Source organism: Bos grunniens, chromosome 15, assembly GCF_055505025.1.
Source record: "Bos grunniens cultivar Pamir isolate PY7600 chromosome 15, Bosgru_T2T1.0, whole genome shotgun sequence".
Classification (NCBI taxonomy): Eukaryota; Metazoa; Chordata; class Mammalia; order Artiodactyla; family Bovidae; genus Bos; species Bos grunniens.
Window position 1 is genome coordinate 79,343,937 of NC_141179.1, and position 144,179 is coordinate 79,488,115.

The window sequence follows — 144,179 nt, forward strand, 5'->3', positions numbered from 1 at the left end:
AATCAATCTGATTTCGGTGTTGACCATCTGGTGATGTCCATGTATAGAGTCTTCTCTTGTGTTGCTGGAAGAGGGTGTTTGTTATGACCAGTGCATTTTCTTGGCAAAACTCTATTAGTCTTTGCCCTGCTTCATTCCGTATTCCAAGGCCAAATCTGCCTGTTACTTCAGGTGTTTCTTGACTTCCTACTTTTGCGTTCTAGTCCCCTATAATGAAAAGGACATCTTTTTTGGGTGTTAGTTCTAAAAGGTCTTGTAGGTCTTCATAGAACCATTCAACTTCAGCTTCTTCAGCATTACTGGTTGGGGCATAGACTTGGATTACTGTGATACTGAATGGTTTGCCTTGTAAATGAACAGAGATCATTCTGTCATATTTGAGATTGCATCCAAGTACTGCATTTTGGACTCTTTCATTGACCATGATGGCCACTCCATTTCTTCTGAGGTATTCCTGCCCACAGTAGTAGATATAATGATCATCTGAGTTAAATTCATCCATTCCAGTCCATTTCAATTCGCTGATTCCTAGAATGTCTACATTCACTCTTGCCATCTCTTGTTTGACCACTTCCAATTTGCCTTGATTTATGGACCTGACATTCCAGGTTTCTATGCAATATTGCTCTTTACAGCATCGGACCTCGCTTCTATCACCAGTCACATCCACAACTGGGTATTGTTTTTGCTTTGGCTCCATCCCTTCATTCTTTCTGGAGTTATTTCTCCACTGATCTCCAGTAGCATATTGGGCACCTACTGACCTGGGGAATTCCTCTTTCAGTATCCTATCATTTTGCCTTTTCATACTGTTCATGGGGTTCTCAAGGCAAGAATATTGAAGTGGTTTGCCATTCCCTTCTCCAGCGGGCCACATTCTGTCACATCTCTCCATCATGACCCACCCGTCTTGGATTGCCCCATGGGCATGGCTTAGTTTCATTGAGTTAGACAAGGCTGTGGTCCTAGTGTGATTGGATTGACTAGTTTTCTGTGAGTATGGTTTCAGTGTGTTTGTCCTCTGATGCCCTCTTGCAACACCTACCATCTTAGTTGGGTTTCTCTTACCTTGGGCGTAGGGTATCTCTTCACAGCTGCTCCAGCAAAGTGCAGCCATTGCTCCTTATCTTTGTTGAGGGGTATCTCCTCACTGCTGCCCTTCCTGGCCTTCAATGTGGGATAGGTCCTCTAGACCCTCCTTTCCCCGCACAGCCATGGCTCCTTGGATGTGGGGTTGGTCCTCCCGGCCACCGCCCCTGGCCTTGGTCATGCAGTTGCTCCTCCCCGCTGCCGCCCTTGGCCTCGGGCTTAGGGGCGTGGGGTAGCTCCTCCCACCCATCACCCCTGGCCTCGGATGTGGGGTAACTCCTCTCGTTGCCACCCCTGACCTCGGACGCTGGGTATCTCCTCTCGACCGCCCCCCCTGACCTCAGACTATATCATATGTTACATTATATAATCCATGTTTATTGAAGCACTCAAGATATTTGAATCTGTTACCTGAATAACTACCAAGTAGGCAGACACTGTAGTAGTTGCAATTTGATTGGCCAAATCTTTACTGTACTTAATGAATAATCTACACTGAACCTGTGCATGGTGACCAGAATTACTTACCATGTTTCACCCTCATCAGCTGTCTCACCACATCTTGATCACTGACTGATGTTGCACCAAGAATCAGAGCTTGCCAAGAGGGAATTAATGCTCTCAGTCTGAATAGGAATGAGGTCCACAGTTGCCTTCCACAGCCATACTTGGGTTTCTCAATGTGGTCTTTTATTTGAATGTCTCTTTTAAATCCTAGTTAATTCTACTTCTTGTTCATAAGCTTCAAACTTTCCATCTTCATATCTATTGCCTTAATTCATACCTTTGCTCCTTTAGCTCAGGATCACAAGAATAACTTCCTAATTGACTTCGCATTAGCTACTCTCTTCTTCCACAAATCCTATCTTTCTTAAAGACATTTCTGGTGATGCATTTTCTCTCACTGAGTTCCTTCCATGACTCTCATTCTTTTAGGATAAAGTTCAAACTCCTTGGCTCAGCACGCAAGACTCTTCACAATTAGCCCACTAGACCCTGAGGATCTAGCAGTGAATAAGAAGATAAATTTTTGGCCCATAAGTAGTGGACAGTCTGTTAGGGGAGACAGATTAAATACTACTGAAATTATTAATAAAAACTTTGAGGGTATGTTAAAGAGTATACAGATAGGTACAGGATAATCTACCTAGTCATGAAAACTATTAGAATATTAGAGCTAGGTGAAAACTTAAATATCATCTTAACTCCCTCATTTAACTTACCACATGAGTGATTCAAGGAACAAAGGCCAAAGCCCAGTAGACATTATTGCCAGTGCTTTATTTTTCTGGAAGACTACACTGACTCCTTAGAGTCTTAATTATTGCTATCTCTATTTTTCTTTTTTTACATTCGAATGTTATTTCAGATATAAAATCAGTATTTTTGCTCTATTTTTTAAAAGAATTCTTATATTTTATATATTTTGAAATATTTATGGATGAAATGATATATCTAGGAACTGATAGAAAATAATCAAGGACGGAGAACAGAAAGGGCTACAGAAAACAAGACTGGTTATGAGTTAAGCATTATGGAAGCTGAGTGACAGTTACATGGAGGTTCATTACGGAAGCCTCTTGCTTTTGCCTGTGGAAAGTTTTCCACAATGAAAAGTAAAAAACAAACAAAAAAGAGTATGAGAATCTTTTGGTAAAAGTTCTCTGGGTTCCATACCAGTTTCCGGGATTCTTCCCAGGAGACATCACCCTGTATATCTTTCAATGAATCTACAGAAAACTCTACAGATTCCCTTGAAAAGGAGGCCATGTCTGCTCTGCTGGATTCATGTCCAAGAGGCTTGGGAAAAATCAAACCAACCAACCCCTGGAGGTAAAACTGAGAAAGGACCAGAGGATGAAAAAGGAATCCCAAAGATGATGTTGGTCTTCATTTGCTGCCAGACTATCTTCTTAGTGCCAGCGCCTAAGCAATACTTGGCTATCATTACTTGCAGGCCGGTGGGGAGGCCCTTCTCCAGCAGACATTCTGGTTCTAGTACTACCTCTATTGCATACTATCTGTGTCACCTTGAGCAAGTTACTGAACTTCTCTGTGCCTCTGTTTTCTCAACTATAAAATGGGAATACGAGTATCATTTCTTTGGTGAGGATTATGTGTTTATGCCTGGCATAAAGTAAGTGCTAAATAAATGTCAGCTGGCATTAATATTATTGCCTGAGCTTACCAATAACTGGAGTCAAAGTGCACATGGGAGTCAAGAGCAGCCATAGAAATGCAGCTCACCGCCTTGTCCTCACCACCTGCAGCACAGTAACCAACACAAAGGCTCTGACTGCTGCTGCCATGGCTGTGACATACGCTGGAGTCCCCAGGTTGGAGGGGAGATCTGTGCTGCAGGGTGGGGAGCAGATGGTTTCTCCCCACTGTGGGCCCACCAGGACCTCCCCCACAACCCCCCCTGGATCCAGGCCTCACTGGGTGGATGGTCACCAACAGCCCACCATAGGCAGTGGGCTTCCTCATATGGGAGGTGGTCCTCCCAAAGACCCAGCACCAAACTCGGCTGGACAGGTTTCTGAGGGCTGAAGAAGGTGACGGAGGAGCAGCGGGGAGACCCTGAAAGAGACTGCTTCCTTTCCAGCTCAATCACAGGCATCAGAAGGTTCTCAGCCAGGTGGCTGGGGCCTGGGGGAGGCCCTTCTCCAGCAGGAACCCATCCGGGTCCATGGACAGAGGGTGGAACGTCTCACAGTCACCTGGCAAGTTCTGTTTCCAGACTTGCCCTTGGCTTTCTTGGCCTGTTCTTCCGCCAGCTTTTCCCTCTCTTTATCACAGCGTGCCTCAGGCCGGGGCTTCTCCAGCAGCTTCTCCAGGACCAGTGAGAGGGAGCCAGGTCGGCCTCCAGCCTTGGCTGCACACCATGGCCTCAGGGGCTTCTCTTTGTCCCCCCTCCTGGGGATGGAACCCAGACTCTCCCATGTTGGCAGGTACTGGGCAGGCCCTGCCTCCCGCCCTTCCCCTCGGTGTATCCAACGTCACTCTGGAGTGTTAATTTTATCTTTCTATTAAATTTATTTTAGTCTTGTTACTAAAGCTGTCTGCTCTTTGAGGGCAAAACACTAGCGTGTTCACAGTCCATGTGTCTGCAGTGCACCTTGGCCCCGATACAAGGTTCTCCATGGTTGCATGTTGGCTTCTCTGAAGAGGGACTGGGAAGTCCTCCAAGTTCTACTCTCTTGGACAGGGCTGGGATTAAGGAGTCCAAGCTCATTCTGCTTGTTGCTCCAGGCCAACGAATCCGGAGACGAGTTGTTGGACCAAGGGATAAAGACTCTTGTCAGAAAGCAAGCTGACAGGGAAAGGGCAACCTCACCTGTCAGACAGCCATCTTCCATTCCATCGAAAGTGGGTGCCTTTATTTATAGAAGGGGACGGGGCTTACTGTGGCACTAACCAATGGCCGAGTGGCCACTTACGGTCGCTGGTGGTCAGTTACTCTTAAATGGCCTCCTGCCTGGGGGAGGGGTTTATTGTGGCGCTGGCCAACGGTGGAGCATGGCTACCCCAGCTTGTGCCCGCCTCCTGGCCTCCGTGCCCAGAGCAGAAAAGTGCCACAGCAGAAAGCAGCCAGTCAGAAGTATCAGCCGTTCCGGCAGTCGTCCTCCAGGTCTCAGTGGAGCAAGTCCTGCAGGCGGGAGAGGCAACAGTGGCCGCCTAGAGACAGAGGAGGTGCCGTCAGCTGGGATCACCGTCTGAGGCGGCGGGTACCAGAGGCTCACCCCACAGCCAGCCTGTGACCGCCAGGGAGGCCCCGGATGGACAGCGGGAGCAGCTGGCATGCCTGGTGGCAAGAGGGGCTCCAGGCGGAGAGGTGCAGGGGAGCGGCCCTGGCCTCCGCGGAAACGAGTAGGACGGTGCAACAGAGGCAAAAGCCCATCACGTCTGAGGTTTGGAGTACAGCGGCCACCACTACACTGGTGGCTTTTTCCCTCAGAAATTCCAGCCAGGACCTTGTACCCTCTGCAGGACCGCTCTGAGATGTGTTTGGTGGCTTGAAGAGAAGAGAAAAAACAACAGCCCTTGAAAAACAGGTAGTTACTGAACAGGCCCTCAGGGCAACTCTGGTGCTAGAGTTATAACAAAACCACTGCTTTCAAGGAGCTGATGTTATTTTCCGGTTCTCCTTAAATTTTATGAAGAGGAAGGATATACTTATTCATTTGGCATGTTTCTGTGTTAAAACTTATATCCCAATGAAATGAGATAAACAAATGATTTCAGATGGTGTTGAATACTGTGAAGGAAATAAAAGAGGTTAGTGCTTAGGGAATGACAGACTCTCATAGGGAGGGAACAGGGATTTCGTGCATCAGTTTGACTAGATAGCAGGGGGCCAGGATAATAAATATGTACCCATCATGAAAATATCTGGGAGATCTAGATAGCTAGGACATCAGGTTCAAAGCTGTTGGTGAGGGGAAGAAGAGGGTAAACAATGAGAACAGTTAGAAAGCTGATGCAGTAGCCCATGAAAGCTGAGCAGTGCCAGGCAAGGTATGGAATTCCCTAACATATACTGCCTTTTTATAAGCCCCAATAATGCCTTGTATTTAAATCGATATTGAGAGTCCCTTGGACTGCAAGGAGTTCCAATCAGTCCATTCTAAAGGAAATCAGTCCTGGGTGTTCATTGGAAGGACTGATGCTAAAGCTGAAACTCCAATACTTTGGCCACCTCTAGCAAAGAGCTGACTCATTGGAAAATACCCTGATGCTGGGAGGGATTGGGGGCAGGAGGAGAAGGAGATGACAGAGGATGAGATGGCTGGATGGCATCACTGACTGGATGGACATGAGTTTGAATAAACTCCGGGAGTTGATGATGGACAGCGAGGCCTGGCGTGCTTCAATTCGTGGGGTTGCAGAGAGTCAGAGATGACTGAGTGACTGAACTGTCTGAACTGAACCTATTAATCTCTAGAAAGTAAGGAGCAAGCTCATGATCAGAGAGTAAGTGAGGAATAGATATAGAATATTAAGAGAATCCAAATCTAGGGCTGAAAACTCCACATTGTGGTTTAGGGCAGCCTTACTCCCTCATCTCTTCAGCTCTGCCTATTCCTTCCACCAAAAGACATGTGTCAGCATGCAAATTCAGTTGGTATGAGTCAGCATTTGAGTTTGTTCCACTGAGGCATAGACTCAAGTCACTGTTGTGCAGCCTTTTTCAATTGACTGAGCAAAGGGATCCAAGTTGCAGGCTTTAACAATTCCTTTCACTTCAGAGTGTTATTATTTTTTAATCTCCATATGGAACAGAGAACATCAGGATTGCAGCTGGATTCTAGGCAGCAATTACAAGGAATTTTTGGAATGCCTGTCATGAGAAGAATGATTAATTATTCTTTAAAACATTTATTGAACACCTGGTCAGTGCCAAACATTGGACTGGGCCTGGTGATAAAATAATAACAACATATAGGGTGGTCACTACCCTCCTGGTGTTTTCAGTTTTCAGTGTTTGCACAGGCAGAAATAAATTGTATAAGTGAGGCACACAGGACACAGAGTTCATGAAGGGAGATTTAACCTAGTCAGTTAAATCTGGGAGGATTTACCGAGAAAACTGTGCTTGTACAAATAATAGAAAACACTTTTATTATTTTTTATTTAAGTATCATTGATTCACAATATTAATTTTAGTTCTAGGTGTACATCATGATGATTCAGCATTTTTAAAGTTAATCAGATCAGATCAGATCAAATCAGTTGCTCAGTCGTGTCCGACTCTTTGTGATCCCATGAATCGCAGCACGCCAGGCCTTCCTGTCCATCACCAACTCCCGGAGTTCACTCAAACTCATGTCCATTGAGTCGGTGATGCCATCCAGCCATCTTATCCTCTGTCGTCCCCTTCTCCTCTTGCCCCCAATCCCTCCCAGAATCAGAGTCTTTTCCAATGAGTCAACTCTTCGCATGAGGTGGCCAAAGTACTGGAGTTTCAGCTTTAGCATCATTCCTTCCAAAGAAATCCCAGGGCTGATCTCCTTTAGGATGGACTGGTTGGATCTCCTCGCAGTACAAGGGACTCTCAAGTGTCTTCTCCAACACCACAGTTCAAAAGCCAATTGGTGCTCAATACCCCACTAAAATTATTACAAGATAATGGCTATAATTCCCCATGCTCTACAATTTATCCTTGTTGCTTATCTAGAAAATTATTTTTGAATGCCTCTGACAAGCCAAAGCAAAATACACTGAAGAAATGAAGTTGAAGTAATACTGAGGAAAAAACTGGGACACTATTCCACTGTCATTCAGGCCTCCGGCTGTGTTCTTTGAACAGAAGCTCATTCCTGCCTTAGGGCCTTTGCACTTGGCTGATGCCTCTGCTCCTTAGAATCTGATTGCAGTCTCCTTCATATTCTTCTTATGGTCACTTTTCCATGACCCTCCTTATTTTGATTAGTCCCTGCTTATCAGTCTCAGAACACCCTTTTGTTTTCTTCAGATGTGATGATCTTAGTTTTTCTTCCATTTATTTATTTAATTTTTTTTCCTACTAGATTGTGAGCTTCAAGAACCTGGGCTCCTGGATCTCTTGGTCACATCATCTGGTCCAAGTCTGACACACGGTAAGTGCTCAATAAATATTGAAAGCTCAATAAATAATGGAGGATAAATGTTTGCACAAGAAGGTTTATACTGAGTTAATTTATTTTCCACAATGTTAACCATGTTATATTCCCTTCACATAGCAACATTCCGATAAAACTCCCTTAAAGATGAAGCTGCTACACAATTCTTTATTGAAGATGAGAAATGAACTTTGTTGTTTGCATAATCTGAGGTTTAGTTTTATAAATAAGCCCCTGAAAATTTACTTTGAAGCACATAAAAAAGATAGATTAACGGACAGAGAGACAGAAGGATAGATATAGAATAAAACAAGTTTACTAAAATGTAACATCAACATTTGGATTATAGCTGAACAGATAGATGTTCACTGGTAAATTCTTTCAACATGACTGTCTTTATGCAAATTTTCATAAATGAATGTGGGAAAGAAAAAGTACCCGTGTATATTCCTCCTCTGGGTAGAGTTTACGTTTAATCTATACTTTCTATGTCCTTCAGGTGGATGATTAGCAGGGAAATAGTCAAGAAAATCCTTTACAATATATTGTTTAAGCAACAAATGATATATTTGGTATGATTTCCAGTAGAGAGTTGTGCACTCACATGGTTAATTGGAAGCTGGGAAAACTAGAGCCCATGACTCACTATTCCTCTGGCTTAAGATCTGGCTGCTGGTTCCAGGGGACTGAGTAAAGTCAGAAGTGGAAGGTGACTCCCAGTTGTCACCTGTTGTAACAGGAGAAATCATTGTCTCACTTGTGACTCATAATTCTCTCATCTAAGGAAATGTGCCCTTAGGATCATTAAGATGGTTCCCTGTCTTTCTGTCCTGTGAATCTTGTTGACCTTGGGGCCACTCTTGCTTTTGATGGGTCCAGGATGGGAGGAACCATCATTACATTAAAAACAATAACCAGCATGTGAATGAGTGTTCATGGCTTATACTTATACTTATAAAGTATTATATTTACCTTACTTTATTTGGTTGTCCCAACAATGCTAAGTTGCAAATAAGCCAGGTAATATTATGCACCCACCTATTTTACAGATTGAGGCAATGTGTGAGAGACATGGCCAATTTCACAGTAGGGCATTAAGGAGCTGAAATTTGGACTGAGATTCCTGACTTCTAATCTAATCAGTTATCCTTATCTAATGCCTGATTGAAAACGTAGGCAATATTTCACTACCTGATTTTATGAAAAGGAGGGAGGCTATTTAAAGGAATTAGAGTATCAGAGAAAAGCACAGGGGAGGTGAACTTTTCCCAGGTTGAATTCATGCTATGTAATTGCAAAAACTCGAATCCGTTTCTCCATTCTGTTCTTCCATGTTTTTTGCAGTGTCTGTCCCTTCTGAAAGGAAGATCTCTGCTTGATTCTCTCCCAGTGAATCTCTCTGAGGTGAAATTATACTGAGGTGAATAATACTCTTTTAGGATTGGGGAATAGAGACTAGCCAACAGGCATCCTTACTATGCTGCTGCTGTGCCTGTCATATGTTCCTTGTATCCTCCCCTCCCCAGGTGGCTGATCTTCGTGAGGTGGAATGATAACTACTTTAATGCTTATTCCATCAGCTTCTGAGAAGCTATTAGAGTTCAAATGTACCCACTGCTCATGACTTGTAATGCCACTTAATTCCCCTTTAGTTTTGGTTTCTTGAAGGTTAATGAGTGTTGACTATGGAGTCAGACATCCCTGTGTCTGAGACTATACTCAACTTACCTGTGCCATCAGGCAAGTTGCTTGGCCTCCCTTAAGTCTCATGTTTTTATCTATAAAATGGAATTAATTATAAAACTCACCCTTTGGAATTGTTGTGAGGACTAAATGGAATAATACTTATGAAGGGTACAACTCAGTACTTGCTGCTTAGAAGATGCTCATAACTATTTCTAAGAATTTTAATAATTCAGAGTTAGAATATAGAAATGCTCTTCACAAACTTGATAAAATTTATCTTAGTCTGTAATTAGAAGGAATTACATTTACAGCATTTTGCCAACAAAGGTCCGTTTAGTCAAAGCTATGGTTTTTCCAGCAATCATGTACAAATGTGAGATTTGGGCCATTAAGAAGACTGAGCACCAAAGAATTGATGCTTTTCAATTGTGGTGATGGAGAAGACTCTCAAGAGTCCCTTGAAGATCATGGAGATTAAACCAGTCAATCCTAAAAGAAATCAACCCTGAATATACATTGGAAGGACTGATGCTGAAGCTGAAACTTCAATATTTGGCTACCTATTTTTGAAGAGTCAACTCACTGAAAAAGACTCTGATGCTGCGAAAGACTGAGGGCAGGAGGAGAAGGGAGGAACAGAGAGTGAGATGGTTAGATGGCATCCCTGACTCAACGGACATGAGTTTGAGCAAACCCTGGGAGACAGCAGCAAAAGACAGGGAATCCTGGTGTTCTGCAATTCATTGGGTCACAAAGAGATTTGGACACAGCTTAGCGACTGAACAACAGCAACATTTACACACAGGTTTTTCTTCCTGCCTCCTCCCTCCCTCCCTCCTTCCCTTCCTTCTATAGACTGAAAGAAAGGCCCAGTATGATCAGATCAGATCAGATCAGTCACTCAGTCGTGTCCGACTCTTTGCGACCCCAAGAATTGAAGCACGCCAGGCCTCCCTGTCCATCACCAACTCCTGGAGTTCACTCAGACTCACATCCATTGAGTCAGTGATGCCATCCAGGCACTTCATCCTCTGTCGTCCCCTTCTCCTCCTGCCCCTAATCCCTCCCAGCATCAGAGTCTTTTCCAATGAGTCAACTCTTCGCATGAGGTGGCCAAAGTACTGGATATGTCCAAAGTACTGTCATATGTTCCTTGTATCCTCCCCTCCCCAGGTGGCTGATCTTCATGAGGTGGAATGATAACTACTTTAATGCTTTAGCATCATTCCTTCCAAAGAAATCCCAGGGCTGATCTCCTTCAGAATGGACTGGTTGGATCTCCTTGCAGTCCAAGGGACTCTCAAGAGTCTTCTCCAACACCACAGTTCAAAAGCATCAATTCTTCGGCGCTCAGCCTTCTTCACAGTCCAACTCTCACATCCATACATGACCACAGGAAAAACCATAGCCTTGACTAGACGAACCTTTGTTGGCAAAGTAATGTCTCTGCTTTTGAATATGCTATCTAGGTTGGTCATAACTTTCCTTCCAAGGAGTAAGTGTATTTTAATTTCATGGCTGCACTCACCATCTGGAGTGATTTTGGAGCCCAGAAAAATAAAGTCTGACAATGTTTCCACTATTTCCCCATCTATTTCCCATGAAGTGATGGGACCGGATGCCATGATCTTCGTTTTCTGAATGTTGAGCTTTAAGCCAACTTTTTCACTCTCCACTTTCACTTTCATCAAGAGGCTTTTGAGTTCCTCTTCACTGTCTGCCATAAGGCTGGTGTCATCTGCATATCTGAGGTTATTGATATTTCTCCTGGCAATCTTGATTCCAGCTTGTGTTTCTCCCAGTCCAGCATTTCTCATGATGTACTCTGCATATAAGTTAAATAAACAGGGTGACAATATACAGCCTTGACGAACTCCTTTTCCTATTTGATTTCCCAGTATGATAGCTGTGAGTTAAGTTTTGTTGGAGCAAAATGAGGTCTACAGCCTGGGAGACAGCATTTCTGATAGCTCTGAGAAACTGCTCCAAAGAGGAACTGCTGCCTGGCTTACAGTTTTGTTCTTTTATCTCTGAAGAAAGCTCAGTGTCTTGTTAGGGGATAAGGTAAGTGTCATATATGACTTTAGTGAAGGGGGCACCTGCAGTCATGCACACATTTTGGCAGAGGTTTGCTGCTAGTCATGAGCAAATTCACCATTAATGCATTTAGTGCTTTTCTGGATATGAAGAGATGTAATAATTGGGCTCATAGAATCTTCTTCTGAAAATATCTAACTATCTGAAGGCCTGTCCTGCCAGGTTTTCCAAGAGCACAGAGTGCCTCATTTCTGTTCTCCATTGTATATTCCTTTCAGAGGGTATTGAATGTCAGCAGCTGCAGCAGCACTTGATTTATTCCTTGTAGAGGTAGCTGTCAAGTGCCAATTTGTAGTTGACAAATTCCTCCTTTCCCTCCTTCCTTTCTCCTCTCCAGCTCCTCCCTCCCTCCCTTCCTTCCTTCTGCACGTTGTCACTGAGTGTCTCTATCATGTTAGGCAGTCTCTACTCTCATGGATATTTCAGGTTACAGTGCAAAACCAAGGAATCACATAAATGGATGTAAAATTATACCTTTAGTAATTACTACAGAATATATCAAAAGGAGGCCTTGAATTAATGTGGAGGCTTCCCTGAAATCTTTACCAAGCAAAGGGCTCACTACTTGAAGCACGTAGAAACCAATACTATGGCACCAGCTTTTGAGAAGAGTTTTATTTTGAGGCCAGCTGGTAAGGAGACCTGGGGAGGGCTCAAATCTGTGTCTTTGATCTGAGGTTCGGCAAAACATTATGAGTTGGTGGAGGATGTATTAGTTGGCAGAAGTTTCAATTAGTGGATTTTGTAACTTGTCCATTTATGATAGGATATGGTTGAAGCTTCAACATGGGATCTTCTAGGATGGAGAACCCTTCACTTCTAAAAGGATTCTGGCATTCAAATTCCAGTCATGTCCTGATCCTTTGGTTCCCTGGAGGTGGTATGGAGACTTAGTTTTTGGGTATTATTTGAGGTCAAAATTTCTTCCCTTGTGCCTACTTTGGCTGCCTGGGACTGAAGCTGAGGGAGGGAGTGGTACAGGGTGGGGCAGGGTTCCTGGAGGAAGGCCAATGCTGGTGGTCTGTTGGCAATTACCAGGTTGGAGATTGCAACTTTATTCCAAGAGCAATGGGAATCCATTGAAGAATTTCAGGTAGGACGTAACATAACTCTCATGAGTCATTTAGTTTAAATGGAAGTCTGCCCAGTTAAGCCATCTTTATCCATGTGGCCAGTGAGCAGAGGGCAGGCATGATCTGCAGGATTGATCATCTGAATTCGAATGCCATGCTCAGTGATCTGGAAAATTGTGAAATAATAGGCCTTCATGTCCTCCTCTGGGAAGTTTACTGAACAAGCTGTTAAAAAAACTTCAATTGGGTAAATTTTAAGACTTCATTGGCTTTATTCAGTGACTTCTGAGTCAAGCAGTATCTCAGTTATTAAGCAGAAAGGAGTTCTGAGGGTTGTGAAAATGGAAGGTTTTTATAGGAAGAAAGGAGAGGCAAGGAAGCCAATCAGCAAAGTGTATTTGAAGCAGACACCTTTTTAATTTTTTCTTAGAGGGGAGGGACTGCAAGGATTTTATCATGCATATATATATATATATATATATATATATATATATATATGTATATATATATCTTCTTTCTCTGGGCCAGGGGCAGGAATGGAGAAGGAGTAAAATGCAACAGGTTATCACCACATTGCCTACCCCAAAATTCCAGGCTAGTTGATTAAGATTATATTTCTGGGGAAGGCTTTAAGTGCAATTATGTCATGTATTATAGGGGTTTGGTATCATGGGCTTTAGTACAAGTGACATTTTGGGGGCCTGTGGTTTTTCTCTTTAGCACCAGCACATCTGGATTATGTTTCTGGATGCATGCAGTAAGCCTCCTTCCAGAGGGCTCCAGACTTCTTCAGGGCCCTGCAAGAGGAGCAGACAAAATCATGAGTAGGTGAGACTTGGGTCAAAGGAGCTACTTCATGGAACATTTGCTCTTTTACTTAAAACTTTACAACACTATTATTTTCAGCTATATCTGAAAGACCTTTTTCTATCTTGCCCGGTGGAGCGAGTCAAATACACTGACTTATGTTTTAGAAGGTGAGTTCACATTTTCTATATGGAGGAGATTGAGATTTTCTTTTGTTGTATGGTTTTCTGTTGGTGATGGACAGGGAGGCCTGGCGTGCTGCGATTCATGGGGTCGCAAAGAGTCGGACACGACTGAGCGACTGATCTGATCTGATCTGATGCTTTTCTGTACTCCAAAGCATCATTTTCCTTTTCTCCAGTATTAAAAGAAAAAGCTCTGCTGAATCTCTATAAGATAAATCATATAACTGTAAACCAACTCATCCTGTATCCACCTACCTCTCCTACTTTATAAAATGAAATATTTTTCTAGGCTCTGGTGATACAGCAGTGAATAAGAGTGATGAGAGTCTTGTCCACCTGGAATTCCTGGTCTGCATTGTGAGACACATATTACCCAATATGCTATTTAATCATGATTGTGATAAAGGTCAGACATGAAGAGAACCAAGCATGTGACAGGTGTAGTCTTGGGGGCAAGGGAGGACTGAGATGAAGAAAAGATGTTTCAGGTGAGTTTTGGAGAGTGAATGGAACTTGAGAAGGTGACAGGAGTGGGGTGGCAAGTTGGAAGATTATTCTGGTAGAAGAAAAGGTGACCAAGGATGTGTCATGGTAAGGGGCAGGGAGTTATGTAGCAACTGTAGGGAGGTCAGATATCTGGAGGGCAGGAAAGGAGGAGGGCAATGGTAGAAAGTGAAGATGGATCACTCTTCAGGGATCTGATCTGACCAGGTCTAGCCCTGCTGGCTTATTTATTCATATTAATAGGATACTTTTTTTTTTCCTAATCTTAAAAAAAAAAAAAAAACACACAAAATTCAACCAAGCTTTTGGCAGTTAATTTGACAAGCACAGGATCATCTAGGGAACTGTGAATGCTTCAGGATGAGTATGGATTCTCAGTTCCTGTAGGAAGAGTCACCCCTGTCTGTCCCACCAGACCCTGAAAGCATCTTAGTTTGCAGCCCTGGACCAGATGATTTGAGAGTCCCTCCCACCGATTAAGTTCTAAAGCATGTCAAGGCTCTGTGGGTGATACAGAAACAAATAATACAGAACCCTGGTTTATAAGAAGCTTGAAATTTAGTAGAGCATCAAGGTATTTTCACTAAGTACCCAGAAGGCAGCAGCTAAATGGTAGGAATGACTGTTATCATTTCTGTGTTAGTGTTGTTCTGTATAGCACCTCATCTCCATGATGGGCACGTGAATTCTCCTTAATAAATAGTTATTGGCTGAATGATTCATAAAGCAGTGAAGAGTCTGGGAACCAACAGTGAAGGGAAATGAGAGCTGTGGGTTGAGGGACTGTTATTACCTGATAACGTCTCCAAGTGCCTTCAATATGGGCTTATTCACATATGGTACTCCATGCTTGGCACACAGTGACTTCACCAGAGGTGCCACCTTGTGATAATTATGGCGTGGCATTGTGGGAAATAGACTAGGAAACAGAGAAAGGAGATATAAAACTTCTCAGACCTAAGGAGAAACCCAAAGTTCCTTTTCCCCTTTTACAAAATAAAATGGTATCAGCCACGCAGACCCAACCTTGACCTTCCACAATACTTTTGTTTTGGGAAGTTAAAAAACTTGCTGGCAGACTCATCTTATCCCTTAACCTACTACAAGCTTTGTGGGTGGCAGTTGTTTAGGAAGAACTAAGGGAATATGTTTTAGTTCCATCAACTGTTTATTTTTGGCCTGATCAAATGAAAGTATATCATTTAGAACTTTCTACCATTTAGAGCTACCCACTCTTTAGAACTACCCAGAGAACTAGAGATACTGAACCGCCCACCCTGCTCCTGCTAATCTCTGTCTTAGTCTCTCTTTCTAACTTCCTTAGCAAGAATAGATGGACGTATATTAAGTCATGGTAAATAGCTAAAAGTCCTAGGAAAGGAATAAGAAGTGAGGAGACATGGATTTTTAATCCCAAGTTTTCATTAGTCAGCCAGATGACCGTCTTGGATGTAAACCTCTCCTTTAGTAAAACTATTAGTCCTTTTTTTTGTTTGTTTTGCTGGAATTTTCAAGCCCTAATATGAATAGGGAAATAAATGAAAAAAATTCCTTGAACTAATAAAGGTCTTGTTCCTTCTCTGACTATCATAGACTCACATGGTTAGACAAAGAGAATGTGGAAAGCCTTTCCCCTGACACTCTGGAGAAACTGACTCTCAGTGTTTTCACTTGCATCAAAGTGTGAACTACCCACTTCCTCTCTGTAACTGACACATTGGTAAAGGATTTCCAGATGCCATGTAGAAATTGCAGCAGGGACTCCACCTCATTAGTTATTTTGTAAACTTGGCTCTAAAGACACAGATAAGTAAATATTTGAATTATAGCATAGTTAAGTTTGAACACAAGTTGGTTACCCAAGTGTCCTGATTTTTCTTAGGTTTTGCCAACAAAGCAAATGCAAAGACATCACCAATTCCTAAGCCCATAGGAATCTGGAAACTGAGTCACTGATATGTTTTCCAAGATTTCACTCCATTTACTTGCAATTGTGACACTTCCTTCATTTCTTTCTTCCCTTATCTATCATTGTTGTTAATTGGAAAATAACATCCTTTAAAGAATCCTGGTTCATTTTTTTTCCTTTAAGATTGTGAGTTTACTGATCCTCTCTGGACTATATGGGGGACGGTTATTAGTGACAGCCCTTGCCCTTTATCATAAACTATTTATCTTACTCACTGGTGCTCAATTTGGAAGTTCAAGTGCCCAGTGAACCAGTCATTAAAAAAGGACTGTTCAACATTACAGGTGGTCAAGACCTGCAAAGAAAAAGCCTACATTAGATATAATGAACCATTAGATAATGAATCATATCTAATGAATCATTAGATATAATGAATATCAAACAAGATATTTAGTTATTCTTTTATCTATCATTCAACAAGTGCTGATTGAGTACATATTTTGTGTAACAAACCATGAGGGATAAAAATAAGTCCCAGGTCTCAGGGACCTTACAATTATAAAGGAAATAAGGCATTTTGCTAAGAAGTATTGATAAGGCAACAGATACGAAGAAATTAATAGGATCTGAGAGGACTAAGTCACTATCAGCCCTCAAAATCAAGACTAAGATATCATGAGTAAGGACTTTGGCAGATGGAAATGGGATTGTAGGACTCTGGTAGAAATTATAGGAGTTTGAATATTATTACCACAGAATAGACTTAAAGGACTTCTAAATGGGGAATAAAGCATACAAGGACTTAAATCAAGGGTTTTGTGCATAGAAATACATTTATTAATATATACAAGTAGCTTCCTTTTTAACTAATGTATTTTATTTTGTACAAAGACAGAGAAGAAGTTCATGGGATTCTCCAAACTACTTAGAATGCTTATGAATGTGACTTTTATTCAGTGCCTTTCTAAGATTTAGTTCTTGTTAGGGTTGTTGTCATTTTGAATGTTATTTATGCAGTTGCTCTATGTCAGGGTTCCTTGAGTGTACTTTAGAGCACCTTGGAGTCCCTAGGCTACTTTCAGGGGATCTTCAAGGTCAAAATGATCCCCATAATACTTCTGAGACAGTATTTGCCTTTTTTATTCTCATTCATGCATGCTTATAGCATGGGTTTTTCCAGAGGCTATTAAACATGGGATGATGTAATCACTCTAATGTTAACTTTTATTGGCTTTATCTTGTTATTTTAAAATTAATTAATAGATATTTTAAAACTCTCAGTTTCAATTTCAAATACAGTAAGTATCAGTGGATATAACCTCCAGCAACGAAAGCTCTTTTATGTCCTCAATAAGTTTTAAGAGTGGTTTCTTGATAAAAATTGGCAAAACTAATACAATTATGTAAAGTTTAAAAATAAAATAAAATTAAAAAAAAAAAGATTGAGAATCACTACTATGTGGAATGTCCACTGAATTTGGAAATGAGCATGGAGAAAGAAGTAGTATGATGACTGGATTCTCCAGTTAATCATGGCACAGCCAGTGTCAGGCTTAGGAGGCAGTGGTATTCTGCATGTATCACAAATCTTTTAATCGTTAACAGCATGCTTGCTGAGAATACTGAGTCTCCTCTCTGGGCCCCAATATCTGTACAATGAAATGAGGGGGATTCCAGGGTTCTTCCTTCTGTTATTCTAGGAGTGTGAGATTCGTTGAAAGACTGTACCATATTGAGGCAGGTTTAATAAACCTTGCTTATTAAGTGCTGCACAATAAATGTTTTAATTCTGCATCACAGCTACACAGTTCTGCTGTTTTAGAATGAAAGCTATCAGAGAGAATATGTAATGTATGAATGTGGCTGTGTTCCAATAAAATTTAAAAAAAAATAAAAACTGGGCTAGATTGTCCCTTGGACTGTAGTTTATTAAGCCTTGGTTAAAAGCCAAGGTTCTGAAATCAAACTGCTGAGGTTTTAAACCTGCTTCTAGTGAACTCCGACTGGTCCACTGGTTAAGACTGTGTGCTTAACACAGGTTTGATCCCTGGTAGGAGAACTGAGACCCTGCATGCCACACAGTGTGGCCAAATAAATAAATAAAACCTGCTTCTACTAGCTGTGTGATCTTGCACAAGTTATGCAACTTCTTCATACCTCAATGTTATCATTTGTAAAGTGGGAATATTCCGAGCACATAGCTACATGAGATGTAGCAAAACAGTTGACAGTGCCTGGCCCCTGGCAAGCCTCCAATAAACATCATTTGAGGTCAGCAGACGGTAATCAGGATGCTTTGGTGGATGCTTTCCCAGAACAGCATTATTACCTGAGAGCTGAACCAGTCCTGGTTCTCCTCTGTGCTTATTTTCATTGGTATGTGGTTCATCTGGGTAATATATGCAACCCAGAGACTTTCAAGAAGCCTTTAAGAGAATAGTAAGAAGATATGATCACTCCTTGGGGAATTTCAGTTCCACTCACTGGGCTTGTGTAACCACTGGCAGATCTGGCTGAGCAGTAGAGGAAATGGCAGTGACTCAAAGGTTCCAATCATGTGGTGGTTGTTTGTTTTTCATCTTTGCAGACCTTTTATATCTAAAGATGACATACAAGGTATTCAGTCACACTACCTGTCTTGCAGCCTACTGTACCAGAGCAGTGTTCCCAGTATTTTCTGTAGGCATTGGTGTAAGGCTCAGAAGATGCCTAGATAACTGAAAGTCAGGCTTCCCTGGTGGCTCAGTGGTCAAGATTCCATCTGCCAATGCAGGAGATCTGGGTTTGATTCCTGGGTTGGGAAGATCCCCTGGACAAAGAAATGGCAACCAACTCCAGTATTCTTGCCTGTGAAATCCCCAGAGCAGAGCAGCCTGGCAGGCTACAATCCATGGGGTCACAAAAGAGTCAGACATGATTTAGCGACTAAAGCAACAACAATTTAAGGATATATGCAATGTGATTAACAGGTTGGCTGTTGTCATCAGATAGAACTGGGTACAAGTTCTGATTTGGCACTGCCACTGGCCCTTATTTTCTCTTGAGTAAGTGATTTAATTTCTCTGAACTTTAGTTCTCTTACCATAAAAATGAAATTGATACTATCTACATTGCCTGGTTGTGCACTTTTGATTACATCAAATAACATAATACATGTAAAGTGAATGAAGTTGCTCAGTTGTGTCTGACTCTTTGTGACCCCATGGACAGTAGCCCATAAGCACTTCCATCCATGGAATTTTTCAGGCAAGAATACTCGAGTGTGTTGCCATTTCCTTCTCCAGAGGTTCTTCCTGACCCAGGGATTGAACCTGGGTCTCCCACAAGGCAGGCAGGAGCTTTACTGTCTGAACCACCAGGGAAGCCACAATGTAAAGCTTTTAGCAAATTGTCTGATGCATATTAGCTACCATTATTTTATTAATAGTAATGCAAATGAATGAGGAAGGAATAAATTAGAAAGTTGAAGAGGGTTATTCAGTTTAAAGTCATTTTGATTTGGGGAAAATCTCTAGTTGTAAAATAAATTTTAAAAAATTTGGTCTCCTCTTATCTTTGGTAAGAATTATGATGTCCAGCTGGATTACAGTTTGAAGGACTCGGTGATCAGGCAGAATACAGTTGACCTTTGAGAAACATGCAGGTCCACTTAAATGTGGATATTTTTAAGAAAACACACAGTACTACAAGATTAGTGGTTGCTTGAATCCACAGTTGTGGAACCACATATATGGATAGACAACTCTGGGGCTTGAATATCTTTGGATTTTGGTAACTGAGGTGGGTCCAGGGACTAATCCTCCTCAGATACTGAGGGACTACTATACTGTAATTGGGAATTAATCACATGGGAAAAAAGGCAAGATTGGGCAAATTTAGTTTCCCAGAAACTCATTCAACTATTTCAGCTGTTTTATCCCATATTTTCTTGAAATGTCTCAGCAATAAGAATGCAGTCTGGTGTCATAATCTGCAAATCTTTGATAATCATAAATAGATTGGATAAGAAAGGTAAGAGGACCATCCAGGCAATAAGAGTAGGAGAATATTATTGTTTTCTTACTTGACTAAATATATGAGCACCATGGTTCCGAAGATTCCATAGAAAGGACCGAATGTGATGAAATGGCGGATATAAAAGGTGCTGACCCAGGCAATGTCCTGCAGAAAAAGGGCTTGAAAGTTGAGCTAGTGGAAATAAAACTGGCTAAGTCTTATATCCTTATACTCAAGGAAGCTGCATCTGGAAAGGACCAAGCATTTACCTTTCCCCTTTTCTACCAGCCTGATCTAGCTCTAGCAAAGGAATCGAGTTACTCACCTCCCAGTCCCTTCTGCGGTACATCGCTAGAATGGAATCCAGGTTGAAATATACTGGTATAAGAAAGGGGACCCAAGCTGGAAAAAAAAAAAGAAGGGAAAAAAAAAACATCAAGAAGATAGTGAACAAATGAGCAGATATGATTCCTGTGGAGGCTAGTGGGAGTTGATCTCCTAACATGCTACCCCTGGAATATTGCCCCTGAGAAGGATGTAAGGTGGACATCCACAATCACATCCGGGATGCTGCTGGGCTTTTAGAGTCTCTGGGTGTGAACCAGGACTTTGGGTCAAGCTCCCTTAAGGAGACTATGGAAGCTTTGAAGATCTGAGTCATTCTTGATGAAGGCATCCTAGAAGGCATCCTTCTGCTATGAGCTTTCAAGTTTTCTTAAGGTCCCTGGAATCCTTCAATTCTTCACGATCCTTCATGTTGGGCCCTGTTGCAATATGTTAAGGTGGCAGATACAGAGCAGGCATACTGAGTCTGGCCAGATAGTTATTTACCTGCTTCTCCCCCAGGACCAGTGAAGTTGCCTGGAGCAAGTAGGAATCATATGGAGACCCTTCAGATTTTGACAACTCTCTTCTTGATCAAAATTTAGTGAGATGCTCTGAGTCCCCATCCTGACTAGGCTTCAAATGTGACCTATAAATTTTCAGAATCTGCAAACTGTCAGCACAAATGATTTTCTCCACCCTACACACTAAGAGACTCACACAAATGCTAGAAATAGTTTCCAAGAACAATTCAAGGTTGTGCCCCTAGGATGACACCGACACCTTAAAGTCCCTGCCTGAGAAAGTTCAAGACTGTCCAAATAACTTACTGCTTGTTCAGTAGGCTTCTGACCTCCTTTTCTTCAATCATTTTTTAGAAAACTTACAATTATAAAATTCTTACTGTGTCCCTCTGGGATGGATTGTCCCTGATCCAGAGTGTCTTTCTCAAGGACTTGGGAGTCATCCCTTTGAAGTACAATCTTTGAGGATTGGGCTCTGTCCTGCAGCCTCTGGGAGGGTAGGAGTTTGACTTTGATAAGTACCAGTGAGAAGACACACGTGGCTTAACCACATGACCAGCTTCCCCTCCCTTTATCCTCTTTCACTAATTTCCTTTAGCATGTTCCTGTGTTTTAAAAGTCTCCCACCTTTCATTTCTGGCAAGTTGAGCTCAGCCTATACTGAATTACCTTTCCCTACTACAGCAATCTGCATGAAAGCTGTTTTGCCACCTTTATGAAATGTCAAGCCTCATCTCTCTCTGACAGGTTGAGTATGACTCATTTGTACCTGTCATACTACACTGAAGACATTTGAAAGAAAATGACAAAATGAAACAGCTCCTGAGGACGATGTGGTTTGTAAGCTGGGCATTCTGCAGTGAAGCTACAATATTCATCCATTCCTCATAAGCTAAGGCTGTATTGTTTCACTACACACAGGAGGAGGGTTCAGAAAAGACACTCCAGAAGTTTTTTCATATGTGAATACACATCTGTCTGGGCTGGAAGAGTTCCCTTTCAAACTGGGGCACTAGTGTCCTCCAAACCCTTTTTGGTCATGAAAGAGAATAACTGCATTAGGATAAGTCCTCAGAATTCTAACTCTGGAAGAGGCTGCAGTGGTGGTTGAGCCTCATGTCTCAGAATAAGGACTCACAGGCCATCCCGGTCAGGCATGAGACAGTTGACCACTGGTGGCCAATGTTTGGGCAAGCCAGATCATCTGCAACACTTTCTCAATCTTAACACTGTTGGCATTTTAGGGTCAGATAATTCTTATTGTTCAGGGCTGTTCTGTGTACTGTAAGACATGTCATAACATCCCTGGCTTCTGCCCCATGGGTGTCAATACCATTCCTCCCTCTTTGTTGGGATAATCAAAAAAGTATCTGTACGCTGTCAAACGTCCCACTGAGGGCAGCAATGCTATTAGTTGAGAACCACTGATCTACAGGAAATGTTTGCAATCTTCTCTAATTTGGGTTTCTTTTCCAAATGAGTAAGCATGTTTCAGATGAGCATATTTTGGGGTCCTAAACTTTTCTTCCTGAGCAATCATGAGTTTGACTTGGTTAAGAGCAAATCACTTTTGCTTCTAATATTTTTGTTGGTATTAGCATTATTCAGCTACCCTATTTTCTCTCAAGCCTAGAACATATCCAGATCTGTCTTATTATGTGTGTGTGTATATATCTGTCCACTAAAATACCTTCTACAGCTGTATGTAAGCTGTGGGAACAGTCAACTTTCTTCCACACAGAAGCTCTACAGGTGACTTTTATCATGAGACTCTGCTTTTTCGGGCACCTACTGTCAGTGCTTGAGCATTCTTTTCCTAATTTTCCCCCTATCCATACACCACTATCCTTTTCTTCTTGATAAGTATTGTATTTCATTTATCCAGGATGAGAGTCACAGGTACCAGACCCCTTGATTGGCATCCTGCCTCCCATCCATTCTTGGAGCATCTCCTTCACTGTACAGTAGCCAGAGTGATGAGATGCCCATTAAGAATGCCTAATCACTCTTCTATTTTCCTCTTCAGATTTCACCCAAGTAAGTCTGAAATAAAACATGCTGCTTTTTTGAGGCACAACAAGACATGGGATCGTCTCTCTGTGGGAGGATTTCAGTCATGCCTTCTGGCTTGACAATTGTTTGTTTCGAGGAAATGGGATGATAAGGATTGTGGCTCCCTGGTGACTCACACACATGGAAGTACAGGTGCTGCTTCTCGTAGTTGATGAATTTGATTTTGTTCTTGCCATACTGAAAGAAGAGAGAATAAAACTAAAGTAAGAACAATATTTAAATTAAAAAAAGAAAATGTACATAAACTTTAAAAAATAATTAAATAAATGTATTCATTTAATTATAAAAAATAAAATAAATGGTCTTATACCATTTTTAAAAAAGAACAATATAGATTTCTGTTATTACACCCAAGGTTCTGTGTGTGTGTATATCTCTCTTTGTGCACGTGTGTGCATGTGCATGTGTGTGTGTGCATGTGTGTGTCTCTGTGTGTGTGCGCACACCTGTGTGTCTCTGTGTGTGTGCAGGTGTGTCTCTGTGTGTTTGCACGTGAGTGTGTGTGTGCTTGCATGTGTGTCTGCGTGTGTGCATGTGTGTCTGTGTGTATGCACATATGTTTGTGTGTGTGTCTCTGTGCATGTGTGTGTCTGTGTGCATGTGCACATGTGTGTGTGCATGTGTGTGTGTGTGTGTGTGTGTGTGTGTGTGTGTGTGTGTAGAGTCTCTATGGAAAGAGCCATCTGGTCAGAGTTCATTTACTGTCAAACTGAAGGCACTGAGGAACCAGAACTGAAGGGAAAGGAAATATTGTGGTGCTTTTTTCTTTATTTAAATGTGGGCAATTCTTGCAGGGATGGTTTATTCCATTTGATTTCAGGGATTGTGATAGTTTATTATTATTCCCATGGGAGCCATTTTGAAATTTTTGCCATGGTGTGGAATGGAATGGTGATGGAGGAGAAATATTTCTGATAAGTTTTCAATGTCTTCTCCAACCTATGTGCTTAGAATTCTGCTTGAAGCTCAGTCTGCTTGTATCCATTCATCCATTTAACAGATATTTGTTGAATGGTTATGTAATAAAACACATAGTCATAACCTCTAGTATCTACTTCATCTTTCATCCTCTAATTCCATCGTGGATCTCATGCTGTGATTTACTCATTTTAAGGCTTGATAATATATAATCTTACCACCGGGAATTTAAATCATTTTCTAGGGGGTCTTCTTAGTTAATTTAGTCAGTGGCCAAATGCACAAAGGCAGCAAAGATCTTGAAAGGAGGCATAGAAGTAATGGTTTATCTCTATAACCTAAGAGACACTTAATAAATGTTTAGTTGAAGGAATTAATGAAAGAATGATAATTCAAATCTCCTCTATAATTTTACCTTATGTTCAGTCAGTTAAAACACTGTGAGCTGTGTTTAATTTTTTGCTTTTCCCATTCTTTTGATACTTTCCCTTCTATATATTTCTTCTGTTATTTGGATATTAGACTTGACCCTTGTTCCTCTTAATATCATAAATAAAAATAAATGTCATGGTGATAAAGTAATGATAGTTATTTGCAGTTACTCCCAAGCTTCTGGATATTTAAGTGGTAGGAAACTTGAAAGAGGGAGTCAGTGGGAAACTTTGGAGAGTTGGCAAATGTAGGTCAAGGACTGATTTTTGAGTATGGCTCCAAAGGAGAAGTCTAACTTTTCCAGAGTATGAGCACAGGACCTGGCCCTAGATGATTAAATTAATATTCATTAAATGAATGAATGTTTGAAGAAAGTGGTAGAAAGACTGACAGTAAAATGGGAAGAACAGAAACATTTAGGACTTATCAGAATTAGTTTTGTTGCAAAACAACTAAATTAAGAGATTAAATGATTGTAAGTAATGTGGTGTGCATTGGCTTTAAAATTATAGTAAACAGAAACCTAAGGCTCAAAGGATATGTCTCTCGAATGATGGAGAAGTGATGGTGTCTCCATCCTCTGTGAAGAGGCAGAGTGTGAACTGGATACAGTTTTACAGAAGGGGCTTCTGGAGGGGGCCAGGCTGCCTCATGAACTCCAGGGAGACAAGTCTCCATTGCTGTGAGGGACTGAGGAGAGAAGTCAAAGTGTCATAAGTTTAGTGATCAGCTGAGGAGTTCACAGGGATTCCCTGGTGGCTCAGACTGTAAAGTCTGCCTGCAATGTGAGAGACCCAGGTTGGATCCCCGGAGAAGGAAATGACAACCCACTCCAGTATTCTTGCCTGGAAAATCCCATGGGTGGAGGAGCCTGGGGGGCTACAGTCCATAGGGTCACAAAGAGTCAGACACGACTGAATGACTTCACTTTAGGAGTCTGCAAACTTCAGAGAGCTCTGACTTGTTTGTGGAGTCATTGTGAAGGACAACTGACTGAAGACTACAGTCAAGGTTTCTTTCTTTCTTTTATTTTCTTTAAATCTTGTCAGGAGACTTTTCTCTAATTGGAAGAAGGTTGTCTTCCCAAACTGGGAAAACCTATTTTAAGAAAGTTGCACAATTCTGGTTACCACAAATTCCCCGCAGCAACTGACCAAGCTACACTCCCTTGTTTTTAGAAAGCTCCTAAATTCTTCCAGAAGGAGATAAAGCCTCTTCCTAAGCACTTAATTCTCAGGATCCATCATTTACTCTTAAGCAAAGATACCTTTATCTGGTTATCCTTATGCCTTCTATCTTGAAAGCAGACTATAAACATCTTGGTAATAATCTTTACATGCTGGTTTTTAAGCTGAGGTTTAAGAAAGTCAACAGCTGAGACATCCTGGAGTTTACCTTCCTTTTTCTTTTCCTTAAGAAGTCTGAATTAGAGGTGAGGTCCTGTGTATTATGAGGCATTTGAACTGAGTTTCATGTATAAATGAACCAAAATGAACCTAAACTAAAAATAACAGCTTAGTTTCTTCCAACAGTTAGAATTAGTTGACATAACTAAATATGTAGATGTTTCATGATTTAGCACTTGTTGAATGTACTGCCCTGCTTTCTATGAGTGATTTAGCCTGAATGACTTTTAAGATCATGAAGTCATTCATTCCACATTTTCTTCTTTTCTTACAACACCAGATTCATTTTTTTTTTAATTTATATCCTGGACTTAAAAGAAGAAGAGATGCTCTGAAAACATGCTTGAAACCAGAATCTCCAGCCTGATCTCCTCAAAACAAAGGTGTAGACCTTTCCAAGAACCACTTCCTGAAACATTTCTTTAGTGCTTAGGATTTCTGAATATACCTTGACAGGTTGTAAATCTCCAATAACAAAAAATGGGCCTACGTCAATATCTGGGTCTTTGGAGTAGATATTTGGTTTTACATGGTGTTGGAAGTGCCGATTATTCCACCATTTTGCAGATATGCCCTGAGGAGAAAAGAACATTCATTAGCTGCAACATTTGTCTCCTGAAATATCTTTCATTATCAGAGTTTTCCAAAACTAAAGAAAATCAACCCTGAATATTCATTGGAAGGACTGATGCTGAAGCTGAAGCTCCAGTACTGACCACCACTGATGTGAAGAGCCAACTCACTGGAAAAGACCCTGATGCTGGGAAAGACAGAGGGCAGGAAGAAAAAGGGATGACAGAGGATGAGATAGTTGGATGATATCACCGATTCAATGGACATGAATCTGAACAAACTTTATGAGCTGGTGATGGACAGGGAAGACTTGTGTGCTGTGTTTATGGGGTCACAATGAGTCGGACATGACTAGCGCCTGAATAGTAACAATCCGAGTTTTCTGCCTACATCTCCAAAGTTTAATTAGGATATGGATTCCTGGAACATGCAGCACCCCCTCATTCCTGGGTCACAGAATGATTCATTGTCTAGAGGCTCTAAAAGCTTACCAGCAAATAATTATCTTACCCAGGAACACAAATTCCAGGTTAAAACAACTCCTGATAATGAAGAAGAATAAAAACCATTGAAATGAAATGTTTTTCCATCTTTTTTTTTTTTTGTCCTCCTTTTAAAAAGAAACTTGAACTAGGTAGAGCAGAGACTGTACTTCTTATTTTATAAATAAAGAAATTTCAGCTCTAAAACTAATTAGTTCTGGGGGGAAAATGGCCCCAGGTTTCCTACTTCAATGAATATTTTAAAGAGTCATGGATCTGAAGTCATCTCCTATGGGGGCTTGCCTCTGATCATCACATGTTCAAGTTTCAATGATCTCATTAAATATAAAAGAACAAAAGTATTTTAGTTGATGCTGAACTCATGTCATCTCTGATTAAGTTGTTTGGGACTTTTTTCTCTTTCAGTGAAAATCTGAAGGTTTTAACAGAGAAAAGGATTTGTAAGCATATCAACTTAATTGCATCCACTGGATGTATAAACACATCTGTGGTTTGGGAAAATTATGTACCCTTTGATGTTCAGTTTCATCTTCAGTAAATATAATTTAATGACATTTGCCTGCATAGGTTGTTTAAGGAAACATGAGTTGCTGTATGCAGAATGCGGGCATATTGAGATATTAAATTTTTCTTCCCTTCCCATATTACGTTAATCATTTATAGAAGAATAAGCAATCAGATCAGATAGTCACTCAGTCATGTCCGACTCTTTGCGACCCCATGAATCTCAGCACACCAGGCCTCCCTGTCCATCACCAACTCCCAGAGTTCACTCAGACTCATGTCCATCGAGTCAGTGATGCCATCCAGCCATCTCATCCTCTGTCGTCCCCTTCTCCTCCTGCCCCCAATCCCTCCCAGCATTAGAGTCTTTTCCAATGAGTCAACTCTTCGCATGAAATGGTCAAAGTACTGGAGTTTCAGCTTTAGCATCATTCCTCCCAAAGAAATCCCAGGGCTGATCTCCTTCAGAATGGACTGGTTGGATCTCCTTGCAGTCCAAGGGACTCTCAAGAGTCTTCTCCAACACCACAGTTCAAAAGCATCAATTCTTCGGTTCTCAGCCTTCTTCACAGTCCAACTCTCACATCCATACCTGACCACAGGAAAAACCATAGCCTTGACTAGACGAACCTTTGTTGGCAAAGTAATGTCTCTGCTTTTGAATATGCCACCTAGGTTGGTCATAATTTTCTTTCAAGGAGTAAGTGTATTTTAATTTCATGGCTGCAGTCACCATCTGTAGTGATTATGGAGCCGAGAAAAATAAAGTCTGACACTGTTTCCACTGTTTCCCCATCCATTTCCCATGAAGTGGTGGGATCGGATTCCATGATCTTCGTTTTCTGAATGTTGAGCTTTAAGCAAACTTTTTGACTCTCCACTTTCACTTTCATCAAGAGGCTTTTGAGTTCCTCTTCACTTTCTGCCATAAGGGTGGTGTCATCTGCATATCTGAGGTTATTGATATTTCTCCCAGCAATCTTAATTCCAGATTATGTTTCTTCCAGTCCAGCGTTTCTCATGATGTACTCTGCATATAACTTAAATAAACAGGGTGACAATATACAGCCTTGACGTACTTCTTTTCCTATTTGGAACCAGTCTGTTGTTCCATGTCCAGTTCTAACTGTTGCTTCCTGACCTGCATACAAATTTCTCAAGAGGCAGATCAGGTTGTCTGGTATTCCCATCTCTTTCAGAATTTTCCACAGTTTATTGTGATCCACATAGTCAAAGGCTTTGGCATAGTCAATAAAGCAGAAATAGATGTTTTTCTGGAACTCTCTTGCTTTTTCTATGATCCAGCGGATGTTGGCAATTTGATCTCTGGTTCCTCTGCCTTTTCTAAAACCAGCTTGAATATCAGGAAGTTCACTGTTCACATATTGCTGAAGCCTGGCTTGGAGAATTTTGAGCATTACTTTACTAGTGTGTGAGATGAGTGCAATTGTGCAGTAGTTTGAGCATTCTTTGGCATTGCCTTTCTTTGGGATTGGAACGAGAACTGATCTTTTCCAGTTCTGTAGCCACTGCTGAGTTTTCCAAATTTGCTGGCATATTGAGTGCAGCACTTTCACAGCATCATCTTTCAGGATTTGGAATAGCTCAACTGGAATTCTATCACCTCCACTAGCTTTGTGCATAGTGATGCTTTCTAAGGCCCACTTGACTTCACATTCCAGGATGTCTGGTTCTAGGTGAGTGATCACACCATCGTGATTATCTGGGTCATGAAGATCTTTTTTGTACAGTTCTTCTGTGTATTCTTGGTATCTCTTCTTAATATCTTCTGCTTCTGTTAGGTCCATACCATTTCTGTCCTTTATCGAGCTCATCTTTGCATGAAATGTTCCTTTGGTATCTCTGATTTTCTTGAAGAGATCCCTAGTCTTTCCCATTCTGTTGTTTTCCTCTATTTCTTTGCATTGATCGCTGAAGAAGGCTTTCTTATCTCTTCTTGCTATGCTTTGGAACTCTGCATTCAGATGTTTATATCTTTCCTTTTCTCCTTTGCTTTTTTCTTCTCTTCTTTTCTCAGCTATTTGTAAGGCCTCCTCAGACAGCCATTTTGCTTTTTTGCATTTCTTTTCCATGGGGATGGTCTTGATCCCTGTCTCCCATACAATGTCATGAACCTCATTCCATAGTTCATCAGGCACTCTATCTATCAGATCTAGGCCCTTAAATCTATTTCTCACTTCCACTGTATAATCCTAAGGGATTTGATTTAGGTCATACCTGAATGGTCTAGTGGTTTTCCCTACTTTCTTCAATTTAAGTCTGAATTTGGCAATAAGGAGTTCATGGCCTTAGCCACAGTCAGCTCCTGGTCTTGTTTTTGCTGACTGCATACAGCTTCTCCATCTTTGGCTGCAAAGAATATAATCAATCTGATTTCGGTGTTGACCATCTGGTGATGTCCATGTATAGAGTCTTCTCTTGTGTTGTTGGAAGAGGGTGTTTGCTATGACCAGTGCATTTTCTTGGCAAAACTCTATTAGTCTTGGTCCTTCTTCATTCCATATTCCAAAGCCAAATTTGCCTGTTACTCCAGGTGTTTCTTGACTTCCTACTTTTGCATTTCAGTCACCTATAATGAAAAGGACATCTTTTTTGGGTGTTAGTTCTAAAAGGTCTTGTAGGTCTTCATAGAACCGTTCAACTTCAGCTTCTTCAGCATTATGGTTGGGGCATAGACTTGGATTCCTGTTATATTGAATGGTTTGCCTTGGAAACAAACAGAGATCATTCTGTCGTTTTTGAGATTGCATCCAAGTACTGCATTTAGGACTCTTTTGTTTGACCATGATGGCTAGAGGAGCTATCCCACATTGAAGGTCAGGAAGGGCCATGGTGAGGAGATACCCCTTGTCAAAGGTAAGGAGCAATGGCTGCGCTTTGCGGTAGCAGCCGTGAAGAGATACCCCACGCCCAATGTAAGAGAAACCCAACTAAGATGGTAGGTGTTGCAAGAGGGCATCAGAGGGCAAACACAGTGAAACCATACTCACAGAAAACTGGTCAATCTAATCACACTAGGACCACAGCCTTGTCTAACTCAATGAAACTAAGCCATGGGGCAACCCAAGACGGGCGGGTCATGGTGGAGAGATTTGACAGAATGTGGTCCACTGGAGAAGGGAATGGCAAACCACTTCAGTATTCTTGCCTTGAGAACCTCATGAATAGTATGAAAAGGCAAAATGATACCGTACTGAAAGAGAAACTCCCCAGGTAGTAGGTGCCCAATATGCTACTGGAGATCAGTGGAGAAATAACTCCAGAAAGAATGAAGGGATGGAGCCAAAGCAAAAGCAATACCCAGCTGTCGATGTGACTGGTGATAGAAGCAAGGTCCGATGCTGTAAAGAGCAGTATTGCACAGGAACCTGGAATGTCAGGTCCATGAATCAAGGCAAATTGGAAGAGGTCAAACAAGAGATGGCAAGAGTAAATGTAGACATTCATGGAATCAGCGAACTGAAATGGACTGGAGTAGGTGAATTTAACTCAGATGACCAGAATAAGCAATAGTCATAGCTTTTACTGAATATATGACACCTCTCAAAAATTGATTAATGTGTATTTTAGATCTGCAGTGCTCAATAGAGTAGCCCTTATCTGTGCGTGGCCACTGAGCACTTAATAAGTGACCAGTCAAATTGAGGCGGGTTGTGTAAGGATATAATACATACTAGATTCAAAGCCTCAGAATGAAAAAAGAAATGTAAAATATATTAATAATTTTTATATTCCTTTCATGTTAAAATGAAAATATTTGAAATATATACAGGAATAATAAAGTTGGAAGAGGGTATTTGCTGTGACCAGTGTGTTCTCTTGGCAAAATTCTGTTGGCTTTTGCCTTGCTTCATACACCCCAAGGTCAAACTTGCCTGTTAAGCCAGGTGTCTCTTTATTTCCTACTTTTACATTCCAGTCCCCTATGATGAAAAGGACATCTTTTTTTGATTTTAGTTCTAGAAGGTCCTATAGGTCTTCACAGAACCATTCAACTTCAGCTTCTTCAGCATTACTGGTTGGGGCATAGACTTCGATTACTGTGACACTGAATGATTTGCCTTGGAAATGAACAGAAATCATTCTTTCATTTTCGAGATTGTGTCCAAGTACTGCATTTAGAACTCTTGTTGATTATGAGGGTTACTCCATTTCTTCTAAGGAATTTCTGCCCACAGTAGTAGATATAATGGTCATCTGAATTAAATTCGCCCAGTCTGGTCCATTTTAGTTCACTGATTCCTAAAATGTCGATGCTCCCTCTTGCCATCTTCTGTTTGACCACTCCCAATTTGCCTTGATTCATGGACCTAACATTCCAGGTTCCTATGCAATATCACTCTTTACACCATTGGATTTCATTTCCACCACCAGTCACATCCATAGTTCAGCATGTTTTCACTTAGGCTCCATCTCTGCATTCTTGCTGGAGTTATTTCTCCTCTCTTCTCCAGAAGCATATTGGTAACTACCGATCTGGGAGTTCATCTTTCAGTGTCATATCTTTTTGCCATTTCATAATGTTCATGGGGTTATCAAGGCAAGAATACTGAAATGGAGTACAAAATGAAGCAGGGCAAAGGCTAGCAGAGTTAGTTAGACTTGGATTACTGTGATTGTAAATGGTTTGCCTTGGAAATGAACAGAGATCATTCTGTCCTTTGGTTTCTCACCAAATCCTAGAACAACATAGAAAGGCTTATATCCAGTTGAAGTCCTAGTTTTAGAGATGAGAACACTGAGAGCCAGAGAGAGAATCTGACTTGTTCAGGGTTTCACAGTGAGCATTATCAGAGCCAGGGCTAAAACCCACTTTCATCAACCCTTGCACTATTATCTAGTTTCATTCTTCTAACCATCTATCCATCCATCATTCCATCCATCCATCCATTCCTTCATGCATTCCACAAATGCTTATTGAAGGCCTACTGTGTGTTAGGCACTCTGTTAGGCACTGCATTTCAGGGGTGCATAGGATAGTGTTCCTGTCCTCCTGGAGCATATTTGAGGGGGATAAGACCAACTGCCCTCGCTTTTTCCAGCAATCTGGGTTTTGCAACCCTCAACTCTTAAACAGAGCCATCTAACTTTCCGTGGTTTCTCTCTTTTGTTAAACTTTTATCTATTCTGCATATTTTCTTTTATTTATAAATCATCCTCCCAGGATTAAATGGTTTTCTGGATTCCCCTAGCCTCCCAGAAGTACATGTCCAGACCCCTTCTAAGAATATCTCTACTCATGACTTTATAGGGTATATCTCCTGAGAGATGGTTCTTTAATGGTGTACCAGGGATTGGGCCAAATAGTTTATTGGCTAAGAAAAAACAGAATTTCTTAAATAAAAATTAACCTTTTCTCCAAAACATTTAAAATTTTAATTTTAGCACATATGTTATAAAGTTATGTGTGTGTGTATATAGTCACTACATTGTTAGTATATTTACGTCTACTTGTGGGGTGTGTAGTAACATCCTTTGCTGATAAGTGTATGTAGAAACCACTGCTTAGTTAAATGACTTTCAGAATCCCATCACACTCCTGGAACATTATGTACCTTGAGATGACTCATCACAAATTTTTGCATCAGGCGGTTCCACTTGGGCTTCTTAAATATGCATAGGTGTCCTGTGTCATGCTGCAGAAATGAACCCTGAGCCTAGAAGAGATAGGGTTACTGTCAGAGAAGTTGATAAATTAAGAAGAAAGTAGTAAGTGAGCCCACTGGTAGATTTGGGAACCCATGGGAATATTGAGCGATCTCTATGTGTATCTGTCACACTTGCTGTGTTCTTTCCCATCTCTGTGCCTTTTGGTTCTGTTAGCCGACAATACTCTTCTCTCCACTGTCAAAATCTTCCAGTGTGGAATGGAAGGAGGATGTCTTTGTAGTCAGGCTGACTAGGGCTCTAAACTGTCCTTCACCACTTTACAAGTTATACAACTCTTGGCAAGCTAGTCGGTACCTCTGAACTCAGTTCTTTGAGAAGCAGGGATTATAATATATCTTGCTCATTCAGCTGTTTTGCAGCCAAAATACATGTAAAATTCCTGATAATGCTAAGCAGTCAAATATTTGTTTCCTTTCTTGATTTCAAAAGTTGCTTTTCAAAGAATAAAGCAAGTTGACTTTTCAAGAAAAAAATGAGCAGATAAAATTTTGTAATTAACACTGATGTTAATTCTCCATGAAATCATCTCCAATTGCCTCAATTAGAATTAGATGCCTCTTTCTGCTCCAACAGCACATGCTTGTTTCTTTTCCTTCTGCTTTGTATCCTGTCTAGATATTTCAATGACCAGTTCCTCCCCTGGATGACTGTTTCCCAAGGGCAGGGTCAGGTACATTTTCCTTTGTGTCCACAATACAGTGTGGTCATAGAAGGCCATCTTCAGAGATCTGTGTTTTATTCAAAGGATTTATCAATTGCCCTACTACATGCCAGTTGCTGATTGTCATTTCTGGTAGAATACATGATCCTTCAGTTCAGTTCAGTCGCTCAGTCGTGTCCGACTCTTTGCGACCCCATGAATCTCAGCACGCCAGGCTTCCCTGTCCATCACCAACTCCAGGAGTTCACTCAAACTCATGTCCATCGAGTCAGTGATGCCATCCAGCCATCTCATCCTCTGTCGTCCCTTTCTCCTGCCCCAATCCCTCCCAGCATCAGAGTCTTTTCCAATGAGTCAACTCTTCGCATGAGGTGGCCAAAGTACTGGAGTTTCAGCTTTAGCATCATTCCCTCCAAAGAACACCCAGGGCTGATCTCCTTCAGAATGGACTGGTTGGATCTCCTTGCAATCCAAGGGACTCTCAGGAGTCTTCTCCAACACCACAGTTCAAAAGCATCAATTTTTAGGCCCTCATCCTTCTTCACATTCCAACTCTCACATCCATACATGACCACTGGAAAAACCATCCTATTATCATGTAATAATAAATAAATTCTGTTCATAGACTGGTGTATTGATAAGTATTGGTGACATGAGGCTTTTGGCTAGGGTCTCAGGTAATTTTTTTTTTTTTAAATACAGATATATAACTTCTTTTTAGTAGAATCTTTTATTATGAAACAGCATGTATAAATAGTTATACATGTATATATATATATATCAGTATAAATTAATGTGGGGCTTCCTTTCTTCATGGTGGCTAAGACAGTAAAAAATCTTCCTGCAATGTAGGAGACTCAGATTTGATCCCTGGGTCAGGAAGATTCCCTGGTAAAGGGAATGGCAACCTACTCTAGTATTTTTGCCTGAAGAAATCCATGGACAGAGGAGCCAGTTACAGTTGATGGGGTCAAAAAAGGTTGGAAACAACTGAGTGATTGAAAAGGAAACAAAATAAGTTTACATATGTGCCTATAGTCTTAATAAAATCATTGAACAACCATTGAAAATGTTGGTTGGTTAATGAACGAAAGACAAAGGTGAAGATTACATGGCCTAGAACGGAACTTCAGTTACTGACATTGTGTGGATAATGTCAGGCAAAGAGCAGCAACTGTCAAGGATATTTACCACATGCCAGTCTCTGTGCTAGGTACTCTACAGAGTAACTTGTTTAGTTCTCCTCAGAATATTTCCATAAAAAATTGTTACCCCATGTTACAGATAAGAGAACTGGGGCCCAGTGGGTTTTGATAACTTAGCTTGCCAGAAAGTGCCAGGCAGCCACTGACACCAGTATAAAGAGAGAAGAAAAATTCTGAGGCTTCCCACAGAGCCACTGCCGGGGCTTAAGATACCTACTTACCTGAGCAACCGTGAGAAGAAAAGAAATGAATATTGTGATAAGCCAGCCACTGCCAAAATGCCACACTATTACCCAAGCCAGGGCCTCCAAAATCAAGACCTGGGCGAGGTGAAGGAAGAAGAACCCCAGGTTGGCATTGAACATATTCAAGGTCTCTAATGTCCTCCGCAGTTCTTGGAAATCTTCCACCAACTGGGACTGTGAGATAAGCATGCAAGAAAGGAATTAGTTCCTTCAGTGGAGAGGAAGCACAGATGAGCATAATTATTAATCTATTTTATCAATGCATGATACCTTAATTTTATGAATAGATATTTATTTATTTAATAAATATAATTAGGCATAATTTAAACAAAAAAACTAAACCTTAAAAAATTAACAAAAGCAAAATGCTTAAAACAAGTTATGATAATTTTTTTTTTTTTTTCCTGGAGAAGAGACAGATGAGTAGTGATTTGTAAACTGTCCTCAAATTGTTATGGTACTTATAACATACTTCTTTTTTGGGGGGTGAGGGAGGTTCAGTGAACAGACACATAACTTTAACAATTCTTTTTAAAACTGATTAATTAAAAAAATTTTGATGCAGATCATTTCTTTTGAGGCCTTTATTGAATTTGTGGGAATATTGCTTTTATTTTATGTTTTTTGTTTTTTGTGTTTTTTTGGCTGTGAAGCATGTGAGATCTTGATTCCTTGACAAGGAATCAAACCTGCACCCCCTGTATTGAAAGGAGAAGTCTTAATGACTGGGCTGCCAGGGAAAACCCCTTAATTTTCTGCTTTTCAAAACAAAAAGGTTTATTGAAGTATAGTTGATTAACAATGTTGTATTGGTTTCAGGAGTACAGCAAATCATATATAGATAAATAGATATAGTTTCTTCAGATTCTATTCCATTGTAGACCATTATAAGATTATGATATATTGAATAAAGATCCCTGCCAAACAGTAGATCCTTGTTGTTTGTCTGTTTTATATGTAGAAGTGTGTAGCTATTAATAATAACTGCCTTTTTAAATCAATGTGTTGTTTGATCTCTGATTATACTTTGGGGAACTTTGCTATCTATACGAATCTGTGTTACTTTCTATGTTATCAGCTATTTAGCCTGTGCAAAAGACTCTTTTATGAAAGATAGCGTTCACTTAGATTAGCTCAAAGGATGAATTTCTTGTGAGATGCTCAGAAGCTCTACAGGAATGAGACAGGGTCTCCTGTGGTATTAGTGTGTGTGTCTGTTGGTTGAAGGAGTCCTTATTTTGAGTACATGTACTGTGCTTATGTATGTACGTCAAGTGCTAGCACAGATTTATGAACTTGCACATACTCGAGAGTCAGTAAAAGGCCTGGGAAGAAATATCTCCTTAGCTTAATAACTATAATGGGTTTGAAACTCAGACTGTTGAGAAAGTGACCAAGGTATAAGAATGAAAACTTGATTATTCAGATGTAAAAGAAAAGAGAAATTTGAAATATTAATAAAAAAGAGCTATGAACATAATCCTAGAAGCAAAAATTTCATTTCAAAATTCACTGATACAACTTTTAAATGATCCAATGCCTGGGAAATGTCTGGAAGGGCTCATCTCTAAAGACCCCATGAACATCAGAATGCTGGTGGCCACAAATAACTTTAGTAGATCACACAAGTGTGCTAGTAAACAAAAGGTTCCAAAATATAATACTTAGGTGCAAAATCAAAAATGAAAGATAATCTCTGTTCATTTCCAAGGGAAACCATTCACTAGCAGAGTAATCCAAGTCTGTGCTCTGATCACTAATGCTGAAGAAGCTGAAGTTGGATGGTTCTCTGAAGACCTACAAGACCTTCTAGAACTAACACCAAAAAAAGATGTCCTTTTCATCATCAGTTCAGTTCAGTCACTCAGTTGTGTCTGACACTTTGTGACCAAATGGACTGCTGCACGCTAGGCTTCCCTGTCAATCATCAACTCCTGGAGCTTACTTAAACTCATGTCCATTTAGGTGGTGATGCCATCCAACCATCTCATCCTTTGTCATCTCCTTCTCCTCCCACATTCAATCTATCCCAGCATTAGGGTCTTTCCAAATGAGTCAGTTCTTCACATCAGGTAGCCAAATTATTGCAGTTTTAGCTTCAGCATCAGTCCTTTCAATGAATATTCAGGACTGATCTCCTTTAGGATGGACTGGTTGTATCTCCTTGCAGTCCAAGGGACTTTCAAGAATCTTCTCCAACATCACAGTTCAAAAGCATCAATTCTTCAGTGCTTAGCTTTCTTTCATCATAGGGGATTAGAATCCAAAAGTAGGAAGTCAAAAGGTACCTGGCATAACAGGCAAGCTCGGCCTTGGAATACAAAATGAAGCTCGGCAGAGGCTAACAGAGTTTTCCCAAGAGAACACACTGGTCGTAACAAACACTTCCAACAACACAAGAAATGATTCTACACATCGGCATCACCAGATGGTCAATACCGAAATCAGACTGATTATATTCTTTGCAGCCAAAGATAAAGAAGCTCTATACAGTCAGCAAAAACAAGACTGGGATCTGATTATGGCTCAGATCGTGAACTCCTTATTGCCAAATTCAGACTGAAATTGAAGAAAGTAGGGGAAACCACTAGGCCATTCAGGTATGACCTAAAGTAAATCACTTGCAGTTATACAGTGGAAGTGAGAAATAGATTCAAGGGATAATATCTGATTGACAGATTGACTGAAGAACTATGGACAGAGGTTCATAACATTGTACTGGAGGTGGTGATCAAAATCATCCCCAAGGACAATAACTGCAAAATAGCAAAGTGGTGTCTGAGGAGCCCTTAAAAATAGCTGAGAAAAGAAGAGAAGTGAAAGGCAAAGCAGAAAAAGAAAGATATACCTATCTGAATGCAGAGTTCCAAAGAATAGCAAGGAGAGATAAGAAAGCCTTCCTCACTCATCAATGCAAAGAAATAGAGGAAAACAATAGAATGGGAAAGACTGGAGATCTCTTCGAGAAAATTAGAGATACCAAGGGAAAATTTCATACAAAGGTGGGCACAATAAAGGACAGAAACCATATGGACCTAACAGAAGCAGAAGATACTAAGAAGAGGTGGCAAGAATACACAGAAGAACTATACAAAAAAGATCTTAATGAACCAGATAACCATGATGGTTTTGCAATCACTCACCTAGAGCCAGACATGCTGGAGTGTGAAGTCAAGTAGGCCTTAGGAAGCATCACTACCAACAAAGGTAGCATAGGTGATGGAATTCCAGCTGAGCTATTTCAAATCCTAAAAGATGATGCTGTTAAAGTGCTGCATTCAATATGCCAGCAAACTTGGGAAACTCAGCAGTGGTCACAGGACCTGAAAAATCAATTTTCATCCCAATCCCAAAGAAAGGCAGTGCCAGAGGATGTTCAAATTTCTCCACAATTGCAGTCACTTCACACACTAACAAAAGAATTCTTAAAATTCTCCAACCTAGGCTTCAACAATACATGAACCAAGAACTTCCAGATGTTCAAGCTGAATTTAGAAGAGGCAGAGAAACCAGCAGTCAAATTGCTAACATCTGTTGGATCATAGAGAAAGCAAGGGAATTCCAAAAGACATCTACTTCACTCACTATGCTAAAGCCTTTGACCATGTGGATCACAGCAAACTGTGGAAAATTCTTCAATTGCTGGGAATACCAGACCACCTTACCTGCCTCCTGAGCAACCTTTATGCAGGTCAAGAAGTAACAGAACTGGATATGGAACAACTGAGTGGTTCCAAATTGGGAAAGGAGTACATCAAGGCTGTATGCTGTCACCCTGCTTATTTAACTTCTATGCAGAGTACATAATGAGAAATATTGGTCTGGATGAAGCAGAAGCTGGAATCAAGATTGCCAGGAGAAATATCAATAACCTCACATATGCAGATGACAGCACCCTTATGGCAGAAAGCCAAGAGGACCTAAAGAGCCTCTTGAAGAAGGTGAAAGAGGAGAGTGAAAAAGCTGGTTTAAAATTCAGCATTCAAAAATGTATACCTGTGGTGGATTCATTTTGATATATGGCAAAACCAATACAATATTGTAAAGTTTAAAAATAAAATTAAAAAAAAAATGAAGATCATGACAACCGGTCCCATGATTTCATGACAAATAGATGGGGTAAACAATAAAAACAGTGACAGACTTTATTTTCTTGGGCTCCAAAATCACTGCAGATTATGACTGCAGCCATGAAACTAAACCTTGCTTGCTCCTTGGAAGAAAAGCAGTGACAAAACTAGACAACATTTTAAAAAGCAGAGACATTACTTTGCCAACAAATGTCTGCCTAGTCAAAGCTATGGTTTTTCCAGTAGTAATGTATAGATTGAGCATTGGACTATAAAGTAGTCTGAGCACCTAGGAATTGATGCTTGAACTGTGTTGGAGAAGACTCTTCAGAGTCCCTTGGACTGCAAGGAGATCAAACCAGTCAATCCTAAAGGAAATCAGTCCTGAATATCCATTGCAAGGGCTGATGTTGAAGCTGAAGTTCCAATCCTTTGGCCACGTAATAGGAAGAGCTGACTCACTGGAAAAGACCCTAATGCTGGGAAAGATTGAAGGTTTGAGGAAAAGGGGACAACAGAGAATGAGATGGCTGGATGGCACCACCAACTCGGTGGATGTAAGTTTGAACAAGCTCTGGGAGATGGTGAAGGACAGGGAAGCCTGGTGTGCTGCAGTCCATGAGGTCACAAAGAGTCAGACACAACCTAGCAACTGAACAACAGTTGTGTTTCCCAGCTTAGCTGATTTTACCATCACAGTCACTATACTGTTGGGGATCACTAAAGCCCAGAAGAGTGATTAATGTGAAATCCTCAGCAAGTGATGGAAGCTGGACTTTAGCCTGTACTTCCTGACATTCAGGTTTGTGCTCAAACACTAATTGTCTATATACATATCTCTGGGTAATCACAGATGCAAACTTAGAGGTTTGTAAATTACTTGTGTGACTTTTGAGTTTATGATAATTATAGCATCTGAAGTTTATTGAACATTTTCTACATTTCAGACACTGTTCTAAACACTTTAAATGCCTTTAACTCTTTCAGTAATCTCCCAATAGCACTTATGTGGTTGCTTCTATTGTTGCTATTTTACACAGAGAGAAACTGAAACACAGACAGGTTTGGTAACTGGCCTAGACTCATATCCCACAGTCCCAAGCCCTTCAAAGCCAGGGTCTTAAGATGGATGGGCCATGGTGGAAAGTTGTGACCAAACGTGGTCAGAAGGGAATGGCAAACCACTTACGTATTCTTGCCTCAAGAATCCCATGAACAGTATGAAAAGGCTAAAGCTATGACACTGAAAGATGAGCCTCCTCTCTCCCCCCCAGGTAAGTAGATGTCCAATATACTACCGGGGAACTGTGGAGAAATAGCAACAGAAAGAATATGAGACTAAGCCAAGGCAGAAATGACACCCAGTTATGGGTGTGTTTAGTGGGGAAAGTAAAGCCCAATGATGTAAACAACACTATTGCATAGGGACCTGGAAAGTTAGGTCCATGAAACAAGGTAAACTGGATGTGGTCAAGCAGGAGATGGCAAGAGTGAACATCAACATTTTAGGAATCAGTGAACTACAATGTAAGGGAATGGGTGAATTTACTTCGTGTGATCATTATATCTACTACTGTGGTCAAGAATCCCTTAGAAGAAATGGAGTAGCTCTCATAGCCAACAAAGGAGTCTAAAATGTAGTACTTGGGTGCAGTCTCAAAAATGAGAGTATGATCTCTGTTCGATTCCAAGGCAAACCATTCAGTATCACAGTAATCCAAATCTATGCCCTGATCCCTAATGCTGAAGAAGCTGAATTTTAATGGTTCTCTGAAGTCCTACCAGACCTTCTAGAACTAACACCAAAAAAAGATGTCCTTTTCATCATAGGGAATTGGAACACAAAAGTAGGAAGTCAAGAGATACCTGGAGTAGTAGGCAAGCTTGGCCTTGGAGCACAAAATGAAACTAGGCAAAGGCTAACAAATTTTTGCCAAGAGAATGCACTGGTCATAGCAAACACCCTCTTCCAACAACACAAGAAATGACTCTACACATGGACATCACCAGATCATCAATACTGAAATCAGATTGATTATATTCTTTGCTACCAAAGATGGAGAAGTTGTATTCATCAGCAAAAACAAGACCAGGAGCTGATTATGGCTCAGATCATGAACTCCTTATTGCCAAATTCAGACTTAAATTGAAGAAAGTAGGGAGAACCACTAAGCCATTCAGGTATGAACTTTCAGTAATACAGTGGAAGTGACAAATAAATTCAAGGGATAAGATGTGATAGAGTGCCTGAAGAACTATGGACAGAGGTTCATAACATTGTACTGGAACTGGTGATCAAAACCATCCCCAAGGAAAAGAAAAGCAAAATTGCAAAGTGGTGTCTGAAGAGGCCTTACAAACATCTGAGAAAAGAAGAGAAGTGAAAGGCAAAGGAGAAAAGGAAAGGTGAACCCAACTGAATGCAGAGTTCCAGAGAATAGCAAGTAGAGATAAGAAAGCATTATTATGCGAACAAAGCAAGAAGTTAGAGGAAGATAATAGAATGGAAAAAACTAGAGATCTCTTCAACAAAATTGGAGATGTCAAGGGAACATTTCATGCAAAGATGGGCATAATAAAGGACAGAAATGGTAAAGACCTAACAGAAAAGAAGATATTAAGAAGATGTGGCAAGATTAAACAGAATTATACAAAAAAAGCTCTAACGATCCAGATAACCATGATGGTATGGTCATTCACCTAGAGCTAGACATTTTGGAGTGTAAAGTCAAGTGGGCCTTAGAAACCACTGATTTGACAAATGCTAATGGAGGTGGTGTAATTCCAGCTGAACTATTTGAAATCCCAAAAGATAATGCTATTATAGTGTTACACTCGATATGCTAGCAAATTTGGAAAACTCAGCAGTGGTCACAGGACTTGAACAATCAATTTTCATTCCAATCCCAAAGAAGGGCAGTACCAAAGAACATTCAAAGTACCACATAATTGCTCTCATTACACATGCTAGCAAGGTAATGCTCAAAATCTTTCAAACTAGGCTTCAACAGTACATGAACTGAGAACTTCCAAATATACAAGTTGGATTTAAAATAGGAAGAGGAACCAAAAAATCAAATTACCAATATCTGTTTGATCATAGAAAAAGCAAGCGAATTAAAAAAAAAAAAAAAAACTGGCTTCACTGACTTCACTGCTTCCTCTGGTTTTATTGTTTCTTCTGACCCTTTGTTTATCGCAACAATCCATGGAAAACTCTTAACGAGATGGGAGTACTAGACCATCTTTCCTGCCTCCTGAAAAACCTGTACACAGGTCAAGAAGCAACAGTTCGAACCAGACTTGGAACAATGGACTGGTTCCAAATTGGGAAAGGAGTATGTCAAGGCTGTATATTGTCACCCTGCATATTTAAATTATATGCAGAGTACATCATGTGAAATGCTGTACTGGATGAAGCAGAAGCTGGAATCAAAATTGCTGGGAGAAATATCAACAACTTCAGATAAGATCATACCGCTCTAATGGCAGAAAGTGAAGAGGAACTAAAGAGTCTGTTGATGAAGGTGAAAGAGGAGGGTAAAAAAGCTGGCTTCAAACTCAACATTCAAAAAATGAAGATCATGGCATTCAGTCCAATTACTTTATGGCAAATATATGGGGAAAAATATAAACAGTGATAGACTTTATTTTCTTGGGCTCCAAAAGTCACTGCAGCTGGTGACTGCAGCCATGAAATTAAAAGATGCTTGCTCCTTGGAAGAAAAGCAGTGACAAACCTAAATAGCAGATTAAAAAGCAGAGACATTACTTTGCCAACAAAGGTCCATATAGTCAAAGATATGGGTTTTCCAGTAGTCATATATGGATGTGAGAGTTGGACATGAAAGAAGGCTGAGCATCAAAGAATTGTTGCTTTTGAACTGTGGTGTTGGAAAAAACTCTTGAGTGTCCCTTGGACAGCATGGAGATCAAACCTGTCAGCACTATAGGAAATCAACCCTGAATTTGCATTGAAATGACTGATGGTTAAGCTGAAGCTCCAATACATTGGCCACCTGATAGGAAGAACCAACTCATTGGAAAAGACCCTGGTGCCTGGAAAGGTTGAGGGCGGGAAAAGCAGAGGGTGACAGAGGATGAGATGGTTGGATGGCATCATGGACTCAGTGGACATGAGTTCGAGCAAATTCTGGGAGATAGTGTAGGAACATGGAAGCCTGGCATGCTGCAGTTCACAGGGTTACAAAGAGTCAGACATGACTCACTGACCAAACAACGGCATCTCGGCTCCTACACCTTGTCATAGGAACCAGGCTATGTGTCCAGGCTGTCTGCCTGATGGCCCACTCGTCTCAGTATAGTGCGTTGCTTCCTGACACACAGCCTTGAGGGATGCACCTGGGCCTCAGGAGTCAGCCTAAGTATTCGTCTTGGGCCTGCATGTAACCAGTCCTCTCTCCTCAGATCCCTCCTATCCCCTTGTGAGTTTGTTTCTTCATTTTTTTTAAGTGGAAATGTAATTCTTATTCTTTCTGCCTCACAGTGATATCTGGATCACCACTTTGTACAAAGTATTTCAAAATAATGGTACAATTGTAAGCTGTTTTAAAACATGAAGTGCAAAAAAAAAAAAAAAAATGAAGTGCTTAATGTTACCTAAAATCCCTCTAAGCTTTATGTGCAACCATTCTAGTGAAGTCTAGTCTTATGGAGGCCCTGCCCTCTGAAGACAGTTTTTCAGTCAACCAAAGTCTTGGTGAAATAAAAGTGGTGCTTTTTGTGGGGAATACCCAAAGGTTTGGAGCCAGGAAGAGGTGAACTGGAGTTCTTCTTCTTTGCTTTTCAGAAGGTAGTTTATTCTCCTGGAACTGTAATTTCTCCAATTGTAAAAAGAACTATAGTTAGGGTATAGTCACATCATTGACTCAACAGCTATTTATGGAATTCCTAATACAGGTCCAATCCTGTGCCTTTAGGTACTGAGGACTCAGGGATGAGCAAAATTGACATAGTCTCTGCTCTCATGGAAACTGGTTTAACAGGGAACATCAAACAATTATAAGCAGTCATGGAAAAAGAAAAGTTATGTGTAAGTTGTGTGGCAAGAAGTAGGTGGTTAGAAACATGGAATTACTGTTTGGCACAGGGCCACGCATCCCATTCCTTTGTTTCTCAGAGGTTTAAGAATTCTGAGAATCTCAGGAGGATGTCATTATTTTGAAATATTTGGAATCCACTCATCTATGCTATTTGGAGAAGGCAATGGCACCCCACTCCAGTACTCTTGCCTGGAAAATCACATGGATGGAGGAGCCTGGTAGGCTGCAGTCCATGGGGTCACTAAGAGTCGGACATGACTGAGAGACTTCACTTTCCCTTTTCACTTTCATGCATTGGAGAAGGAAATGGAAACCCACTCCGGTGTTCTTGCCTGGAGAATCCCAAGGACGGTGGAGCCTGGTGGGCTGCCGTCTATGGGGTCACACAGAGTCGGACACGACTGAAGCGACTTAGCAGCACTTATTCCATTGCAGGCCCTCCCAGGCAGGATGGCTGGTTTCCCACAGAAAATGATAAATTGGCCCTGTAATATACCTCATCCCCATCCCTCCACATACTCTTGGGTCCCGAGACCTCACTCACGTTTTTGTTTCTCTCCTGATTGGGCTCTTCTGGAGCAAGCTCTCCAATGAGCAGTGGTTTAAGGTACAACCGCACAATGTCAGGGTCTGGATGCATGGCTCTGAAGACGTCCTGTGAATCAGAGAGAACTGTTAGAAGCTTAAAAATGACACGCTTGCACACAGATATCTCCCCTTTCTTACCTCGTTCTGTACTGACCTTAGGAATCAGCACAGATTATGTTATTGAACATTTACTTCTAACTCTAGGTTGACACTTCAAGTTCATTGATCAGAATTACCCTTGAAATTCCTCTATGAAAGCCTCACACTGGAGATCCACCCACTGTGTGCATGGCTTACTAGGCAAGTCCTGGGTAGAAAGTTGATCCCCAAGCATTGGAAGAGATCATTGTTTATTTTATTGAGCGTGAGAAGTAGTTGGCTTTGAGATTATAGGCCATGGTGAATCTTTAGAGCCAAACCTCAGGCTTGGTGTGGGAGTTGCCCACATTATCTGGGGCATGCAGGAACCAAGACTGCCTATGCAAATCACATCTATCAGAGTTTCCCTTTTATTTCTTCATCAAGGACCAGGGGACAGAGGCTCTTGCATTAAGTTATTTCCAAGGAAAGACAAGTTAAAGTTGATGATAACAAATTAACAAATGTCTAAGAGAGCATGGGAGCAAAGCCCTCGAATCCTTAGTTGTCTAAAGTAGCACTTTCTTGGCTAAGTTTATCACTGAAGAAGCCTTAGCACTCTTTAAAAAAACAAAAACAAAAATATAGCATTCTCTGTAGGGGCTGGAGACAGGCACAAAATAGAACTGATTCACTATATTTTTCCAAATCCATTCCCATTTTAAGTAGTAACTCCAAGTGGCTATGAGAAGCAGTGTTGATTCTCATGTCCTGCTTAAGTTTGGAAATAAGAGATAGACTTTTTTTTTTTTTCTTGAGGGATTTAATCTGCTTTGAGGGAAGGAGGTTTCTCCAAGAGTAAGATATTGGACTTCTTGCTATTATGGCTTTGAGATTAGGAATGTTTAATATAAAGAAAAATAACCAAGGTTTTGATTTGAATATATGGAATCCATACACATTATCGTGGAGTGCTGGTGTTGCATAATGCTGATTAGGAAACTGGATCCCTGAGCAGCCTTCCTACACCTAAGTTCTACACTTGCTGTGTAACTGTGGACAAGTCTCTTGACCAGTCCATGCTCCTGTTTTCTCTTCTTCCCTAACATGGGAATGATGGTAATAGCTACTCAATTTATAAAGTTATTATAATTAAGTGAATTGATTAGAATCTGAGTGGTTTATAGTAAATTCTCAAACATATTAGTTCTCTTTCCTATATGTGTGCCTCTGGGCTTCCCTGGTGGCTCAGATGGTAAAGAATCTGCCTGCAATGTGGGAGACCCTGGTTAGATCCCAGGGTTGGGAAGATCCCCTGGAGAAGGGAATGGCAACCTACTCCAGTATTCTGGACTGGAGAATTCCATGGACAGAGGAGCCTGGTGGGCTACAGTCCATGGCCTTGCAAAGAGTTGTACACAACTGAATGACTAAGACACACAGGGATAAGAGCTACCTGCCTTCCTTCTCTTCAATAAAATATAACAGTTCAGAGATTTTCTTTCCATACTCCACCTGGAGTGAGCTCTGAATTGTTTTAGTGAATACAATGAACCCTCCATCTTCAAAATCTAAAGCAAATTGAGATACATCTAGAACTACATACAATCCTACACATAAAGCATGTCCATATGTGTAGGCTTGTATGTATATATATATAATGGATGAGGTTATTCAGAAGGGTGCAATATCAACTCTTTAGACTCACTTTTCTAGATTCAGTGATGTAAGAAGGGATTTGTATCTGCTAGAACCAGTCCAGGCTCTACTGTTCATTCTGCCTTTGTATACTTTCTCTGACCCCCTTGGGAAAAGCTGCTTTCAAAGATGAGTTTTCGTTGTCACATTCAGTGACCCTAAAGTTAGTTTACCTAACCAGGATGAGAGTCATTCAGTGATTAACAATGTGACTAAAACATTTCAGGGTGGCCATACTGAAAAATCATGTTCTGCCTGCTGTTAAGGAAGAGATGAGGGTGAGAAACATTCTGAGGGATCAAGATCAGAGTGTAGAGGAGGGGTGAGGCCCTGCATTTGCATCTTACTTTGAGCAGTCATCCAGAGCCCTGGAACAGTGTGCTGACGCTAATATTCCTCTGGGTTCACTGTTTTTTCTGATCTTCAGCAAGATTCACAGGTCATACTGTGACAACAGAGCCTGAAGACCTACAGAGTTTTCCAGAAGAGTAAGAATTTCCCTGCTGTGTGGAACTCTTTTCATTGTATTAATGGGCAGTACAAATGTGGCTTAGGCAGTCTTAGATTATTCAATTTGAAGGAATTTGCTATTAGAGGCTAGATACTAAGTTGTGAAATCTTCGCAAAAGACCCTCAAAAATGAGTTGTTTTTTTTTTTTTTTAATTAACTTTATTTGGCAAGTATGCTCCTCCTGAAGAAAGTCCAGGGGTAAATGAAGGGGAGAGGGAGTAACACCATTTTTTTAGTGTATCCTGTGTACAAGGTGCTCTATGGGCCAACTCATCATCATCAACTTAGTCGTGTGAGGTTCTATCATTTTTGTTATACATATAAAGACTTCAAATGGCAGGACATTGCCACAGTAAGTGGGAGAGCCAGGATTTGAACTCAAGTTGATGTGGCTTTAAAGCCAGGAAGCCATAAAGGTCCATTCCAGCTTTAACATGTACAGTTCTTTTCCTGAAAGAAGGGTGACACAAGATTGTTTTGGGAGGATGTTAAGATCAGTATATGCATGCTAGGCAGTTAGTAAAGTATTTCCCCACCTTAGGTTTTAATGACGTGCATCACTTTGTCTGTGGCCCCAACCTACTTCTCCAGGTTTACCTCTCACCATACCCTTCATGCCTCATCCTGTCCAGTGGAACTCTCCCTATTCAATAAACATTCCATGACCCTGTATAGTTCTGAAGCTTTGTAATACATACTCCTCCCTTTGCCTTGACTGCTTTCCTCCATTTTTTTTCTACTTAAAAGTTCCTCCTCATTCTTGAACATCCAGATGAAATATGCCTTCCTAACACAGTCAAGAAAGTTATTTATGATCTCTTCTGGGCTCCCTTGACACTTTGTTCCTAAAGCTTTTCAAATGATGTTGCAGTGAATCTTTGTATTCACAAAGGCCTTCTCTAGTGGCTTTTGACTTTTTTGAAGACTGAGACAATGCATTATTGATTAAATTATACCTGATATTTTTTGCTGTGCCTGGAATATGACATGTGATCAAGAGAGGTCTGATGAATAAGGGGAAGTGTGAATGAATAGAGCAGCATATGAATTCTCTAAAAAGGAGAAAGTTGAGAAGTATTGAGTTCAAAGGATATGGGTCTTAAGCACTGCTGTCTCTTCCCCAACCTCAGCATCTCTATTTTCTGACCTTTTACCTACTTTGTTATCTCACATTTTCGTCTGTTATCTTTTGATTCACTTCTGAACCATCATGTCTATTTCCTAACCTATTCATAAATTTACACTGTAGCTCCTTTTAAAACTGATAATTTCCCAAACAGTATCAGCAGAGAGGAAAGATGTGATTATCTTTGCTTTCACAGTGACTTTGGAGATCCTGTTGATTTTTTGCTGTTATTTAATGGGGGTTGGAAAGATGTCCATTATTGGAGGGCAGTATGATCCCTAGAGGGAGAGGCAAGTATATAAAGTGAGAAGGCCTGAGAAGGATCATGTCCTTACAATTTAACTACTGTATACAGGCTGTACCCTGCATCAAGGCACTTGGCCTAGAGGGCATGTGTGGGTTGAAATTCAGGAGACACTCCATTTGCCAAATATTGTTCTGCAATCAACCAAAGTGTGTGCCTATTAAATTTACACCAAAATACAGTATAGGGAGCAGTGAAGTATGTTGTTTATATTGGGAAATTTGCTTAATCTCTGAAGCTTCGATTTGTTTTCTAACTGTGGATACTACTTAGTCTGCTCCATGGGCTCATTTATTCTTTCATTCATTTATTCAGTCATTACAAAACCTTGCTGAATACTTAGCCAAGCATCAAAGAGCTTAAGCTTTGGAATCAGATGCCATTAAATGATGATATTTTTATATTATTATTATTATTTGTTTCCTCTGAAGTGGGTTGAAATTTCCCGAAATTCAGAAAAAAAAAAACAAAACACCCATGGTGAATTTATGTATATAGTCACAAAACAATATAACTAGAACATAGATTTTGATTTACATATCTCAAAAAGCCCACAGGGGACTTCCCTGTCAGTCTGGTAGTTAAGACTCCATGCTTCCAATGGAGGGTGTGGATTCCATTTCTGTTGGGCAACCAAGGTCCCACCCGCCTTGCAGCACAGCCAAAAAAATAAAAATAAAAAACTCACCAGAATATTCAATACCCAACCACAGACACCCATTCCTACACCTTTGGGTAATTCCTTTTCCGGTTCCTTTTCAGATCTCACCTATTTCAAGGCAAATGCTAAATCAAAGTCCTTCGTATTTCTGGGAGATCACAAGTTTTTATAGTCTTTGCCTTTGTTATGGAAAAGAGCCACTTTGGAGTGGAGAATGTTTATGTGTCACCAAGATTCCCCTCCAACCACATGGATAAACAGAAGGTTATTTATTTATTTATTTGTTTTTTTTTTTTTTTTTTTTTTTTGCCATAACTCACTCTATTGTTTGAAAACTTTTGTTATTTGAGATTTTTTCCTGTGATATACTTGACTAAGCTCCAGGCCAGACTCTCTCTATCTCCACTGTTCCCACCAAACCTGTTCATCTTCTGGCTTCATTATCTTGTAATGGCAACTGCCACCCACCTACCTACGTAAGTCATTGATCAGACAGTTTAGACTCCTTACTCCTGCTTACTTACCCAGCCACTTATCCCCTATTATAAATTATGTCTTCTGCTTATCTACCCCCTCTTCCTCATTTCTGTTGTCACTGCCTTATTCATGACTTCAGCATGTTCCCAGGACTCCTTCCTTCATTTGACTCTTTAAAAAAAATTTATATGGGGCCATAGCCTATTAACAATGTTGTGATAGCTTCAAGCAGACAGTAAAGGGCCTCAGCCATACAGATGCCTGTATCCATTCTGCCTTGACTAACTCTTCTTGATCTTCAGCCTTTACTTAACCAACAGGCTGGCATTTGAAGAGTCCCTCTTCATGGCCATTGTCACCCATTAGCACTTTAACTGCACTTGTCTCTTTACTTTTGTACCTAGTTTTCAACTTGAACCATCATTCAAATGAGAAACAAATTAAAATTTAATTTTAAATTAAAAAAAAAAATGTTGACAGCCCACAAAAGATGCAGTTATTACTGATGACAACTTTCCTTTTACAAACAGCTAGGTTTCCTTGTAGGTTTGGGTGTAGGGAGGGATGCTGGGCTAGAGAAGTTTCATTACCTGCAGTGGGAGGAGAGGAAGACCTACAATGATGGTAAAATCCAGAGTCCTTCACTCAGAACTCAAGACCCTTTCTCCCCCTCCTCCTTCTCTTGTCTCTTTCTTTACCTCCCACACCCTTCATCCTCTCTTCCTCCTTCCCCTCTTCTCATCCTCAAGCCATCATATCGACCAGGATTGTGTTAAGCAAAGGATGTGGCCAGGCCGGGACACCTGTTCTGCTGGTGCTTACTCACGATGTGAACCTGATCTGTATTCCACCTCTGTACACATCCTCTCTTGCCCTGCCCCAGCCTTGCCTCTGCTGATTCCACATGAGTCTTTTGGACTTGCACACAGCTCTAACCTCTTCCACACTGCAGTCTTCCAAGCAGTTGAAACACATTTTGCTATATTTCCTCTAGCCTTTTGTCATCTTTTTCCTGTCATATTGAATTTTTACCTTGATGAAGAGCTTGAGTTTCTCAGTGTCCCTCTCAGACCCTGATGTTTAGACATGAGGTGGCTTAGCATGCACCTTTGGTAATAACCATGATTTCTTTGTTCTGAATTTTCTGCTCTTGTGCATACCTCACAAGATTGTGTTTACTTCTTTTGTGGAGCCCAGAAATATTATTGACTTACTTAAATAAAACTTGGGACTTCCCAGGTTGTGCTAGTGGTAAAGAACCCACCTGCCAATGCAGGAGACATAAGAGATGCAGGTTCGATTCCTGGGTAGGGAAGATTTCCCTGGAGGAGAGCAGGACAATCCACTCCAATATTCTCATCTAGAGAATCCCAAGGACAGAGGAGCCTAGTGGGCTATAATCCATAGGGTTGCCCAGAGTCAGAGATGACTGAAGTAACTTAGCACAACTTAGCATGTAGCATGCTTCATATGCACATATTGTAATCTATATGATTAATTCTTCTTGTTGGACTTATAGGTTGTTTCTGGCTTTTCATGGGTGAGAAGATCTTTAGTTATTAGCATTGTGCATTAGTTTTAAATCATTTAATTTGAAAAAAATCAAATAAACAATATGTTCTATAATGGGAATTGATGTGCCTGTGTCTTGTATAATAGACTTACCCTCTTCCAACAACACAAGAGAAGACTCTACACATGGACATCACCAGATTGTCAACACTGAAAACAGATATATTATATTTTTGCAGCCAAAGGTGGAGAATCTCCATACAGTCAACAAAAACAAGACTAGGAGCTGACTGTGGCTCAGACCATGAACTTCTTATTAGCAAGTTCAGACTTAAATAGAAGAAAGTAGAGAAAACCACTATACCATTCAAGTATGACCTAAATCAAATCCTTAAGTATTATTAAGTGGAATTGAGAAATAGATTCAAGGGACTAGATCTGATAGAGTGCCTGATGAACTATGGATGGAGGTTTGTGACATTGTATAGGAGAAAGGGAGCAAGACCATCCCCAAGAAAAAGAAATGCAAAAAAGCAAAATGGCTGTGTGAGGAGGGCTTACAAACAGATTTGAATAGAAGAGAAGTGAAAAGCAAAGGAGTAAAGAAAAGATATACACATTTGAATGCAGAGTTCCAAAGAATAGCAAGGAGAGATAAGAAAGCCATCCTCAGCGATCAATGCAAAGAAACAGAGGAAAACAATAGAATGGGAAACACTAGAGATCTCTTCAAGAAAGTTAAAGATACCAAGGGAACATTTCATACAAAAATGGGCTCAATAAAGGACAAAATGGTTCTGTCCGGAACAGAGGCAGAAGATATTAAGAAGAGGTGGCAAGGATACACAGAAGAACTGTACAAAAAAGATCTTCATAACCCAGATAATCATGATGGTGTGATCACTCACCTAGAGCCAGACATCCTGGAATGTGAAGTCAAGTGGGCCTTAGGAAGCATCACTACGAACAAAGCTAGTGGAGGTGATGGAATTCCAGTTGAGCTATTTCAAATCCTAAAAGATGATGTTGTGAAAGTGCTGCACTCATTATGCCAGCAAATTTGGAAAACTCAGCAGTGGCCATGGGACTGGAAAAGGTCAGTTTTCATTCCAATCCCTAAGAAAGGCAATGCCAAAGAATGTTCAAACTAGGGCACAATTGCACTCATCTCACATGCTAGTAAAGTAATGCTAAAAATTCTCCAAGTCAGGCTTCAGCATTGCGTGAACCATGAACTTGCAGATTTTCAAGGTTGATTTAGAAAAGGCAGAGGAACCAGAGATCAAATTGTCAACATCCGCTGGATCATCAATAAATCAAGGGAGTTCTGGGAAAAACATTTTTTTCTGCTTTATTGACTATGCCAAAGCCTTTGACTATGTGGATCACAGTAAACTGTGGAAAATTATCAAAGAGATTGGAATACCAGACCACCTGATCTGCCTCTTGAGAAATCCATATGCAGGTCAGGAAGCAACAGTTAGAACTGGACGTGGAACAATAGACTGGTTCCAAATAGGAATAGGAGTACGTCAAGGCTGTATATTGTCAACCTGCTTATTTAACTTATATGCAGAGTACATCATGAGAAATGCTGGACTGGAAGAAACACAAGCTGGAATCAAGATTGCCGGGAGAAATATCAATAACCTCAGATATGCAGATGATACCACTCTTACAGCATAAAGTGAAGAACTAAAGAGCCTCTGATGAAAGTGAAAGAGGAGAGTAAAAAAGTTGGCTTAAAGCCCAATATTCAGAAAACTAAGATCATGGCATCCGTTCCCATCACTTTACAGAAAATAGATGGGGAAACAGTGGCAGACTTTATTTTGGGGTTCCAAAATCACTGCAGATGGTGATTACAGCCATGAAATTAAAAGACGCTTACTCCTTGGGTGAAAAGTTATGACCAACCTAGACAGCATATTAAACAGCAGAGAGGTTACTCTGCCAACAAAGGTCCATCTAGTCAAGTCTATGATTTTTTCCCAGTAGTCATGTATGGGTATGAGAGTAGACTATAAAGAAAGCTGAGCACTGAAGAATTGATACTTTTGAACTATGGTGCTGGAGAAGACTCTTCAGAGTCCCTTGGACTGCAAGGAGATCCAACCAGTCCATCCTAAAGGAAATCAATCCTAGATATTCTTTGGAAGGACTGATGTTGAAGCTGAAAGTCCAATACTTTGGCTACCTGCTGTGAAGAGCTGACTCATTTGATAAGACCCTGATACTAGGAAAGATTGAAGGTGGGAGGAGAAGGGGATGACAGAGAATGAGATGGTTGAATGGCATCACTGACTCAATGGACATGAGTTTAAGTAAACTTTGTGAGTTGGTGATGGACAGGGAGGTCTGGCGTGCTGCAATCCATGGGGTGACAAAGAGTCAGACATGACACTGTGACTGAACTAACTAACTCTTAGTAAAATTCTTTGGACAAAATGACAACTTATCTCAGAATAACTAAGGAATAATAAATGTCATTTTTGAGTGTTTAATCTGTACCAGGTATAAGAAGAAAACCTTTATTTTATCTCTGCTGGCTTTGACATCCATAGTAAGATAGATGTATCATTATCCCAATTTCTAGATAAAGGAGCTGAGGCTCCAAGGCTTCAGCAAGCTCCTCAGGACATTTCTAGCAAGTGGTGGAGCCCAGATGCAAACCACACCTCTTTCATTCTCAAATTTGTACTCTTAGTCATTAGACTGGACACCTCAAGAAGTTTTAGAATGATTGACCACATGAATGAATGAATGAATGAGTGACCCTATGGATCAAGCTACCTTGGTATCATTATGTACTTTTCATGAGAAGGATAGAGGCTTGGGGAAGAGTTTCTGTGTAAATAAGGAAAGATGCCCCGCTCTGGGCAGGTGTAGCTATGGGCCAGGGCTTGTGCACAGAGATCATATGTTGGTGCACATTTGCCTTTCAGGGCACAGCCTGCAAACACTTTAGGCTGTAGAGAGAAAGCATCTGACCTCAGATTCTCTAACTTCATGTTCCTCCCTCCGTCCCTAGAGTCATGCTGTTTCTCCACCACATACTCCTCTGTTCCCAGTTGGCAACAAACAATCAGGATTTCTAAGCAGGTGGTAAACAGGAAATGTTAATCATGCCTCTGAATCTATGGAGGTGTGATATGAATAACAATAGCTATGATTTAATGAAAAGTGCATCTGGTATTATGCTAAACCCTTTACAAGCTTTAGTCTCATTTCCTAATTAGATGGGTAAGGCCATTCCCATTATGCAGATGATGAAGCTGAGTTCCAGAGCATTTCAGGGACTTTCCCAGGCTTATATAACCAGTATACCGCACCTCAGACTCCATGTACTCTGAGTGGCCATGGAAAACTATGGTTGTCAGAATTCTGGCACCCTTCCATTCTTCTCTAGCCATCCTCTGCAGATTTTTCTCTGAACATTCTGGATCTGCCTTCTAAAAGTCCAGGGTACATGACTGACCACGCTCAGGGTATTCATCCTTAAGACAAATCCTGAGATGTCATGGGTATTTTCCCATAAGGTTTAATTCTTCCTTGTTAACTAGAATTTGATGCATAATCGTGGTCTTTCTCTAACTTCTGGGAGATAAAAACTCACCAGCAAATTACAAATTCATCAGCTGACCTGCTTTCTGCAAGCTATGTCTACCAGTTATATGCAAGGTGGTTGAAGGTACATATTTTTGCTAACACATCCTCTGAGCCGATTCTGTGACTTGTGTTAGAAAGCATCATCCATATTTTCTTTGTGTTGTGGAGATGAGATATGTGGTATTTTCCTCTCTTTTTTGCCACTTTATTTTTAAATTGGAGTATAATTGCTTCACAGAATTTTGTGGTTTTCTGTCATACATCAACAAGTATTTTTTTCCCTTTATTTTTGTTAATCTTTCTCCTGATTCTTGCACAAATGACTGTCCCTTGGCTCCTTCTATCCTCAGCTCTCTGGCTTCCTAGGGTCTTCCTGACACATGTGAGAATCCCATCATGGGCTACAAGCTCATGCACACTTTCCCAGGAAAAGGTTGAGCTTTGTTTTAAAAATATCAGATCAGACCAGAGTGGTGGGGATGTGGAAGGGTCTTCTCAGAAAGGCATTCCTCTGACTGCAGAATCAAGACGAGAAGATGGTAGAAGACCCTGATTAGACAGAGAAGTTGAGAAATTAGGGGGAAATGAGAACTGGGGGAAGAAGATGTTGCTAGTGTCAAAAAACAAAGTCTTTCTTTCTTTGCAAACTTGCCATATGCTTGTGTATTCTGTTTTTATCTGTCAGGTAATGCTCACAGAGCAGAGCTTCCTGAATCAATATTTTTAATCCTATCCTTTGAAACCAGTTGGAAAAATTATATACTAACATGAAAATGACAAGTATAACATAAAGAATATCTGTTTAAATTTCTACTCTATAATATGTTAATTTTCTGATCTTGAATTAGTTTAACACCTTTTATTCTCTGTTTCTTCATATGTATAATATGGAGAAAAAGTTCCTAATTGGGCTAAAATCAACTTTATTATAGAATATTTTAGAATGGATTCCTAAATGCATTTAAGGATTGAGAAACCTCCTTCTTCAATATTAAATGGAAATTTTATTTCTAAGATCAGCTATAAAGGGCTTTATGGTAAAAAAACTATCTGATTTAAAAATTTGTCACTGTTATTTGTGTGCTCTGAGATACATTGTTTTCACGTTTTAGTATCAGTTTTTTTATCTTTAATATGGGAATATGACACCCCACTCCAGTACTCTTGCCTGGAAAATCCTATGGACGGAGGAGCCTGGTAGGCTGCAGTCCATGGGGTCGCTAAGAGTTGGACACGACTGAGCAACTTCACTTTGACTTTTCACTTTCATGCATTGGAGGAGGAAATGGCAGCCCACTCCAGTGTTATTGCCTGGAGAATCCCATAGACAGAGGAGCCTGGTGGGCTGCCATCTATGGGGTCGCACAGAGTCGGACAGGACTGAAGCGCAGCAACCATTCACTTTCCTTAGAGGTGAAACTCCAGTACTTTGGCCACCTCATGGGAAGTGTTGACTCATTGGAAAAGACTCTGATGCTGGGAGGGATTGGGGGCAGGAGGAAAAGGGGACGACAGAGGATGAGATGGCTGGATGGCATCACCGACTCAATGGATGTGTTTGAGTGAACTCTGGGAGTTGGTGATAGACAGGGAGGGCTGGCGTGCAGCAATTCATGGGGTCGCAAAGAGTTGATGACGACTGAGCTACTGAACTGAACTGAACTGGTTCACTTTCTTTATGATAAGGTTTAAGTGAGGTCATGCATTTGAATGTGTCTATGTTGTCTTTGGGCTTCCCAAGTGGTGCTAATGGTAAAGAACACTTCTGCCAATGCTGGAGAGGTAAGAAATAGTTTCAATCCCTAGTTCAGGAAGATCCCCTGGAAAAAAGTATGGCAACCCACTCCAGTATTCATACCTGGAGAATCCCAAGGACGGGGGTACCTGCCGGAATGTGGTCCATAGGGTTGCAAAGAGTTGGACACAGCTGAAGCAACTTAACACATATGATGCGTGATATTTTAGGCATCCATTGAAAGTCTATTTTTTCAGCTATTTTGGTGGAGGAGAGTTATGAGGAAAAACAGTGAAGGAAAGTGATTAAGACTGAAAGTTCAGAAAGATAAGTGTTTTGAATCTGAGATCTGCTGGCTGGGTGAACTTGGGTCAGTCACTTAACCACTCTGATTTCAGTTACTTCTTCCATAAAAGTGGGTTGTATCACATTGAATTAACTACACAACAAAAAATAACTCTATAAAGTCTAAAAGCCTATGTCACTGTAGACTTTCAACATTGTTCAACATTTTGATGCTTGCCAGATGAGTTGCTGTCTGTTTCAGGCACTCCAGTTGTAGGAGTCTGAGAAATTTCTACTTGAATGAAGACATTTTTTCCCAGATTTTACTCACCTATTTGTAACTTTCTTCTTGTAAGACAATGACTCCATTTCAAAATAAAACAAAACAAAAAAACATAATGCCAAGAACAAAAAGCAAAACCTGAAATACACATAGTATCTACTGTCAGCATCTGAGCCCACCCCAAACCTAGTGCAAATAATAGCTAGACCTTGAGGCTTAATTAGCTTTCAATTTTTGCTGGATAGAAATCCAGAAAAATTGGTTTGGGAGGAGATGAGTGATCATGGAGCTTGAACATGTACTTGAAATGCTTTGGGAAAGATAGTCAAGGTCCCAGCCACCCAGCAGCTGGAACAGAGAGAGAGAGGGCAGACTTTGAGCTCCTTACCGTGGCATCTTCCCCAGCGCAGTGGTTGAGGACCAGCCGCCCACCAGGATGCCTGTCCGCCCAGCCAGTAACATCGTAGACCTTGCGATTGATCACCAGCCACTGGTCAGTCTCCTGATTGTGTCTCTGGATCTCCTGCCAGGTGTATGTGCTGAGGCTTTTTCTGGGCAAGCTGCACTTCGCCTTTGCCTCCTGCCTTGCAGGGAGCTTAGCTCTCACACTTGCTGCTGGTTTCCCGTTTGCCTGATGCTTCGCACCCAGGTCCAGCTGGTTCTCATCCACAAGGCTCCCATTGCCCTCAGGCTTTTCTTCAAACGTCATTGTCTTTGTACTTTTAGAATTTCTGGCGTGACACCTGGAATTTCTAATTCTCACCTGAATAAACTACAGAATGACCTTTTCCCTCTCCTTTTATTCCATGAAGTAAGAAGCCTACACAGAAAACTTTTTAGCCTACTTGACTCTTGGCAAACCTGATAGTGAACTCCTTCCCAGCTTCTCACGTCTCTGTCCTGAGTCTTTTCTTTTGTCCTGATGAAGACTGTACTACCTTTCCCTGGACCCAAGAAGATTAGTCTACCTTTCTCTCTTCTCTATCTCTGTTGGCTGATCATTTAGCAGCGTTCTTATTTATCATTAAATGTCTCTTAGTCAAGAGCTGGAGCCAATCACAGCCCAGAGGATGGTGTGGCCTGACCCCTGGGAGGAGGGGCTGGGCTCCTTCTCTGCTGACTGCCTGCACTGGCATCATTCTGGGTCAGGCTCATCAGCTCTCCCCCATTGAAAGGAACAGTTGTTTTAATTCAACACATGAGCAGAAGATTTCAAAACCTCTAGGAAGATATGAACGCCTTCTGGAATTGGGAAATGTTCTTTTGTTGTTAAGACTGAAAAGTTTCCTTTTATTCTGATTTCCTCAGTTACTGTCTTTTTTTTTTTTTAATTAATTGAGAAACCTATACGCAGGTCAGGAAGCAAAAGTTTAAACTGGAAATGGAACAACAGACTGATTCCAAATAGAAAAAGGAGTATGTCAAAGCTGTATATTGTCACTCTGCTTATTTAACTTATATGCAGAGTACATCATGAGAAATGCTGGGCTGGAAGAAGCAAAAGCTGGAATCAAGATTGCTGGGAGAAATATCTATAACCTCAGATATGCAGATGACACCACCCTTATGGCAGAAAGTGAAGAGGAACTCAAAAGCCTCTTGATGAAAGTGAAAGTGGGAGTGAAAAAGTTGGCTTAAAGCTCAACATTCAGAAAACGAAGGTCATGGCATACGGTCCCATCACTTCATGGGAAATAGATGGGGAAACAGTGTCAGACTTTATTTTTCTGGGCTCCAAAATCACTGCAGATGGTGACTGCAGCCATGAAATTAAGAGATGCTTACTCCTTGGAAGGAAAATTATGACCAACCTAGACAGCATATTAAAAAGCAGAGACATTACTTTGCTAACAAAGGTCCGTCTAGTCAAGGCTATGGTTTTTCCAGTGGTCATGTATGGATGTGAGAGTTGGACTATAACGAAAGCTGAGTGCAGAAGAATTGATGCTTTTGAACTGTGGTGTTGCAGAAGCCTCTTGAAAGTCCCTTGGAGTGCAAGGAGATCCAACCGGTCCATCCTAAAGGAGATCAGTCTTGGATGTTCATTGGAAGGACTGATGTTGAAGCTGAAATCCAAATACTTTGGCCACCTTATGGGAAGAGTGGACTCATTGGAAAAGACCCTGATGCTGGGAAAGATTGAAGGCAGAAGGAGAAGGGGATGACAGATGAGATGGTTGGATGACATCACCGACTCAATGGACATGGGTTTGAGTGAACTCCAGGAGTTGGTGATGGACAGGGAGACTTGGTGTGCCATGGTTCTTGGGGTCGCAAAGAATCGGACACGACTGAGGGAATGAACTTAACTGAATTTATTTTTTTAACTGAAGGATAATTGCTTTACAGAGTTTTTTGGCTTTCTCTCATATATCAACAAGAATCAGACACAGGTATGACCATATCCTTTGCATCTGCCTCCCCATCCCACCCTTCTAGATTATCATAGAACCCCTGTTTCAGTTCCCTGAGTCATACAGCAAACTGTTCTTTTGACAGCTGTTATTTCTCCCTAAGGGTTTTAAATTTCTGAAAAAAAGCATTTTGACTTTAAAACATTTATAACACCCTAATGAGGCTACCTTGGTTTATAACATTACATAAATTTCAGTTATGGAAAATTATATTTCAACTTCTGAAGCACTACAGTATACTCACCACCAAAAGTTTTATTTTCCATCAGTCACGATACAGTTGACCTTTTTTTTTTTTTCCCCCTCTCTCATCTTTTTTTTTAAAATTTTAATTGGAGGCTAATTACTTTACAATATTGTAGTGGGTTTTGCCATACACTGACATGAATCAGCCACAGGTATGCACGTGTTCCCCATCCTGAACCCCCTCCCACCTCCCTCTCAATCTCATCCCTCAGGGCCATCCCAGTGCACCAGCCCTGAGCACCCTGTCTCATGCATCAACCTGGAATGGCGATCTGTTTCACGTATGATAATTTACATGTTTCAATGCTATTGTCTCAAATCATCCCACCCTCACCCTCTCCCACAGAGTCCAAAAGACTGTTCTATACACCTCTGTCTCTTTTGTTGTCTTGCATTAGGGTCATTGTTGCCATCTTTCTAAATTACATGTATATGTGTTAATATACTGCATTGATGTTGACCTTCTTTTCCCCTTTTACCACGCTCCTAACTCCTTCCACTCAGGTAGTCACTGCACTGTTCTGTATGTTTGTTTGTAACTTATTTTATTTTTGTACCCACAAAGGAGTGAAATCATGTGGTATCTGTCTTTCTCTGCTTGATTTTGTTCACTTAGTATAATATTCTCAAGAAAGTGAAGTTGCTCAATCATGTCTGCTCTTTGCAACCCCATGGACTGTAGCCTACCAAGGTCCTCTGTCCATGGGATTCTCCAGGCAAGAATACTGGAGTGGGTTGCCATTTCCTTCTCCAGGGGATCTTCCCAACACAGGGAAGGAATTCAGGTCTCCTGCATTGCTGGCATATGCTTTGCCATCTGAGCCACCAGGGAAGCCCAAATTCTCAAGGACAATCCCTATTTCCAAAAGTGTTAAGATTTCAGCTTTTAATAATTTTGATTATCTTTTAATGATTTTTGATAATTTTTGTCTGTTTTGTTTTCTTTGCTTTATTGTTCAGTTGGCACTCTGCTTTGGTTTTGTTTTATGCTTTGTTTGTTTATTTGTTTGTTTAGCTTTTCAAAAATTGTTTGATTTCCTTTTTGGCTTCTTTAGTTTGTCTGGTTGTTCTCTTGTATGTGTGTGTGTGTGTGTTTACATGGTATTTTATTTTATTTTTTAATATAAATTTATTTTAATTGGAGGTTAATTTACAATATTGTATTGGTTTTGCCATACATCAATATTGTTTTTGTTTTGTTTTTGGTTCTGTTTTCATTTCTTTTTTGTGTGTGTTACTTTGTTCTCATTTCTATTTACAGTTTGGGGTTTTGTCTTTTCTTTCTTTTTTCCTTTTCTTTAATCCTCATTGTGGTTTTCATTTGCATTTCCCTGATGACTAACGATGTTGAGCATCTTTTCATATATCTGTTGGCCATCTGCATATCTTCTTTGGAAAAATGTCTATTCATTTCTTCTACCTATATTTTAACCGAGTTGTTTGGTTTTTGGAGGTTGAGTTGTATGATCTGTTTATGTTGAGTTGTTTGGATCCCTTTTTGCTCATATCACTTGTAAATATTTTCTTCCACTCAGTAAGTTGTCTTTTTTGTTTTTTTGGTGGTTTCCTTTGCTGTGGAAAGCTTTTAAGTAGGTCCCATGGGTTTATTTTTGTTTATTTATTTTATTTTTCACTGTGCTTGGTCTTCATTGCTGAGCACGGGCTTTCTCTAGTTGCAGTAAACAAGGGGTAGTCTTTGTTGAAGTGGCTTCTCTTACTGTGCAGTATGGACTCTAGGCACACAGGCTTTAGCAGTTGTCTTGTAGGCCCTCAAATGTGGGCTCAGTAGTTGTGGTGTAGTTGTGGCTTAGTTATTCCATGGCATGTGGGATCCTCCTGGACAAGGGATTGAATTTGTGTCCCCGGCATCGGCAGGTGAACCCTTAACTGCTAGACCACCAGGGAAGTCTCCTATGTGTTTAGTTTTGCTTTTATTTATTTTGTTTTATCTTGTTAAGTTGTTCAGTCATGTCCAACTCTTTGTGACCCCCCATGGACTGCAGAACACCAGGCTTCCCTGTCCTTTGACATCTCCTGGAGCTTGCTCAAATTCATGTCCATTGTACATGTGTACATGTATGCTCACCCAAGTTTATGCCCAAGTTCAAGAAGAATGAAAGCGGAGAAGCCAGTTAAGAAGCTCTTGCAGTACTCCAAGGGAGAGGTGATGATGGATCGCACATGAGGAGTGGCAGTAAAAGTGGAGAGACTGTGCAAATGAACTTATTCTTTAATATTTTTCTCTGATATATTGCTTTCCTAACAAGGAAAAAAGTTGAATTTTTAAAAGCCAGGTTTTTAGTCCATGTAGATATTTCTCCATACTCCAACAATACCCAATGATTAATCCCATCAGAGGGCTGATTAGGTTAAATCACATATAATTGCTGCTTTTTAAACATCAAGCCAGTCAAATATAATTAGTGTCTTATGGCTCAGTGTAAGAAACAAAATTAATCTGAACATGCTTACATTGAGCGTCTATTTTCTGCCAGCCTTGTGCTGGTTCCTACAACGTTGTGTGTGTTCATTTTCATCACCTGAGTTTCACCCAGGTACACTTACTAAGGATCATGACCTTTATATCTGCATTCTAACCACCTAGACAGTGACTGGAAAATTTTAATAGAAAGAGCCCTATTTGTACAGAAGAAGCAAGGTTGGGGTCCTTGACAAAGCTAGAAATAAAAGAATCAACAAAGATAGTGATTTGGGGATGGATTTTTCTGGTTCAAACTGATATTGTCCTCATGATTGGTAATTGACTCAAGAGATAAAGGATTGGCATTAATAGAAACAATTCTCTCTAATTCCTACCAAAACTTAAGGGAGCATTGGTCTCATCTCTTGAGGCAAAGTCCTAAGAATATGCAGGAAATAATTCTAAATTTGGGATTTAGCTGTCTCTGTGGTGTGGAGTTGTGTTTTTGAGATTGGTTCATGCTTTGGAACATTATTCTGAAAGAATGAAGTTGGATTCTGGTTTATAGACTCCATGGTGGGGACTGGGCTGAATGACAGGTAGAGCCAGTAGAAATCTTTTATGAAACCAAGTAGAATTAGTAATTCTTGGTGGGAGTATATGATTCTGCAAAAACAGCATGTGGTTTTTTGAAGAATGGAATTTCCTCAGCTAAGTCTATGGCATCTACCATGACTTTGTCAGCAACCTAATGTAAGTGATCTTTGAACTTACTCCTTTGCCCCTGGGCCACATTCAAATCATGATATTTGTGGTATGATGATAAACAAAATGGACTCTCCTCGCACAAGTAAAAGAAACACCGCCAGGAATAGCACATTTGTTCAAAATAATGGTGATGATGATTTGACAGTGGTAACAGTAATAAAACATTTATTAAGCACCAAAGATGTGCCAGCAGTATTCTAAACCCTTCACGTGCATTAGAAAAGTTAATCCTCACAACACTCCTATGGGACAAGCACTAAATGCTTTAGTAACTTGCTCTTATTTTCACAGCTCACAGTGGCAGGAGTAGCAAATCACTTACACAATGACTAGTCTTCTAGCCATAGTTACACTTCTCAAGAAACTTCCTTCTGCTGCACAGAAACTTTGTTTCTATAGTATGCTTTGTTTAGGAACCTTCTCATTTTACCTGGCCAGGAAAACATCTATGTATCCATTAAGACTCATTTAAGGAAACATGTGAAGGTTTCTTTAACTCTCTTGTGTTTTCTTCGTACTTAGTATATTTCACTACACACTAATGTTCATTATGTGCCTGTTTGGTGGCTCAGATGGTAAAGCGTTCACCTGCAATGTGGGCAACCCGGGATCAATCCCTGGCTTGGAAATATGCCCTGGAGAAGGAAATGGCAACCCACTCCAGTACTGCTGCCTGGAAAATTCCATGGACAGAGGAGCCTTGTAGGCTACAGTCCATGGGGTCACAAAAGAGTCGGACACAACTGAGCGACTTCACTTCACTTCAGAGACTACTGATGAAAGGATCATATGTATGTAAACAACAGCACAAACTGATTGCTCTCCTTTTAAAATTTCCTGGTGAAAAATCAGTTACCATCAGCCTTCAATAAAGAAAATAACAATTCTTACTTTTGGCTCAGAAGTTTCAAGGTACTATCTAATCAGAATGTAAGACAAACCCTGCTTTTATGTGTGAAGGCATGAATCAGTAATATGACAAGGCCAAGGAATGTGGGTTTTTTAGAAAATGCCGTTTTTATCATTGTAAGCTGGCCAATTTATCCTGACCCTTTCTGTTTGCTTTCCAAAGACTTAGTTTTAGTTCAAGATAAACTGGAAGCAGAAACTCTGACCATAAACATAAATTGTACCATTGTGAATTATGAATGGGTCTGTAATTAGAGATCCTGAAAGTCGTGGTACTGGTAGCTGCCTATTCAAACAGGTGGTGCCTAAACTGTGATAAACAGAGTCCCTTGGACTGCAAGGAGATCCAACCAGTCCATCCTAAAGGACATCGGTCCTGGGTGTTCATTGGAAGGACTGATGTTGAAGCTGAAACTCCAATACTTTGGCCACCTGATGGGAAGAGTTGACTCATTTGAAAAGACCCTGATGCTGGGAGAGATTGAGTGCAGGAGGAGAAGGGGATGACAGAGGATGAGATGGTTGGATGGCATCACCGACTCAATGGACATGGGTTTGTGTGGACTCCAGGAGTTGGTGATGGTCAGGGAGGCCTGGTGTCCTGCAGTTCATGGGGTTGCAAAGAATTGGACACGACTTAACTTTCACTTTCACTTTTCACTTTGATGCATTGAAGAAGGAAATGGCAACCCACTCCAGTGTTCTTGCCTGGAGAATCCCAGGGACAGGGGAGCCTGGTGGGCTGCCAACTATGGGGTCGCACAGAGTTGGATACGACTGATGCGACTTAGCAGCAGCAGCATGTCCATTGGGCCAGTAATGCTATCCAAACATCTCATCCTCTGTTGCCCCCTTCTCCTGCCCTGCATCTTTCCCAGAATCAGGGTCTTTTCCAATGAGTCATCTCTTCACATCAGGTGTTGAGAATATTGGAGCTTCATCAGCATCAGTCTTTCCAATGCACATTCACAGTTAATTTCCTTTAGGATTGACTGGTTTGATCTCCTTGCTGTCCAAGAGATTCCCAAGAGGCTTCTCCAACACCACAGTTCAAAAGCAGCAATTCTTCCGTGATCAGCCTTCTTTATGGTCCAAATCTCACATCCATACATGCCTCCTAGAGAAATCATAGTTTCACTATATGAACCTTCGCTGGCAAAGTGATGTCTCTGCTCTTTAATAGGTTTGTCACTGCTTTCTTCCAAGGAACAAATGTCTTAATTTCATGGCCGAGTCATCATTTGCAGTGATTTTGGAGCCCAAGGAAATAAAATCTGTCAGTGTTTCTAGTTTTTCCTCCTCTATTTACCATGAAGTGATAGAACTGGATGCCACGATCTTTGTTATTTGAATGCTGAGTCTTAAGCCAGCTTTTTCACTCTCTTCTTTCACTTTCATTAAGAAGTTCTTTAGTTCCTCTTCACTTTCTGCCATTAGAGTGATATCATCTGTGTGGGTGAGGTTGTTATTTCTCCCGGCAATCTTGATTCTGACTTGTCATTCACCAAGCCCGGCATTTCACATGATGTACTCTGCATAGAAGGTAAACAAGCAGGGTGAAAATATACAGCCTTGATGTACTCCTTTCCCTATTTTGAACCAGTCCATCTCCCCATCCTGTTCTGTTGCTTCTCGTCGTACATACAGGAGATGGGTAAAATGGTCTAGTATTCCCATCTCTTTAAGAATTACCCAGTTGTTGTGATCCACACAGTCAAAGGCTCAGTGTAGTCAATGAAGCAGAAGTAGATATTTTTCTGGATTCCCTTGCTTTATCTATGATCCAACAGATTTTAATAATTTGATCTCCAGTTCCTCTGCCTTTTCTAAATCCAGCTTGTACATGTGGAACTTCTTGGTTCACATACTGCTGAAGACCTGCTTGAAGGATTTTGTGCATTACCTTGCTAGCTTTTGAAATGAGTGCAATTATACGGTAGTTTGAATATTGCTGATTAGCTGGATGCATTGCACAACCATTTTTACTTTTTGGCGTCTCCATGTCTTCATATCACATTGCATGATGCATTAATGTTGTTCTCAAGAACTCAGTGATCCCAAAGAATACTGAATTAGAAATCAAAAGCTATTTTTTGGCTGATAATTGAACATTGCATTGGATAATATCTGAGCTTTTTTTCCAGTTCTTAGATAAAAAGAAGCCCTGTTTGTTTTCCTTGCTCTGGTAAAGTTAGGTCCTCACTGTTCTCCCTTAACCATAGACAAAGTGTACCTCTGAATCTGCTCTACTGTGTATGGGATTAAATCTTCAGATAATATGAGATTTCATAATAAATACTTGTCTCTGTTATATATCAGATTATATCTTCAGATAATATGACATTTCATAATAAATATTTATCACCTGTGAACATGTGTGCCAATCATCCTGCTAGGCGTTCTTAGATGATGTGCAAGAAAGGCAGAGTGTGTGATCTCTGCTCACAGTGGTTTCCCATCTGCCACTCTCTTATACTTTCTGCACTCCTGTTATGGTCACAAAGTCACCATGCCTATGTCCATCCTGCCTTTCTAGGGTACTCCTGCTCATTCTTCAGAATTCAGTTTAAGCACATGCTTTTGTTGTTTCATGCTCAGTCTTGATGGAGCTGAGACTCATCTGTGTTCTCAGTCTTCCTGCAGCATGGTGAGGTCACTGCTTTGGTCACGTCTCGTTTTTGTTGCTGTCACCGCTGTTGCGTCTTTCCTCCTCTAGATCATCAGTTGTTTGAAGGCAGGGAGCATGCCTTTTCCACTTCTGCATTTTTCAAAGCAGGCACTAACTAGTGTTCAGTATTTGCTTACAGAGTGAATGACTGGTTCAGTGGATAGCTAAGACCCAGAGTTGTGTGTGCTCTACTCTGTCATATATACTTTCTGTGATGGAGGTGAAGGGAGTGAGTGCAAGCCCCACTTAAACTAACCCCCCAGCTCCTATATCACTTTAGCAGTGCCAAGCGTTTTGCCTGCTTTCAGTGTTATCCCTGATTGTTCTTTCTCACCTGATGAGACTGTTCTTAGGTCTTTAATTCTAGGTACACTCATTTATTTTTTGATGTGCTGTTTACATTCTTGTATCATTTACATAATCTTTAAGTCTGGTGATAATTGCAAAGTCTGCTAAGTAAATTCTCATGAAGGGCAAAAAGTGATTTCTGAATGTCTAGCAAACTTTTCAGGTGACAAACTAAAAACCCAAACTGTGGTTTTCTAAGAGGCATTTGCCGTTGCAAGTGGCAGATTCATGCCTTTTCATTCAGTACTGCAGTTGATCTTTTGATTCTCATAGTTGTTTTTACCTTTTATTGCACAACTGCTGTGTTCCAAAATGTTAATTGCAATTTCTCAGTCAGTCCTAACAGTTGATCCTTATCCCCATTTTGCAAGTGAATTTCAGAATAGATATGAATTGCTCAAAGTCATATAGCTGGAAAGTGACTCAATTAGATTTGAACTTGATTGTGGTTGCTTCATAGCTGAAGCTCTTTCTGTTTTACACAGTGTTATTCCACTATGACTAATTTCGTTACATACCAGTTTATTGTCCAGCTTCATCCTAATTACCCTCCAACTTTCCCCCTGAGTTTGAGCAGAGCCACTGGATATTTCAAGAAGGAATCTTCAATTTCTGATATATATTCGGGTGGGGGGTGGGAGGAAAAGTAGAACTACCACATTAACCATAAGTTTTACTCCTAGGTATATATCCAAGGAAAATAAAAACACTAATTCAAAAATGATATATGCACCGGAATTTGTAATTACCAAGCTATGGAAGCAACCTACATGCCCATCCATAGTTAGATGAATGAATAAAGATGTAGCAAATAGGGGGAGTTTTATAATCACAGTTTCAATTTCAATACTGGTGATTAGTCTGTTTATATTTTCTGTTTCTTCATGCTTCAGTCTTGGGAGATTGTTCATTTCTAAGAATTTGTCCAGTTATTCCAGGTTGTCCATTTTGTTGGCATGTTGTTTGTAGCTGCTTACAATAGTCTCTTATGACACTTCTTATTTCTAGGGTGTCTGTTGTAACTTCTTTTTTTAAATTTAATTTTATTTTTAATATAAATTTGTTTATTTTAATTGGAGGCTAATCACTTTACAATATTGTATAATAAGGTTTTTGCCTTACATCAACATGAATCTGCCACGGGTGTACACGTGTTCCTCATCCTGAACCCCCCTCCCACCTCCCTCCCCATCCCATCCCTCTGGGTCATCCCAGTGCACCAGCCCCGAGCACCCTGTATCATGCATCGAACCTGGACTGATATTGTACATGTTTCAATGCCATTCTCCCAAATCATCCTACCCTCGCCCTCTCCCACAGAGTCCAAAAGACTGTTCTATACATCTGTGTCTCTTTTGCTGTCTTGCATACAGGGTTATCCTTACCATCTTTCTAAATTCCATATATATGTATTAGTATACTGTATTGGTGTTTTTCTTTCTGGTTTACTTCACTCTGTATAATAGGCTCCTGTTTCATCCACCTCATTAGAACTGATTCGAGTGTATTCTTTTTAATGTTGTAACTTCTTTTTCATTTATCTCTTTATCAACTTGAGCCCTCTCCCTTTTTTTCTTGATGAGTCTGGCTAGAGGTTTATTAATTTTGTTTATCTTCTAAAAGAACCACTTTTAGTTTCATTTAATTTTTTCTATCCTTTTCTTTATTTCTATTTGATTTATCTTTGTCCTGATCTTTTTTATTTCTTCTGCTAACTTTGAGTTTTGCTTGTTCTATCTCTAGTCTTTTAAGTATAATGTCAGGTTTTCTTAGGTTTGTGATTTTTCTTCCTTCCTGAGGTAAGATTTGTCACTATAGACTTTCCTCTTAGAACTGCTTTTGCTGAATCCTATATGTTTTGGATGATTGTGCTTTCATTTTCATTTGTATCCAAGTGTTTTTTTTTTTTAATTTTCTGTTTTATTTCTTCTGTCATCCACTGGTCGTTTAGTAACATATTATTTAGCCTCCACCTAGTTTACAGTTCTTTTTTTTTTTTTTTCTTGTAGTTGATTTCAAATATCATAGTATTGTTGTTGGGGAAGATGCTTGGTGTGATTTTTATTTTCTTAAATTTACTGAGGTTTTCTTTGTGGCCCAGCATGTGGTGAATCTTGGAGAATGTTCCCTTGTGCACATGAGAAGAATGTATATTCTGCTACTTTTGAATGGAATGCTCTATAAATATCAATTAAGTCTTCCTGGCTTAACATGTTATGTAAGGTCTGTGTTTCCTTATTTGTTTGCTGGATGATCTGTCCATTAATGTATCACTGTCATTTTCCCTTCTCCTTTTCTTGGCTGTATTTGACTTACGTATTGGGATGCTCTTATGATGGATGCATACATGTTTAAAATTATTACATCTTCTTCCTGGATTGATCACTTAATCACTATATAGTGTCCTTCTTGTCTTTTATACTGGTCTTTATTCTAAAGTCTATTTTGTCTCACATGAGTATTGCTACAGCAACTTTCCTTTGATTCACATTTGCATGGAACTCCCCTTTTTCATATTTTCACTTTTAGTCTGTATTTGTCTGTAGGTCTGAAGTGGATCTCTTAAAGACAACATATATACAGGTCTTGTGTTTTAACCCATTCAGCCAGTCTGTGTCTTTTGGTTGGAGCAGTTAATCCATTTATATTTAAAGTAATTATTGATATCCATGTTCTTATTGCCATTTTTGGTAACTGTTTTGAATTTGTTTCTGTGGGCCTTTTTTCTTCCTCTTTTGTCCTCTTCTCCTGTGATTTGATGACTACCTCTAGTGTTGTGTTTGAGTTCATTTTTCTTTATCTGTGTGTGTATCTGTTGTATTGGGTTGGCCAAAGTGTTCATTTGGGTTTGTCTGAAGACCTGAATGAACTCCTTAGCCAACCCAATAGATTTTTGGTTTCAGGTTACCATGAGGTTTTGATATAGAAGTCTGTATATAAACAAGAGGGTGTTTGTTATGACCAGTGCATTTTCTTGGCAAAACTCTATTAGTCTTTGCCTTGCTTCATTCTGTATTCCAAGGCCAAATTTGCCTGTTACTCCAGGTGTTTCTTGACTTCCTACTTTTGCATTCCAGTCCCCTATAATGAAAAGGACATCTTTTTTGGGTGTTAGTTCTAAAAGGTCTTGTAGGTCTTCATAGAACCGTTCAACTTCAGCTTCTTCAGCGTTACTGGTTGGGGCATAGACTTGGATTACTGTGATACTGAATGGTTTGCCTTGGAAACAAACAGAGATGATTCTGTCGTTTTTGAGATTGCATCCACATACTGCATTTCGGACTCTTTTGTTGACCATGATGGCCACTCCGTTTCTTCTGAGTGATTCCTGCCCGCAGTAGTAGATATAATGGCCATCTGAGTTAAATTCACCCATTCCAGTCCATTTCAGTTCACTGATTCCTAGAATGTCGACATTCACTCTTGCCATTTCTTGTTTGAACACTTCCAATTTGCCTTGATTCACGAACCTGACATTCCAGGTTCCTATGCAATATTTCTCTTTACAGCATTGGACCTTGCTTCTATCACCAGTCACATCCACATCTGGGTATTGTTTTTGCTTTGGCTCCATCCCTTCATTCTTTCTGGAGTTATTTCTCCACTGATCTTCTGTAGCATAACGGGCACCTACTGACCTGGGGAGATTATCTTTCAGTGTCCTAACATTTTGCCTTTTCATACTGTTCATGGGTTCTCAAGGCAAGAATACTGAAGTTGTTTGCCATTCCTTTCTCCAGTGGACCACATTCTGTCAACAACAACACAAGAGAAGACTCTATACATTGACATCACCAGATGGTCAACACCAAAATGAGATTGATTATATTCTTTGTAGCCAAAGATGGAGAAGCTCTATACAGTAAGCAAAAACAAGACCAGGAGCTGACTGTGTCTCAGACCATGAATTCCTTATTGCCAAATTCAGACTGAAATTGAAGAAAGTAGGGAAAACCACTAGACCATTCAGGTATGACCTAAATCAAATCCCTTATGATTATACAGAGGAAGTGAGAAATAGATTTAAGGGCCTATATCTGATAGATAGAGTGCCTGATGAACTATGTCATGAGGTTCATGACATTGTACAGGAGACAGGGATCAAGAGCATTCCCATAGAAAAGAAATGCAAAAAAGCAAAATGGCTGTCTGGGGAGGCCTTACACATAGCTGTGAAAAGAAGAGAAGTGAAAAGCAAAGGAGAAAAGGAAACATATAAACATGCAGAGGTCCAAAGACTAGCAAGAAGAGATAAGAAAGCCTTCTTCAGCGATCAATGCAAAGAAATAGAGGAAAACAACAGAATGGGAAAGACTAGGGATCTCTTCAAGAAAATCAGAGATACCAAAGGAACCTTTCATGCAAAGATGGGCTCAATGAAGGACAGAAACGGTATGGACCTAACAGAAGCAGAAGATATTAAGAAGAGATACCAAGAATACACAGAAGAACTGTACAAAAAAGATCTTCATGACCCAGATAATCACGATGGTGTGATCACTCACCTAGAACCAGACATCCTGGAATGTGAAGTCAAGTGGGCCTTAGAAAGCATCACTATGAACAAAGCTAGTGGAGGTGATGGAATTCCAGTTGAGCTATTCCAAATCCTGAAAGATATCCTGTGAAAGTGCTGCACTCAATATTCCAGCAAATTTGGAAAACTCAGCAGTGGCCACAGAACTGGAAAAGGTCAGTTTTCATTCCAATCCCAACGAAAGGCAATGACAAAGAATGCTCAAACTACCACACAATTGCAATCGTCTCACACACTAGTAAGTAATGCTCAAAATTCTCCAAGCCAGGCTTCAGTAATATGTGAACCGTGAACTTCCTGATGTTCAAGCTGTTTTTAGAAAAGCCAGAGGAACCAGAGATCAAATTGCCAACATCAGCTGGATCATAGAAAAAGCAAGAGAGTTCCAGAAAAACATCTATTTCTGCTTTATTGACTATGCCAAAATCTTTGACTGTGTGGATCACGATAAACTGTGGAAAATTCTTCAAGAAATGTTAATACCAGACCACCTGACCTGCCTCTTGAGAAATCTGTATGCAGGTTAGGAAGCAACAGTTAGAATTGGACATGAAACAACAGACTGGTTCCAAATAGGAAAAGGAGTTCATCAAGGCTGTATATTGTCACCCTGTTTATTTAACTTATATGCAGAGGACATCTTGAGAAATGCTGTGCTGGAAGAAACACAAGCTGGAATCAAGATTGTCGGGAGAAATATCAATAACCTCAGATTTGCAGATGACACCACCCTTATGGCAGAAAGTGAAGAGGAACTCAAAAGCCTCTTGATAAAAGTGAAAGTGGAGAGTGAAAAAGTTGGCTTAAAGCTCAACATTCAGAAAACGAAGATCATGGCATCTGGTCCCACCACTTCATGGGAAATAGATGGGGAAACAGTGGAAACAGTGTCAGACTTTATTTTTCTGGGCTCCAAAATCACTACAGATGGTGAGTGCAGCCATGAAATTAAAAGATGCTTACTCCTTGGAAGGAAAGTTATGACCAACCTGGATATCATATTCAAAAGCAGAGACATTACTTTGCCAACAAAGGTTCATCTAGTCAAGGCTATGGTTTTTCCTGTGGTCATGTATGGATGTGAGAGTTGGACTGTGAAGAAGGCTGAGCAGCAAAGAATTGGTGCTTTTGAACTGTGGTGTTGGAGAAGACTCTTGAGAGTCCCTTGGACTGCAAGGAGATCCAACCAGTCCATTCTGAAGGAGATCAGCCCTGGGATTTCTTTGGAAGGAATGATGCTAAAGCTGAAACTCCAGTACTTTGGCCACCTCATGGGAAGAGTTGATTCATTGGAAAAGACCCTGATGCTGGGAGGGATTGGGGGCAGGAGCAGAAGGGGACGACAGAGGATAAGATGGCTGGATGGCATCGCTGACTCGATGAACGTGAGTCTGAGTGAACTCTGGGAGTTGGTGATGGACAGGGAGGCCTGGCGCGCTGCGATTCATGGGGTCGCAAAGAGTCAGGCACGACTGAGTGACTGATCTGATCAGATCTGATATAAACAAGATTCCTTTAAGTTGTTGGTCTTTTAATTCTAAATGCATTTCCAATATACTGCATTTGTGCTCTTTATCACAGTTGCTGCTTTTGATATTATATTTGTGTGCAAATGATTTCACACCTTTCTAGTAGTCATGTACGAATGCAGAGTTGAATCATAATGAAGGTTGAGCATTGAAGAATTGATGTTTTCAAACTGTGGTGTTGGAGAAGACTCTTAAGAGTCCCTTAGATATCAAAGAGATCAAACCCATCAATCCTAAAGGAAATCAAATCATTGTAGGGGAATTAAGAGGAAATTCTAAAGGAAATCCCTCATTGGAGGGACTGATGCTGAACCCTAAGCTCCAATACTTTGGCCACCTGATTCAAAGAGCCAAGTCATTGGATAACAATGGTTTTCTCATTTTATAGAGGTTTTCTCATTTTATAGAAATATTTAAAGTACTTAGACCCTAAACACAATATCAAGGACGCCCAATATGTGTTCAGTGGTGTAAATTAATTCTAATTCACATATTTCTTCCTTTGAACTCCATTTCTCCCCATCTAAGCTGACTGTGGGAGGCTTAACTTAAACTGTATATTATGATGTCATATTACATAACATTTTATATGTGTGTTTGTGTGTGTGTGTCTGTGAGTGTGTATGGCTTTAGTATAATGAGGTGGAGAGAAGCGTTTTTTCCCAATCACTTTGCCTAATGTCACCAACTTAGATGACTAGTTCAGGCCTCTCAATGGCAAAGTTGCCAGTGTTCACTGTCTGGTTGATTACTTCAGTTTCCTGCTACATAGATGTAGACTGAATTAATGAGGTGTACAAACTGGGAGATCTATATACAATATTACAAACATTGTACAAGGGAGTCTTTAAAGATTCTGCTTTGCACTTAAGAACTTACCAGAGATGTCCGAAATGTGAATTTGGAGAGACATTTGCTTTCTGTGAGATCCATTCCTCACCCGGCTCCCCGGGCCCCCCCCCCCCCCGCCCCGCCCCCCGCATGTGTTATATTTCTCATCTACCTGGTATTTGAGGAAATAGAGTTTTGTGCGGGTGCTGCTTTCATGGGGTCGGAGAATTGTAAATGATCAAATGATTCATTTCAAGGTAAGGGACTGAAATCAAACCCTCTGATTGTTCTCAATTGGAATTTTTTTTTTTTTTTTTTACCCAGCATGAAGAAAACTGATTTCTGATAAGCCAGAGCAGTAAGCAGAGAGTAAATCAGGTGAACCTGGAATATTACTGCATTAGATAGTTAAAAGTACAAGACAGGGAATGTGCCTTGTTCAAATTTGTACCTTGCAGTATCATATAGCGGTACTAATCAACTGATGGTATTTTTCAGTATCCATAATAGCAATGGATTTAGCTTAAAAAAACACTTTGAAATGCACCAATGTCTTTAATATTCATTACTTAACACAAATGCCAGTAGATCAAAGCTTTGTATATGATCCTTATTTTGCAAATAAGGAAACAGACTTTGATAATTTAAGAAATTGCTCCAAGTCACAGACCAGTTCAGTTCAGTTGCTCAGTTGTGTCCAACTATTTGTGACCCAAAGGACTACAGCACGCCAGGCTCCCCTGTCCATCACCAACTCCTGGAGCTTGCTCAAATTCATGTCCATCAAGTCAGTGATGCAATCTAACCATCTCATCCTCTGTTGTCCCCTTCTCTCCCTACCTTCAAACTTTCCCAGCATCAGGGTCTTTTCCAATGAGTCAGTTCTTTGCATCAGGTGGCCACAGTATTGGAGTTTCAGCTTCAACATCAATCCTTCCAATGAATATTCAGGACTGATTTCCTTTAGGATTTACTGATTGAATCTCCTTGCAGTCCAACGACTCTCATGAGTATCCTCCAACACTACAGTTCAAAATCATCAATTCTTTGGTGCTCAGCTTTCTTTGTCCTCTAACTCTCACATCCATACATGACTCCTGGAAAAAACATAGTATGACTATATAGGACTTTGTTGGCAAAGTAGTGTCTCTGGTTTTTAATATTCTCTCTAGGTTGGTCATTGCTTTTCTTCCAAGTAGCAAGCATCTTTTAATTTCGTGGCTGCAGTCACCATCTGCAGTGATTTTGGAGCCCAAAAAAGTAAAGTCTCTCACTGTTTCCATTATTTCCCCATCTATTTGCCATGAAGCAATGGACCTTCATGCCATCATCTTAGTTTTTTGAATGTTGAGTTTTAAGCCAAGTTTTTCACTTTCCTCTTTCACTTTCATCAAGAGGCTCTTTAGCTCTTCTTTGCTTTCTACCATAAGGGTGGTGTGCTCTGCATTTCTGAGGTTATTGATATTTCTTCCAGCAATCTTAATCCCAGCTTGTTCTTCATCCAGCCTGGCATTTCACATGATGTACTCTGCATATAAGTTAAATAATCATGGTATCAATATACAAATAAGCAGCCTTGCTGTACTCCTATCTCAAATTGCAACCAGTCTGTTGTTCCATGTCCAGTTCTAACTTGCTTGTTGACCGGCATACAGATTTCCCAGGAGGCAGGTAAGGTGGTCTCTTCAAGAATTTTCCAGTTTACTGTGATCCACACAGTAAAAGACTTTGACATAGTCAATAAAGCAAAAGTAGTTGTTTTTTCTGGAACTCTCTTGCTTTTTCAATGATTCAGTGGATATTTGCAATTGGATCTCTGGTTCTTCTCCCATTTCTAAATCCAGATGGCATATCTGGATGTTCACAGTTCACATACTGTTGAAGCCTCTCTTGGAGAATTTTGAGCATTACTTTACTAGCATGTGAGATGCGTCCAATTGTGCAGTAGTTTAGTTCTGAGGGCACTAATGAATGAATGAATGATGGATGGGGTAATATGCCATGTCTCCAGATTGAAGAGATTACCATGGCAACCTTATTTAAGTTCTGCTTAATTAATAACACCCTGTTTATCTAACTTCTATGCAGACTACATCATGTGAAATTCTAGCCTGTGCTTTTCACCCTCCTTCTTTGACTTCTATGCAGAGTACATTAAGCAATATGTATTAAGCATATTAAGCAGTATGCCAGGCTGGATGACACACAAGCTGAAATCAAGATGGCCAGATGAAATATTAACAGCTTCAGATACGCAAACGATACCACTTATATGGCAGAAGGTGAAGAGGAACCAAAGAACCTCTTGATGAAGGTGAAAGAGGAGAGTCAAAAAGCTGTCGTAAAACTCAGCATTCAAAAAATGAAGATCATGCCATTGATCCTGCCAGTTTCAGTTCAGTCACTCAGTCGTGCCTGACTCTTTGTGACCCCATGGGCTGCAGCATGCCAGGCCTCCCTGTCAATTACCAACTCCTGGAGTTCACTCAGACTCACGTCCATCGAGTCAGTGATGCCATCCAGCCATCTCATCCTCTGTTTTCCCTTCTCCTCTAGCCTTCAATCTTAGCTAGCATCAGGGTCTTTTCAAATGAGTCATCTCTTCACGTCAGGTGGCCAAAGTATTGAAGTTTTAGCTTCAGTTCAGTCCTTCCAATGAACATTCAGGACTGATCTCTTTAGGATGGACTGGTTGGATCTCCTTACAGTCCAAGGGACTCTCAAGAGTCTTCCCCAACACCACAGTTCAAAAGCGTCAACTCTTCGGTGCTTAGCATCCTTTATACTACAACTCTCACATCCATACATGACCACTGGAAAACCATAGCCTTGACAAGACGGACCTTAGGTGGCAAAGTAATGTCTGATTTTTAATACACTGTCTAGGTTGATCATAACTTTTCTTCCAAGGAGTAAGTGTCTTTCTATTTCATGGCTGCAGTCACCATCTACAGTAATTTTAGAGCCCGAAAAATAAAGTCTGCCACTGTTTCCCCATCTATTTGCCATGAAGTGATAGGAACGGATGCCATGATCTTCGTTTTCTGAATGTTGAGCTTTCAGCTAACTTTTTCTCTCTCCTCTTTCACTTTCATCAAGAGGCTCTTTCGTTCTTCTTCACTTTCTTCCATAAGGGTGATATCATCTGTATACCTCTCCCAGAAATCTTAATTCCAGCTTGTGCTTCTTCCAGCCCAGCATTTTTCATGATGTACTCTGCATATAAGTTAAACAGGGTGACAATATACAGCCTTGACATACTCCTTTTCCTATTTGGAACCAGTCTGTTGTTCCATGTCCAGTTCTAACTGTTGCTTCCTGACCTGCATACAGATTTCTCAAGAGGCATGTCAGGTGGCCTGGTATTCCGATCTCTTTCAGAACTTTCCACAGTTTATTGAGATCCACACAGTCAAAGATTTTGGCATAGTCAATAAAGAAGAAATAGATGCTTTTTCTGGAACTTCCTTGCTTTTTTGATGATCCAGCAGATGTTGGAAATTGATCTCTCATTCCTCTGTCTTTTCTAAAACCAGCCTGAACATGTGAAAGTTTATGGTTCATGCAATGTTGAAGCCTGGCTTGGAGAGTTTTGAGCATTACTTTACTAGCATGTGAGATGAGTGCATTTGTGTGGTATTTTTAAGCATTCTTTGGAATTGTCTTTCTTTGGGATTGGAATGAAATTTGACCTTTTCCAGTCCCGTGGCCACTGCTGAGTTTTCCAAATGTGCTGGCATATTGAGTGCAGCACTTTCACAGCATCATCTTTTTGAATTTGAATTAGCTCCACTGGAATTCCATCCCCTCCACTAGCTTTGATCATAGTGATGCTTCCTAAGACTCACTTGAATTCACATTCCAGGATGTCTGGCTCTAGGTAAGTGATCACATCATCATGATTCTCTGGGCCGTGAATATCTTTTTTGTACAGTTTTTCTGTGTATTTTTGCTACCTCTTCTTAATATCTTCTGCTACTATTCGGTCCATATGATTTCTGTCCTTTATTGAGCTCATCTTTGCATGAAATGTTCCATTGGTATCTGTAACTTTCTTGAAGAGATCTCTAGTCTTTCCCATTCTATTGTTTTCCTCTATTTCTTTGCAATGATCACCGAGGAAGGCTTTCTTATCTCTCCTAGCTATTCTTTGGAATTCTTCATTTAAATGGGTATATTTTCCCTTTCTCCTTTGCCTTTTGTTTCTCTTCTTTTCACAGCTATTTGTAAGGCCTCCTCAGACAGCCATTTTGATTTTTTGCATTTCTTTTTCTTGGGGATTTTCTTGATCTTTGCCTCCTGTACAATGTCACAAACCTCTGCCCATAGTTCATCAGGCACTCTGTCAGATCTGATCCCTTAAATCTATTTCCCATTTTCACTGTATAATCATAAGAGGTTTGATTTAGGTCATACATGCATGATATATTGGTTTTACCTATTTTGTTCAATTTAAGTCTGAATTTTGCAATAAGGAGTTCATGATCTGAGTCACAGTCAGCTCCCATCTTGTTTCTGCTGACTGATGGAGCTTCTCCATCTTTAGCTGCAAAGAATATAATCAATCTGATTTCAGTGTTGACCATCTGGTGATGTTCATGTGTATAGTCCTCTCTTGTGTTGTTGGAAGAGGGTATTTCCTATGACCAGTGTGTTCTCTTGGCAAAACTCTATTAGCATTTTCCCTGCTTCATTCTGTACTCCAAGGCCAATTTGCCTGTTACTCCAGGGGTTTCTTGTCTTCCTAGCTTTGCATTCTAGTCCCATATAATGAAAAGGACATGTTTTTTGAGAGTTAGTTCTAAACGGTCTTGTAGGTCTTCATAGAACCATTCAACTTCTGCTTCTTCAGCCTTACTGATAGGGGCATAGTCTTGGATTACTGTGATACTGAATGGTTTGCCTTGGAAACACAAAGAGATCATTCTGTCGTTTTTGAGGTTGCATTCAAGCACTGCATTTCAGACTCTAGTGTTTACTATGATGGCTACTCCATCTCTTCTAAGGGATTCTTGCCCACAGTAGTACATATAATCGTCATCTGAGTTAAATTCACCCATTCCAGTACATTTTAGTTCACTAATTTTTCAAATGTCGATGTTCACTCTTGCCATCTCCTGTTTGGCCACTTCTAATTTGCCTTGATTCATGGACCTAACATTCCAGATTCCTATGCAATATTGTTATTTACAGCACTGGACCTTGCTTCCATCACCAGTCATATCAACAACTAGTGCCAGAATCCAACTCCAGCAAACAGGGATTCAACCTGAAGAAATGACGGTGTCGGCCAATGAGACAGCCTCTCATTTTTCTATGGACTGCCTGTTTATTTCAAGTTTAAGATTCTCTTTTATACTTTCACAAAAACATTAGGCCAGAGGTTTGACATTTTCACTTGCCCCTCTCCCAGATTTATTACCTCCATAAATCATTGTTGCTCTTCAAACAGAGTTCCTGCTTCAGTGATTCTCTCAGAATCAGCCTTATCATCTATTATCTACCTCTTCTAATGTGTCTATAGTTAACTTGTGATTACATTGTAACTCATGCTACATTCCTCAGTTTACTACTTATCCTCCTAAGTCCTGTTTGCCCCTAACATCCTGAGCTCACTATCTCCTAAAAAGGCTTCTAGCTATAGTGTCTCTAAAAATTCCTAACTTCTATAAGCTATGGTAAAATACGTTAACTTTACAGCATTCCTTAAATCTTTAACTTCTAACTATTTTAATTGTTTCTAAGCCCTAAATTCAGTAAACTCCTTTGCCATAAACATTCTCCTCACAAATAGGCTTCAGATATCAATCCCTTCCATGGCCTCAAGCTACAGCCTATGTGCTCATCCTGGAACAGTCTTTTGTAAAAAGTCTTTGAACAAATGTCAATGATTAACTTTATGAAATATTTTCTGAGCAATGCTACAGAAGGCTTTGTGCCTTCTCATGCTCCTCTCAAGACCAATAAGCACCTTAATATTCCTTTTCAGTCAACTTCGCCAAGGAGAGGAAAAGACAAGTCAGAATTAAAAGGCCTAACTCCTTCATCCCAGGCTCTGTGCCTGCGGAATGAGGAGAGGGGGGCTGGGGACCCTGCCTCCATTTTGTCAGTAATGCCTAAGGCGGCTCCCAACATCTTCCCTTTTTTTATTTTTTAGAGCATAGGTATGAAACTCAGTAGATAGAGCAGAGACACTTCGGCTGAGTATTCTGAAAAGGCACGGGGCTATTACACAAATCAGAACTAACAGGCATAAGCACATGGCCACATTAATCATTATTGTAGAAAAGGATCCATGGGAAAGATATCCCTCCAGATTTTCAAAGAGGGAATTAGAAAGCCATTGAGAGGAAAAGTCAGACTCCGCCTGCTTCATATTCTGAATATCCTGATGTAACTTAAAAATATCAATACTAAAATCCGAATGATTCCAGACGCCTAAAATATGATTTCTAATGCGTTCCCAAGAGTGCATGGACTCATTCATTTGTAGAAGGGTAACACACATCCATTTAAAATCAGCATGGCACCTTAAAGACAATTTAATTTTTAAATTTGTAATTTCTTGCCCCATAAGCAGAACTGCTTCTTCTAAAGCATTGACCTTATTTTCTATTTTCTTATCTATAATTTCCTGCATAGTAAGAGCTACAGAGACATTTTTGGACAGCTGATCGACAAACGAGGCCGTATGCACTTCTTTTGACAAGGCAACAGCATAAACCGTAACTGATGTAATTATGGCAATCAAAGCAGTTATTCCCACAACCAGAGCTGCAATGAATCTCTTAGGTTGAGAAATTAAGCCATTAAGTTCATATAAAACTTTCAATGCATAATCATCAAACCATTGTCCCTCTAATTTTACAGGAACCATCAAATATGGTGGTTGCTTTACAATCATCACAGCCTTATACTTATTATAATCATTCCCATCAACACAATTTGATATAAAACAATTCACACGTATAACATTGTAAACATTTCTCCTTCAGAAACTTCCAAATAACTCCGATTTCTGGCCAATAAAAAGGCATAGGGAGAATGCATGCCGGCCCATACAATATATCTTTGTTCATTTAAAGGTCTATGTAAAATCACAGGTGCCATAGCAGCCAATGCTTTCCATAACTGAGGCTGCGTGAGACCCGTTTCATCGAAGCTCACTAAAGGAGGAACCCATCCATTAGCATGCCACCTAGTAATTACTAAAGGCATAGGGAGAAATGAATTATTCCATGTGGACCTATAAAATTCTACATAAGTCAAGCTCCATCATTGATTTGAAAGATAGGGGCACCCCCATTCGGTCAGAAAATGTCTGGTGACAGCAATGGGAATAGATAACTTTATGGCATACATGCATTCTTTCCAACGAGGAAAGCCAGAAATTCTGCTTATGCTTTCCCAGGCCTGTAGTCCTTGTTCATCAGAGTCCGAAGTGGGGAGTGCACAGCTTATATAGTCCTTTAAATGAGAGGCTGCCTTTTTTAAGGCATCAAATATTCTTTCTTGTGTCCCTGGCATCAGCAGCTGTAAAGACCAAAAATCTCTCTTGCCATCGCTTCTCGGAGAATCAGTACGCATGCCTTTCAAGGAAGTGCTAACACATCCATTCAAAACTGGAGCTGCTTCTTGTAAAGAGGAAGGTATGGCAAAGCAAATAGGCGGATAAACGGACATGCCTGAAAATTTGAAGGGAGTGCTGACCACTGTTTTAACGTTATTAGGATAGATGGAAGCCCCACCCAAAAGAAGAGTATCATTAACAAAAACACGAATGGGCTCATTCATCCAATTAACAAGCTGGAAAGAAGGTGGATTAGGCAAATAGGCCCAATGAACCTTTTCTGTGCTGGAGGGCCTTGGTTGACAAGCCAACACAGCAAGCATAGCCACAAACATTACCATAGGAGTGGCCTCATATCTCCCACTTTCTATTAATTCTTCAGCCCACTGAGCGAGATGTTTTAGTTGGACCCAAGTTGGTACCGTGCTGGAGGTGGTTGCTTGAGTACGATGACAGTGACGAGGTGGGGCAGAATACGGTTGAACTCGATCAGCATGTCTCTCCTGAAGTTCCAGGTGCCTGAAGCAATGTACTAGTCGTAAAGCCTCAGGTGAAGGGTCACTCGCCCTTTGGTGTTTCCTTGGCTTCCTCAGGTCTGGACTCAACGAGCTTCTGGTGTCCCCATCTTTTTTCGGTCCTGGACTCCAGGACTTCAGGGATTTTAGTAACCTCATGGGTCCAAACAGGAGAAGTGGAATTCTGTGGAAACACACAAGCATACCCTCTCCCACAAGTTAGCAGTATATCTGGCCTTTTCCACTCTCCTGTAAGGAGGTCTTTTCACTTAACCAGAGGCCAAATCGTAGCCCCTTCATGAGTCCAGTGTCTCATCATTGCAGTCTGCCCTTGTGTGTCCACATTAAAATGATTAATTACAAACAAAGCATGGTGTAAAACATGATGTGCAGAGGAATATTTAAATTCTCCCCATCTTAATTTAGCTATCTGACTTTTTAAAGTCTGATGCACCCTTTCCACTATGGCTTGGTCTTGGGGATTATAAGGTATTTCTGTTGAATGTACTATGGAAAATTGTTGACAGAATCTCTTAAAATCAGAAGAAGTATAAGCTGGAGCATTATCTGTTTTTATCTGTTCGGGGAGTCCTATTTGGGAAAAGCATTGAAACAAGTGCTCAGTTACATCTCTTGTTGCTTCATCTAATCTGCTGCTGCTACTGCTGCTAAGTCGCTTCAGTCCTGTCTGACTCTGTGCGACCCCAGAGATGGCAGCCCACCAGGCTCCGCTGTCCCTCATCTAATCTAGCAGAGGCTATAATAACATGAGAAAAGGTATCCATGGTAACATGCACAAAGGACAGTTTTCCAAAGGCTGCAATATGAGTTACATCCATTTGCCAGAGAGCATTAGGCCTAAGGCCTCAGGGATTTACTCCTAATTGTGGAGATGGATTAAATGTTAGGCAATTTGGACATAACTTAACTATTTGTCTAGCTGCTTCCCTAGGGATATGAAATTCATACCTTAAGCCAGCTGCATTTTGATGATGAATTTTGTGAGAATTTTTGGCCTTGTCAATCTTTTCATGTAAGTTTAAAGCAATTACTTTAGTTAATGCATCTGCCAAAGCATTTCCTTCATGCAAAGGGCCAGATAAGCTGGAATGGGCTCTAATATGTCCCACAAAATATTTCTTATCTCTATGTTTAATCTCCTTCTATAAATCAGATAACAAGGAGAAGATGGCAGTTTTATTTTCCGTAATATTAGCAGTCTCAATATGAGGAAACAACCCTACAGTATATCGGGAGTCAGTCAGAAGATTGAAGGTGTGGTCTCTTAAATGTTGAAAAACCCAAATAATCGCCCTCAATTCAGCTCTCTGGGCCGATGTCTCTTCAGTTACCTGAACATGGGATTTTCCATCAATAATTGTGACTGCTTTACCATTAGAGGAACCATCTGTGAAAACTAAAATTGCCTCTTCCAGAGGTTGAGTAGAAAATTTCTTTGGAAAAATCACTGGATGTGTTTTCAAAAAAATGCAGCAGGGGGCTTGAGGGCAAATGAAACAAAATTTGCCCTGAAATCTATCAGGGCAACTTGCCAATCATCACTATTTTGTAAAAGAAATTGCAGTTGATCCTTATTGATTGGAATCACTATATTTGCTACTTCTTTTCCAAAAAATTCCACACTCTTTTTCTATCTTTTATAATTAATTGTGCCACCAAGCTGGGATAAGATAAAACTATTTTTCATGGGGTCACTGGTAGATGGAGCCATTCCAATGGGCCTTCTTGCCACAGCATCCTGTAGGTGTATGTTCTGAGGCGAGAATAATTAAATCCCATCCTCTGGTAATATTAACCCTAATTAACTGATCATTTAAAGCCTCATCCACTTTAACAAGAGCCAACTCTGCCTCACTAACCAACTTTCTCTTAGAACTGGGATTAGGATCGCTTTTTAAGCAATCAAACAAAGGCTTTAAATCTGAAGTAGTCAGTTTTAAATGTGGGTGTATCCAATTAATATCCCCTAATAATTTCTGGAAATCATTTTGTTAGGTAGGTAGAATAGGGAAAAGGAGTCCAAAATGGTGGTGGCTAAAAGACAAGGAAGGTCAAAGGAAGGTCCGAGGACCAGAGTGAAGACTTCAGGCAGAACAAACAGCAGCCCTGGCTAAGCCCAATTTGCATAGGGCAGGCCTAGGTGGAAGAAAAAACATATAAAAGGAGGAGCCAAAGCACTTTCTCTTGGACTCTCTCTCTCCCATGTGCGTGCACTCTTTCTCTCACTCTCTCTCTCTCCTGCTATCTTCTAAATAAAATAGAGCTGTAACACTGATTTGCCTAAGAGCTATAACACGATTTGTCCAAGACCTGAGAGCTGTGATGCACCAAGGGCTTTAATGTCCTTTGCTCCAAATCTTTGTTGTGATGAGACAAAGAACCGAGGAACATACAGTCGTGTGACAATTTAAAGTTAGTAAAGGATCTCTCCGCAGCTACAAAGGAGCATGACTCATGGTATGGGCATTTAATACCCTCCCTAAATAAGAAAAAGGAGGATCTACTTGTATCTTTTCTGGAGCTATCTTTAAACCCCTGCTTTCCAAGGCCTCAATCAATTCAGATAAAATTTGTTGCAACAAGGCTCTGTCCTTATGAGCTGCCAAATATAGATGTATCAAATATAGATCTTTATACTTTCCTCTAACACTTTTCACAGCTTGGTCTACAAATTTCTGACACAAGGTAGGGCTGTTTTTCATTTTCTGAGGCAAAACCTTCCATTGAAAACTTCTATAGGGCTGTTTAAAATTAGCTGAAGGGAGACTGAAACCAAACCATTTATAATCTTGATCAGCCAGGGGAATGGCAAAGAAACAATCCTTTAGATCTATAACCATCATATTATACTGAAAAGCACAGCCACTGGGGAAGGGAGGCCCGGCTGGAGGGCCCCCATGTCTTCCATAGTTGTGTTTATAGCTCTCAAATCTTGTAACAATCTCCATTTTCCTGATTTTTTTCTTAATAACAAAAATAAGAGTATTCCAGTGGCTATTAGAAGGCTCTATATGGCCGGCTGCCAGTTGTTCCATAACTAAATCCTCAGCTGCCTGTAACTTTTCAGCTGTTAAGGGCCATTGTTCCACCCACACCAGATCATCAGATTTGCAGGTAATAGGGTCAACAGCAAGAGCAACAGCCTCTAGGATAAATTTGAATATCCCAGACCTTCTGTATTTTTGTTAGGAACCGCCTCTAATGGAGAAACAATTTTCTGCTGATCTTTACCAAGCCCCTTATCAGCATTATACCTCATTTGCAGCATTTGATTAGTAACCTTTTCATCTGGGCTATATAAAAGCATTCCCATCTGAGATAATATATCTCTCCCCCATAAAGAAAAAGGTAGTGAAGGAACTACATATGGACAAAAAGTGCCTTGTGCCCCCTTCTCATCTGACCATGTCAAAATCTGTGAGCTCTTAGCAACTGAGGGCACTGACCCTATTCCTACCAAGCCTGCACTGGTCAAGCGTGTCGGCCAGGACGAGGGCCAATCTTTTCCAGCAATGCAAGAGACGTCTGCTCCAGTATCTAACAGCCCTGATATTTTATTTCCTTGAATTAAAAGATCTTTTGAAGGTCTAGAAGCTGTAATTTCCTGCACCCAAAAAGCTAGATCACTGGATCCAAATCCTCTGGGGCCCCTAGCTTAAGAAGTAAAGGTTTTTCCTGTCTGATAATAAGGTAAAAGCAAAAGCTGTGCTATTCTTTGACCTTTATTAATTTGCACAGTTTTAGTAGGCTGCAAGATCAAAACTTTAATTTCCCCAGTATAATGAGAATCTACTACACCAGGCACCACCGAAATTCCTTGAAGGGAAAGCGAGCTACGCCCCAGCACAAGCCCTACAATGCCCTCATGTAGGGGGCCAGCCACTCCCGTTGGAATCAGAGTAACTGGCATGTCAGGGGTTAATATTGTTGCAGTGGTGAAACTGAGGTCCAGTCCTGTGCTACCTCGGGTTGATCGGCAAGGCTTGTTGTCCCTGCTTGGCAGGACATTGCTGGCAAAAATGCCCCCATTTGGCCACAGGAGAAACATTTTTTATTTGTAGAATCGTTTCCATTACGATTAATCCTTTTTTTTTTTTTTTTTTTAGCCTGGTGAGGCCCCCCTAAGGGGGTTTTCTTCAAGGAGCAGGCTCTGTATATTGTGCTTGCTTTAAAAAGCTCCTTTGTTTAAAAAAAAAAAAAAAAAAACTCTTTGTCTTTCTCAGCCTTAGACAATGCTCTGGGACGCTTTGGAGGCTAAGTGGGGAACTCCTGGGCCCTGGGAGGTGCAAGCAGAGGTGGCGGTGGTCGCCTTAAATAAGAAAGTGGTGGATAAATTTGTAAAGGTTTGTGTAGAGGGGGAGTGGGCTCGCCAGGGCACCTGGCTGCAGCATCCTGTAAGCCCTCTCCTTCCTTGGGAGGTAGAGCACAGTCTCCCTCCTTTCTTCATCAATGGCAGAAAACATGATCTGCACAGAAGGTGGAGACCCACCACCATCCACCGCTATAGCCTCCCCCATAGGCTATCTAACAGCCTCATGACGGGGATCCAGGACATTTATAATGATATTCCACAGAACAAAAGCATCTACAGAAACCTTTTCTGGCCCATGCAAAGTATAAAACAAACGTAGAAATTTAGACAGTCTTCCTCTGCTTACTTTAATGCCTCTATGGGCTAACATATGAAGTAATATTTCAATAAACATTTGTTTATTCTAAGATGCAGAGAAACCCATTCTTCTAGAGAATATTCTTACTGATTCTGTACCCTCCTCACCCTGCCTAAACTGCAGAGGGGTGCCAGCCACCCACAGGTACAATCCTAACCGTCCCACATTACATTCCCAGATTACTTACTATTCAGTGTCCCCTGTTCTGGGCGCCACTTGCCAGAGTCCAACTCCAGCAACCAGGGATTCAACCTGAAGAGATGACGGTGTTGGCCAATGAGACAGCCTCTCATTTTGCTATGGACTGCCTGTTTATTTTAAGTTTAAGATTCTCTTTTATATTTTTACAAAAACATTAGGCCAGAGGTTTGACATTTTCAGTTCCCCCTCTCCCAGATTTATTATCTCCATAAATCATTGTTGCTCTTCAGAGGTCTTGCTTCAGTGATTCTCTTGGAATCAGCCTTATCATCTATTATCTACCTCTTCTAATGTGTCCTATAGTTAACTTGTGATTACATTGTAACTCATGCTACATTCCTCAGTTTACTACTTATCTTCCTAAGTCCTGTTTGCCCCTGACATCCTGAGCTCACTATCTCCTAAAAAGGCTTCTAGCTATAGTGTCTCTAAAAATTCCTAACTTCTATAAGCTATGGTAAAATACGTTAACTTTACAGCATTCCTTAAATCTTTAACTTCTAACTATTTTAATTGTTTCTAAGCCCTAAATTCAGTAAACTCCTTTGCCATAAACATTCTCCTCACAAATAGGCTTCAGATATCAATCCCTCCCATGGCCTCAAGCTATGGCCTATGTGCTCATCCTGGAACACTCTTTTGTAAAAAGTCCTTGAACAAATGTCAATGATTAACTTTATGAAATATTTTCTGAGCAATGCTGCAGAAGGCTTTGTGCCTTCTCATGCTCCTCTCAAGAACAATAAACAACTTAATATTCCTTTTCAGTCATCTCAGCCAAGGAGAGGAAAAGACAAGTTTGAATTATAAGGCCTAACTCCTTCATCCCGGGATCCGTGCCTGCGGAATGAGGGGAGGGGGCTGGGGAACGTGTCTCCATTTTGTCAGTAATGCCTAATGCAGTTCCCGACAAACTAGGTGTTGTTTTTGCTTTGCCTTCATCTCTTCATTCTTTCTGGAGTTATTTCTTCACTGATCTCCAGTAGCATATTTGGTACCTACTAACCTGGGGTAGTTTGAGCATTCTTTGGCATTGCCTTTCTTTGGGATTGGAATGAAAACTGACCTTTTCCAGTCCTGTGGCACTGCTGAGTTTTCCAAACTTGCTGGCATATTGAGTGCAGCACTTTCACAGCATCATCTTTCAGGATTTGAAATAGCTCAACTGGAATTCCATCACCTCCACTAGCTTTGTTCATAGTGATGCTTTCTAAGGCCCACTTGACTTCACATTCCAGGATGTCTGGGTCTAGGTCAGTGATCACACCATTGTGATTACCTGGGTCGTGAAGATATTTTTTGTACAGTTCTTCTGTGTATTCTTGCCATCTCTTCTTAATATCTTCTGCTTCTGTTAGGTCCATACCATTTCTGTCCTTTATCGAGCCCATCTTTACATGAAATGTTCCCTTGGTATCCCTAATTTTCTTGACGAGATCTCTAGTCTTTCCCATTCTGTTGTTTTCCTCTATTTGTTTGCACTGATTGCTGAGGAAGGCTTTCTTATCTCTTCTTGCTATTCTTTGGAACTCTGCATTCAGTTGCTTATATCTTTCCTTTTCTCCTTTGCTTTTCACTTCTCTTCTTTTCACAGCTATTTGTAAGGCCTCCCCAGACAGCCATTTCGCTTTTTTGCATTTCTTTTCCATGGGGATGGTCTTGATCCCTGTCTCCTGTACAATGTCACAAACATCTGCCCTTAGTTCATCAGGCACTCTATCTATCAGATCTAGTTCCTTAAATCTATTTCCCACTTCCACTATATAATCATAAGGGATTTGATTTAGGTCATACCTGAATGGTCTAGTGGTTTTCCCTACTTTCTTAAATTTCAGTCTGAATTTGGCAATAAGGAGTTCATGATCTGAGCCACAGTCAGCTCCTGGTCTTGTTTTTGTTGACTCTATAGAGCTTCTCCATTTTTGGCTGCAAAGAATATAATCAATCTGATTTCGGTGTTGACCATCTGGTGATGTCCATGTGTAGAGTCTTCTCTTGTGTTGTTGGAAGAGGGTGTTTGCTATGTCCAGTGCATTTTCTTGGCAAAACTCTACTAGTTTTTGCCTTGCTTTATTCCATATTCCAAGGCCAAATTTGCCTGTTACTCCAGGTGTTTCTTGACTTCCTACTTTTGCATTCCAGTCCCCTATAATGAAAAGGACATCTTTTTTGGATGTTAGTTCTAAAAGGTCTTGTAGGTCTTCATAGAACCGTTCAACTTCAGCTTCTTCAGCGTTACTGGTTGGGGCATAGACTTGGATTACTGTGATATTGAATGGTTTGCCTTGGAAAAGAACAGAGATCATTCTGTCGTTTTTGAGATTGCATCCACGTACTGCATTTCGGACTCTTTTGTTGACCATGATGGCTATTCCATTTCTTCTGAGGGATTCCTACCTGCAGTAGTAGATATAATGGTCATCTGAGTTAAATTTACCCATTCCAGCCTGTTTTAGTTCACTGATTCCTAGAATGTCAACGTTTACTCTTGCCGTCTCTTGTTTGACCACTTCCAATTTGCCTTGATTCATGGACCTGACATTCCAGGTTCCTATGCAATATTTCTCTTTACAGCATTGGACCTTGCTTCTATCACCAGTCACATCCACATCTGGGTATTGTTTTTGCTTTGGCTCCATCCCTTCATTCTTTCTGGAGTTATTTCTCCACTGATCTCCAGTAGCATATTGGGTGCCTACTGACCTGGGTAGTTCCTCTTTCAGTATCCTATCATTTTGCTTTTCATACTGTTCATGGGGTTCTCAAGGCAAGAATATTGAAGTGGTTTGCCATTTCCTTCTCCAGTGGACCACATTCTGTCAGACCTCTCCACCATGACCAGCCTGTCTTGGGTGGCCCCACGGGCATGGCTTAGTTTCATTGAGTTAGACAAGGCTGTGGTCCTAGTGTGATCAGATTGACTAGTTTTCTGTGAGTATGGTTTTAGTTTGTCTGCCCTCTGATGCCCTCTTGCAACACCTACCATCTTAACTGGATTTCTCTTACCTTGGGCATGGGGTATCTCTTCACAGCTGCTTCAGCAAAGCACAGCCACTGCTCCTTACCTTGGATGAGGGGTATCTCCTCACAGCTGCCCCTTCTGACCTTGAATGTAGAATAGCTCCTCTAGGCCCTCCTGCGCCCACGCAGCCACTGCTCCTACGAGGTGGGGTTGCTCCTCCTGGCCACCGCCCCTGGCCTTGGACGTGGGGAAGCTCCTCTCATCACGCTAGTAAAGTAATGTTCAAAATTGTCCAAGCCAGGCTTCAGCAATACATGAACCGTGAACTTCCAGATGTTCAAGCTGGTTTTAGAAAAGGCTAAGGAATCAGAGACAAAATTGCCAACATCTGCTGGATCATCAAAAAAGCAAAAGAGTTCCCGAAAAACATCTATTTCTGCTTTATTGACTATGCCAAAGCCTTTGACTGTGTGGATCACAATAAACTGTGGAAAATTATACAAGAGATGAGAATACCAGACCACCTGACCTGCGTCTTGAGAAATTTGTATGCAGGTCAGGAAGCAACAGTTAGAACTGGACATGGAACAACAGACTGGTTCCAAATAGGAAAAGGAGTACGTCAAGGCTGTATATTGTCACCCTGCTTATTTAACTTCTATGCAGAGTACACCATGAGAAACGCTGGGCTATAAGAAACACAAGCTGGAATCAAGATTTCTGGAAGAAATATCAATAACCTCAGATATGCAGATTACACCACCCTTATCGCAGAAAGTGAAGAGGGACTAAAAAGCCTTTTGATGAAGGTGAGAGAGGAGCGTGAAAAAGTTGGCTTAAAACTCACCATTCAGAAAATGAAGATCATGGCATCTGGTCCCATCACTTCATGGGAAATAGATGGGGAAACAGTGGAAACAGTGTCAGATTTTATTTTTTTGGGCTCCAAAATCACTGCAGATGGTGATTGCAGCCATGAACTTAAAAGATGCTTACTCCTTGGAAGGAAAGTTATGACCAACCTAGATAGCATATTGAAAAGCAGAGACATTACTTTGCCAACAAAGCTTCGTCTAGTCAAGGCTATGGTTTTTCCTGTGGTCATGTGTGGATGTGAGAGTTGGACTGTGAAGAAAGCTGAGCGCCGAAGTGTTGATGCTTTTGAACTGCAGTGTTGGAGAAGACTCTTGAGAGTCCCTTGGACTGCAAGGAGATCCAACCAGTCCATTCTGAAGGAGATCAGCCCTGAGATTTCTTTGGAAGGAATGATGCTAAAGCTGAAACTCCAGTACTTTGGCCACATCATGTGAAGAGTTGACTCATTGGAAAAGACTCTGATGCTGGGAGGGATTGGGGGCAGGAGGAGAAGGGGATGACAGAGGATGAGAAGGCTGGATGGCATCACTGACTCGATGGATGTGACTCTGAGTGATCTCCGGGTGTTGGTGATGGACAGGAAGGCCTGGTGTGCTGTGATTCATGGGGTCACAAAAAGTCATACACAACTGAGTGACTGAAATGAACTGAAGTGAACTGAACCGACCTGGGGAGCTCATCTTTCAGTGCCCTATCTTTTTGCCTTTTCATCCTGTCCATGGGATTCTCAAGGGAAGAATACTGAAGTGGTATGCCATTCCCTTATCTGCTGCTGCTGCTGTTGCTAAGTCGCTTCAGTCGTATCCGACTCTGTGCGACCCCATATACGGCAGCCCACCAGGCTCCCCGTCCCTGGGATTCTCCAGGCAAGAACACTGGATTGGGTTGCCATTTCCTTCTCCAATGCATGAAAGTGAAAAGTGAAAGTGAAGTCGCTCAGTCATATCCAACTTCTAGCGACCCCGTGGACTGCACCCTCCAGGCCCCTCCATCCATGGGATTTTCCAGGCAAGAGTACTGGAGTGGGTTGCCATTGCCTTCTCCAGTGGACCAAATTTCATCAGAACATTCCACCACGACCCATCCCTCTTGGGTAGCCCTACACAGCATGGCTCATAGTTTCATTGAGTTTGACAAGGCTGTGGTCCATATAATTAGATTGGTTAGTTTTTGGTGATTGCGGTTTTCAGTCTGTCTCCCCTCCGATGGAGAGGGATAATAGGTTTATGAAAGTTTCCTGATGGGAGAGAGTGACTGCAGGGGAAACTGGGTCTTGTTCTGATGGTTGGGGTGGATTTTATGTGGGGTGAAAGAGAAGTAAGAAAATCAGGGTGACTTCAACATTTTTGTCTTGAGTAACTAGAAAAATGAAAATATTGTTAATTAATATGTGGCTCCTCTCTCCATGGAATTCTTCAGGAAAGATTAGTGGAGTGGGTAAGCCATTCATTCTCCAGGGTATCTTCCTGACCCAGGAATTGAACCTGGATCTCTTGCATTGCAGGCACAATCTTTACCATCTGAACCACAAGGGAAACCCAATATGTGGAAGGCTGTAGATGGGTCAGGTTAAGAGGGAATGATCAAGAATTTGATTTGGGACATATTCATTTTGAGATGCCTATAAAATATCCAATATTGTTTGCTGAATAGTTGTATGGAGTGTGTGTTTAGTAAGACTTCTACTGGATATATGAATTTGAGAGTCAAACCCATAAGACAATGAAATTAGATTAGCTAATCAAGGGACTAATTATAGACAGAAACAAAAACTAATAACACAACAGAGATCTTTACCAGCACTCCAGACCCTTAAATCCAACTTTCTACTGGATGTCTCTTTAGATATCCTGCAAGCATCTCAAATTCAACATGCCCAAAACAAAGTGCATGTTTTGACCCATCCCAAAGCTTGCTAAGTAATCACTGTGCTAATATGTAGTTCAATTATTTTAATAATAATATTCTTATTATGTATCTTGAATAGTAAAAAATCTTCCTGCCATGCAAGAGATCTGGTTTTGATCCTTGGATGGGGAAGATCCCCTGGAGAGGGACTGGCTACCCACTCCAGTATTCGTGCCTGGAGAATGCCATGGACAGAGAAGTCTGGCCAACAGTCCAAGGGGTCAGACACCACTGAGTGACTAACACTTTCATATGCATTATTTTAACCCTCACAATGCCATTTGGAGATTATTACTATTTTCTTTCTATTGAAAATAAAGAAAAGTGAGGTTAGGAAGTTTTAATAAATTAACCAGTGATGCACAGCTAGTTAAATGAAGCAGTTGAGTGAAGATTCCAGCTCTCTTGTATCCAGAACTCATATTCATAGCCACCATGTTATATAGTATCTTAATATTCAAAAGAATAAGTCCGGAGATTATTATGAATCCTCAAAACCATGATTTATCACATTGTTTTGGATCATGGGGTCTTTTGGAAAATGTCACATAAGTTCCCTAGAAATATACACATTTGCAAAGAGATTCATTATTTTGTGTACAGTTTCAAAGTTTCAAAGGCACCCTAAAAGCTATGCAAGAACTATCACCACTTAAAGATCAAAGATCTCTGAAAAAGAGTTTTTGCATTCTGTCCCTCACATTTTCTGCCATAAACTACAATAAACACTTACTAAAAAAATTTAAGTGATTCAGCCTTTATTTTTATTTTAGGATATTGGATTCATATAGGTCATAAATAAATACTATACAGCTTATTTCAAACTGCATTTCTACCTCTACTTCTTCTCACGTGTCAATACCTAATGTTTGTGTAACAACTTCTATTACTCTCTTGGGTCTCTATTGAGAGTCTAATATAAACACAATCATAAATGTATTTATTTGTCCATGCATCAATCTCTTTCTTATATAAAGGTAATGAGCAGAAGATATTAAGAAGAGGTGGCAAGAGAACAGAGAAGAAGTATACAAAAAAGATTTTCACGAACCAGATAATTACAATGGTGTGATCATTCACCTAGAGCCAGACATCCTGGAATGTGAGGTCAGGTTGGCCTTAGAAAGCATTTCTTTGAACAAAGCTTGTGGATGTGATGGAAATCCAGTTGAGCTACTTCAAATCCTAAAAGATGATGCTGTTAAAGTGCTGCACTCAATATGCCACAAATTAGAAAACTCAGCAGTGGCCACAGGACTGGAAAAGGTCAGTTTTTATTCCAATCCCAAAGACAGGCAATGCCAAAGAATGTTCAAACTACCACACAATTGCACTCATCTCACCCACTAGCAAAGTAATGCTCAAAATTCTCCAAGCAAGGCTTCAACAGTACATGAACTGTGACCTTCCAGATATTCAAGCTGGTTTTAGAAAAGGCAGAGGAACCAGAGATCAAATTGCCAACATCTGCTGGGTCATCAAGGAAGCAAGAGAGTTCCAGAAAAAAAACATCAACTCCTGTTTTATTGACTGTGCCAAAGCCTTTGACTGTGTGGATCACAATAAACTGTGGAAAATTCTACAAGAGATGGGAATACCAGATCACCTGACCTGCCTCTTGAGAAATCTGTATGCAAGTTAGGAAGGAACAGTTAGAACTGAACATGGAACAACAGACGGGTTCCAAATAGGAAAATGAGTGTGTCAAGACTGTATATTGACACCCTGTTTATTTAACTTATATGCAGAGTACATCATGAGAAATGCTGGGCAGGAAGAAGCACAACCTGGAATTAAGATTCCCGGGAGAAATATCAATAACATCAGATATGCAGATGACACCACCCTTATGGCAGAAAGTGAAGAAGAACTAAAAAGCCTCTTGATGAAAGTGAAAGAGGAGAGTGGAAAAAGTTGACTTAAAGCTCAACATTCAAAAAACTAAGATCATGGCATCCGATCCTATCACTTCATGGCAAATAGATGGGAAACGGTGGAAACAGTGACTGATTTTATTTTTTGGGGCTCCAAAATCACTGCTGATGGTGATTGCAGCCATTAAATTAAAAGACACTTACTCATTGGAAAGAAAGTTATGACTAACCTAGACAGCATATTAAAAAGCAGAGACATTACTTTGCCAACAAAGGTCCATCTAGTCAAGGCTATGGTTTTTCCAGTATTCATGCATGGATGTGAGAATTGGACTATAAAGAAAGCTGAGTGCTGAAGAGTTGATGCTTTTGAACTATGGTGTTGGAGAAGACTCTTGGGAGTCCCTTGGACTGCAATGAGACTCAACCAGTCCATCCTAAAGGAGATCAGTCCTGGGTGTTCATTGGAAGGACTGATGCTTAAGCTGAATCTCCAAAACTTTGACCACCTGATAGGAAGAGCTGACTCATTGGAAAAGACCCTGATGCTGGGAAAGTTTGAAGACGAGAGGAGAAGGGGACAACAGAGGATAAGATGTTTGGATGGCATCACAGACTCAATGGACATGAGTTTGTGCAAACTTTGGGAGTTGGTGTTGGACAGGGAGTCCTGGCATGCTGTGGTTCATGGGGTCACAAAGAGGTAGACACAACTGAGGGACTGAACTGAACTGAACAGATAGGAATAATTCTCGACATTGCTTAATTAATCCTGACAGTATATTGCTCAATCAAAAAGCCAGGTTGGTTACTTATGAGTTTCTAAGTGTTATTTTTGTTGTGATTGGAGAGGGGCTTACTACAGTGGTTTTTCAAGTCAGGAGCTGAATTGCTAACTTGTCCTTTGAATCCTAGTTATTGTCCACCCTGATAAACACTTTCTCAAAGAGAAAGATCAATCTTTCAGAGAAGCAGCAGTTTTAGTGAATTTGAGTTCATCAGCAGAAACTTAGGAGAAGACCTTGCAAGCAAGCCTTCACAGAGACATTATAGGCACTGCATGATTTATGTTCTAACTTGACTCAATATCCTTTCCATTTCAGCTGCTGGCAAGTTCATCAAGTGAAGTCCTTTAATCTGAGTAGAGAACCACTTACAACAGTGGTGCTGAGTTTATATGTGACCAGTCCCACATTAGCAGCCAAGGTCCAGAGTATCCAGCTTTAACTTAACTGGCAGGAAGAAAGCAGTGATTCTCCCTTTTGTGTCTGAGAACATCATCATTGAGGCTGGAAAAAGAATCTTCTATCTCTAGCAACAGAGACTAGTCAACCATCATTTGGATGTGTTAATACTTTCGGATGTACTTAGTGGCAACCAAGTCTGGCCCCAGGAGAAAATGCAGGTCCCAAGCTCAGTTGCAGCCAGTGACCAAGATTTCAGGGATCTTCTGAAGGCTAGCCAGGGCTGAAAGGGAAATATTTGAATAGGGATAGGTAGGGAAGAGTTATAGAGATGGAGCCAAAAGATATTTCCTATCATTGTTTTAACATTTCATTTTTAATTGTCCCCTCATGACCTGAGGAAGTGCAGGTTATGTATGTGAGTACAAAATTAACCTCAGCTGACTTGTTAGAATTCTGTGCTTATTTCAGGGACATCTAGAGCCAAGGTGCTGATCCTGTCTAGTCCGGGATGAAGTCAACTAGCTAGTGATAGATATTCCTGTGCCAGGGTCTGAGAGAGACATGGTGTGCCTTCTGTGCTAGTTTATTAATGTTGGTCATAAGAAAAAACAAGCAAAAAAAAAAAAAACCTGGCTTGCCTGGTGGCTCAGAGGTTAAGAATCCACCTGCCAGTGCAGGACACATGGGTTCAATCCCTGACTTGGGAAGATACCATGTCCCATGGAGCAACTAAGCCCATGAACCTCAACTTTTGAGCCTCTGCTTTAGAGCCTGGGAGCCACAAAAAGAGAAGCCACCACAATGAGAAGCCCACTTACCACAACTAGAGAATAGCCCCCACTTGCTACAACTAGATAAAAGCCCACATAGCAATGAAGACTCACAGGCAAAAATAAATAAAATTATTAAACAAACAAAAAATGAAACTGATAGATGATTTGCACCCAGTTTCTGTAATTGTACCCAAACAGGATCCTATGTGCCCTTCCAAGGACCAGCTTCCCCTATATTATGCACTTCATCATCTCTACAGAAGTGTCTTTTTATAGATAACCTTATCAGATGGGCTTTACCTGACTTGTTTTACAGATGGGGAAGTGAAAGTGAAAGTGAAGTTGCTCAGTCGTGCCCGACTGTTTGCAACTCCATGGACAGTAGCCTGCATCAAGCTCCTCCATCCACGGGATTGTCAAGGCAAGAGTACTGGAGTGGGTTGCCATTTCCTTCTCCAGGGAATCTTCCCAACCCAGGGAATGAACCCAGGTCTCTCACATTGTAGACAGAAGCTTTACCTTCTGAGCCATCAGGGAAGTCCAGATGGGAAAAGCCCCTACCAAATAGAAGATGTTAACTACTGGATGACCATGAGCACATAGCCCCAGGGCCTTCTGGAACTTAAGAACTGATAGAGTTAACCTCTGGGACATCACCCTGCTCCCTCCCATCAGCCAGTTGGAGAATAGTGCATGAGCTGATCAGCACAACCTAGGCTGGGACCCGCCCCTCCCACACCTGACTTTTAAAAATGCTTGGCCAAACCCTTCAGGGAACTTGGGGCTTTTTAGGTCATGAGCCACCTGTCTCCTTGAGTGACTCTGCAATAAACTTTTCCCTGCTCCAAAATCCAACGTTTTGGTTTGTTTGGCTTCTCCATGCATCGGACACATGAACTTGATCTCACATTAGGTTTTCTTGGTTTCTTCTGTTGCTCTTGGTCAGACAGCCTAATTTTGGCCACCCAGCCTTCCTTGGACATTAATGTGGCTTTCCTAAGTCCAGGTCTTGTAAGCATCTGGTAATTCATGATTGAAAATACAAACAGCATCCTATGTCCCTGAGGAAGGAACTTGGGAGCTGTGTCTCCAAGTCCTGGACCTCACTGATGTTTATCTGTGCTGTCTCTTTCCTCGTTTATTGGAGTCTCATTTCAATGATTCAGCACTGTGTAATTGATGCTTTATGCTAGTTTTGTATTCACTCTGGAATATGATACAGTTATAAGTCTATACACATTGTCAGCTCCTGGCTCAAGCAAATCTCAGGTGTCACTGGATGAGGCCAGATGAGCAGCTGACAGCCCTGAATACCTGATTTTCGGCCCTCCTCTTCCCCCTTTCTCCTCATCCCCTTCAAACTAAAATTCCCTCATATTTTCCTTTAATATTCTCTCTTCAAAACTGTCTGTGGATTGTTCCTAGTTGTTTTGTTCAGTCACTCAGTCATGTCTGACTCTTTGCAACCCCATGGACTGCTGCATCCCAGGCTTCCCTGTCCTTCAACAACTCCCAGGGTTTGCTCAAACTCATGTCCATCAAGTTGGTGGTGCCATGTAACCATCTCACCCTCTGTCATCAGCTTCTTCTCCTGGCTTCAATCTTTCCTAACATCAGGGTCTTTACCAACGAGTTGGCTCTTCACATCATGTGACCAAAAATTTTGGAGCTTCATTTGCAGCTTCAATCCTTCCAATAAATATTCAGGACTGAGTTCCTTTGATTTGATTTATTTGTATTCCAAGGGACTCTCAAGAGTCTTCTTCAACACCACAGTTCAAAGGCATCAGTTCTTTGGCACTCAGCCTTCCTTATGGCCTAACTCTCACATCCATACATGACTACTGGAAAAAACCATGGCTTTGGCTAGATGAAACTTTGTCTGCAAAGTAATGTCTTTGCTTTCTAATATGCTATCTATCTTTGTCACGGCTTTTCTACCAAGAAGCGAGTGTTTTTTCATTTCATGGTTGTAGTCACCATCTTCAGTGACTTTGGGGCCCATGTAAAGAAAGTCTGTCACCGTTTCCATTGTTTCCCCATCTACTTGCCATGAAGTGATGGGACCATATGCCATGATCTTAGCTTTTTGAATGTTGAGTTGTCAGCCAGCTTTTTCACTCTCCTCTTTCACTTTCATCAAGAGGGTCTTTAGTTCCTCTTCACTTTCTACCAATAAGGGTGGTGTCATCTGTGTATCTGAGGTTACTGATATTTCTCCTTGACATACTCTTTCCCCAATCTTGAACCAATCAGTTAACCATGTCCAATTCTAACTGTTCCTGAAAACATTCCTAATTCTCCCCTACCCTGTCCCTCCTAAATACAACTAGTTTCCAGTCATCTGCATAGCAAGAGCATGTCTTCACAAAACCCCTATGACACATCACATTCTATCATTTTTTCTCCCAATAGACTAAAATTTGTGAATACAGAAATTCTTTTTATTTATCTGCATGATTCCACCAACTTTTAGCAAGTCTCTTATAGAAGTATGTACTCATTAAATACATGATCAAAGAAACTAATGAATTAACAAATATCTCTTTAGAGAGAGAAGAGTTCCTTCACTGTGAAGAGTTACCGAGTGTTTACAGACTTGTAAGAATCTCCCAGGTATATTTGCATTCCAAATGTAGTAGGCAAATAAAACCTTAAGTTAAATGCATGCTATATAAATCATGTCATATCAGATATTGCCAGTGTGTAGGTGAGTCAAGTGAGCAAGTGTTGGCATATATTCTTAAACTGGGGCACTAGGAACGTTCACAGAGACATTAAATAATGTCCTGCGGTTGATTGTGACTTTGAATACACTTTGGAAACTGGAAAGATCAGTGAATATTAATCTAGGTTAACTTGGAGTCAATTCTACCCTTGATAAAATCTCAGTTTTATTTCTCTTGAGGTCATTTATCATGGGACTAATCTCCCGTTTGTCAACCTGCAGCTTTGCCACCAAATGGTTACAAGACCACACGTCATATGACTTTTGTGAGACCTTCATTTGCTTATTTGCAAAATAAAGTTTTTTATAATCTCTGGAGTGCCCTTTTGGTAAATATTTTATCTGACCATGGCTAAACGCATTACCCATATTCACTTGAATAGAAAGGCAAGTATTTTGTGTGAAATCAGTGAGATAATAATCTTTCACTGTCTTGACAAATGAAAGAAAGTAGCTGTGTCATGGAGGAAAACAGGTCACCTTTGGAGAGGGGGGAAAAAAAGACAAGCGTGATTATAACACATTTTTAGTTTTCAACTTGTTTATCCTAAACTATATTATACCCAATTTGCTTCTCTTTGGAATCAACTTTACTAATTGATACCATCCAATTGTCTGATCACCCATATGGCTTGAAAAGAGACTACCTGGCGAGTTAGTAACCGCCACTAAGTCTATGATGTACTCAAGTGCTGGGGTCCAGCCTCGGTGGATCCAGGGAATTCGAAGGGGAGACGGCATCGGCGATCAGGAAACAACAGCTTATTTAAGTGTTAATTAAAGATATAAAGAGTAGTTAAATAAGGATAGCTCAGTGGGAAAATTTAGTGGAGAAAAGAGGCTGAATAATTCAGCCAGAAGGTGAGAGAAAGAACGACATGGGGAGACCAAGTTTTGGTGAACAAGGCCTGCACTTTATTTTCCAAAGTAGTTTTTATACCTTAAGTTATGCATAGAGGATAATGGCGGAAGGGGTAGAGTCATGCAGTAAGCCAGGCTTTCTTCCTGCAAACTTATCATATGCAAAAGTTTAGGTGATTTGCATCATCTTCTGGCCCGGAGGCCTGTTAACATTTTAAGATCCTTTCTTGAGAAAACTTATTTTTCTCTAAAGGTGATTAGTCAGGCACCACCCTCCAAAATCATTAGATAAAGTTGCATTCCTACAGAGCAAAGGTGTGGTGGGCTACAACAAGAAAAAGAATTAACTCAAGGGTCCAAAGTTACAAACACTAAAGCTACTACTTACACCAATTATATTAATCAATATACTGCCAGGGATATAGTAGGTAAAGGATATGGAAACTTAGCAGCAAACATTGGCCCAACAAGTGAAAAATCCTTCACCAGTACAGTTTCTAATCAATCTTTTAACTCCTCAAAGGAATCTGTATTTAGACAGTTAAGAACATCTCATGCCTCTCACAGTTGGGAGGCTCTGAACAATCACATGTGGCCGGAAAAACCTATTCAGGCAGGCTAGAGGACTTCCAAAGGAGTTTGTAGGATGAAACACTATCACACCCAGGAACTTTATTAACTGGAGCTGTAAGTTAACTCTTTTTTTCAGAGAGAAGTAGTGGGGGACAGCCCCCCTTAAAGTCAGAGATGTAGGTGAGAGCACAAAGCAGAAAGTAGGCAGACTCTGATTTTGGGGGTAGATGCTCAAGAATTTCCAGGGGGACTCCTGAGGCTCGATCCTGCCTTTGCGTATGCCGAGCCTCCTTCCTCATGACCTTTGCTACTGGCAGAGTTCCTCACGCTGGCTCCCGGCACTCAGGTGAATATTTATTTCCACCTATGCAGAGAATGGAGGGAGAAGGCAATGGCACCCCACTCCAGTACTCTTGCCTGGAAAATCCCATGGACAGAGGAGCCTGGTAGGCTGCAGTCCATGGGGTCACGAAGGGTCGGACACGACTGAGCGACTTCACTTTCACTTTTCACTTTCAGGCACTGGAGAAGGACATGGCAACCCACTCCAGTATTCTTGCCTGGAGAATCCCAGGGACGGGGATGCCTGGTCTATGGGGTCGCACAGGGTCGGACACGACTGAAGCAAGGCAGCAGCAGAGAATGGAGATAAGAGTACAAGTGTAAATCAGCTGGATATTCACCAAAGCAGATGCATTAATGTTTGAAAGTTTAGTCCATGGACTTAAAGTGTCATGAGAGAAAGATGAGCAATTGCCAAAAATTCTTACAAAAATATTTATTTCAGACACTACTGAATCTAGCTATGTTGTCAAGTACAGAATATTCGTGTTAAAGACAATTGGATTGATGGTTTTCACTTGAACCAAACAATATCACAGGACAATGATATCTAAAAGCCTCCCAAAACTCACCAAAGGATAATACATGAAAGTAGAGTTTATGGTTTTATTATTCATTTATTATTTTTATCACTAGATATGTATGTTAGCCACCTGATTCAAGGTGCCAACTAATTGGAAATATACAGGCAGGAGGAGAAGGGGATGACAGAGGATGAGATGACTGGATGAGCAAACTCTAGGAGATAGTAAAGAACAAGGAAGCCTGGAATGCTGCAGTCCTTGGAATTGCAAGAGTCAAACATGATTGAATGAATAACAAATGTAGTTTCTATAGATATTGAAACACATGACCTCATTCATTCAGGCCCCTGAAGAATATCTACATTAGTGTGTGGGGGCATATGCTACGTTTGAGCTTGCTTGGTGGATATGGAAATGGGTAACTGGTGGGGGGGAGGGAGGCTAAATTTTGAATATTTAGTGGCATCTGGTTAAGCTGCCTTAATAATCCATAGTTCCTTACTACATATAACACGTTTGAAATGGAACTTTTGCATATAGCCTAATTTTAGAAGGTTAAGTGTGTGTGTGTGGTTGTATTGCTGGTCAACTCCTCTTCTAATGAATGTACTCTCTCTTTAGATAAAGCAATAATTTAATCATATATCTGTCCAATGTAACAGGTTGGATTTTTCAAAAGTGACTGGATATTTTCTTGTCCTCAATTATTTTCCACTCGCTTATATTTTTACTCTCAGAATGGGAAACCCTAATTTCCTTCTATTGCAAATACATTAATTTTTGGAGGAGAGGATTTCTGGAGGTGCAATTGAGGAGCTGTAATGATATCCATAGGGGCTTTCCAGGTGGCGAAGTGGTAATAAAATCCATCTGCTATTGCAAGAGATGCAAGAGATGGGAGTTCTATCTGTAGGTAGGGAAGTACCTGGGGGTAGAAAATGCAGTCCATTCAGTATTCTTGCCTGGAAAATCCTGTTGATTAAAAGATATAGTCACAACCTGAAAATAAAGAGTCATTTTATTTGGTGGGAATGTATAGGACTCTGAGCCCAGGAGACAGCACCTCAGCAACTCTGAGAAAACTGCTCTAAGGAGGCAGGAGGGGAAGTCAGGGTATATAGAAGTTTGCAACAAAGGGAACAGGCAGTGTGAACATCAAAGACCATGTATCAAGTTAAAAAAAAAAAATAGCATTCTGTGTATGGGAAGATGCAAGCTTTCTGGACTCACTGAATTCATTCCTTTCATATGCCCCTCAAAATTCTCCAAGTCAGGCTTCAACAGTATGTGAACTGTGAAATTCCAGATGTTCCAGCTGGATTAGGAAAACTCAGAAGAACCAGAGATCAATTTGCCAACATCCATTGGATAATAGAAAAAGCAAGAGAATTATGAAAAAACATCTACTTTTGCTTTATTGACTATGCCAAAGAGTTTGACTGTGTGGATCACAACAAACTGTGTAAAATTCTTCAAGAAATGGACATACAGACCACCCTACTTGCCTCCTGAGAAATCTGTATGCAGGCCAAGAAACAAAAGTTAGAACTGGACATAGAACAACAGACTTGTTCCAAATGGGGAAAGGAATATGTCAAGGCTGTGGGATCACTGCTCTTTTCTCCTGGGTCCTGGTGCACACAAGGTTTTGTTTGTGCCCTCCAAGAGTCTGTTTCCTTAGTCCTGTGTAAGTTCTGTAACCAAGTCCCACCATCCTCCAAAGTAAAATTTGGAACAGTATGAAAAGGCAAAAGTATAAGACACTGAAAGATAAATTCTCCAGGTCGGTAGGTGCCCAATATGCTACTGGAGAAGAATGCATAAATAACTCCAGAAAGAATGAAGAGATGGGGACAAAACAAAAACAAACAAATAAACAAACACAAAAAACACCCAACTGTGGATGTGACTGGTGATGGAAGTAAAGGTCAATGCTGTAAGAACAATATTGCATAGGAGCCTGGAATATTAGGTCTATGAATCAAGCAAGGTAGATTGAAAGTGGTCAAACAGGAGACGGTAAGAATGAACTTTGACATTTTAGGAATTAAAAACTAAAATGGACTGGAATGGATGAATTTCATTCAGATGACCATTACACCTACTACTATGGGCAAGAATCCCTTATAAGAATTGGAGTAGTCCTCAGAGTCAACAGAAGAATCCGAAATGCAGTACTCGGGTGCAATCTCAAAAACGACACAATGACCTCTGTTCATTTCCAAGGTAAACCATTCAATAACACAATAATCCAAGTCTATACCTTAACGACTAATGGCAAAAAAGCTGAAAGGTTCTGTAAAGACCTAAGAGACCTTCTAGACCTAACACCAAAAAAAGATGACCTTTACATCATAGGGGACGGGAATGCAAAAGGAAGAAGTTAAAACGTACATGGAGTAACAGACAAATTTGGCCTTGGAATACAAAATACCAGGCAAAGGCCAACAAAGTCTTCACAAGAGAACACATTGGTGATAGCAAGAACCTTTTTCAACAACACAAGATAAGATTCTACATGTGGACATCATCAGTTAGTCAACACCAAAATCAGATTGATTATATTCTTTGCAGACAAAAATGGGGAGCTCTATACAGTCAGCAAAAGCAAGACTGGGAGCTGACTGTGCCTCTGCTCATGAACACCTAATTGCAAAATACAGACTTAAATTGAAGAAAGTAGGGAAAACCACTAGATCATTTAGATATGACCTAAATCAAACCCCTTACTACTATACAGTGGAAGTGGGAAATAGATTTAAGGGACTAGATCTGATAGACAGAATGCCTGATGAACTATAGACAGAGGTTCATGACACTGTACAGGAGACAGGGAGCAAGACCATCCCCAAGAAAGAGAAAAGCAAAAAAGCAAAATGGCTCTCTGAGGAGGCCTTACAAAAGGCTGTGAAAAGAAGAGAAGCAAAAAGCAAAGGAGAAAGGGAAAGGTATACCCGTTTGAGTGCAGAGTTCCAAAGAATAGCCAGGAGTGATAAGAAAGCCTTCCTCACCAATCAGTACAAAGAAATAGAAGAAAACATTAGAATGTGAAAGATTAGAGATTTCTTTAAGAAAATTAGAGATACCAAGGGAACATTTCATGCAAAATGGGCTCAATAAAAGACAGAAATGGTATGGACCTAACAGAAGCAGAAGATATTAGGAAGAGCTGGCAAGAATACATAGAACTGTACAAAAACGTCTTCATGACCCAGATAACCACGATGGTGTGATAACTCACCTCGAGCCAGACATTCTGGAATGTGAAGTCAAGTGGGCCTTAGGAACATCACTACGAACAAAGCTAGTGGAGGTGATGGAATTCCAGTTGAGCTATTTCAAATTCTAAAAGATGATGTTGTGAGAGTGGTGCAATCAATATGCCAGCAAATTTGGAAAACTCAGCAGTGGCCACAGGACTGGAAAAGGTCAGTTTTCATTCCAATCCCAGAAAAAAGCAATGCCAAAGAATGCTCAAACTACTGCACAATTGCACACATCTCAAATGCTAGTAAAGTAATGCTCAAAATTCTTAAAGCCAGCCTTCAACAATATGTGATCCATGAACTTTCAGAGGTTCGAGCTGGTTTTCAAAAAGGCAGAGGAACCAGAGATCAAATTTTCAACATCTGCTGGATCACCATAGAAAGTAAGAAAGTTCCAGAAAAACATCTATTCCTGCTTTATTTACTATGCCAAAGCTTTTCACTGCTTGGATCACAATAAACTGTGGACAAATCTGAAAGAAAGGGAATACCACACCCTCTGACCTGCCTCTTGAGAAATCTGTATGCAGATCAGGAAGCAACAGTTAGAACTGGACATGGAAAAACAGACTGGTTCCAAATAAGAAAAGGAGTAAGTCAAGGCTATATATTGTCATCCTGATTACTTATATGCAGAGCACATCATAAGAAACGCTGGGCTAGATGAACCACAAGCTGGAATCAAGGTTGCAAGGAGAAATATCAATAACCTCAGATATGCAGATGACACCACCCTTATGTCAGAAAGTGAAAAAGAAATAAGAGCCTCTTGATGAAGGTGAAAGAGGAGAGTGAAAGAGGAGAGTGAAAGTGTTGGCTTAAAGCTCAACATTCAGAAAACTAAGATCATGGCATCCTGTCTCATCACTTCATGGCAAATAGATGGAGAAACAGTCAATCAGTGACAGATTTTATTTTGGGAGGCTCCAAAATATCTGCAGATGGTGACTCCAGCCATTAAATTAAGACTCTTACTCCTTGGGAGAAAAGTTATGACCAAACTAGAGAGCATATTAAAAAACAGACATTATTTTGCCAAAAAAAAAAAAAAAAAATGTCCATCTAGTCAAGGCTATGATTTTTCCAGTAGTCATATATGGATGTGAAAGTTGGATTATAATGAAAGCTGAGCACCGAAGTATTGATGATTTTGAATTATGGTGTTAGAGAAGACTCTTGAGAGTCCCTTGGACTCAAGGAGATCCAAACAGTCAATTCTAAAGGAAATCAGTCCTGAATATTCATTAGAAGGACTGATGTTGAAGCTGAACCTCCAATACATTAGCCACCTGATGGAAAGAGGTGACTCATTTGAAAAGATCCTGATCCTGAGAAAGTTTGAAGGCAGGAGGAGAAGGGGAGGACAGCGGATGAAATGGTTGGATGGCATCACCGCCTCAATGAGTAAACTCCTGGAATTGGTGTGGACAGTGAGGCCTGGTGTGCTGAGGTTTATGGGGTCACAAAGAGTTGGACACGACTGAGTGCCTGGATTGAACTGAACTAATATATATTTAAACGACTCGATGGACATGAGTTTGGGTGGACTGCAGGAGTCGGTGATGGACAGGGAGGCCTGGCATGCTGTGGCTGAGCGACTGAACTGAACAGAACTAATATATATTTTATTTTTCTGCTGGTCAGTGGAATTGGACTATTAAAATGCCATTGTTTGCAACTTTAGCTTCCATCAATAGGAGTTGGTACAATAATGATGTGGGGTTTTATGTTCAACCTCATAAATGGAATGAAAGCCTTGGCTCTACACACCACTTTTGGGAATGGCCTTGATACAAGGAGCTATGTGTATCTCAGGAACTAAGGATCTATTTGTGTTCAACTCTGACAAACAGAGTGGTCCACAGAGCCTGTTTATAGTAACACAGACCCTTGGACTTATCTCTAATGTATTTCAAGCTTGAAAGAGCTTTTGATGGACACACACACACATACACACACACATGTCAGTTCAGTTCAGTGGCTCAGTCGTGTCTGACTCTTTCTGACCCCATTAACCACAGCACGCCAGGCCTCCCTGTCCATCACCAACTCACGGAGTTCACCCAAATCCATGTCCATTGAGTCCGTGATGCCATCCAACCATCTCATCCTCTGTCGTCCCCTTCTCCTCCTGCCCTCAATCTTTCCCAGCATCAGGGTCTTTTCAAATGAGTCAGCTCTTCACATCAGGTGGCCAAAGTATTGGAGTTTCAGCTCAATATCAGTCCTTCCAAGGTATACCCAGGACTGATCTCCTTTAGGATGGACTGGCTGAAACTCCTTGCAGTGCAAGGGACTCTCAAGAGTCTTCTCCAAAACCATAGTTCAAAACCATCAATTTTTAAGAACTCAGCTTTCTTTATACTCCAATTTTCACACCTGTACATAACTACTGGAAAAACCATAACCTTGGCTGGAGGGACCCTTGTTGGCAAAGTAATGTCTCTGCTTTTTCAAATGCTGTCCAGCTTGGTCATAACTTTCCTTCCAAAGAGTAAGCATCTTTTAATTTCATGGCTGCAATAACCATATGCAGTGATTTTGGAGCCCCCACCCCCCCAAAAAAATGAAAATAAATTCAGTCACTGTTTCCACTGTTTCCCCATCTATTTGCCATGAAGTGATGGGACCAGATGCCATGATCTGAGTTTTTGAATGTTGAACTTTAAGCCAACTTTTTCACTCTCCTCTTTCACTTTCATCAAGAGGCTCTTTAGTCCTTTTTCACTTTCTGCCATAAGGGTGGTGTCATCTGCATATTTGAGGTTACTGATATTTCTCCAGGCAATCTTGATTCCAGTGTGCTTTATCTAGCCCAGCGTTTCTCATGATGTACTCTAAATATAAGTTAAATAAGCAGGGTAACAATATGCAGCCTTGACATACTCATTTTCCTATTTGGAACCAGTCTGTTTTTCCATGTCCAGTTCTAACTGTTACTCCTGACATGCATACAGGTGTCTCAAGAGGCAGGTTAGGGGTGTGGTATTCCCATCTCTTTCAGAATTTTTCACAGCTTATTGTGACCCACACAGTCAAAGGCTTTGGCATAGTCAATAAAGCAGAAATAGATGTTTTTCTGGAACTCTCTTAATTTTTTGCCTATCCAATGGATGTTGGCAATTTGATCTCTGGTTCCTCTGCCTTTTCTAAAACCAGCTTGAACATCTGGAAGTTCACTGTTCACATAATGTTGAAGCCTGGCTTGGAGAATTTTGAGCATTACTTTACTAGCATGTGAGATGCGTGCAATTGTGCAGTAGTTTGAGCGTTCTTTGGCGTTGCCTTTCTTTGGGATTGGAATGAAAATTGATCTTTTCCAGTCCTGTGGCCACTGCTGAGTTTTCCAAATTTGCTGACATATTGAGTGCTGCACTTTCACAGCATCATCTTTTAGGATTTGAAATAGCTCAACTGGAATTCCATCACCTCCACTAGCTTTGTTCGTAGTGATGCTTTCTAGGCCCACTTGACTTCACATTCCAGGATTTCTGCCTCTAGGTGAGTGATCACACCATCGTGATTATCTGGGCTGTGAAGATCTTTTTTGTACAGTTCTTCTGTGTATTCTTGCCACCTCTTCTTAATGTCTTCTGCTTCTGTTAGGTCCATACCATTTCTGTCCTTTATCAAGCCCATCTTTACATGAAGTGTTCCCTGGGTATCTCTAATTTTCTTGAAGAGATCTCTAGTCTTTCCCATTTCATTGTTGTCCTCTCTTTCTTTGCATTGATTCCTGAGAAAGGCTTTCTTATTTCTCCTTGCTATTCTTCAGAACTCTGCATTCAGATGCTTATATCTTTCCGTTTCTCCTTTGCTGTTTTGTTCCCTTTTTTCTCAGCTATTTGTAAGGCCTCTTCAGACAGCTGTTGCCTTTTTGCAATATATTTATATATGTATAAATATATATATATATGCATGTGTGTGTGAGGAAATATACAATATTTGTTTTTTCTATCTAATTTATCTCACTAAGCATTGTACTTTACAGGTCCACCATCCATGTTGATACAAATGGCAAATTTTCATCTTTTTTTTTATGGTTGTGTAAAACCTCTGTGAAGTATCACCTCATACTTGTTAGAATAGAAAATTAAAAAAGACAAGAAATAATAAGTGTTGGTGAAATGTGAAGAAAAGGGAACCCTTTTTGCACGTGCATGGGATGTAAATTAAAGCAACCACTATGATAAATAATTGGAGGTTTCTCAAAAGATTAAAAATGGGAATACCATGCAGTTTGACAATTCCACTCCTGGGTATTTATCCTAAGAAAACAAAAACACTTATTTGAAAAGACATATGTACCCTAAAGTTCAAAGAAGTGTTATTTACATACCCTAGTTATGGAATCAACCTAATTGTCCATAAATAGATGAATAAATAAAAAAGATGTGGTACATATATTTAATGGATATTTTGTGGGCGTTTTGTTTAAAAATCATGATGGGCCACAAAACAACTTCTGAATGCTGGCAGAGGACGTCAGGCACCCAGAAAAGCAACCCAAGTCTTCGAAAGGAGGTAGGAAAAAATATAAAAGACAAAAAAAGGGACAAAAGAGGGAGGGATGGAGTTCCATCCTGGGAAGGGAGTCTTAGAAGTTTCCAAACACCAGGAAACCTTCTCACTGCCGAATCTGTGCCGAGCCTTGGAAGCACAGAGGGCAACATAACAGGGAGGAAAAATAAATAAACAATTAAAGCCCGCACATTGCGAGCCCTACGGAAACTCCCCCAGTGGAGAAGCAGCGCAGACGCCTGCATCTGCCATTAGCAAGTGGGGGCTGGGCAGGGAGGCACAGCGTGGGCTGCATTGCAAGAATCTGGCCTGAATACCCTGAGCGCTATCTGAGCGAAATAATTTGGACTAGCAAACCAGACTGTGGGATATCTACCACGCGAAAAGCCAGCCCTAACCTATGAGACCGCCAGGCCCGCACACGGAACAAAGGACTGAACAGAGATAGCCGGCAGCAGACCATCCCCCTCCAGTGATAGGCAGCCAGAGCCAGAAGGGGACAATCGCAGCCCCAGAGAGACATTATCTATAAAACTGTAAGCAGGCCTTTTTGCCAACTAAAACTTCCTGGGGGTCTGGACGGTCAACATCTGCCTGAGAAAGTGTGCCGGTGCACACTTAGATAACCGAGCAGCAGGGAGGCGATAAGTTGCAGCAATCGCACGTGCAAAACACCTCATCACCTGAGCTGCTGGGATCTGGGGAGGGCACAAAACGCAGGCCCAACTGAGGGTCTGCGCCTCTGAGGACTACCCGAGTGCCTGAACCGGAGTGGCTTGGACCTGGGAAGTACAGGCAGCCCAGGGCCGGCTGCGGATGGTTCCCGTTGGAGCAACCTAGAGTCTGAGCAGCGTGGGCAGAGAGGCTACAGGCACTGTGAACGGGGGGGTGGCGGGCAGACCCAGTGTGGCTGAGGCACTGCCAGCACACGCCAGTGTTATTTGTTTGCAGCATTCCTCCTTACCTCTCCTCAGCACAACTGAACAAGTGAGCCTAAAAAAAAAAAAGTGTCCTCCACCGTCCCCTTTGTGTCATGATGGAAACCAGACACTGAAGAGACCAGCAAACAGAAGAAACTATAACAGATGGAACGGCCTTGGAAGCTACAGGCAATACATTAAAACCCTGTGGTTACTACCAACTACATAGGAAGGGGCCTATAGATCTTGAGAAATATAAGTCGGACCAAGGAACTAGCCGAAAATGAACTGAACCCACAATACTCACAAAAAAAACGGAGAAAGTCCTAGATATATTTTTACTATTTGTACGATCATTCTTTCTTTCTTTCTTTTTAAATTATTTTTTAATTAAAAAAAATTTTAGGTCCTCTATTATTCCTTTAATTTCCACTTTTATAACCAATTACTTTGCAAAAAAAAAAAAAAAAGACCCTATTTTTTTAAAGCAAACTTCATATATATATATATATATATATATATATTTATAATTTTTTGACCTTTTTTTTCCCCTTCTTTTCTTTAACATTGTATTTTTGAAATTCCAAACTCTACTCTAGATTTTTAATTTTAGCTTTTTGGTATTTGTTATCAATTTTGTACCTACAGTTTTTTTTTTTTTTTTTATAATTTCTGTGACCCTTTTTTATTTTTTATTTTTATTTTTCTCTGTTTCTTTCTCTTCTTCTTTTAAATAACATTGTATATCTGAAATTCCAAGCTCTACTCTAGATTTTTAATTTATGCTTTTTGGTATTTGTTATCAATTTTGTACCTGTATTTTATATATATATATATATATATATATATATATATATATATATATATATATATAATTTATGCGACTTTGTTTGTTCTGGTTTGTTTTTTTTTCTCTCTCTTTCTTTTTCTTCTTCTTTTTTTAACATTGTATTTTTGAAATTCCAAACTCTACTCTAGATTTTTAACTTTTGCTTTTTGGTATTAGTTATCAATTTTGTACCTATATTTTCTTTATAATTTTTGTGATCTTGTTTGTTTTTATTTGTTCGTTTTTTCTCTCTTTCTTTTCCTTCTTATTTTCTTTAACATCATATTTTTGAAATTCCAAACTCTACTCTAGATTTTTAATTTTTGCTTTTATGTATTTGTTACCAATTTTGTACCTTTAAGAACCCAATCTTCAGTACCCATTTTTCACTAGGGAGCGAGATTACTGGCTTAACGGCTCTCTCTCCCTTTGGACTCTCCTTTTTCTCCACCAGGTCGCCTGTGTCTCCTCCTAACCCCTCTCTACTCTACCCAACTCTGAATTTCTGTGTGTTGCAGATGGTGGAGAACACTTAGGGAACTGATTACTGGCTGGATCTGTCTCCCTCCTTTTCATTCCCCCCATTGATCCTCCTGGCCACCTCTGCCACCTTCCTCCTTCTTCTCTTCTCTGTATAAGGCTGTGAACAACTCTGAGCGGTCCAGTTGTGGAGTGCACATAAGGAAGAGATTACTGAATAGCCCACTCTCTCCTCTATTGATTCCACCTCATCTCATTCGGGTCGCCTCTAATTCCCTCCTCACTCTTCTCTTCTCCATATAACGCTGTAAAACTCTCTGGGTGAAACAAGTTTCAGGGCAAGACATACCCAAGCAAATTCTCCAGCAGCAAGAAACACAGCCCTGAGCTCCAAGATATAGGAAGCCCAAAGTCACCCCAAAACCATAGACATCCCATAACTCATTACTGGACATTTCATTGCACTCCAAAGAGAAGAAATACAGCTCCACCCACCAGAACACCAACACAAGCTTCCCTAACCAAGAAATCTTGACAAGCCACCTGTACAAACCCACACAGAGCGAGGAAACACCACAATAAAGAGAACTCCACAAACTGCCAGAATACAGAAAGGACACCCCAAACTCAGCAATTTAAACAAGATGAAGAGACAGAGGAATACCCAGAAGATAAAGGAACAGGATAAATGCCCACCAAACCAAACAAGAGCAAGAGATAGGGAATCTACCTGATAAAGAATTCCAAATAATGATAGTGAAATTGATCCAAAATCTTGAAATCAAAATGGAATCACAGATAAATAGCTTGGAGACAAGGATTGAGAAGATGCAAGAAAGGTTTAACAAGGACCTAGAAGAAATAAAAGAGAGTCAATATATAATGAATAATGCAATAAATGAAATTAAAAACACTCTGGAGGCAACAAATAGTAGAATAACAGAGGCAGAAGATAGGATTAGTGAATTAGAAGATAGAATGGTAGAAATAAATGAATCAGAGAGGATAAAAGAAAAACGAATTAAAAGAAATGAGGACAATCTCAGAGACCTCCAGGACAATATTAAACGCTACAACATTCGAATCATAGGGGTCCCAGAAGAAGAAGACAAAAAGAAAGACCATGAGAAGATACTTGAAGAGATAATAGTTGAAAACGTCCCTAAAATGGGGAAGGAAATAATCACCCAAGTCCAAGAAACCCAGAGAGTCCCAAACAGGATAAACCCAAGGCGAAACACCCCAAGACACATATTAATCAAATTAACACAGATCAAACACAAAGAACAAATATTAAAAGCAGCAAGGGAAAAACAACAAATAACACACAAGGGAATTCCCATAAGGATAACAGCTGATCTTTCAATAGAAACTCTTCAAGCCAGGAGGGAATGGCAAGACATACATAAAATGATGAAAGAAAATAACCTACAGCCCAAATTATTGTACCCAGCAAGGATCTCATTCAAATATGAAGGAAAAATCAAAAGCTTCTCAGACAAGCAAAAGCTGAAAGAATTCAGCACCACCAAACCAGCTCTCCAACAAATACTAAAGGATATTCTCTAGACAGGAAAAACAAAAACAATGTATAAACTCGAACCCAAAACAATAAAGTAAATGGCAACGGGTTCATACTTATCAGTAATTACCTTAAACGTAAATAGGTTGAATGCCCCAACCAAAAGACAAAGACTGGCTGAATGGATACAAAAACAAGACCCCTACATATGTTGTCTACAAGAGACCCACCTCAAAACAGGGGACACATACAGACTGAAAGTGAAGGGCTGGAAAAGATTTTCCATGCAAATAGGGACCAAAAGAAAGCAGGAGTAGCAATACTTATATCAGATAAAATAGACTTTAAAACAAAGGCTGTGAAAAGAGACAAAGATGGTCACTACATAATGATCAAAGGATCAATCCAAGAAGAAGATATAACAATTATAAATATATATGCACCCAACACAGGAGCACCGCAATATGTAAGACAAATGCTAACAAGTATGAAAGGAGAAATTAACAATAACACAATAATAGTGGGAGACTTTAATATCCCACTCACACCTATGGATAGATCAAATAAACAGAAAATTAACAAGGAAACACAAATGTTAAATGATACAATAGACCAGTTAGACCTAATTGATATCTATAGGACATTTCATCCCAAAACAATGAATTTCACCTTTTTCTCAAGCACACATGGAACCTTCTCCAGGATAGATCACATCCTGGGCCATAAATCTAGCCTTGGTAAATTCAAAAAAATAGAAATCATTCCAAGCATCTTTTCTGACCACAATGCAGTAAGATTAGATCTCAATTACAGGAGAAAAACTATTAAAAATTCCAACATATGGAGGCTGAACAACACGCTGCTGAACAACCAACAAATCACACAAGAAATCAAAAAAGAAATCAAAATTTGCATAGAAACTAATGAAAATGAAAACACAACAACCCAAAACCTATGGGAAACTGTAAAAGCAGTCCTAAGGGGAAAGTTCATAGCAATACAGGCATACCTCAAGAAACAAGAAAAAAGTCAAATAAATAACCTAACCCTACACCTAAAGCAACTAGAAAAGGAAGAAATGAAGAACCGCAGGGTTAGTAGAAGGAAAGAAATCTTAAAAATTAGGGCAGAAATAAATGCAAAAGAAACAAAACAGACCATAGCAAAAATCAACAAAGCCAAAAGCTCGTTCTTTGAAAGGATAAATAAAATTGACAAACTATTAGCCAGATTCATCAAGAAACAAAGGGAGAAAAGTCAAATCAATAAAATTAGAAATGAAAATGGGGAGATCACAACAGACAACACAGAAATACAAAGGATCATAAGAGACTACTATCAACAATTATATGCCAATAAAATGGACAACGTGGAAGAAATGGACAAAATCTTAGAAAAGTACAACTTCCCAAAACTGAATCAGGAAGAAATAGAAAATCTTAACAGACCCATCACAAGCATGGAAATTGAAACTGTAATCAAAAATCTTCCAGCAAACAAAAGCCCAGGTCCAGACGGCTTCACAGCTGAATTCTACCAAAAATTTAGAGAAGAGCTAACACCTATCATGCTCAAAATCTTCCAGAAAATTGCAGAGGAAGATAAACTTCCAAACTCATTCTATGAGGCCACCATCACCGTAATAACAAAACCTGACAAAGATCCCACAAAAAAGAAAACTACAGGCCAATATCACTGATGAACATAAATGCAAAAATCCTTAACAAAATTCTAGCAATCAGAATCCAACAACACATTAAAAAGATCATACACCATGACTAAGTGGGCTTTATCCCAGGGATGCAAGGACTCTTCAATGTCTGCAAATCAATCAATGTAATACACCACATTAACAAATTGAAAAATAAAAACCATATGATTATCTCAATAGATGCAGAGAAAGCCTTTGACAAAATTCAACACCCATTTATGATAAGAACTCTCGAGAAAGCAGGAATAGAAGGAACATACCTCAATATAATAAAAGCTATATATGACAAACCCACAGCAAACATTATCCTCAATGGTGAAAAACTGAAAGCATTTCCTCTAAAGTCAGGAACAAGACAAGGGTGCCCATTTTCACCATTGCTATTCAACATATTCAACAGTTTTGGAAGTTTTGGCCACAGCAATCAGAGCAGAAAAAGAAATACAAGGAATCCAAATTGGAAAAGAAGAAGTAAAACTCTCACTATTTGCAGACGACATGATCCTCTACATAGAAACCCCTAAAGACTCCACCAGACAATTACTAGAACTAATCAATGATTATAGTAAAGTTGCAGGATATAAAATCAACACACAGAAATCCCTTGCATTCCTATGCACTAATAATGAGAAAACTGAAAGAGAAATTAAGGAAACAATTCCATTCACCATTGCAACGGAAAGAATAAAATACTTAGGAACATATCTACCTAAAGAAACTAAAGACCTATATATAGAAAACTATAAAACACTGGTGAAAGAAATCAAAGAGGACATTAATAGATGGAGAAATATACCATGTTCATGGATTGGAAGAATCAATATAGTGAAAATGAGTATACTACCCAAAGCAATTTATAGATTCAATGCAATCCCTATCAAGCTACCAACGGTATTCTTCACAGAGCTAGAACAAATAATTTCACAATTTGTATGGAAATACAAAAAACCTCGAATAGCCAAAGCGATCTTGAGAAAGAAGAATGGAACTGGAGGAATCAACCTACCTGACTTCAGGCTCTATTTCAAAGCCACAGTTATCAAGACAGTATGGTACTGGCACAAAGACAGAAATATTGATCAATGGAACAAAATAGAAAGCCCAGAGATAAATCCACGCACATATGGACACCTTATCTTTGACAAAGGAGGCAAGAATATACAATGGATAAAAGACCATGTCTTTAACAAGTGGTGCTGGGAAAACTGGTCAACCACTTGTAAAAGAATGAAACTAGAACACTTTCTAACACCATACACAAAAATAAACTCAAAATGGATTAAAGATCTCAACGTAAGACCAGAAACTATAAAACTCCTAGAGGAGAACATAGGCAAAACACTCTCCGATATACGTCACAGCAGGATCCTCTATGACCCACCTCCCAGAATATTGGAAATAAAAGCAAAAATAAACAAATGGGACCTAATTAAACTTAAAAGCTTCTGCACAACAAAGGAAACTATTAGCAAGGTGAAAAGCCAGCCTTCAGAATGGGAGAAAATAATAGCAATTGAAGCAACTGACAAACAACTAATCTCAAAAATATACAAGCAACTCCTACAGCTCAACTCCAGAAAAATAAATGACCCAATCAAAAAATGGGCCAAAGAACTAAATAGATATTTCTCCAAGGAAGACATACAGATGGCTAACAAACACATGAAAAGATGCTCAACATCACTCATTATCAGAGAAGTGCAAATCAAAACCACTATGCGGTACCATTTCATGCCGGTCAGAATGGCTGCGATCCATAAGTCTACAAGCAATAAATGCTGGAGAGGGTGTGAAGAAAAGGGAACCCTCTTACACTGTTGGTGGGAATGCAAACTAGTACAGCCACTATGGAGAACAGTGTGGAGATTCCTTAAAAAACTGGAAATAGAACTGCCTTATGATCCAGCAATCCCACTGCTGGGCATACACACTGAGGAAACCAGAAGGGAAAGAGACACATGTACCCCAATGTTCATCACAGCCCTGTTTATAATAACCAGGACATGGAAGCAACCTAGATGCCCATCAGCAGCTGAATGGATAAGAAAGATGTGGTACATATACACAATGGAGTATTACTCAGCCATTAAAAAGAATACATTCGAATCAGCTCTAATGAGATGGATGAAACTGGAACCTATTATACAGATTGAAGTAAGCCAGAAAGAAAAACACCAATAGAGTATACTAACGCATATATATGGAATTTAGAAAGATGGTAACAATAACCCTGTGTACGAGACAGCAAAAGAGACACTGATGTATAGAATAGTCTTATGGACTCTGTGGGAGAGGGAGAGGGTGGGGTGATTTGGGAGAATGGCATTGAAACATGTGTAATATCATGTATGAAACGAGTTGCCAGTCCAGGTTCGATGCACGATACTGGATGCTTGGGGCTGGTGCACTGGGACGACCCGGGGGGGGTATGGGGAGGCAGGAGGGAGGAGGGTTCAGGATGGGGAACACAGGTATACCTGTGGTGGATTCATTTTGATATTTGGCAAAACTAATACAATATTGTAAAGTTTAAAAATAAAATAAAAAAAATCATGATGGGTAAATATAAGCATAACATAATACCAGTAAAGATACATGGCGATAGTGGTGCATTTTTTTTTTTTAAGCTTAAAATAATTGTAGGAAAAAACCTGATAGATTTGACTGTATAATGTGAAACTTTATTACTGCTTTATTCTATTCTATTCCTTTAAACAATTCTATTCTATTCTGTCCTACCAAACAGATTTTATTAATATTCCCATTGTTGTTTTTCAGTCACGAAGTCATGTCCAACTCTTTGCAACCCCATGGACTGCAACATGCCAGGCTTCCCTGTCCTTCACCATCTCCTGGAGTTGGCTCAAACTCATGCCCATTAAGTCAGTGATGACATCCAACCATCTCATCTTCTGTCACCTCCTTATCCCCCTGCCCTCGATCTTTCCCAGCATCAGGATCTTTTCTAATAAGTTAGTTCTTGACATCAAATGGCCAAAGTGTTGGAGCTTTAGCTTCAGTATCAATCCTTCCAATGCATATTTGGAGTTGATTTCCTTTAGGATTGACTGGTTTAATCTCCTTGCAGTGCAAGGGACTCTTAAGACTGTTCTCTAGCATCACAGTTCAAAAGCATCAATTCTTCAGTGCTCAGCCTTCTTTATGTTCCAACTCTCACATCTGTACATGACTACTGGAAAAACCATAGCTTTGACTCTATGAACATTTGTAGGCAAAGTGATGTTTCTGTTTTTTTTTAATATACTATCTAAGTTGGTCATAGCTTTTCTTCCAATGAGCAAGCCTCTTTTAATTTGATGGCTGCCGTCTCCATCCACAGTGATTTTACTCCAAGTAATAGAACTTAAATTGTGATTTTAAAAGTGCTATTCTTATTCAGATCTAGAGAAAAAGTATATTATTAGTACATACTAATTAAGATCATATGAAATAAAACAGAACTTGGGTTTATATTCTTACTTTTGTACTTAATAGGTGTGTGAACCTGGGCAAGTTACTTAATACCTCTGGGCTTCTGTAACCACATATATAGAGTGAAATTGATAATAATAATAATTACAAAGCTAGTTTTTTTGAAGTGATTGGAATAGTGTCTTGCTACATAGGGAGCACTAGTTGTTTTCTATTATTATTTGTGTTTGTATTAGGGTCTTCCAGAGAAACAGAACCAATAGGATGTGTGTGTAAGTAGAATGACATTTATTTTAAGTATTCAACTCATGATATTATGGAGGCTCAGTTCAGTTCAGTTGCTCAATCGTGTCTGACTCTTTGCAACCCCATGAACCACAACACACCAGGCCTCCCTGTCCATCACCAACTCCTGGAGTCCACCCAAACCCATGTCCATCAAGTCAGTGATCCCATCCAACCATCTCATCCTCTGTTGTCCCCTTCTCCTCCTGCCATTAGTCTTTCCCAGCATCAGGGTCTTTTCCAATGAGTCAGCACTTCACATCAGGTGGCCAAAGTAGTGGAGTTTCAGCTTTAACATCAGACCTACCAATCAACACCCAGAACTGATCTCCTTTAGGATGGACTGGTTGGATCTCCTTGCACTCCAAAGGACTCTCCAACACTACAGTTCAAAAGCATCAATTCTTCAGCACTCAGCTTTCTTTATAGTCCATCTCTCACATGCATACCTGACTACTGGAAAAACCATAGCCTTGACTAGATAGACCTTTGTTGACAAAGTAACGTCTCTGCTTTTCAATATGCTGTCTAGGTTGGTCATAATGTTCCTTCCAAGGAGTAAGTGTCTTTTAATTTCATGGCTGCAATCACCATCTGCAGTAATTTTGGAGCCCAGAAAAATAAAGTCAGCCACTGTTTCCCCATCTTTTTGCCATGAAGTGATGGAATCGGATGCCATGATCTTAGTTTTCTGAATGTTGAGCTTTAAGCCAATTTTTTCACTCTCCTCTTTCATTTATTATGGAGGCTGGCAAGTACAAATTCTGCAGGGTGGAGATTCAGGAAAGAATTGATGTTATAGTTCAAGTCCAACCATCAGGCTGAAGACACAGGAAAAGCCAATGCTTGACTTTCAAATCTGAAAGGCGTTTGCCACAGGATTCTCTCTTGTTCAGGAAAGATCAGTGTTTTAGTATATTCATACCTTCAACTGATGATGTGAGGCCCACGCACTTGCTGGAGGGCAATTTCATTCAAAATTCACTGATTTAAATGTTATTCTTACCCCCAAACACCTGCACAGAATCATCTAGAATAATGTTTGGCCACAGATGGGCATTGTGACCCAGCCAAATTGACACATAAAATTAGTCATCATAGAGCTCAATAGATTTCACGTCATGGTAAAATAAAGAAACATGCTAATTGTTCAGCACACTGAAGACACTGGGAAACGACTGAGGTATCCAAGTGGAATATTATATTATTTTCAAATATCGTATTTTAATGAAACAAATACAATTCAAAATAATAAGAAAGGTTATTTGAATTTGTATAAAAATTACAAATATTTTTTCCCAAATTTTTGAATAGAAAACTTGAGTTTGCTTCCAACAGTTTACCTCAGCTTTTTCAGTTGAAGTGACTATGAAAAATTTTTGAAGAATAATCTTTTAAATTAAAAAAATATATATATTTAATTTTCTTTCTGGAGTATAGTTGCTTTACACTGTTGTGCTAGTTTCTGCTATATAGCAAAATGAATCAGCTCTACATATGCATATACTTAAAAGGCCTGATATTAAATTTAAAGAAATGATGTTAAAGCTATTCTTCATTTTCTCCCTTTGAGAAACAATGTTGAGATTTCTTGTTACAATGCAAATGAATTTCAAATCCAGTCTCATGTTCACATATAGCGTATTCCAAAAGCTGATGAATATCTAAACTGTGGAAGTTCACGTGGAGTTAGATAGTCATGTTGCAGCCTAGATGTCAGTAAAACGACAAGTCAGCTAAAGGTGCACATGTTTCTGATGAATGTGAAGATAGATTTGGGAGCCCAGGTGGACCTGTATTTGCCAGGAAATTTCACCAGACACAATATTCACCCCTTCCTGCCTGACTGCCTCTCCACAGACCTATCCTGCTGTACCATGGCCCTTATCCACAATGGGGCCATGGAGACAGTTGTTCAGGTGGCTGGATTAACCAGATTAGCATATGATGGCAAAGCAGAGAGCAAAGCAGAGGATGTCGGGGTTAGTCTCCTTGTTGTCCTGTGGGGCAGGCCATCAGAGCACTCTATGCAAACTGCCTTCCATATTGTACCTGAGGAGGCTGCCAGGTCTGTGTGGCCAGCTCCCTGTCTTTGTCCCAATATTTCTAGGCACCCTTGTACGTTGTACATTAATCAAAAAGCTCTTTTCATTCAGCACTGTCCCCCTAGCAGAATGTCTGCTACAGAGTAGGTGCTTAGTAATATTTATTAAATAAAATTTGTTTATGAACTAGCTAATATTTTATATTATCATATTCATACTAATTTCAGTAGAAAAGCTTTTCTTTGTCCTTGCATGGCTAAGAAGTTTACTGACAATAGCTGGACTATTCATCGTAGTGAAAAATGTGGAAAAAAAATATCCATTGACAAATGGATAATCAAAGTGATGTATTCATATAGTGAAAGGGAAATTTGCTCAGTCCTGTCTGACTCTTTGCGACCCCATGGAATATACAGTCCATGGAATTCTCCAGGCCAGAATACTGGATAGGGAGCTTTTCCCTTCTCCAGGGGATCTTCCTAACTCAGGGATTGAACCCAGGTCTCCCACATTGCAGGTGGATTCTTTACAAGCTGAGAAACTACAGAAGCCCAAAATACTGGAGTGAGTAGCCTATCCCTTCTCCAGAGGATCTTCCCAACCCAGGAATCAAACTGGGGTCTCCTGTGTTGCAGGTGGATATCCATGTTGTGGAATATTAGTCAGCCTTATAAAGGAATGGGATTCTGATACATGTTACAACATGAATGAAATTTAAAATATTCAGCTAAGTGAAATAAGCCAGATACAAAAGGGCAAATATTGTATGATTCCACTTAGGTAAGGTACTTGTGCTAAGTCGCTTCAGTTGTTTCTAACTCTGTGTAACCCTATGGACTGTCGCCCGTTAGGTCCCCTCTGTCCATATGGGACCCTCCAAGCAAGAATACTGGAGGGTGTTGCCATTTCCTTCTCCAGAGGATCTTCCCAACCCAGGAATCACACCCACGTCTCTTACATCTCCTGCATTGGCAGGCGAGTTCTTTACCGTTAGCACCACTTGGGAAGCTGCTGCTGCTAAGTCGCTTCAGTCCTGTCCGACTCTGTGCGACCCCATAGATGGCAGCCCATCAGGCTCCCCCGTCCCTGGGATTTTCCAGGCAAGAACACTGAAGTGGGTTGCCATTTCCTTCTCCAATTCATTAAAGTGAAAAGTGAAAGTGAAGTCGCTCAGTCTTGTCCGACTCTTTGCAACCCCATGGACTGCAGCCCACCAAGCTCCTCTGTCCATGGGATTTAAGAGCAGTCAAATTCACAGAGATGGAAAATAGAATGTGGTCACCAGCAGGTAGGGTAGGGGACCGCATGGAGTTATTGTTTGTTAGGTTCAGGTTTTAGTTTCGAATGATGAAAAATAATTCTGGAGTTGGATGGCAGTAATGGTTGTATGATGGTGTTATTTACTTAACGTCACTTATACATTGTCAATTACGTATAATGTCAATTATACATTGAATCATTAAAATGACAACTTTGTATATGTTTGTGTTATTTTACTATGATTTTTAAAAATGTTGATTGACAGGATTTGTACAGAATAAGGGTATATGTTCTGCCTTAAAGAAGTATCCAGGTCTCTACCTTTTCTCTAAAAAAAAAAAAAAGAAAAACCAAAAATTAAAAATGAGAACCTCAAAATGGTTTTAAAATGGCTTTTATGAATTTCATCCTTAAAAGTACAAGCTTTGGGCTCAGATGCACCTGGCTACAGATGGAATGATCAACTACTAAAATAATCATTATTCTCTGTTGAATATTTAAGCCCAATGAACTGTAACATTATGTTCTATGTATAAAACTATTTTTCAGCTATTACCAGTCTTAAACAAGTGTTTATAAATCATGAAGATATTATTTTCTGGCTAAATATGTAGTAAAAAATAAAATGTTATACAGATGTTATCAAAACACTACACAAGGGGGAAAGTTTTCAAACAAGGAAGATCAGAAATGAACCACCTAAAAAGAAAAGAAAAGAAAAGAAATGAACCACCTAACCTAGTAGCAGTTATATTTGTGTGATGAGATCATTGAAAAAAAATTATGTTTCTGTGTTGTTTAAGCTTTTTATAATGAGTATGTCTCTATAATGTCTACTTAAAAAGGATCCTAGAATACCCTTAAGAATGTCCACTTAATTCTTTATTGTCCTTTTCAAGGGTAGTAACTCTCCTTTTATTTATTTTTAACTGAAATTTGGATTTGAAAATAAAACTGTTTAACATATTTATTATTCAGTATCAGTCAACAACAATGCTTTAAGCATTCCCTTGCTAATTTATAGCCTTCCAATTTTTAATTGACTATTTCTTGGTATAAAAGACACATTCACCATTTTCATTTCATACTTTGATTTACCTGGTTTTAAACTTAAGGCCTCTGTGGCATGCATTTTGTCCTTGATGAGGTACTTCTAAGGGTGTTTAGGAGATTCTGGGCTTGTGGACCCTTTGGTGAGAAAGCAAATGAACAAACAAACAACAGGAATAGAAGGCAGGGCTGGGGAAGTTAAATGACTATAATCTTTGCATAATTTTACTTGTAAAATTGAGATGAAACTAATACTCTGTCTGGCAAATGTGTAATTGTTTATGTGGGAAGCCTGAGAGCATATGGACTGTTGACAACGTTGACAATACAGAACTGGTGATATTGTCCCAGTATGATTAAGAAGATACTGGTTTGGGAAGCTTACCAGATAGGAAGTCAAGGGGGGGAGTATCAGACTAAACTTTGTCATTAATTTTTCTTTAACCTCCAGAAGCTACCTTGCTCCGAGGAGGGCTTCATTTTCACATTTATAAAATAGACTTACAACTATTTCTGAGCAACAAAATAGGGCTTATTTACTAAAGGTAAAATACTATAGTTTGTTGGCCTTTATTGTTGCTATTAATAAAAATAACCAGAAAAATATAGTCTCTATCCTTAGGGAAGTCCCAATGAAATAATGCATGGCTAAAGTAAAATGACTAAAATTTATGAAAGAATTGTTAATAGTCATAAGAAGGAAACACAGGGTTTGATGAAGACTCAAAGGAAGGAAGGAAAGAAGGAAGGAATATTCATTGTGTATTAGATTAGGCAGTGAATAATAATTGTGGAGGAGGTGACCTTTGAGATGGGCACTGAAGGTAGGATTTGGATGTCCAGCTGGGATGAAAGGAATAGCAGGTGAAGGGAGTGACCCAAGGAGGGGCCTGGTGATGTGACAAACAGGGGGTCACATTTAGCTAAGATTATGGGAATGGTAAAGTCGAGTGGTATGAGATATGAATAGAAAAATAGATGGAGTCATATTATGATCTAATTGGTATAGTGAGTTGGAACATTATTTGCCGGGAGCTGGCAAGAGATATTCCACTCATGACAAAGGTCATGAGGAAGGAGGCTCAGCATACGTAAAGGTGGGATCGAGCCTCAGGAGTCCCCCCGGATATTCTCGAGCATCTACCCCCAAAAAACCAGAGTCTGCCTACTTTATTGCTTTGTGCTCTCACCTCTGACTTTACTGGGGGCTGTCCCCCCCCCACCATCTCGCTCTCTCTGTCAAAGAGTTAACTTACAGCTCCAATTAATAAAGTTCCTGGGCAACTAGGAGTGTTTAAATCCAAACCCCTCAGATGGCTCTCTAACTCGCCTGACAAGTTTACCCGGACTCCTACAGCTATGCATACGATTGTTTACAGTCTCCCAGCCTCGAGAGGCACGGGAAGCTTAAGATATTCAAATAGCTTAGAGCCTCTCAGAGAGTTAGAAACTGTCAGAATAAACTAGTAAAAGATTTCATTGATGAGCCAATGCTTGTTGCCAAGTTTTCACATTCCCTGAATTGTATCCTTGAATGTGTATTAATTAATATAGTTGATATGTAGAAAACATAAGTAGTGGCCTTGGTGTTAGTAACTTTAGACCCTTAAGGTAATAAATTCTTTCCTTTGTTGTAAACCCATTACACATCCGCCCTATAGGAATGCAATTTTATCTTCGGAAGATGGCGCCAAACCTTAAAATAATTACTCTTAGAGAAAATAAGTCTTTGTTGATAAGTCCTTGTCAAGAGTCATAAAATGTTAATAGGCCTTCTGGCCAGAAGATGATGTAAATCACCTAAACCATTTGTATATGATAAATTTGCAGGAAAGAAACCCTAGTTTTTGATAAGGATCAAAAACTGCTGACTTTGCATCCCCTATTATCCTCTATGTGTAACTTAGGGTATATAAGCCCCTGTTAAAAATAAAGCTATGGGCCTTGCTCACCAACGCTTGGTCTCCCCATGTCATTCTTTTCACATTCTGGATGAAGTCTCCATCTGGAGCGTGGATATCCTCTGCGACCATTTATTTGCCTGGGCTTCTAAGACCCACTCGAGAAGGTGTCTAAGGTGGGGCACCTTCCACTATTCAAGAGGGCGCCTGCGGCCTCCGTGGTCAGAGCTAACCTGGTGTCATGGGTTATATTGATTTTCCACGTAAACCAAGCTACTCAGCCTCTTTTCTCCACTGAATTTTCCTACTGAGCTATCCTCATTCTATTACTCTTTATATCTCTAATTAACCTTTAAATAGTCGCTTAGGCCGTCTCTCCTTCGAATAGCCTGGATCAGCCGGGGCTGGACCCCGGCAATTATTCTCTAGAAAAAGGCTAATTTATATCACATTAGGGCTACCCTGTTGGAAAGGTGGCTTTGTGTAGGATGGTCAGAGTGTCTAGAGGTGATAAGACCAGGTAGGAGCTAGTGCAATAGTCTGGATGAGAATAATAGTGATAATTAAGCAAGAATGAGAAGTAATATTTATTGAGCACTTACTATCTTCTAGGCACATTATATACACTATCCCATGTAATTCCTTACTCTGAGTACCACTAACTTGCAGCTACGCTTGAAGAAACAGAAACTCAGGGGTTTTAAATAATTAAATAACTTGCTCAATGTCAAGAGCTGGTGTTCCAACCTGAAAGTGTCCTCCTAAGGTACACACACTCTTTTGTTTTTGTTTTTAATTAAGATTTTATTTTGAGATAATTGTAGATGAAATAATGAGAATTATGAGAAATATGAGAAATAATACAGAGAGATCCTATGCACTTTTTTCTTATTTTTTCTAATGTAACATCTCCTGTGCTTTACCTACTTTATGTATCTACCCTCCTCCAAACCCCTGACAATCAGTGATCTTTTTCTGTCTGTATATTTCTGCCATGACATTTTCTATAATGTCATGTAATGGGAATAACAATATATGTAGCTTTTGAAGACTAGGACCCATGTTCCTCAACTAGCAAAGACTTTGAATTAGAGCCTTTCCTATATCTTCCGATTTTTATAAAGTAATTTATTCTTCTAGTTTTGCCAGTTTTTGCTAAATGGGAATAAATTTTTCTTTTGTTTGTTTTGTAGGGCAAACAATCTAACTTCAAGAAACCAGGATAACAATCAATAAACTGATAATGCTAGAAAGAACTACCCCACACCTTACGTTAATTTACAAAGTCATTGTGATTCCCCGGGGTCAGTTCTTCTTTGCTGCCTCACTGTATCAGGCCTCAAGAGCTACCTTTCAGAGTTGAACAGCAATTATCACCCAGGAAGTTTTCTTATTTAAAACTGCCTTTATTAATTAGTTCCTCTGAAACTTGTTTCTTTCAAGGTTAGTAATTGCCCTATGAACACTCAATCAGTCTTAATAATGCCCAAAGCATCTTGTTAGAGAGAAGATTAGTAAAAATGTTGGGTCTTGGACTCTGTCTCACACTGGGATGAAAAACTTAAGTTAGTTTTTTGCTGTAATAGCTTCTCTGAAGATGTAACTACTGATTTCTCAGGTTTGAAACTCATTCAAAGTCTTTTTGAATCCCAGAAGTGTTAGAAGTGAAAACTACCTTAGTAATAATCAGGGCTGATCCTTCTGTTTGTGAGATGAGGGAACTAATAGATAAAGAATTGATTGGCTTAAGGTCATGGAGGTAGAAGTGTAATACTAAGAACCTGGTCCTCATGATGATTAGGGAGGTTATACCTTGTAGGGTCCCATGATATTATAAAAAATAGAGGAAAGAAGCAAGGAGGGAGGAAAATAAAGCTCAAATAACTAATCACACTGAAAGAGAATATTAAACATTTTATGATTAACTCATGACTATTCCCAAAGGACATTCTATTAAAAAAGACAATCATATTCTTGTGGAATTTTAGAAATATGTGATAGAGAAGTAAAGGAGAACTTTTAAAAAAGAAAGTCAGTGCTTCCTGGTACTTTTTGACAGCGGCCATAAGGGGAAGGAAATAGTCTTGAGCACTCAGGGAAATAATGACCCTTGCTCTCAACTAAATCAACTTTGCTTTCTTTTCTGGCCAGCTTTTTTTTTTTTTTTTTTTTAATGAATCTTTTCTCTGAGAGACAGTTGACTGGTATAATCTGGGGAATGGGTATAGCAATATATGCAAATATACTTTATATAGTTTCAATGCATGTAAACTTTGTATTTTGGAGCCCAAAAAGATAAAGTCTGACACTGTTTCCACTTTTTCCCCATCCATTTCCCATGAAGTGATGGGACCAGATGCCATGATCTTCATTTTTTGAATGTTGAGCTTTAAGCCAACTTTTTCATTCTCCTCTTTCACTCTCATCAAGAGGCTTTTCAGTTCCTCTTCACTTTCTGCCATAAGGGTGGTGTCATCTGCATATCTGAGGTTATTGATATTTCTCCTGGTAATCTTGATTCCAGCTTGTGCTTCTCCCCAGCGTTTCTCATGATGTACTCAAATAAGCAGGGTGACAATATACAGCTTTGACGTACTCCTTTCCCTGTTTGGAACCGGTCTGTTGTTCCATGTCCAGTTCTAAGTGTTGCATCCAGATTTCTCATGAGGCAGGTCATGTGGTCTGGTATTCCCATCTCTTTCAGAATTTTCCACAGTTTATTGTGATCCACACAGTCAAAGGCTTTGGCGTATACTGTATACACACACATAAATACACTCGGAGGAAATGTATGACAGAACAAACATTATACTAGTTTAGGGGGAGGTCCTGAATTGATGAAGTAATTTTGAATAGGTATTACAAGACATAACAATGTTGTTTTAAGATAAAAGTGAGAGAATTGCAGTAAAAATCCATGAGTAATTATGCAAAAAAGAAATATGGGTGGGTCCCTGCTGTTACAGCACGTGCAATAGTCAACCCAAAATGGATTAGAGAATTAAATGTAATTCTTTAAACTGTAAAAACTAGAAGAAAACATAGAGGGAAATATCCTTGACATTGGCAATGATTTTTTGAATGTGGCACCAAAAGCTCAGAAATCAAAAGCAGAAATCAAATTCATAGAAATGGTGAGTAGAGTGAGGACAGGAAGGTGTGGGAAACAGGGAGATGTTGGTCAAAGTGTGTGAAGTTTCAGTTATGTAGGATGAATAAGTTTGAGAAACCCAAAGTGCTGCATGGTGATCATAGTTAATGATTATATTATATTGGAAACTTGCTAAGAGAGTAGATCTCAGGTGATCTCAACACACACACATACACACACACACACACAATGATGTGAGAAGGTGGATATGTTAATTAGGTTTGATATAGTACTCCTTGCACTATATATACGTGTGTATGAAAACATTGTGTTCTACTTCTTGCATTGCATGCTCAGTCATATCTGACTCAGGGAAAAAATCACCCAGTGTTCTTGGGGTTTGTGGTCTCTTCTACAGAAGATACAGGAAAATAAACAACTGCAAATATATGTAAATTATTCAGCATAATAAGTACTACAAAGTTAGGATTCTAGATTATGGATACTTGGAAGGGTATAGATTCTATAGCCAGGGCAGAAGAGCCTGGCTAAAGGACAGTGCTTCTTGTTGAACACATGTGTGAATACTTTAAGCACAGTATTATTTTTATACACCACAAGGTGGCAAGATTTATCTAACAAAAATGTCCTTCCTTGTTATGCTGAAGTTGGACTGGGTTTTTTGACTGTACACATATGGACACAAATAATTATACAGAAAAAATTTTAAATCATTCATAAACACTGTCATTAATTATATTTAATATGTTTATAGATAGAGGGAAATAATTCTTTTAAATTTCTATTAGAAGGCTATATTAATTCATGTCTGTTACTAAAAAGAGTCAAAATCCCTAAAGTATATAGAAGGACAATGAAAACTCCATTCAACCTACCACTTTATGTTTAACCTGCTTCAGGTCCAACTGATGACCCAGAGGGATGGGATGGGGAGGGAGATGGGAGGGGGGTTCAGGATGGGGAACACATGTACACACATGGCTGATTCATGTCAACATATGGCAAAAACCACTACAATATTGTAAAGTAATTAGCCTCCAATTAAAATAAATAAGTTAAAAAACATAAACAAACTAACAAAAAATAATCACCTTCTTTCATCTTTTTAAATAGACTAATATTTTTTTAAGGTTAAATTTAATTTCAGGACAAGATTTATTGGAAAGTACAGAACATAAATCCTTTTAACAATTTTTTTCCTTTTATATTTGCCTGCAAAAGAGTATTATAATGTTGTATAGTCACTCAGCTGTGTCTGATTCTTTAGTGACCCCATAGCAAGCCCGCCAGGCTTCTCTGTCTATGGGATTGTCCAGGCAAGAATTCTGGGGTGAGTTCCCATTTCCCTCTCCAGGAGATCTTCTGACCAAGGGAATGAACCCATGTCTTCTTCATTGGCAGGCAGATTCTTTACACTGAGGCACTTGGGAACTCTGGTGTTAGAGTATTTGCTTTCAATTACATTTCCATGATTGATTAAGTTATCTTTCTTGAAGGCAGGGACTACATATTTGTTTGCTTTTGATTTTTAAACTCAGCAATGCCTATTTGTCTTACCATACATATATCTCTAATATTCTTGTCAGAGCACTGCTTGATAAAATTTATGGAATTAGATAGGAATTTCACATTACCAGAAAAGCTGCAATTTCTGAGATTTTATGCCATCTTCCCTAAAGGATACGAAGAGCACCTCAGTATTCAAAATAAAGAAATCAAACAATATTAATATTAATTCTAAAATTATATATTATCTATGTTAAACAAGGTTCTAAACACTTTATGTGTTTTAACTTATTTTGCAAATTATTCATAGAATGCTTAAATACAGTTGCTATTTGCCGTTTTAAAAAACAATTTTACTTCTTAGAGAAATGTATATCTTATACACTTTTTATTTTAGTTATCTGAGGTTTAAGAAAGTTTCCCACTGCCCTAGGCAGGTTTTTATCTCTTTCAATTGTTTGAGGTTTGAGTGAGATGATATCCATAAAATTATCAACCCTGTGCCTGGAATTCAGCAAGAACTTGCCATAGTAACCATTCTTTTTATTAAGTGTTGAGAGTGGAGGACAGAGGTGGAGGGATTCCTGAGTTTTTGGTGTTGATGGTGCTTTGCGCATGTGTCTTTTTGAATCATGGTTTTCTCAGTTATATGTTCAATAGTGGTGATTCTATTTTTAGAATTTTTTTAAGGAATCTCCATACTGTTCTCCAAGTGGCTGTATCAATTTACATTCCCATCAACAATGCAAGGGAACTCCCTTTCCTCCACACCCTCTCCAGCATTTATTGTGTGTAGGTTTTTTGATGATGGCCATTCTGATCAGTGTAGATTGGCACCTCATTGTAGCTTTGATTTCCTTTCTCCTGTATGGATGTGAGAGTTGGACTATAAAGAAAGTTGAGCGCAGAAGATTTGATGCTTTTGAACTGGAGAAGACTCTTGAGAGTCCCTTGGACTGCAAGGAGATCCACCCAGTCCATCCTAAAGGAGATCAGTCCTGGGTGTTCATTGGAAGTGCTGATGTTGAAGCTGAAACTCCAATACTTTGGCCATGTGATGTTAAGGACCAACTCATTTGAAAAGACCCTGATGCTGGGAAAGATTGAAGGTGGGAGGAGAAGGGGACAACAGAGAATGAGATGGTTGGATGGCATCACCGACTCAATGGACATGAGTTTAAGTAAACTCCGGGAATTGGTGATAGAGAGGGAAGCCTGGCGTGCTGCAGTCTATGGGTTCGCAGAGAGTCAGACATGACTGAGCAACTGAACTGAACTGAACTGAACAGTTAGTGATGCTGAGCATCTTTTCCTGTGTCTCTTAGCCATCTGTGTTTTATTTAGACCTTTAGCCAATTTTTTGATTGGTTGTTTGTTTTTAGATAGTGAGTTGCATGAGTTCTTTGTATATATTGGAGATGAATCCTTGTCAGTACCTTGTACGGAAATGCACCTTGTTGGGGATCACAATTACAAAGAACAGTGAGTGATTCATACTATTTTTGCAAGATGGTGGGGGAATGCCAGATGTTTTAGGCTAATTTTTGACTTGAATTATGTGGCATTACTAGAAGCATGCAAGATGGAGTAGCTTGCAAAAATATTGCAAGCTCAAGGAACAGCATGCTCAAATCCAAGGAGAGGTGCTCATGGTGGAGGCTTTTCCAGGTTATAAGACAGAGTTCTAAGGGTCTGCACCATTGAAAGCATGATGATGATGACTAGCAGAAGATGTGACTGGGCAGGAAGGCCGTAACTTATGAGCCTTTTTGTGTCATGTAGGGAAGCACGAACTATTATCTTGTCAAGTTCCAATACTGGTCCTAGGTTATTTAGAGGGACTGTGATTTACAGTAGGGTCATAAACAGAACTGAAGTGACTTAGCAGCAGCAGCAGCATAAACAGAAACATTTTTCTTTGATTGAGATCCTGTTTATAGAAGTACAAATGACTCAGCCTTAATTTGTCTAGCCTTGTGCAGGGATCTCCTCTATTATGCAGCTCAGTTGGTAAAGAATCCACCTACAATGCAGGACACCCTGGTTTGATTTCTGGGTTGGGAAGACCCACTGGAGAAGGGACAGGCTACCCACTCCAGAATTCTCAGGCTTCCCTTGTGGCTCAGCTGGTAAAGAATCTGCCTGCAATGTGGGAGACCTGGGTTCAATTCCTGGATTGGGAGGATCCCCTGGAGAAGGGAAAGGCTACCCACTCCAGTGTTCTGGCCTAGAGAATTCCATGGACTAGTCTATGGGGTCACAAAGAGTCTGACACGGCTGATCCACTTTCAATTTCCTCTATTATGCAAGAGTATTTCATAAATTTAAGAGCACAGTCAGTTATTATGACCTTGCTCCTTTTTCCTCTCCTTCCAAAAAATGGCCCCTGTGCCTGACATAGTTACACTTAAGCAGCTTTGCCGTCTTGCATTCTCTGAGTATATTAGTGTGACTTGCTTAGTTATGTCTGACTCTGTGATCACACAGATTGTAGGCCACCAGGCTCCTCTGTCCATGGAATTCTCCAGGCAAGAATACTGGAGCTGGTTGCCATTTCCTTCTCCAGGGGATCTTCCTAATCCATGGATAGAACCTGGATCTCCTGCATTGGCAGGCAGATTCTTTATCATCTGAGCCACCAGGGAAGCCTCATTCTCTGAGTGGTCCTTAGGGATCCTAGGCATACAGTGACGTTTTCTGCCCCTTTGCCTTAGTTCCCCTTCATCCTTTGCTTCAAGATCAGGCAAATGTGGATGGCACTGAGTGGGTGTTTAGATAGAGGAGGGCTCTCCTATCCCACCTGTAGTGGTGAAAGCCTCCAAGTCACAGGATAGGAGTGACACATAGGTTTTGCAGAGGCTCTAACAGCACTTTGCCTGACCAAGTACTATTTCCTCCTTTTTCTTTCCAGGACTCAGATATGAATATTTGAGTACATCATCAAAAGGCATTTTTTAAAAGTTGACAGAAAGTTTTATATATTTAAGATGTATGACATGATGCTTTAATATACATATACACTGGGAAATGATTATCACAATTAAGCTAATTAACACATTCATTACTTCATGTAGTTACCATTTTTTATGAGTGATAAGAGCACTGAAGATTTATTCTCTTAGCAAATTTCAAGTATATCATATACTTGTTTTCTACAGTACTTTTTAAAAATTAGTTTTAATTGGAGGATGATTGCTTTACAGTGTTGTTTGTTTCTGCCATAAATGGGCATGAAGCAGCCACAGATATGCCTCCATCGCCCTACTCTTGCACCTCCCTCTCCCTTCCCCACACCATTCCATCTCCCCACCCCATCACACCTCCTCACCCCATCCCACCCCATCCCTGTAGGTTGTCACAGAGCCCCACACCCCTTTAGCTTGTCACAGAGCACTGGGTTGAGCTGCCAATGTCATACAGCAGATTCCCACTGGCTGTCTATTTTGCATATGGTAATGCATATGGTAATGTATATGCTTCCATGCTCCCCTCTCAGTTCGCCCCACCCCCTCCTGCCCCCACTGTGTCCACAATTCTGTTCTCTATGCCTGTGTCTCTGCTACTTCCTGCAGAGATGCAGAGGAGCCTGGCGGCCTCCAGTCCATGGAGTCACCAAAAGCTGGACATGGCTGAGCGTCTGAGCACATAGGTTCATCAATACCATTTTTCTAGAGCCCATCAGTTCAGTCGTTCAGTTGTGTCTGACTCTTTGCGATCCCATGAATTGCACCACGCCAGGCCTCCCTGTCCATCACCAACTCCCGAAGTCCACCCAAACTCATGTCCATCGAGTCGGTGATGCCATCCAGCCATCTCATCCCCTGTCGTCCCCTTCTCCTCCTGCCCCCAATCCCTCCCAGCATCAGAGTCTTTTCCAATGAGTCAACTCTTACATGAGGTGGCCAAAGTACTGGAGTTTCAGCTTTAGCATCATTCCTTCCAAAGAACTCCCAGGGCTGATCTCCTTTAGAATGGACTGGTTGGATCTCCTTGCAGTCCAAGGGACTCTCAAGAGTCTTCTCCAACACCACAGTTCGAAAGCATCAATTCTTCAGTGCTCAGCTTTCTTCACAGTCCAACTCTCACATCCACACCTGACCACTGGAAAAACCATAGACTTGACTAGACAGACCTTCGTTGGCAAAGTAATGTCTCTGCTTTTGAATATGCTGTCTAGGTTGGACATAACTTTCCTTCCAAGGAGTAAGCATCTTTTAATTTCATGGCTGCAATCACCATCCGCAGTGATTTTGGAGCCCCCCGCCCCAAAATAAAGTCTGACACTGTTTCCACTGTTTCCCCATCTATTTCCCATAAAGTGATGGGACTAGATGCCATGATTTTTGTTTTCTGAATGTTGAGCTTTAAGCCAACTTTTTCACTCTCCACTTACACCTTCATCAAGAGGCTTTTTAATTCCTCTTCACTTTCTGCCATAAGGGTGATGTCATCTGCATATCTGAGGTTATTGATATTTCTCCCGGAAATCTTGATTCCAGCTTGTGTTTCTTCCAGCCCAGCATTTCTCATGATGTACTCTGCATATAAGTTAAATAAGCAGGGTGACAATATACAGCTTTGATGTACTCCTTTTCCTATTTGGAATCAGTCTGTTGTTCCATGTCCAGTTCTAACTATTGCTTCCTGACCTGCATACAAATTTCTCAAGAGGCAGGTCAGGTGGTCTGGTATTCCCATGCTTTTCAGAATTTTCCACAGTTTATTGTGATCCACACAGTCAAAGGCTTTGGCATAGTTAATAAAGCAGAAATAAATGTTTTTATGGAACTCTCTTGCTTTTTCCATGATTCAGTGGATGTTGGCAATTTAATCTCTGGTTCTTCTGTCTCTCCTAAAACCAGCTTGAACATTTGGAAGTTCACAGTTCACATATTGCTGAAGCCTGGCTTGGAGAATTTTGAGCATTAGTATACTAGCGTGTGAGATGGCTGCAATTTTGTGGTAGTTTGAGCATTCTTTGTCATTGCCTTTCTTTGGGATTGGAATGAAAACTGACCTTTTCCAGTCCTGTGGCCACTGCTGAGTTTTCCAAATTTGCTGGCATATTTAGTGCAGCACTTTCACAGCATCATCTTTCAGGATTTGAAAGAGCTCAACTGGAATTCCATCATCTCCACTAGCTTTGTTCATAGTGATGCTTTCTAAGGCCCACTTGACTTCACGTTCCAGGATGTCTGGCTCTAGGTGAGTGATCACACCATCATGATTATCTGGGTCATGAAGATCGTTTTTATACAGTTCTGTGTATTCTTGCCACCTCTTCTTAACGTCTTCTGCTTCTGTTAGGTCCATACCATTTCTGTCCTTTATTGAGCCCATTTTGCATGAAATGTTCCCTTGGTATCTCTAATTTTCTTGAAGAGATCTCTAGTCTTTACCATTCTGTTGTTTTCCTCTATTTCTTTGCATTGATCGCTGAGGAAGTTTTTGTTATCTCTTCTTGCTGTTCTTTGGAACTCTGCATTCAGATGCTTATATCTTTCCTTTTTTCTTTTGCTTTTAACTTCTCTTCTTTTCACAGCTATTAATAAGGCCTCCCCAGACAGCCATTTTGCTTTTTTGCATTTCTTTTCCATGCGGATGGTCTTGCTTCCTGTCTCCTTTACAATGTCATGAACCTCGGTCCATAGTTCTTCAGGCACTCTGTCTATCACGTCAAGTCCCCTAAATCTATTTCTCACTTCCACTGTATAATCATAAGGGATTTGATTTAGGTCATACATAAATGGTCTAGTGGTTTTCCCTGCTTTCTTCAATTTAAGTCTGAATTTGGCAATAAGGAATTCATGATCTGTGCCACATTCAGGTCCCGGTCTTGCTTTTGCTGACTGTGTAGAGCGTCTCCATCTTTGGCTGCAAAGAATATAATAAATATGTATGTATTAATATACAATGCTTGTTTACCCTTTCTGACTTACTTCACTCTGTATAGCAGGCTCTGGGTTCATTCACCTCCCTAGAACTGACTCAAATGTGTTCCTTTTTGTGACTGAATAATATTCCATTTTGTATAGGTACCACAGCTTTTTTATCCATTCATCTGTTGATGGACATCTAGGTTGCTTCCATGTCCTGGCTATTGTAAATAGTGCTGCAATGAACACTGGGCTATGTGTGTACTTGCACTATTATTTATTACAGCCATCATGCTGTACATTGGATACTCAATGCTTCTGGATCTTTAAACTGAAAATCTGTCCTCTTGGACCAAAGTCTTCCCATTTGCACCAATGCCCAGTCCATGGCAACCACCATTGTATTCTACTGTTTTGATTTAACGTATAAGTGAGATTCTGCAGTATTTTTTTCTGCATCTGGATCTTTCATTTTGCAATATGCCCTCCATGTTTATCCAGATAGCAAGGTTTCCCTCTCGCTTATGGCTGAATAATAATAGACTTGATACACAATGTTCTACAAATCACCCCTGTCTGCTTCCATGCTCTGGGATCAGATTTGCACAATTAATCTCTTTTCCCTCCAAGGCTGAGTGTTGTCCAAGGACGTTCTCTAGTTCTCTGTGTAAATTTGCATTTATGTGCCCACATTTGTGTTATCCTTATACTTCGTGAAATAGCAATAATTAAAATAGGCACACAGCTTAAGCTTACCCATAGTCATACCTGTTTCAATTCTGGAGGAAATGAGGAAACAATGTGATATATTTTAAAGCACTGGAGTAAAAATATGACACAAGATTCTAGAGAATTATTAGAGCAGCTGTCAAGAGGAAGGATTCAAAGCAGGAGCTATAAGGAGCCAGAAGTTTAGTGCCAGCACAGTAGTCTAAGCATGAAGCAGGCAGCAGCCAGATGGGGAGGGTGTTTTTGAGATAATGTGTTGCAGTAGGTTTAACAAGAGGTGTAGGAACTGAAAACTGAAAGAAAGAATAGATATAAGAGAAAATTCTGGGGAAAAATCAGACAAAACCTGCTGTTTTTGTGTAAATAGTCTACTTGGATTTCCATATAGGATATTGTATAAGCTGGCAAAAAACAGCCCCTCCCCTCCAGTTGGGGAAGTAGAAGTAAAAGCAGTTCCATTTATAAATTTTTAATGTATTATTATAAGCTATTACGAAATTACAAAAGCAATCTCCAGCAAGATTTTTTTTTTTTTTTTAATTTGGAATGTCTACAGACAGTGTGCATGTGTGTGCTCAGTCATGACTTTGTTAGACAAAGACTAACAAACAGTCTCCATGTTCTGTAGCCTGCCAGGCTCCCCTGTCCAGGGATTCTCCATGCAAGAATACTGAAATGGGTTGCCATTCCCTTCTCCAGGGATCTTCCCAACTCAAGGAAGATGTAAGAACCCTTACAATGGCATGCAGATCTTGAGACCCATGTGGTCTTTTATTTTTATTTTTTAATTTATTTATTTTAATTGGAGGCTAATTTTACAATACTGTAAAATTACTGTAATACTACAAAACTTTACAATACTGTAGTGGTTTTTCCCATACACTGACATGAATCCACATATTTGAGGTTTTATGTCTCTGAGGTGCTGAATTAAGGCTGTTTCAACCAAGGTAGGAAAAGCTGCAAGCTGTAACCAAATGCAAAACTACTCTAATACAATTGCTAATTAAATGAAGAAGCGTTTCTAAGATGACACTGACAGGCACAGGGAGTGAAAACAGAAAGGAACAAGGCTTTTAACCTCTTCTAGATATCTAGCCTCCTTCACCATGTGTTCAGCTCCCTTAGTATAACTTCCAGGCAAACTTCCCAGGTGTTGCATGAAAATTTGCATAATCCCACTGCTCTTCAGGTGTGTCCCAGAGTAGTCCTTGTACTCTCCTTCTGAGTTCTGCTTGGATATTATCTCTTGTACTTGGAAGCAAAGAAAGATTTTGTATGGTCTGTATTTCATTATTGTAATTGTTCTTCAGTAGCTAATTTGTGTGCGACTCTTTGCAACCCCTTGGACTGCAGCAGCCAGGCTTCCCTTTCCTTCTCTATCTCCTGGAGTTTGCTCAGACTTGGGTCCATTGAGTTGGTGATGTCATCCAACCATCACTTCCTTTGTCATTGTGGTGATGGTTGAGTTGCTAAGTCATGTCTGACTCTTGCGACCCCATGGACTGTAGCCTGCCAGTCTCCTCTGTCCATGGGATTCTCCAGGCAAGAATACCAGAGTGGGTTGCCATGCCCTTCTCCAGGGGATCTTCCCAACCCAGGAACCGGATCCAGGTCTCCTGCGTTGCAGGCAGTTTCTTAACCGACTGAACTGTGGACTACAAATTATTCTTGAGCATTGGTTGTATGCTGACTATTCTTTGGCTATTCCTTTCTGCCAAACTCTCTTTTATCACAAATGCAGGCATAGAAGTCACAAAGTTTAAGGGTTTTACGGATCAACTGGGCCAATTATATTCATGGTGAGAGTTCTCTTCCTACTTCATCCCAGAAAGATAACTGGCATTAAAATTGGTCACTTGGCACCAGGATAGCACGTGGCATGTTCTTTGCTTTTAGAAGCAAATCCCAAAGGGATTCTCAGGCTTATATTTTCTCTCAGTATTGTTACCTTTGGAAACAGGATTCCTGTGGAGTGAATAGAAGGCACTTTTGATTCTAAGGTAATCTGAAAAAATTTGGCTTTAGTTGAAATTCAAATGAGAAAATGAGGAAATTTATAATTCACAAAGCAACTATCTTATTGAATTGACCAGGCAAAAAAGGTCAGTAAATCACCATATGGTAAAAAAACAAAACACTTTACAATATAATCAAATCATAATATAATTCCACTTCATGAAATACAGCAAGGTTTTCTTTCCTATAGTTATAATTGATGAAGAAAGCTGAAAGAAAGAAGTGAAGTCACTCAGTTGTGTTCGACTCTGCAATCTCATTGACTATAGCCTGCCAGGCTCCTCCATCCATGGGATTTTCCAGGCAAGAATACTGGAATGGGTTGCCATTTCCTTCCCCAGATGCCAGAGTCCAGCTCCAGCAGCCAGGGAATCAGCCTGAAGAGATGAGTGGTGTTGGCGGAGAATGATGTGGCCTCTGACTCAAGGCGCGGGACTGCATGTTTATTTCAAGCTTCAGGTTCTCTTTTATACTTTGACAAAAGCATTGGATCAGAGGTTTGACATTTTCAGTTCCCCCTCACCCAGATTTATTGTCTCATTGTTGCACTTCAAACAGAGTTCCTGCTTCAGTGATTCTCTCAGAATCCTGTTTACTTGTGATTACATTATAACTCATGCTTATGTCTGGGCTGCATACCACATTCCTCAGTTTATTTCTTATCTTTCTAAATCCTGCTTGCCTCTAGTATCCTAAGCTCACTATCTCCTAAAAAGGCTTCTAGCTATTAATATCTCTAAAATTCCTAATCCCTACAAGCTATAGTAAAATATGCTAACACTACAACATTCCTTAAACTTTTAGCTTCTAACTATTCTTAACTATTCCTAAACCCTAAAGTCAGCAAACTTTCTTTGCCATAAACATTTCCCTCACAAACAGGTCTCAGATAACAATCCTTCCCGTGGCTTCAAGCTGCAGCCTACGTGCTCATCCTGGAACGTTCTTTGTAAAGATCCTTGAACAAATGTCAATGGTTAACTTTATGGATTATTCTCTGGGCACAACTGCAGAAGGCTTTGTGCCTTCTCATGCTCCTCTCAAGAACAATAAGCACCTTAACATTCTTTCCAGCCAACTCAACCCAAGAAAGGAAAAAAAAAAAAGTCAGAATCACAAGACCTAACTCCTTCATCCCAGGACTGTGCCTGTGGGAAGAGGAATGGGGCCTGGGGCCATGCCTCCATTTTGTCAGAAATGCCTAACATGGCTCCCTACACCCAAGGCATCTTCCCGATCCAGGGATCAAACCCTGGTCTCCCACACTGCAGGCAGATTGAAATGCCTTCAACTGTCTTTTCCTTCATTCTTGTTCTTTCTTTTCAGTGAAACAGATAATTAGATGTATACTCTATGGATGTTTCATTCTCATAAACCCTGAGTAGTTGCATGCCAACTGTATGGCCCAATGTCTCCTTTTATCTTGTAGTAAGCTGATCCTTCCTTAATGTTGGTAAGAGTATAGAAATATTTTCATGACTTTGAAATGTTTCTTTTTATATGTTGTGAAGTTCATGAGATAGAATCTCTTTAAGAGAAAGAGCAAAATTTTATATGTCTATCAATCTAGCTCTACGTATATCTATATCTTTGTCTATATTTATATCTATTTCCGTATATAATGTATCCATCTATACTTATAGTTCTATATATATTTTTCACTTTTCTTTTTTGACATCTAAGATTTATGTATAAAATATGGATATAGATGAATATATTTAGGCATTTCTTTGGGATCATATTGTGCTATTATAACTATAACTCAAGAAGTACCTGATTAAATTATCAAACTGAATGACACAGATTGCAAACATATTAACCTTGAAGAGGACTGAGAGATCACAAAGACCTCAGCTTCTTTTGGATAACCACCCCCGAAACCATCTATCTCTTAAATCAGTCTCCTGATAATGAGAGATGAGGAGAGATATTCTGTGGGAAGAAAGTTTCTGAGTGTCCCTTCTAACAAGGCATGCAACCAGCTGTAAGTCTAATAATGAATGGCAAGTAAGGGTACCTCAAAAATCTCTCTTTTGTGTCTTTATATATATAAGACTACTGTGTAATATATTATGAGGGTTTCCCTGGTAGGTCAGTGGTAAAGAATCAGCCTGCAATGAAGAAGACGTAGGTTTGATTCCTGGGTTGGGAAGATCCCTGGAGAGGGGTATGACAACTCACACCAGTATTCTTGCCTGGAGAATTTCATGGACAGAGGAGCCTGGTAGGGTATAGTCTGTGGGGTTGCAAAGAGTTGGACACGATTGAATGATTAACACTTTCACTAAAGTCTCATTGAATTGAGAAGGTAGGTGAGAATATAAAGCTTTAGAGGTTATCATTTTATTTCAAATGGCAACAACCAACTCAGATCAGAATCCAGATTTCTTGATTCTTGATCTTAAGCAGCTTCCAGGAAGACGCTTTGTTAAAAAGGATCGTGGCTCCCAACACTCCTGAAATTCTAAGAGAACTGAAACATTACTTACTCCAATCCTCGTTTGCTTATTCTGAATAAATTCTACTTTGATAATAAATGTAGCATTAACATTTTTAATTAAAATTATGGATTCCATTCATCAAAAAGATACAGTTACAAGAGAGCAATTATTTATATTTTTTAGCTTAAATCCATCACCTAAATCTTCCCAGGTGGTGCAGTGGTAAAGAACCCACCTGCCAATGCAGGAAATGTAAGATATGCAGGCTCCATCCCTGAGCCAGAAAGATCCTCTGGAGAAGGAAATGGCAACCCATTCCAATATTCTTGCCTGGGAGATTCCATGGACAGAGGAGCCTGGCAGACTACACAGTAAATGGGGTCACAAAGAGTCAAATGCAACTGAGTATGCACACTCATGCACACACACACACACACTCATCACCTAAAAATATATATTTTATTTTTTCTTGGGTATAAGATGTTTTGAAAGCCTTGACTCTAATAGTAGAAATATATCCATGCCTGTTCAGAACCCTGAAAATCCTAATTTAGCCCTTTTTCGATTGTGCTATGTGGTGTTATGTTTCTTGCAAGTTGTACCATAGACAAGCCGAGATGGTTCTTCCCCCATTGCTGGTAGTGGAAATGCTTCTACTTTCGAAGTAAAGAAGACTATTAGAGGTTGAATTCTATAATTTAATGTATTAAGTGATCATAAACTGGGTGGCCTAAAGCAGCAAGAATTTATTCTCTCATAGTTCTGGAGCTCAGAACTCAATGGCACTAGGTTAAAATCCGGGTGTCCACAGAGGCACAATCCACCCCGAGGCTCTAGTGGAGCTTCTCTTTCTTGTCTCTTAGGCTTTCTGAGGTTACTGGCATTCCCTGTGCTCGTATCACTCTGAACTCTGCTTCTCTAGTCACATTGTTCCTTCTCTGGGGTCTGTGGTCAAATCCCTCTCTACCTCCTTTCTATAAGGATATTTGTGGTTGGATTTAGGGCCCACCCTGATAACCTTCTTATTTCAAAATTCTTAATTTTTAACTTAATTATCCTTTCCCCATAAAGTACATCCCCATGTACCAGCAATTAGTAAAACACTAATTTGAAAAGATACGTGCATCCCAATGTTCCCAGCAGCACTATCTACAAAAGACAAGATATGGAAGCAATGCAAGTGCCCAGCAACAGATGAATGGGTAAAGATGTAATATACGTATGTACATAGCAGAATATTGTGAGCTACAAAAATTAATGAAATTCTGCCATTTACAACAATGTAGATTAATCTAGAAAATACTAAATGAAGTAAGATAAAGACAAATACTGTATGACATCACATTGTAGAATTTAAAAATACAAATGAAAATATATGCAAAACAGAAATAGACTTACAGCTACAAGAAACAAACTAGTGGTTATACCAATGGGGAAACCAAGGTAAAGGGACAAATTAGGAATATGGGATTAAGAGATACAAATTACTATGTATAAAATAGATAAGCAACAAAGATACAACGTATAGCACAGAGAATCATAGCAAGTATCTTGTAATAACTTTTAATAGAGTATAATCTGTAAAAATGCTGAATCATTATGCTGTACACCTGAAATTAATGTAATAATGTAAATCAACTAAACTTCAAGAAAAAGAACTTGAACATCTTAATGGGCCATATTCTACCTACCACATTCCCCCAAATCATTCAGTTTGTTAAGTTTAGTTTTTTTGTTTTTAATTTTTATTTCTATATGAAATTAAACCACGTTTTGAACACAATTATCCATTGATCAATATTTTAACTTCCTTTCAGCATGCATTTGAATGTCATACATACACAGATATGGTCTCAAATTCCTATTATCTAAGTAAACCTGTTGTATTATTCTAGTTATACATTGTATTATTGTTGTTTTACTTTATTTTTAGTTGTGTTCTTGGTTTTATGGATAAACAGTTAAATAAAATATAAGTATTACCTTCAAAGAAATTTACATAAATGCACTTTCAAGGTTATCCCAAAGTGTAGCTAGACTAATAAAAGTATGCTTCTTCAGGTAATTCACTAGTAAAAGAATTTAAGAGCTCAAATGCAAACTCCCTTTTTAATGTCTTCCACGTGCTCCCCAATCACTCTAGCTGCGAACAGAAAAGAAGATGAATAAATCACCATCTCTCAAAAGGAGAATGATTAGAAAAAAAATGTATGGTGACATACTATATTATGTTCATAATTTGATCTTTCAAGGCAGCATAGAAAGATTTTACAGTTTTCTAACAGGAATAATTTCCAGTTCAGCATAAACAATTTTTTTTTTTTTAATGAACATGGTATATGCATCAGTTGAGTATTTAAACAATCTAAAATGACATATAATGGGGAAGCTGATAACATCAATACCTTAAATCATGACATACTGATCATTTTTTTTACAGAAAAGAATGAAAAAAAAAACTCAGACTCAATGGATGAAAAAAATTATACCACGGTGAAGGAGTTCATACTTTTAGGATTTACGACAGACTCGTGGTTACAGAGTTCTCTTTTATATCTTCCTCATCATATATATCAGCAGTCTTTTAGGGAACATCACCCTGATTTCTCTGATCTGTGCTGATTCTCGGCTCCATACAGCCATGTATTTCTTCATTGGGAATCTTTCGTTCCTGGATCTCTGGTATGCTTCCGTCTATGTCCCCCAAATCCTAATGACCTGCATCTCTGACGACAAGCGCATCTCTTTTGCTGGCTGCTTAGCTCAGTTCTTTTTCTCTGCTGGACTGGCCTACAGTGAGCATTACCTGTTGGCTGCCATGGCTTATGACCGCTATGTGGCCATCTCTAACCCGTTGCTTTACTCCCAGGCCATGTCCCCAAATTTATGTGCCAGTCTTGTTTCAGCTGCCTACTTTAGTGGCTTTGTGAACTCATCCATCATCACCAGTGAAACATTTACCTTGAGCTTCTGCAGGAACAACGTCATTGATGATTTCTTCTGTGACCTGCCCCACCCACCCCCTTGTCAAGTTGGCCTGTGATGTGAAGGAAAGCTACCAGGCTCTGCTGTATTTCATACTTGCCTCCAACGTCATCACTCCTGCCGTGCTTATCCTTGCCTCCTATTTCTTCATCATTGCTGCCCTCTTGAAGATCAACTCCACCCAAGGCCGCTTGAAGGCCTTCTCCACCAGTGGCTGTCACCTGACAGCTGTCACCTTGTACTATGGGTCAATTCTCTTCATTTACTCCCGGTCAAGTATGAGCTATGCCCTGGAGAGGGATAAAGTGGTGTCTGTGTTCTACACAGTGGTGATTCCCTTGTTGAATCCCTTGATCTATAGCTTAAGAAATAAAGATGTTAAAGATTCCTTGGGGAAAATGTTAGATAGAGCAAAGTTTCTTTAGCAAAGGCTTTGTAAACAGTAAGTATAATGGTCATCTGAGTTAAATTCACCCATTCCAGTCCATTTTAGTCTGCTGATTCCTAGAATGTCGACGTTCACTCTTGCCATCTCCTGTTTGACCACTTCCAATTTGCCTTGATTCATGGACCTAACATTCCAGATTCCTATGCAATATTGCTCTTTACAGCATCAGACCTTGCTTCTATCACCAGTCACATCCACAACTGGGTATTGTTTTTGTTTTGGCTCCATCCCTTCATTCTTTCTGGAGTTATTTCTCCACTGATCTCCACTAGCATATTGGGAACCTACCGACCTGGAGAGTTCCTCTTTCAATATCCTATCATTTTGCCTTTTCATACTGTTCATGGGGTTCTCAAGGCAAAAATACTGAAGTGGTTTGCCAAGGGAGAAGACTCTTGAGAGTCCCTTGGACTGCAAGGAGATCCAACCAGTCCATTCTAAAGTAGATCAGTCCTGGGTGTTCATTGGAAGGACTGATGCTGAAGCTGAAACTCCAATACTTTGGCCACCTGATGCGAAGAGTTGACTCATTGGAAAAGACTCTGATGCTGGGAGGGATTGGGGGCAGGAGGAGAAG

At 40.2% G+C, this 144,179-nt stretch overlaps 3 protein-coding genes and 1 pseudogene across 3 annotated transcripts; 1 reads left to right on the forward strand and 3 right to left on the reverse strand.

Moving 5' to 3' along the window:
- Window positions 1-12,944: 12,944 nt before the first annotated feature.
- On the reverse strand, window positions 12,945-57,999 carry LOC147358630 (fatty acid desaturase 2-like protein FADS2B). Its single transcript, XM_086341726.1, has 12 exons — window positions 57,396-57,999; window positions 44,685-44,795; window positions 34,984-35,181; window positions 32,782-32,883; window positions 26,074-26,199; window positions 22,986-23,046; window positions 20,274-20,350; window positions 20,016-20,113; window positions 18,282-18,378; window positions 16,228-16,307; window positions 14,837-14,962; window positions 12,945-13,344 (listed from the first exon to the last, which is right to left on the reverse strand). The coding sequence occupies exons 1-12, from the start codon at window positions 57,714-57,716 to the stop codon at window positions 13,284-13,286; spliced, it is 1,458 nt and encodes a 485-aa protein (XP_086197852.1). The 5' UTR covers window positions 57,717-57,999; the 3' UTR covers window positions 12,945-13,283.
- Window positions 58,000-79,785: 21,786 nt separating this feature from the next.
- On the reverse strand, window positions 79,786-80,583 carry LOC147358631 (endogenous retrovirus group K member 13-1 Env polyprotein-like). The gene has a single exon (XM_086338198.1). It carries the CDS (start codon window positions 80,581-80,583, stop codon window positions 79,786-79,788), a length of 798 nt encoding a protein of 265 aa, XP_086194324.1.
- A 251-nt stretch (window positions 80,584-80,834) lies between these two features.
- Window positions 80,835-87,325, reverse strand: LOC147358632 (uncharacterized). The gene has a single exon (XM_086341727.1). It carries the CDS (start codon window positions 81,966-81,968, stop codon window positions 80,955-80,957), a length of 1,014 nt encoding a protein of 337 aa, XP_086197853.1. The 5' UTR covers window positions 81,969-87,325; the 3' UTR covers window positions 80,835-80,954.
- Window positions 87,326-142,638: 55,313 nt separating this feature from the next.
- Window positions 142,639-143,579, forward strand: LOC147358633 (olfactory receptor 9G19-like; annotated as a pseudogene).
- Window positions 143,580-144,179: the final 600 nt, after the last annotated feature.

Bases quoted from the DNA above. Each gene is read 5' to 3' on its own strand.
- LOC147358630 (XM_086341726.1), bottom strand. From the start codon at position 57,716: ATGACGTTTGAAGAAAAGCCTGAGGGCAATGGGAGCCTTGTGGATGAG. The intron at 26,200-32,781 runs GTACATAATGTT...TTTTCTCCTCAG, and splicing joins TTGTGATGAGTCATCTCAAG to GGCATATCTGCAAAATGGTG. The intron at 14,963-16,227 runs GTGAGTAAGATA...TCTGTTTCCTAG, and splicing joins AACTTCCAAATTGAGCACCA to TCTATTTCCCACAATGCCAC.
- LOC147358631 (XM_086338198.1), bottom strand. From the start codon at position 80,583: ATGATTGTAAAGCAACCACCATATTTGATGGTTCCTGTAAAATTAGAG.
- LOC147358632 (XM_086341727.1), bottom strand. From the start codon at position 81,968: ATGCTTGTGTGTTTCCACAGAATTCCACTTCTCCTGTTTGGACCCATG.